Source organism: Ictidomys tridecemlineatus, chromosome 5, assembly GCF_052094955.1.
Source record: "Ictidomys tridecemlineatus isolate mIctTri1 chromosome 5, mIctTri1.hap1, whole genome shotgun sequence".
Taxonomy (NCBI): Eukaryota; Metazoa; Chordata; class Mammalia; order Rodentia; family Sciuridae; genus Ictidomys; species Ictidomys tridecemlineatus.
In genome coordinates this window covers 170,159,799-170,303,977 of record NC_135481.1, presented here as the reverse complement: position 1 = coordinate 170,303,977, position 144,179 = coordinate 170,159,799, and the positions used below count along the sequence as shown (strand labels likewise).

Genomic DNA, 144,179 nt, shown 5'->3' with positions numbered 1-144,179 from the left:
ACACTGGGATTACAGGCCTGCACCACCACACTTAACTTCAAAGAGTATTTTTAAAAGTGCTTTACTTGTCCTGAGAGTGGTTTCTTTGTGAAGGCAAAAATGCCACAAGGTGGCCCAGGACACGTGCTTAACTATTGTACAGGTTGTTGACTGAATAAAGTTTTGTGTATCCCTTCATGTTTCTTTAGCCTCTCCATTGAAGCACAGCAAGACTAAACAGGTAAAGTCACCAAAGTAGTGCTGGCTATGTAAGAGCCCTGGAAAAGGAGGTGAGTGGGATTCTCTTTTTGGAGTGAGGGAGTCCTGGAGGTTTGAACCCAGGGGTACTCTACTACATCCCAGCCCTATTATTTATTTATTTATTTATTTATTTTGGGTACTGGGGATTGAACCCAGGGGTGTTGTTACCGAGCTACATCCCCAACCCTTTTCATTTTTTATTTTGAGACGGAGTCTAAGTTGCTGAGGCTGGCCTTGAACTTACGGATCCCCCTGCCTCAGCCTGCCAAGCTGCTGAATTACAGAGGTGTGCCACCACACCAGCTGGAGCTTCCTTCATATTCAATGAGTGATCACTGAGCTCTCTCAGGCTCTGCACTGGACACTTGGCTTCAACCTAGACCTATTAAAGAGAGATCCCTTAGGAAACTTATTTACTCGTATATGAACATATACAGCCGTTCTGTTCTACATCTGGAACTGTCAGGGATTTGGAGAAATAAAATTAATCAAGGGTGGGGGATTACTGTGGAGAATTTATACCTAACAGAAGGACAGAGAAAATTAACAGGGAGGAATAATGTAATAAATGCAATAATTTAGAAGCATCAAAAGCCTGAATCTTCCATAAGACACAAGGAGGATTCAAAACGCAATAAACCTTTGCTTTCCTCTTCAGAGTATCCATACTCTGTCCATAAAGCTCCTCACCTTTTGGTTCAGCCATTATGCTTTCTTTCTTAAATGAAGTGATAGCCCATGTCGTGTTTTCCACCTTATTTGTAACACTATTTAGAAACAAAAGAAGAGTGAGTAGAGGGGAGAGAGAAGAAAGCCTAATATGACCTTCAAGCTAATTGAGATTCTTTCTCCACACTTAAGAATTTTCCCAGAACACAAAAACTTCATTGCTATAGCCATGGTAATTTTTTTTTCTTTTCTTCTTCTTCTTTTTTTTTTTTTAGTACTAGGGATTGAACCCAAGGCCTAGCTCAGTAGCAGAGATACATCCCCAGTCCTTTTTATTTTATTTTGAGACAGGATCTTGCTAAGTTGCTGGGCTGGCCTTGAACTTGCGATTCTCCTGCTTTGGTCTCCAGAGTCACTCACTGGGATTACAGGCGCAACTGTACCCCGTTTATTGATGGTGATTTTTTTATTCATGTAGTTACTGGCTTCAAATCCCTGGTGGATTCCTGCTGACACAGCTATAGTGAAGGAGGAATGAATGTCATGTTCCAAAACCCAAGTTCGGCTTTCACCCGCAGAGCTAAGGGAACAGATTCCAGGAATGTCATACCGCTGATATTTCCATCACTTTGGTCTGGAAACTTCATCATTAGAGTTGATGGAAGGAAGATCTTCATTGTAACTTCTACTGTGAAAATAGCAGGGAGACTTCCTTTGAATAATTAAAAAGCTGTACTAAGAAAACAGCAGAGGAGGAAAAGCAGCCAGTTGTAATCAGCCAGACTTTAATTAAAAGGGGCCAAAGCCAATTTTTAATCAACAGCTTCAAATGAAACTATATCAGCCATGACTTTTTTTTTTTTTTTTTTTGGCTGGGAGAGGAAGCTTTTGCCATCAGCTGTTTTTTTCCAGAGAGAATTGGTTTTCTGTTTAGGAAAACTGTAATAACATTAATATAAAATTTTTTTTATCATTGATCCATAAAACAGAAGAGGTATGGAAGGACATTCAGACTGGCAAAATGAATTAAAGGCCATGCAGCAAATGTAACTACAATTAGTAGAAGGATTAAAATACTTGAAGTCTCTAGTGCTGGCTCTTAGGAAATGCTATCATGTTAGCAATTCTTCTCCCTAGGGTACCTTTTTGTATTAGTTACAGACATATTATTATATGTCTGCAGTGACAAATTGCCATAAGTTTGGTGGCTCAAAATAACTAAACTTCTTATCTGACAGTTGTGGAGGACAGAGGTGTAAAGCGGGTCAGCAGGACCACATTCCTTCTGGGGGCTTGTGATCTTCCTGCCTCAACCTCCTGAGTAGCTGGGATCACAGGGGTGCACCACTGTACCCAGCCCTCCTGCTTCTGTCTTGCAAGGATCCTTTAATATCATTGGACCCACTTGGATACTTTAGGATAAACTACCCTCCCATCTCAAAGTCTTAATTTAATCACACACCCTTTGGTCCATATAAAGTTATATTCACCTGTTCTGAGGATTTGAAGGTAGACATCTTTGGGGGAACCTTTAGTCATTTTACCTTCTCTCAATTCCCTATATCAGCTGCAATGTTGGTAGCTTCCATAGACTGAGGGGTTCCTACGCTGGAGCACAGGATGGGGGGCTCTAGGGATGACAGAAAATGCATCTGGGGGTAGCTGACATCCTCAAGCTTACTATTTTGAATACTGTGCTAGATTTCCAACCGGCAGGTAACTATTTGCCCCGAGGGCTTTCTCTGGCTGCTGGAGCCTATTCTGAAGGCCAGGGGGCTAAGGAATCAATGCCCTTCCCTGCCCCCAAGCAGCACTTAATCATTGCTTAGTTAAAGACCCCAAACCCTTGCTCCCTGGCAGGGAAAACTTTGATGCAAATAACACACAGTCTTCCAGAGTTCCCCAGAGGAATTAATTTCTAGTTTTCTACAGGAGTGACCTGCTTGGAAACAAGCCCTTTCCTCTTTGTCTGCTTTCCTTTTCTGATCTCAGTTCCTCCATTCTCCTAATTGCTTTTTCTGGATCATCTGCCAAATAAACTATTTGCACTTGAATCTTTGCCTCGGTACCTCAAACTTCCAGGGATACTCAAACTAGGATATTGTACACTAAAGTAAGTTGCTCAGTGTCCCAGGGTTGGTAAGTGACAGAAGTAGGGTTTGAACCCCAAAATAGGAGTCAGTCATGGTGGCACATGCCTGTAATCCCAGTACTTGGGAAGCTGAGGCAGGAGGAAAAACAAATTCAAAGCCAGCCTCAGAAATTTAGCAAGGTCTCTGTAACAAGCAAGATGCTGCCTCAAAATAGAAATAAAGGACTGGAGAGGTACTTGGTAGCAAAGTGCTCCTGGGTTCAATCCCCAGACCAGAAAGAAAGAGAAAAAATAAGTTACTGGGCACAGAGGTGCAGGTCTGTAATCCCAGCTACTCAGGAGGCTGAGGCAGAAAGATCGCAAGTTTGAGGCCAGCATGGGCAATTTAGGGAGTCCCTGTCTCAACAAGGAAAAAGGACTGTGGGGTTTGGCTCATTGGTAGAGGGGATCTGAGTTCAATCCTCAGTACCAAAAAAGGTGAAAAAGGAAGAGGAGAGAGGGTGGGGAAAGGGAAAGAGGGAAAGGAGAAATAGGTGAATGAGGAGGAGGAGGAGAAGGAGAAGAAATAGGTGGGCTGTCTCTTTCTGCCCCCCATTTTTTACCCTTCCTTTTTTGGAGGGTATTAGGGATTAAATTCTGGGGCACTCAACCATTGAGCCATATCCCCAGCCCTATTTTGTTGCTGTTGTTTTTTAGAGACAGGGTCTCACTGAGTTGCTTAGTGCCTCCCTTTGCTGAGGCTGGCTTTGAACTCATGATCCTCCTGCCTCAACCTCCCTAGCTGCTGGGATTATAAGCATGTGCCACCATGCCCAGCTCATTTTTTACACTTCTTATCCTTTTTTTTTTTTTAATTTTGTACCAGAGATTGAACCCAAGAGTGCTTAACCACTGAACCACATCTCAGGCTTTTTTTATTTTTTGAGACAGGGTCTCACTGAGCTGCTTGGGGGTCTTGCTAAGTTGTTAAAACTGGCCTTGAAGTTTTGATCCTCCTGCCTCAGGCTCCCAAGTTGCTGGTATTACAGGTGTGTACCCCCATGATTGCTTCTCTTCTTAACATTTAGGCCTGACATTGACATCATCTTAGATCTATTTCAATACAAAAGCTCATATGGGAGACATGAGTTTACCAAAGGTCTTTTCACCCTGAATAGATGTGCCTTCAGCAAAATCCTTTGCCTTGTGGAGTTTTATGTGTTTATTCTGTATTCAAACCTTTAGTGTCTGGAGAAGAAACCCTTGGAAAACAAAGAGTCCCATTAGCATTGGCATTCAGAAGATGAGAAAAAGCAGGGTCATGTTCAGACTATGGCAGGGCTGCCAATTCAAAGAAGGTTACCTGGCACCTCTGTCTGAGTATTGGATGCTGTTTCATTCAAATCCTGGTTTTGTTACTGACTTGTTGGTATCAGTCTGCTTTCTCTCTCTCTCTCTCTCTCTCTCTCTCTCTCTCTCTCTCTCTCTCTGTTGGTTATCTAATTAGTGAAGCAAAGATGAAATTACAGTGTTAGTATTTCTGCTGGAAAGCCTGCAGAATGGTTTGTACTGCTACCTTCTTGGTGAGTTGATCCACTTCCAAAGCTACACCATCTCAGGAAGCCTAAACAATGTGAAGGTTTAAGAAATTGACACATTGGCCGGGTGTGTTGGCATATGCCTGTAAATCCTGAGACCAGTATGCTGAGGCAGGAGGATTGCAAGTTCAAAGCCAGCCTCAGCAACTTAGGGAGACCCTCAGCAACTTATAGAGACTATGTCTCAAAAATTTAAAAATAGGGCTGGGGATGTGGCTCAAGTGGTAGCGTGCTCGCCTGGCATGCGTGCGGCCCGGGTTCGATCCTCAGCATCACATACAAACAAAGATGTTGTGTCCCCCGAAAACTAAAAAAATAAAAATAAATTTAAAAAAATTAAAAAATAAAAATGGCTGGAGATGTGGCTCAGTGGTAAAGCATTATTGAGTTTAATCCGCAGTATCCCTCCCCTCCAAAAAAAGAAAGAAAAAGCAAATTGATGAATTGTTTTGTACCTAGTCATCCCTTAAGTCCTTTCTCATTAGTTTATAATTTGTGGTTTCCAAATCTATCATAATTACTTTACATTATACATTAAAGTTTGTATTATGTATTATAATAGCTATTATATTACCTACATCAGATGTGCTCGTATATAGCATTTTTTTTATAAAGTTGTGCTTTGGAAGCATTTTTAAATTTATTATTTATTTATTATAGTAGTGGGAATTGAACTCAGAGGCACCTTAGCACTGAATTACATCCCCATTCCTTTTTTATTTTTATTGTTTTAAATTTTGAGACAGGGCCTTCCTAAATTGCTTTCATGGGCCTCAAATTTCTTATTCTCCTGTGAAGCAGGAGATAACTGATAACTGGTGGAATGCCCAGTTATCAGTTATCATACCATTCAGAGAATGGTTGAATCAATCAATTGTTGTTAATTATTTGGTAATACTGTAAAGGTAAAATTTCTAAGCTGATTCTAAGCTGCAGAAGCTTGAGTTAAAGTGTAAAAGACTGGGCATTGTAAAGCTTCTAAATTACAAGGCCTGGGCTAAAAAGTAAAAGACAAGGTATTGTTACAATTCCTCTGCTATCCCCGGAACCTGTAATCTCTGTAGTGGTTAGGACAATGCGGGAACTGCCCAGTAAATATCTCCATTGATTTCCTGGTTGTTTAACAGCTAAGGGCTCCAAGTAGCATGGCACGTAAGCATCTAGGCTCCAAAACCAATCAGTTTGAATGTGTACCCCGCTTAGGAATGACCAATCACCCCTGCCCAGACTGTTCCTGCCAATGAATGTACTAATTCTGTCTCAGAGTTGTTGTTCAATTTCCCCGCGCCTCATGATGATTTGTTCTGATGTATGCAAAGCCCACCGCCCTCTCCAAAAAGTGTACTTAAGCTCTGCTTGACCTCTGCTCTGGGCTCTGGGCTGCTCTCCCTTCTTGAGTGAGCACAGAGCCCCAGCGCGCTGGAATGGATCCCCAATAAATCCCCTTTTGCCAATTGCATGGAGGCAGTCTCTTGTATGGTCTCTTTCTCTGATGCTCTGCTGGACCCTTACAATACCAGTCCTATTCAGTAACAACAGAGAGATATAAAGTCAACATATGCTGACCAAACCCTTCTTGATTTCTTTTAATCCAAAAGTGATTTGCACATTGTTGTGAACTTGATATATTGTCCTCTAAAAAGATGAACCAATCCAAGTTTCTCTTAAACTAAGTTAAAAAAAATATCATACTATTTTTTCTAAAAATTTCTATTTTATCTTGACCAAAGGTTTGGGACTAGATATTTTTCACTGTAGAAAAATTTTAAAGGAGTTCTTTCAGGAAGAAGGGAAAATGCAGGGAATGTTAGTGAAAAATAATCACGAGGCATGTCATGGTGCATGTTTGTAATCTCAGTGATTTGGAAGGCTGAGGCAGGAGGATCACAAGTTTGAGGCCAGCCTCAGCAATTTAGCAAGGTCCTATCTCAAAAATAAAAAAGTGAAAAAGAGCTGGGTATGCTGTTCAGTCTCTGGGTTCAATCCTCAATGCAAGAAAGAAAAAAAAAAGAAAGAAAGAAAAGAAATCCCTCTTAGGCCGTAGTTTCACAGAGTTGCCTAAACCAAAGTATTAGAACTTACAACTATAAAACTGGGTGTTTGAAACTATGGACAAGTGGACTGTATCATACTAATGGAATGCTTCAAGCACAGACCAGGAAAAGTGAAGGGAGGGAAGGATTGTAAAACTAACTGTCTTAAAACTGTCCAGGGCAGCTCAAGAAGGTTTGAGATTAGAATTCTATCTCTTATATTCCATCCATCTCACTCCTTTCTAAAAAGCAGTTACTCCCAGTCAGTTGATATTCACCTGATGTCAACTTAAGAAAATATGCAGTCACTTTTAACTACAGGAAGTGCAGCCTGGGGAGATACAGAAATTTGGTGTGCACAGGCTCTAGGCATTGCTGCTTATCCTGAACACAGAGAGAGTCTTGCAGCTTTCCCATCACATGCTGTAGATATCTTTTTGAAGTCCAGTCAATTGACTGAGCAGATAAATCAGAAGGCCTGCTGTAAGCAAACCTATTGTTCAAATTGCAAAAAAAACCTAACTGGGTTGGGGGTGTAGCCCCCGGTAGAGTGCTTGCTTAGCATGTGTGAGGCAGTGGGTTCAACCCCCAGCACCGCAAAACAAACAGACAAAACAAAAATCCACCAAGCTGCTGCTCAAGGTTAGCCTAAAATAGAACACCCCAGTAACATGATGAGTCCAGAACAAAGTTCTGCATCAGAGAGGGGAGGACAGAGAGAAAGTGACACCTCTGGCCAGCAACCCTGCTGAGACTTCCAGGAAAAAAAAGTAGCAGCTCAGAAATGCTGCCGATGTCCAGAGTGTCATCTATGCCTACAGCCCCTGGTATTCCTTGAAACTCGTTTGGTGGTGGTTGTGGGTTTTGTTTGTGTTTTGTTTTGGTTTTTGGTACTGGGGATTGAACCCAGGGGCAACCTACAACTGAGTTACATCCCCAGCCCTTTTTATTTTTTGTTTTGAGACAGGGTCTTGCTAAATTGCTGAGGCTGACCTCAAACTTGCAATCCTTCTGTTTCAGCCTCCTAAATCGCTGGGATTACAGGCATGCACCACCATGCCGGCTGTTCCTTGGTTCTCTGCTGCTTTTTTGTGTTACTAAAAATGGATTTATATAGAACAAGTTTCTGAACAAAAATTGAATAGATTGAATAGAATGTCCTTAATTGGCAAGGGAACATGAATTGCAATTTACAGAATGTGGACTCAGTGAGGAATTGGCATCTATGTGAAAGAAGGGAGTGTGAGCCCAGAATGAGTACTCATACTTTGTCTATTGGAGTAGTTGTTCAGTTGATATCCTTTTGTTCATATTGATGATGTGGACAAGGTTGTATGTGATCTTATTCCGATTTGAATTCCTAAAAAATTTGTCTTTGTCCCCTATTTTTCTAAAAAATGGATATTCAAGTTAAAAAGAAAAAAAAAAGTTAAAAAGACTCAGGAGTCATGGAGAGTACCTGTAATCCCAGTCAATCAAGAGGCTGAGGCAGGAGAATCTCAAGTTGAGGCCAACCTCAGCAATTTAGTGAGACCCTAAGAAACTTATTGAGACCCTGTCTCAAAATTTAAAAAAATCAGAAGGGTTGGAGATGTGCCTCAGTGGTAAAGGACCCCTGGGTTCAATCCCCAGTACCTTAATTAATTAATTAATTAAAAAGTAATTAAAAATGGTATATATAGGAAGTTAAGACACAGTTCTACTTATGGAAAGAATACGTTGTAAGGGTCCAGCGAAGCGTTGGAGGAAGAGACCACACAAGAGAGTGGCTTCATGCAATTGGCAAAGGGGATTTATTGATTCAGCATGCTGAGGTTCCAGGCTCACTCAGGAAGATAGAGCAGCCCAGAGCCCCGAACAGAGGTCAAGCAGAGCTTAAGTACACTTTTTGGAGAGGGCGGGGTGGGGGGGGGGCTGGCTTTGCATACATCAGAACAAATCAACATGAGGCGCGGGAAAATTGAACAACAACTCTGAGACATGATTAGTACATTCATTGGCAGGAACAGTCTGGGCAGGGGTGATTGGTCACTTCTAAGCGGGGTACACATTCAAACTGATTGGTTTTGGGGCCTGGATGCCTACGTGCCGAGCTACTCAGAGCCCTTAGCTATTAAACAACCAGGGAATCAGTGGAAATATTTACTGGGCACTTCGGGTATTGTCCTAACAGCTACAGGGATTACAGGTTCTGGGGGTAGCAGAGGAATTTTAACAATACCTAGTCTTTTACTTTTTAACCCAGCCCTTGCAGTTTAGAAACTTTACAATGCCCAGTCTTTTACACTTTAACTCAGGCTTTGCAGATTAGAATCATTTTAGAAATTCTACCTTTACAACGTAATGTAATCAAATATGGATTTGCTCCTTGATTTTAGGTATAATAATATTACAGCTACAAATAAAATTACTTTGTTAAAAAAAATATTCCTGTGTATAGAATTGCCTAACTTTGCTGGGTGTGGTAGTGCTTGCATCTAATCCCAGCAACTCAGGAGGTTGAGACAGGAGGATTACAAATTCAAAGACAGCCTCCATAATTTATCAAGGCCCTAAGCAATTTAGCAAGACTCTGTCTCAAAATAAAAAATAAAAAGGGCTGGGGATGTGGGGATGTGACTCAGTGGTTAAGTGGCCCTGGGTTCAATCTCTGGTACCAAAAAAAAAAAAAAAGCCTAATTTTGTAATTGCAAATCGGAAATCCTCAAACCTCTTCATCCCATTGAAACAATTATTTCTTTTTACATTTTAGTTTCATATTTTTAAGATCATACATGACAGTATTGTTTTGGTTCTGTACAGAATGTTAATCTAAAATGACTCACATAGAGAACTTTGCTTTCAGTACTCCTTTTATCTCTGACCTTCCATCTTAGATTATTTTCTTTCTGCCTACATGACACTTTTTAGAGTTTCTTTTATTGCATGTTTATGGGTGTCCAGATGGTTCTTTTGACTTGTCCATAATGTCTTTTATTTGCCTTTGTTCTTGAAGGAAACTTATATAAGAAATTTGATTCTGAATTGGTGGCTACTTTTTTTTCAGTCTTCTGAAGTTATTATTCCATCTATTCTAGCTTTTGTTAAATCTTTCAAAGATAACCTCTTTTTTCCCCCTATAAATTCATATAAGATTACTCTCTCTGGTTTCTGAAATTTGTGCACAATACATCTGCATGTGAACTTCTTTTTATTTATCCTACATGGATTTTTTTTTGGTCTTCATGAACTTACACATTAATGTCCTTCATTAATTCCCAAGAATTCCTAATTATTTTTTTCAGATATTGCTTTTGCCTCATTCTTTATCTTCTTCTAAGAATTTGATTTAATATATATGAGACCTTCTCACATTGTCTTATGGTTCTCTTATCTGTACTTCATAGCTTTTTGTCTGTCTATGGTACATCTTTTACTTTATGAATTCTCCCTTCAACTGTATCTAATACATCTGCCATGAACTGGATTGCATAACCCAAAATTAATTTATTGAAGCCCTAAGCCCCAATGTGATTGCATTTGGAGAAAAAGTCTATAAAGAAACAATTAAGGTTAAATAAAGAGCTGCTGCAGTGGCACAAGCTTGTAATTTTCAGCAACTCAGGAGGCTGAGGCAGGAATATCACAAGTTCAAGGCCATTTAAGGCCAGCCTCAGCAATTTAGTGACATCCTAAAATTCAGAAATTTAACCAGATCCTCAGCAATTTAGCATGACCCTCTGAAAGTAAAAAATGAAGAAAAGACTGGGGGAGTGACTCAGTGGTAAAACATTCCTGGATTCAATCCCTAGTACAAAATATGGATATTATGGTCATCAGGGTAAGGCTCTGGTAGGGTTAATGTCATTATAAGAGATACCAGTCAGTATCACACCTGTAATCCCAGCAATTTAGGAGGCTGAGTCAGGAGGATTATAGATTCAAAGATAGTCTCAGCAATTCAGTAAAACTGTGTCCCCAAAATAAAATAAAATAAAAAGGTCTGGGAATGTAGCTCAGAGGTAGCGTTCCCCTGGGTTCAATCCCAGGTACCAGAGAGAGAGAGAGAGAGGGAGGAAGAAAATGCACCAAAGAATTACAAAAGCCAGACCCAATGGCCTATATTTATAATCCCAGAAATTTGAGAGGCTGAAGCAAGAGGATTTTTGAAGCTAGCCTCAGCAATTTAGCAAGACCTTTTCTCAAAACGAAAAATCAAAACGACTGAGCTGGGGATATAACTAAGGGGTAAAGCAACCCTGGGTTCAATCCCCACTACTTCCCCCTTCAAAAAAAACAGAATAGGCCAATGTGTGAACTCTTTCTCTCCTCCATTTGGAGAGACAGTGAGAAGGCAGCTTTCTGCAAGCTAGGAAGAGAAACCCAACCCCGCCAGTATCTTTATCTCGGACTTTCCAGCCTCCAGAATTGTGAGGAAAGAAATTTACATTTTGTTTTGTTTTGTTTTTTCAGTTCTGGGGATCAAAAGCAGTCCTCACACATACCAGGCAAGCTACTGTATTACTGAGCTATACTCCAGCCCTAAATTCATGTTTTTAAGTCACATAATCTGGTGGTTTGTTCTGGCAATCCAGGAAGAATGATATGCCCTCCACTCAATTAATTAATTAGCTAATTAATTAGTTAATTAGCTAATTAATTAATTAATTAATTAATTAATTTTTGATACTGGGGATTGAACCCTGGGGTGCTTAACCATTGAGCCACACCCCAAGCCCCCGCCTTTTTTTTTTTTTTTACCTTGAGACAGAGTCTCACCAAGTTGCTGAGGGGCCTGTTAAATCTCTGAGGCTGACCTTGAATTTGTAATCCTCCTTCCTAAACTTTCAAATTCTTGGGATTACAAGCATTCACCTGACCCTCCACTAGTTTATATATTTTTCTTTATTTTATATAACCCAAATGCTCTATTGAGCTGTTTTTCATATCTGCTATGTTAGTTTTTTTACAGTTTGTTTGCTCTTGAGATTTTCAAGGTTATCTTTTATGTCTTCAAACACAGAAAACAGATTATTTTATCATTTCTGATATCACAAATCTTTGTGGATCTATTTCTATTGGCTGTTGTTGTTGATCTATTTCCATTGGTCCTTGCTCCTATCCTTTTGTGGCTTGTTATCTCTGTTGTGTGTTAAGTGTTGAATTGATCTGTGGGAATCATTTGAGGCCTGGGATGATGGTATCTTTCTATTAGTCATCTGGAGGCAACACTAGTCCCCTTTAACTTTAATTCAAGTTCAAGTTTAAAGTTTCCGCAGACTTCTCAAGTGACAAAAGCCCAGCTTCAGTTCCTCAGGAGTTTTGGTTTACTTTTGGTTCCCTCTTACTCTAAGGTTGTAGTCTTGGTCCTAAACCAAAGTGGAATGTGGTCTGTCAGAATCCTCAACTCGGGCAACCTCTGATCTTTGACACTTTACCTCTTTCTCTTTGAGACCATCAGAATTCATGCTCAGTTCTGTAGTTGTCACTCCCAGATCAACAGCTAATCCAAGGGCAAAAACTGTTCTGAGTACCATGCTTACCTCTCAAGATTCTTGCCTAATGGATGGTTTAAAGATATGTTATTATTTCCTCTAACTTTTCAGTTTTTTCTCAGTGAGGGTGTTAGAATTATCGGGCTTCCATTATCAGAAGTTGAAGACAAAAGAAAATATTTGTGTGTGTGTGTGTGTGTGTGTGTGTGTGGTATAGGGGATTGAACTCAGGAGTGCTCTACCTCTTAAATACATCTCCACCCCCCCACCTTTTTTTGTGGTATTGGGTATTGTATCCAGGGCCTTGCACATGCTAGGATAGTGTTCTACCACTGAGCTACACTCCAAGCCCTTTTTATTTTTTATTTTGAGACAGGGTCTCACTAAATTGCTTAGAGCCTTTCTAAACTGTTGAATCTGGTTTTGGATTTGCAGTCCTCGTGCCTTAGTATCCTGAGTCGATGGGATTGCAGGAATTCTCCACCAAGGTCAGCCCTTTTTATTTTTTATTTTAAGAGTCATTAAGGTGCCCAGGCAAACCTTGAACTTGTGATCCTCTTGCCTCATCCTTCTTAGTAGCTGAGATTATAGGCATATGCCACTGCCACCCTGGCCCAATTCCCTAGGCCTTTTCAAATTTCATTTTGAGCCCAGCCGGGTAGGGACACCAATAAACCCAGTCTAATTCCATTTTAAGATTGGGAGCCATCTCATCACAAAGTTGTGAAGTTAATTTTTGTTTTACTATAAATTACTGTGATTTCTAAATATGTTTTGGAATTCCTACCCATGCCTTGAACTCATCCCATGCCTGGCTATCCCTGACCAGAAACCTTAGTGGTGCTTCATAAATTCCGATGTCGGGATCTGAATTTACTCCCTACCTTGAAATATCATGCCATGTAGATCATTAACCTACTATCTGCCTTTGTATTATGCTTGTCAAAATCCTGTTATATGTAAGTTCTCAAGACACCCCCATTTGCAAGCTTTTGTGCTATAAAATCTCAATTTTTAAGAGCTGGGGTGCTGGTCTCTAGTGTTTGGGGAGACAGTCACTGATCAGCTCTCTTTGTGTACACAAATACAAGCTTGTTTAATCTGATTTAAAATTGAAGTTGGTGGTCTTATCTTTGTGATGGGGTTTAACAGCACATGCCTGAAATCTCAGTGACTAGGGAAGTTGATGCAGGAAATTTCCCAGTTTGAGGACAGCTTCAACAATTTAGGCACACCCTCAATAACTTAGTGAGACCCTGTTTCAAAATAAAAAATAAAAATGACTAGGGATGGGGCTGGGGATGTGGCTCAAGCGGTAGCGCACTCGCCTGGCATGCGTGCGGCCCGGGTTGGATCCTCAGCAGCCACATACCAACAAAGATGTTGTGTCCGCCAAGAACTTAAAAAGAAATATTAAAAATTCTCTCTCTCAAAAAAAAAAATGACTAGGGATGCAGCTCAGTGGTAAAGTACTCCTGGGTTTAAATCCCCAATACCTAACCCCTCTGTTGTGAAAGCTCAGTCCTTGTCCCCAATACCAATCCAATAATGAGGACATGATTTTGAGAAAAAGGAAAGGACAAACACAGGGGACTCCTGTCCCAAGACTGTGATTCTGCCTATTAGCAGGAACTGGGGAGTGGGGATGGGTGGGCAGTGTTTAAAAAGGCGACTCAGAGAAAATGAGAATAGGGAGGAGAGATCAGGAAGGAGAAGCTTTAGGCAAAAGAAGATCTGGGAGGAGAAGATCAGGAAGGAGAAGTTAGGGAAAAGAAGATCAGGGAGGAGAAGGTCAGGGAGAAGAAGGTTGTGTTGGGGGGGGGGGGACACATGTAAGTTTCAAAGCCACAAGAGAGAAAGTCAAAGCATCCAGTGAACTCTTTATACTCCTGCCAATTGTTTAAAAAATTTAAAAGAGGTTCTGTTGTAAGAGACAGATGAAGCAGGGCACCAAAGATAGCAGGAAATAGTTTTATTTGGCTGCGGCCAGGTTCACAGGGTACAGCTTTCACAGTAATCAATTAATCTCCTGAACCCTGAGTTCAGGCAGTTCCAGAACTTTATACACAGCATGTGAGGGGAGGAGCTCAGAAGTTCATTGTTTGTAGAAGTTCACACAAAAGCAGCTTTTTCTTTCACGCTTCTGGGCAAGTTAACCCTTCCAGGACAGCACCTGAGGAGGGGAGAGTTGCTTCTCTCTTTTTCCCTCTCCCCCTGCCAGCTGTTATCAAGGAGCCCAATTAGTAGTAACCTCTTCTCATCTTTGAAATGTATACATCTTTGTGAAGCTCCAGCCCAAGGCCAGAGGCCTAGTTAAAAGAATCTGTTTTTTTTTTTTTATCACATTTGACACACTTACCTTGAAAACTTTTACAAATTGTTTATATGTATGATAGTTCATAAATGTTTGTGAAAAAAATAGGAAAGAGGTGGTCAGCACCTGGAGTGCTGATTTCTCTCAAGCCTGTGGCCAGATTTAATTATTGTAAGATAGAGCAACGGGAAATAGGAAGCTTAACGATTACATTGAACTCTTTTGTAGAGATTCTTTGGCTGATAGTTCTAAGATCAATTATGGTGAAGATTTATGGAGACGATTAATTAAGATTTTCCGTGGAGGAAGGGGTACATCTACAGTTCTCCCTAAGTTGCCCAGACTGGTCTTGAACTTGGGATCCCCCTGCCTCAGCCTCCTGAATAGATGGGTTACAGAAACATGAGCCATAGCATCTAGCTTCAACAACCCTCCCACTCTGGTACTGGGGATTGAACCCAAGGGCTATCTACCACTATGCTATACCCCAAGCCCTTTATTATTATTATTATTGTTATTATTAAAATATTTATTTATTTTTTTAGGGTACCAGGGATTGAACCCAGGGGCACTTAATCACTAAACCATACCCCAGCCCTTTTAATTTTTAAATTTGAGACAGGGTCTCACTAAGTTGCTTAGGCCCTCAGTAAATTGCTGAGGCTGGCTTTAAACTTTCGATCCTCCTGTCTCAGATTCCCAAGCTGCTGGCATTATAGGTATGCACCACCATGCCTGGTCTATTATTTTAATTTTGAGACAGGATCTCACTAAATTATCTAGTCTGGCCTTGAACTTGTGTTCCTCCTTTCTCAGCCTCTGAAGCCACTAGGATTACATGGTATGCACCACCATACCTAGTTCAGTTTTTTTTGTTTGTTTGTTTGTTTGTTTTCAACACAAATTTCAAAAAAATGTTATCAGGGAGAAATGTTCAGAAATTTAAATATTTGAGAGGAGAATTCTCACTTAAAACTGTCCATATGCAACCCTGGGTCTGCAGGTTCTCCCACATGTTCCTCCCAAATTTTCCTGCTGCTAAATCCCTTGCAAGCTTCCTTGTGCTTTACATAGTCACCCCAATTCTAATTTGTCAGTAGTGGAGGTGACAAAAAATAATGCTTCTCACCTGCTTGGATGTCACAGTCCTTCAGCATGGTGGAGGAATAGTGTCTGTGGCAAAACCTTGTAAAATGACTGTGGACCCAGGCAGAGATGATAATACCGACACACTAAAACAGCACACTTGATTTTTCTGTCTCTGATCCCCCAGCTTCTGAGGGTAGGCAGGACTTAGGGGAGTTCGCGGACATAACTATCATGCAGTATGTACTGTTACCCCACCCCCACCCCCACTATGGTTTCCTAGATTTTAATCTGCTTCAAGGTCTTTTTGATGACTTTTTTTTTCTGAAGCTACTTTTTTGCTAGCTTTGTTGACACTGATATGTCACCATGGCTACCACTGAGCTCAAGACAAACCTAAACCAAACTACACTTCGATAGATTTCCTTCCTACCTCAACCTGGCCAAAGGCATCACAACTTTTGAGGTTTCTGATATATCCATGCCTCAGCATTAAAGATCTGATATACAAGTTGAAGTTGCTAAAGAAGTTGGAAAACTTCCTTTTCTTCACCATTGCCATATGTTCGATGACACAGAGCCAAAAGAAATTTACACATGAAAATCCAGATGAGAAACATGTGTCTATTTAATGAGTTGGCAAGATCAAAATGTCTGATAAACTATTAGAGGGGGGATGGAGAAGGAGCTGCTGCCAGTGGACAATAAACTGATATAATCCTGTAGGAGAACCATTTGGTCATATCTGTCACAATTTAAAATGGCCATACCCTCGGATTAAACAAATCTGTCCTGAAGGGTGAGGGTGTAGCTCAGTGGTAGAGCCCTTGCCTTGCATGTAGAAGGACCATGCACAGTACCAAAAAAAGGTGAGGGGCTGGGGTTGTAGCTTAGTGGTTGAGCTTTTGCCTTGCATGCGTGAGGCACTGGGATCTATCCTCAGCCCCACATAAAAAAATAAATAAATAAAAGAAAGATATTGTGTCTATCTACTACTAAAAAAAATTTCCTTAAAAAGGAGTGGGATAAATTTACAAATTTATCTCTAATTTATACTTCAGTATGTAGAAAACTGCATACAGACAAAGAACATCAATGCAACAGCATAAGTTGGAGATTAGAAACAATGTTATAGCAGACATAGTGCAGCCTTCCTATATTTCTTTTTTTTTTAAATATTTATTTATTTATTTATTTTAGTCTTTAGCGAACACAACATCTTTGTTTATATGTGGTGCTGAGGATCGAACCCAGGCCACACGCATGCCAGGCGAGCGCACTACCCTTTGAGCACATCCCCAGCCCGCCTTCCTATATTTCTTTGACTCAACTCCAAGTTCACGTGTAGCTAGGGACAAACTGACAAAACTTGCCACTTCTAGCCACCTTCAAGGCCCTCAAGGGAAATTTTCAACCAATGAGAATGGAAGATGGCACAAGAACTAGTCCACTTAGATTTCCACAACAAAATGCCACCAACTACGAGGCCTAAGTAACAGAAATTCACAGTTTTGAAGTCTAGCATTTCAAAGTCATGGTTCTAGCTGGTCTGATTTCTGGTGGGGGCTTTCATTCTGGCTTGCAGATGACTACCTTCTGGCCATGGTCTCCCGTGGCCTTTCTTCAAAGCATAGACAAAGAGAGAGAGGCAAAAATAACCTCTCTGTTGTTTCTTAGATGGACACTAATTCTATCCTCCACCCTCACGATCTCCATTAACCCTAATGACTTCCTTGAAGGCCCATCTCCACCTACAGCCAAACAGAGAGTTAGGATTTAAACATATGAATTTGGGACAGAGGCACAAATATTCAGTCTCTCCACTCTTTGGTGTGATAGTCCAAAGACAGTTTCCACCCAGTTTCTCAGAGGATCCCCAGTGGGATTCAGAGTTACCTTAAGTTGTGAGTTGCTTTTATGGCTTCTCTTTCCTCTTTCCCACTGAGCTTCCTGAGGTCACCCCCCAAGGAAAGGGTCCTTGTGTCTAGAGAACTCAGACTGAGCAATGTTTCAAATAACTAGTGAATATTGTTTTGTTTTTGGTTTGTTTGTTTGTTTTGGTAGTAGAGATAGAACCTAGAGGCACTTACCACTGAGCCACATCCCTAGACCCCCTCCTTTTTTCCCCCTTAAGAATTGAACCCAGTGGCAATTTACTTCTGAGCTTCATCCCCAGCACCCTTTCCCCTTTGAGACAGGGTCTCCCTAAGTTGCTGAGGCTGGCCTTGAACTTGGTATCCTCCTGCCTCAGCCTCCCAAACCCTGGGATTACAGGTGAGCACTACCATGCCTGACAATAACGAGCAGTTTGAACTTGGGCCTATATGTATGTGTGTGTTCCCCGCCCCAAGGTCATATGTTGAAGCTTAATCACCAATGGGATGGTATTTTGAAATAGGGCCTTGGGGAGGGGATTAGATTCTGAGGACTCCGCATCATGAATGGGTCTAGTGCCCTTATAAATGAGGTCCTAGAGAGCTAGCTCAACCCTCCCACCATGTGAAGACACAGCTGGAAAGTGCTACCTATGAGGCAGAAAATGGGCCCTTGATGAACCCAAACTAATTCTATCCTAAGATTGGGAGCCATCTCGTCACAAAGTTAAGAAAAGTTCATTTCTGTTTTACTAAGATATTTATTCGGCCTGACCATACTCTGAGGGCTAATCTGATTTAACTCCAAACTCACCCATACCTGGCTCTCCTTGACCAGGTAACAACCCTCCCTAAAACCTTAGTGGCCCCTCATAAATTGGAATCTCAATTTACTCCCTCCCTTGAAATGTTAAGCCATGTAGATTATTAACCTTCCATCTGCCTTTGTATGATGCTTGACAGAATCCTCTGAGCTGTAAATTCCCAAGACACCGTCATAGGTAACTTTTTGTGCTATAAAACCTTTTACCTGGAGAGCTGGGGTGCTCTTCTCTAGCCCGGCTTTGGGTGAGACAGTTGCTGTGTCATAGCTCTCTCTGTGTACACAATATAAGTTTGCTTTAATTTGACTTAAAATTGGAGTTGGTGGTCTTTTCAACACCCTCACCTGACTCCAAATTTGCCAGACCCTTGATCTTGGACTTCCCAGCTTCTGGAATTGTGTCTCTTCTCCATGTGGGCTCTCTGTAGAAGCTAGTTTGGGTTTTCTCACCCACCACAATCCCCTGGAGTAAGCATCCCAAAGACAGAGCCAGGCAGTGGGATTTTATGACCTGCCCTTGGAAATTACATAGCATCCCTTCCCCTGGACTCTTGGAATAGCCACAAACCAAGTGCAGGGCCAGGGGAGCCTTATCTGGGGTGGGTGGGGGGACAACCAGCGTTTCATTAAGGGGTTTTTCTTTCTGCCCAAGATAATCCAAGCCACCTTAAATCTTATAATCTCAAATTAGCAAAAAACAAAGCATAAATACTCAGAAATATATTTACAGGGAGTGAAGCCCCTGATAGATCTAGTCCACACGGGTTCTGGAACTAGACAAAGACAAAATGACACCACTGGTTTATTTAAGGGGGTACATCAAAGGCAGGGATAAGGTTTCAAGGGCAAAGTCTTGCTTCAGTGATGTCTAGCAGTCAGCAGGTTGATTGGCATCTTGTCAGGTCACACCCATCTCAGGTGCTGTGTGGGATCTTTGGCAGAGCTTGAGGGGGACATTGACCACCTGAATCAGGTGGTCAGTCCCTTTGGGGGGGGTGCCATGGGGAGTTCCCAATGCCAGACTTATCCCCTAGGGAGGTTGCTATGTGTAACAGTCCGTATACAGCCCACAGGCACCTTGTGACACTTATCTACTCTTTGCCTTTGCTTCCCCATCTACAAAATGGGAGAATACCACTTTAAGATTAAAAGAGCTGGCTGCCATGGCACATGCCTGTAATCCCAGTTCAGGAGGCTGAAGTAGGAGGATCACGAGTTCAAAGCCAGCCTCAGCAAAAGTGAGGCACTAAGCAACTCAGTGAGATCCTGTCTCTAAATAAAATATAAAATAGAGCTGGGGATGTGGCTCAGTGGTCAGGTGCTCCTGAGTGCAATCCCTAGTACCAAAAAATAAATAAATAAATAAATAAGAGTCAATGACTAATAAAATTCTTTGGGCAGATTGCATTTTCCAAGGATGGCTCAACAACAGATCCTGTCCATCCTATTTCTACACAATGTGACCTCATCATTCTCCCATCAAGAGATAATCTCTACTGAGCACAGTGGTGCATGTGCCTGTAATCCCAGTGACTCTGGAGGTTGAGGCAGGAGGATCACAAGTTTGAGGAAGCCTTAGCACATTAGCATGACTTTCAGCAACTTAACAATATCCTACCTCAAAAAAAAAAAAAAAAACGATTGGGGATGTAGTTCAGTAGCAAAATATCTCTGGGTTCAATCTCCAGTATATTGAGAGAGAGAGAAAAAAAAAAAAAAAAAAACCTCATTCCCCCCATCCCACCCCCGCCCCAGTGGCCTGTGACAGCACTAACCAATGGCATACATGGAAATGATGTGGTTGGGTTTACAGATCTGGCTCAGAAAAGATCAGGTAGTTTCTGCCCTGTTCATGGAACATCCACTCTAGGAGCCCTGGGCTGCCAGGTAAGAAGCCTGGAAATGCTGAAGCTGCCATGCTGTAGTGCATCACAAGGTCACACTTAGACATTTAGTTAGCAATCCCAGTCTCTGAGCCATCCCAGCCCAGGAATCAGGGAAGAGAACAATTCCAAATGATTCCAGCCTCCATCTGACAAGTCCCCACCAGCCCTCAAAACTTCCCAGCTGAGCCTCCATATGTCATGGAGCAGAGACGTATTCCCATTCCACCCTGTATGAGATTGATATTCACAGTGTATGGTGGCATATGCCTATAATCCCAGCAACATGGGAGGTTGAGGCAGGAGGATCTTGAGTTCAAAGCTAGCCTCAGCAAAAAATGAGGCACTAAGCAACTCAATGAGACCCAGTCTCTAAATAAAATTCAAAATAGAGCTGGGGATGTCGCTCAGGGATCAAGAGCCTGGTACCCCACCCCCCCAAAAAAATAGATATTAAAATTAATTTTCTTTTTTTCTTTTTTAACCCAGAGGTATTTAACTACTGAGATACATCTCTAGCATGGTTTTTAGTTTTTATTTTGAGGCCCAAGGGTCTCACTAAGTTGCTGAGGCTAGCCTCAAACTTGTGATCCTCCTGCTCACCTGCTTCGCATCCCAAGCCACTGGGGTTACAGGTGTGTGCCACTGCACCTGGCTCTTTATTTTTTTGACACAGGATTTTGCTATATTTCTCAGGCTGATCTCAAACTCACAATCCTCCTGCCTCAGCCTCCTAAGTTGCTGGAATTAAAGGTGTGTGCTATCATACCTGGTCTAGTGCAAAGTGTTTTGTTTTCTTGTTTTGTTGCAGTACTGGGGATGGAACCCAGGGCCTTGTGCATACTAGGCAAGGGCTCTACACTGAGCTATAGTCCAGTCCCCAGCTCTTTTACTTTCTTGCATTGTTCCAAACAACATACGATACCACAGGAATCATCTGACAATGTTGGGGATCTAGAAGAACAACACATTTGTAAGTAACTACAACAAATGTTACATCATCTATATGCCACAAAGAGAAGCCAAGGGAGCAGAGGTTAGATACTCATCCCTGGCAAAGCTACTGTGGATTTCATGCCAGGAGGCAGGTGCCCAGAGTTCAGAGCTAGGCAAAGGATCAGGAAACAATCGATCAGTCAAGCCCAACATGTGACAGCTGAGCAAGGAATTGTTCCTGGGGTTTTCCAGTAGCATATAGCACTTTGGAACAGGGAGGAACCTAGTGTTATTTAGTCCTGGGGTTTGGACTGTTGCAATGTGGAGATGATTAGTATGAGAGGGAATGGAAACTGATTGTATGATCTACCTCAAAGTGGAAAAACACCATAAACTACCCATTATCTCAGGGAGCATGATGCCAAGGGTTGTTGGTATCCTAGATAATCAAAACCAGTGCTTGAGACAAGGCAGCAAATCCTCATAGATGGCAGGTCTTCCTTCAAGTAAAGCAGGTATCAGTCTTGTGATTTCCCAGTCTATTTTCCAGCAGGAAACCAATGTCACCAGCAAATGAAGTAACTGAGGAAATTTTCATAGACTATTTAGAAAGACCTTTGCAGGGTAAGGGAGACCAAAATGAATAGGGTAATATGCGGAGGCTAGCAAGAGTGGGAGCCATTTATATTTCCAAGCCTGAAGGGCCAATGGGCAGTAGCAGTGAGTAGCAACTTTTTGGTAGCTCCAATTTTCAACCGAAGGACACAGTCTACCTGTAGCACTCTGGGGAAGACTTTGGGAAAACCGAGTCTCTAGTCTTACTATTTGCTAGATCCAAAGGAAAGGCAGGGGGAGGGGCCCATTGAAGCAGTCCATAGGTTAGCATCCAGTATACAAAACAGAATGGAGAAAGGTTGGGATTGGATTTGGAGAAGCAAAGCTAAGATATCAAACACACTTGTTACCAGAATAAGGTCAAGGCTGTTCACCACTCAAAGGTTAATAATCCATGAAAGGACAGTTTATAGGAAGGAAACATGTTTAATCAAGGATTTTTTAGAATTTAGTTGCAGATGGACACAATACATTTATTTTATTTGTTTATTTTTACATGGTATAGGGGATTGAACCCAGTGCCTCACACATGCTAGGCAAGCACTCTACCACTGAGCCACAACCCCAGCCCTAGGACCGGGGTCTTGATTAGATAGAGGGGGTCAACCTCAAAGCTCTATCTTGGGATAATCAGGAGCACAAAGGACTTTTATAGGAGGGAAAGGAAGGTCAGGACAGGAAAGCTATGTGCTAAGCAGAGTCTCAGTCATCTGGGGAGGTGTGTCTCCTTTTTCCTTCTTCTTTGTAACAATACAATGGACTTCCATTTCCTGGGGCTAGTTCCTGTAGCTCTTTTTACACATATTAGTTTTCTGCACGTCAAATTTCACAGTAATTTACATGCCTTGTGTCAGTTGACGCATAGAACTAAGGAGGGGTATGACTAAGGGCGCCAGATGTTCTGGGTTCTGTAAATCCAAAGAGAGATTATTTAGCAGTTAACATAATAACTGTCTAGGTAGGTCTTCTCTTTAGAATTTAGATTGCTGGGATAAAGAAAGGGGGATGTAATCATTTCAAAAAGAATTAGGGATGGCAAGCAAAAGTAACTCTGCCAAGGACAACTCCCAGTGTAACAGCCCATCTGCACCAGGTCATCTGCACATTCAATTTAGGATAACAGTTCAATGCTAGAGCAGGAGTTAGCATCCCTGAAAGAGGTTGGTTGGCAAGAGCTAGGCATGGGCTAGCCTGGGTTTGTTTATATGGTGGCAGAAGATCTTCTAGCAATAGGAGGTAAACCTCCATGCACAAGTATTTTTCAAGTCTCTGTATCCTATTGCTGACATCCCGTTGGATAAAGTAATCTACATAACCAAGTCCAAATTCAAAATTGTCTTCATCACTAAATGGGAGAAGCTGCCATGTATCCGTGTGGCTCCTCACTGTCTCCAATCTATTGCCGTGTGTGTGTGTGTGTGTGTGTGTGTGTGTGTAAAGCAATGGTAGAGATTTTTAAGAAAACCACTGCAGAAAAGCCAACTAATGTTGACAATACAAATGAACTGAATTTACCCTATAATTATCTGAGATTGCTCACTTGGCCTTTGTCTACTAAGTGCATAGCCACCAGAGTGGTAATATGTAAAGTGAAAAATGTAATGAAACAAGGATCTAGACTCTTCACTTTTGCCTGCAAATGTCCAATGGGTGGCTAACAGCAAGATTAGACTTGGCAGCCCTGCCTCCATTTTGCATCTGTCTCCTTTGCTCCAAGTCACCTTGGATTCCAGAAACAGGATCTGAATCAATAAACATCTTGTGATGAGTGGAAGCTACCCTACCCTCACCGGGCATTCCAGGCAATAGCAACTTTCTTATCCAGTAGGAGGCCTTTCCTGACCAATCCTGAGATAATGATGGACAGACCACACCTAATCAAGCTGGTCTCCAGCTGCTGGGCGTGGTGGCACACACCTGTAATCCCAGAGGCTCAACAGGCTGAGGTAAGAGGATCATGAGTTCAAAGCCAGCCTCAGCAATTTAGCAAGGCCCTAAGCAACATAGGGAGACCTGGTCTCATAATCAAATATAAAAAAGGGCTGGGGATGAGGCTCAGTGGTTAAGTGCCCTTGGGTGGTTCAATCCCTGATAAAAGAAAAAAAAAAAAAAGAACAAAAGAAAGAAAGGTCTCCAGTTGTCCAAAACCCCCACTGTCATTCCCACGGTCAGCCCCTCAGAAAGGGCTACAGTGTTCCCCTTTTGGCTAAACTAATATAAACTGATAAAGTTCCTTTTATGCTTTTCACTTTATCTTTTCTGTTTGGTTTTTGTGATAAGAGACTGGACCTGGTTCATTGGATCCCCAAAGTCAAGCCCCTGGCCAAGGACTCCAAGAACAACATGAAAGAAAGACAGACTGGTCACCTAAGTGACCGATGAAGCCTGCCCATCTTGCCTGGGATACTCATGAGAAGTTAGCCACATTCACCTAAATATTCCTGGCCTGAGCATGCTCTCAGGTTTTATTTCAGAAGCCTCAGCAGTTTCTGAAAACTGATTGTTGCACTGGAAAATGTTGTGCAAGCCAGATCCAACAGGAACTGGATGCCAGTCATAAACATGTCCCTTCCAAGAATGTGTTCGCCAAAACAATACGTCCTATTTCTCTTTGAATCAAAATTGAGTACAAAAGATCATTTGCTTCTGACTGTTGATTAGTGGGCAGGCAAGCTTAGAGCAGGAGCCAAATGCACCAGCAATTTGGTCTTCAAATTTTTGTTTTGGATTTTTTTTTTTAAGAAAAGAAATATAAACTCTCAATGGCAACATAATTTAATGGCTAAAAGCACAGACTCTGAAGTCAAAGTTCTGGGTTCAGACTCATTGGCCCACTCCCTGTGGGCTATGGATAAATTATTTAACATAATCTGTGCCTCCCTTTCCTTGCCTTTATTTATATTATTGTACTTGGGATTGAACCCAAGCGTGCTTTACCATTAAGATATATCCCCAGACCTTTTCATTTTGAGACAGATTATCACTAAATTGCTAAGGGTTTCACTAAATTGCCCAGGCTGGCCTCCAACTTGTGATTCTCCTTTTCCAGCCTCCCAAATCACAGGGATTACAGTCATGCAACAATGTTCCCAGCTTCTTTGTCTTTAAAATGAGCATGAGAGGCTGGGAGTGTAGCACAACTGTACAGCACTTGCCTACCCTGCACAAGGTCTGGGTTCAATTCCCAGGGATTGAACCATGGTGCTTAACCACTGAGCCATATTCCCAGCCCTTTTTATTTTTTATTTGACAAGTGGTCTCTCTAAGTAGCTCAGGGCCTTGCTAAGTGGCTGAGGCTGACTTCAAACTTGTGATCCTCTTGCCTTCGCCTCCAGAGCCACTGGGATTACAGGTATGAGCCACCATGCCCAGCCCCCCTAAGGTTTTTAAAAGGACCAAATAAGTTAATCTTCTGGAAATTTTGAAATTCTAACATCTGCTTTGGTTAAAACTAATGAGACACAACTTGAAACTTTTTTTTTTTTTTGGTACTGGGGATTGATCCCAGGGGTGCTTTACTACTGAGCCACAGCCCTTTTTAATTTTGACACAGGATATCTCTAAGTTGCTGAGGTTGGCCTCAAACTTGAAATCTTCCTATCTCAGTCTCCTGAGTTGCTGGAATCACAGGGATGCACAGGGGCACCCCACCTTGCCATCAGCTTTTTGAGGCTGATAGGAAAGAGGTGACAGTGTCAACACTGTGGCTAGAGAATGTCAGAAGATTTCAATCATCCATGCTTTTTCAGTCATCTATTTCCTCAAGTTGTGCTTTTCAGTGAAGCAGAGTGTTTAATAAAGTGTGAAAATCACAGTCTGTAGGCATCGACCCACACACATAAGCTTGCTTTGGCTCTTGAGCCACCCAATGCAAAAATCGTAAACTGGGCATGGTGGTGCATACCCACAGCTCCAGCTATGTGGCAGGCTAAGGAAGGCAGGAGGATTCCTTGAGCCCAGGAGTTGAAGTCCAGCCAGGGCAACACAGGGAAACCCCCCCATCTCAACAAACAAACAACAAAATAGTAAAATTCAAAAGAATAAGTAGCTGCCATTAAAAAAGAACAGAGGCTGGGATGTGACTCAAGCGGTAGCACGCTCGCCTGGCATGTGTGCGGCCCGGGTTCGATCCTCAGCACCACATACAAACAAAGATGTTGTGTCTGCCAAGAATTAAAAAATAAATATTAAAAAAATCTCTCTCTCTCTCTCTCTCTCTCTCTCTCTCTCTCTCTCTCTCTCTCTCACTCTCTCTTTTTTTTAAAAAAAAAGAACAAATATTTTATATATAAAATTATTCAGGAAATATTATTCAATAAGTAAATTCTAAAAGAACTTCAAGGAACACAAATTGAGATTAAATGACTCTAGGGCCGGGGATGTGGCTCAGTGGTAGAGCGCTTGCCTAGCTTGTGTGAGGCACTGGGATTGATTCTCAGCACCACATAAAAATGAATAAATAAAACAAAGATATTGTGTCCATCTACAACTAAAAAAAAAATAAAATGAAACATTAAATGACTCTTCATGCAGGGCATAGTGACACATGCCTGTGATCCCAGTGACTCAGGAGGCTGGGGAAGAAGGATTATATGTTCCAGGCCAGCCAACAACTTAATGAGACCCTGTCTCAGAATTTTAAAAATTAACAATAAAAAAGGGCTGGGGATGTAGTTCAGCAGTAAAGCATCTTTGGTTCAATCCCCAGGACAGGGAGAAAAAAAAAAAGATTAAATGACTCTACAGAAGAACGAGTAAATTCCTTGGGACTGGTGTTGGAGCATTTCATAAAATCACACAGCACTTTATTTTAAGTTGGTTAAATCAACCGTCTGTCCTACCCCAGATTCTTGTTTCACACATCCTCTCTTCTTGATGTCCTTTCTTTCCACCGAGCCAACATAAATATTTTTTGAATGAAATAATTAATAGTTTCCTCAATGTAACTGATTTTTAAAAAACACTCTATCAGGAAATGATTACTCTGTGAAGTCTGAGTCAACAGACACTGTTGAAGGGTGGGCAGAGAGTTGAAGAGGGATTTATGCTAGCAAAATTGATGATAAAATTATCTTAGAAAAAGATTCTATTTCAACAGCATTGCTGATATTTTAAGGATGGGGAAGCCTCAGATAAGTGAAAAATAAGGATTTTCTTTTCCCTCCCAACTGGATTTTTATTTGCAATCTCACTCTCAAGTTTCGTCATCTGGAAAACCTCCCCAAAGAGGGTTTCCTTCTCGTTTGATGCTTCATTTTATAAAATATATATATAGTGGTACTGGTGATTACATAACCTCGTGCATGCCAGGCAAGCACTCTACCAACTGAGCTATGTCCCCAGCCCCAAAAATAAATTTTAAGGAAAAATTTCCATGAAATTACGTAAAATCTCTAAGAGCAATGAATTTTGGCCACATCAATTGCTGGGAAAAGATGAATTGAATTGGGGGAAAGAAGAAAGGTCAGCTCTGGATTCTATTAGTAGGGTTGAGACATTTGTTATTAAGAAACAAGCCAGGGCTGGGTGTGGCGGTGCATGCCTGTAATCCTAGCAACTCTGGAGGCTGAGATAGGAGGATGCCAAGTTTGAGGCCAGCCTTAGCAAATTAATGAAACCCTAAGCAACTTAATAAGATCTTGTCTAAAAACTAAAAAATAACATGGGCTGGGGTTGTGCTCAATGATAAAGTGCCCCTGGGCTCAATCCCTAGTACCAAGGAAAAGAAAGAATGCTAGGAAGGAAGGAAGGAAGGAAGGAAGGAAGGAAGGAAGGAAGGAAGGAAGGAAGGAAGGAAGGAAGGAAGGAAGGAAGGAAGGAAGGAAGGAAGGAAGGAAGGAGGAAGGGAGAAAGAAAGAAGGAAGGAAGCTGGGGAAGAGCTTCAGATTATCTTGTTATGGTTATCGTGTTTGCTGGGGAGAAAGCGTGCCTGCTATTTTTCAATACTTTACATGTACCTGAGTATTCTGGGAAGGACTGCCATAGCAAAAACTGTTCCAAACTTGTCAGCATAAAACAACCAGCTTTTATTTTGAGTGTGTATCCTTGGGTGAGGAATTCAGAAAAAGAACAGCAGGGACACATCATCACTGCCTGGTGATGGGTGGGACCTTATCTGGGAAGGCTCATGCAGCAGGGAGTGACTTTGCAAGTTTGGCTGAAACGTCTAGAAGTTGCTTACTCACAAGCCTGGCATGGGTCCTGGCTGTTAGCTAGGAACTCAACTGGACTTTTATCTGGGACATCCACACATGGCCTCTCCATGCTACTGCTTGGGCTTCCTCATGGCACAGTGGCTGGGTTCTGAGAATGAGTTTCCCAAGAGAATCCCAGGGAACCTGTCCTCTTTTATAATCTGGCTTTGGAAGTCCTGTATTGTCCCTTCCACCAGTCACAAGTCCACTCTGATTCAAGGGGAGAGAGCAAGGCTGTACCTGTAAATAGGAGGATGGTCCATTATATTGTAAGATGAGGTAGAAGGCAGGTATTGTGTCCATCTCTATAAAATGTAAATCCCAACATTGGTCATAAAATACAATTCATTTTTTCTCAAATAGTGTAGAGTTGATTTTTTAAATTTTATTTTTGGTACCAGGGATTGAACCCAGGGGTACTTAACCACTGAGCCACATACCCAGCCCTTTTTGTAAAAAAAAAAAAAAATATATATATATATATATATATAAAATATACATATATAATCTTTTTTGGAGTTGTAGATGGATACAATACCTTTATTTATTTATTTATTTATTTATCTTTATGTGGTGCTGAGGATCAAACCCAGGGCCTTATACTTGCTAGGCAAGCACTCTACCATTGAGCTACAACCCCAGCCTCTTCTTCATTTATTTTTATTTTGAGACAGGGTCTTGCTAAATTGCTTAGAGACTTGTTAAGTTGCTGAGGCTGGCTTTGAACTCATGATCCACCTGCCTTAGCCTCCCAAATCACTGGGATTACCTGCATCGTAATTACTACATGGGCCACTATGCCTGGCTCATGTAGTATAGAGTTTAACAGTGTCTTTAGCCTTTGTTTCTATTTGTGTAGTTTGAACAAAATTAATTAATACTCTTTTCTGTACACTGGTAAGGGGGGAAATAATCTTTTGTTAACACAGAGCCAAGATAGAGACTGTGAGAATCACTGGTAAATATCCATAGTTCCATAATAATGGGTCCTTTTTGGAAACTAAGAATATAATAGATCTAAGCAAAAAGGAGTTATAGTGAGCAGGGTTTGGTGGCACACACCTGTAATCCCAATGACTCAGGAGGCTGAGGCAGAGGGATTGCAAGTTCAAGGCCAGCCTCAGCAATTTAGTAAGGGCCCTAAGCAATTTAGCAAGACCCTATCTCAAATAAAAAATTAAAAAGGGCCTGTGAATGTGGATCACTGGTAAAAATGCCTCTGGGTTCAATTCCAGGTACCAAAGAAAGAAAGAAAGAAAAAAGAAAGAAAAGGTGTTATGGTGAATAGGAGAGGAAGTTTGATTAGATAAACAGCATCCTGGCATGAGAAAAGCCCAATCTGGCAAAGCCAAGTATCAATGAAGCAGGAGCTTCTCTGAAGAATCAGCCCAAACTATAAGAGAATTCTTGGGTTTAAGGTAGCCCTGAGGCCTGCCATCTTTTCCCCTGTCCTGAGAATCTAATTTCCTAAGTGTTAGGGAGGGTCAGTGTAACCCGTTTTTGCAAATAAACTCCTCTGCCCTAATATTTCCTCCTCTTTCTTATTGTGCTTTCTGCAGCACCCAATTCTAACTAGATGCGAGTTAAGTTTCAACTTCAAAAGGGCAAATTTCTCTGACAAATTGCTGGGAGAGACTGCTCTTTCACCCTGCTGCATTTCCTATAAATTTCTTCTAACGACAGACTTGAGATCCTTCCTTGGTTACTATGAGGGGTTCCTACAACCACCTGAAAATGTACGATGCTCCTTTTTTTTTGTACCAGGGATTGAACCTGGGTGCTTAACCACTGAGCCACATGTCCCGTTCCCCCCACCCCTTTTAAGATTTTATTTAGAAACTGGGTCTTGTTAATTTGCTTAGGCCTCACTAAGTTGCTGAGGCTGGCTTTCAACTTGCAATACTCCTGCCTCAACCTCCTGAGTTGTTGGGATTACAGGCATGCATCACAGTGCTTGGCTAGAACTCTTCCTTCTGAAACAGTTTGGGATGTTCATAAATTGTCAAGGGAATAACCCTAACAACAATGCAGTAGACAGACTTATGCCCTCTTCCCACCCAAAGGTATTCACATTCATATTCCTGGAACCTTGAGTATATTCCTTTATCTGGCAAAGAGATTTTGCAGAGGTCATTAAGTGAATGAGATAATGCAGAGATTATTCTAGATTCTCTGGGTGGGATCAAGGCCATCACAAGAGTCCTTATAAGAAGGAGGCAGGAGGTTTAGTGTCAGAGAAGGAGATGAAATAACAAGCAGGAGTGGTACCACAGGGAAAAAGGGAAAGCAGAGAGAAAAAGAGAGAGGGAGGGAGACTTGAAGATATACTGCCATCTTTCCTTTTCTTTTTTCTTTTTTGGTACTGGGGATTAAACTCAGAGGTACTTTGCCACTGAGCTATATCCCCAGTTATTTTTATTTGTTTTGAGACACGGTTTCACTAAGTTGCTGAGGCTGACCTCGAACTTGCAATCCTCCTGCCTCAGCTTTCCCAGTTGCCGGGCTTGAAGACCTGTGCCATCACAACTGGCTGTCTAAGTCTTTATGGGATGAAATTGGTTCATTATTAGGGGAGTTTAAATGAAGCTCTGGACATTGACTTCTGAAAGTAATATATTAAGATATGGAGAAGAGCAAAATTTCTAAGTTTACTGTTCTGAAATCAACACTTTTCTTATTAGGACACAATTACTCACATGAGGTATAATGTAGACATATCGTACCAGCCACCTGCATTTGTGACATTTGTTATGGCAAGCCTAGCTCCTAGTTGTATAAATCTAAATATGCTTACATTCCAGAACAAAATTTTTTGACACATCTGACTCCAGGTTGTACAAAACAGTGTTGAATGTTGTATGGACAGACCATTCCAATCTCATATATGGTAATTGTGAAAGTGGGTGTGCCTAAATGTTACAATTACCTACAATTTAAAAAAATGGAATGCTTTATTTTCCAAATGTGTACTAGGAGCCGGGAACAGTGGCACATGCCTGTAATCCCAATAGCCAGGGAGGCTGAGGCAGGAGGATCGCAAATTCAAAGCCAGCCTCAGCAAAAGCGAGGTACTAAGCCACTCAGTGAGACTCTGTCTCTAAATAACATACAAAAATAGGGCCAGGAATGTGGCTCAGTGGCCAAGTGCCCCTGAGTTCAATCCTCAATACCCTGCCCCAAAAAATGTTTATTAGAATATGATTCTCTTGAGAAAAGCATGCATTATATCTTCCATTTGCCCTTCAGACTTTGGCAAATAGAGACCCAGCAGGTGATCAAAGGGAATGAGGAGGGTCTGGTGGGATTATATATTCTTTCAACTTCTTTCCAATAGACCACTATTAGTCTAGTAGTAGACTAGTACTGGTACTTGAATCCTTTTTTTTAAAAAAAAAAAAAACATTTATTTTTTAGTTGTAGTTGGACACAATACCTTTTTTATTTATTTATTTTTATGTGGTGCTGAGGATCGAACCCAGGGCCTCGTACATGCTAGGCGGGCACTCTTGAGCCACAACCTCCCCCCCGCCCCCGGCCCCCCATTTGGATCCTTGATTTGGATCCTTGATGTAGATTGTGCTTCTGGGGGAGCCCAATCTAAAACAGCATGACACCTATGGCATCTGAGAATTGCCTCCGCCCTTAGGATGAACCCCTGTACCTTGTTAGTACTACACAGAGTTGGCTGGACCCAGGCTGGGCACCTGATTCAAACAGAACTCACCAGATTCTCTCTTTAAATTCTCATGTTGGATTGGGAGAATGTCGGTGTCTGCAGGAGGCTGGGGCTCTCCCACGTGAACTCAGGAACTTTGCAAAGTCATGGTGTATCACTCAAGGAGGAAAAGCAGAGAAAGGTGGTCTGGGGTGAGGAGGTGATAGAAGGATGGGTGGGAGGATTGGAAATGAGAGCTAGCTTCCTGTCTTCCCAAAGCCCTTCTACTCCGGTCCTGGTCTATGAATTATGTCCATATACCTTTAACAATAGCTTGTCTTTCAAGCTAGCTCAACAAACTTTTATTCCATACTCCCAAAGAGTCATCGAGAAGAACATCATAAAATTACATCCTCATTCAGTGTGCCAGAAAGTTCTGCCTCGCTACACTCCTTGTAAGACTTTCTTTCTCACTGCCCTGAAAGCACAATGAGTGTTAATCTCACCACGGGTGAATGAACAACTACCCTCAACTACCCTCCAGCGTTTACAAGACCTGACCTGAAAACCTGGCTGGCACCTAAAGCAAAGCACTTGTGGTCTAAGACAGTCCAGAATGAAACAGTTTATTCCCTAATTACCTTAGCTGAGGCAGCACAAGCTCACCACCTGCTCCAGATTTAGAGATATGTGGCAGTAGGAGTGAGTCAGGGAAATGAACTATGCGGGAACAGGAACAGGCTGGGACGCCAGTTCTGCAAACTCTCCTACTTGCTTTTCCACCAGAGTTCCCAAATCCTCACTTCTCTGCCTTTGCTATTGAGTCACTTGGATGTGTGGGTAGAATAGGCAGCTCCCAGTAAAATGCTGTTATTAGCATCTGTCCTTTGACCAGAAATATCTTTTTTTTTTTGCCAGTCTATCCTAGTTCATAAAATTCTCATTACTGAGTTGTCTTTTGATTGATGTATTATTTATAAAGAAGATCGCTACAAAGAACATAAATATACTATAAAAATGCAGAAAGAAGACCAGCAGCATGGTCACTGCCTTTAGGGTACTGCCACTCTGATGGGCCATGGAGTAGTTCAATGACCAGAGATCTTCCTGCTACTCTAACATCCATAAACATCGATCTACAGATCTGTCCCATGGAGGTCCTGCCACCTTGCAGGAACTCTCATAGAGGCAGGTGCTAGATCTGCCATAGGCCTTTCCTCTCAGTGGGAGGGTGGGGTGAGTACAGTGGAAAATGTAACATCACCTCTCCACACACACTCACCCACACACACCTTATCCTGGAAAAATAAAACCCTTTTCTCTTCTCTCTCTAGAACAATTGATGCAATTCTCCAGATGGACCAGATTTTTTTGTACAAAGGCCTGAGACCAGAAATGTCTTCGGTTCCTATGTTCTTGTCCAAAGAAACTCAGGAGTCTGTCCTTTCTGATCTTGGTAGGGTGGTGACAGAGAGGTTTCTTTTTATGATTTTTGGTGATGAGAGAAAGGATATAAGAAAGGAAGAAGAAATCATCAAAGGGCCTTCACTGCTGTTGGAATTAGATGTATTCATTTATTAAACAAGTCGAGTACCTACCTGTGGCACTGGGAATACAAAAACATTGTGAAATTTAGAGATTAAAGAAGATACACAGAAATCAAAGGGTCAGCAGGGGATGGTGGTGCATGCCTGTAATCCCAGCAATGTCAGAGGCTGAGGCAGGAAAATCACAAGTTTAAGATTAGCCTCAGCAATTTAGTGATACTCTGTCTCATACTAAAAAACAAAAAGGGCTGGAGATGTAGCTCAGTGATAAAGCACCACTGGGTTCATTCCCCAGTTTAAGAAGAAAGAAAGAAAACAGAAAAGAAAAAAATCAAAGAGTCATTTCATAATAGTGGTTCTAAACAAGGGACAATTTTGCTCTCCAGGGAGACATTTGGGAATAATCTGAGACATTTTTGGCATAATGGGAGGGGCCACTGACCACATCTAGTGAGTAGAGGAGAAGGATGAAGCTAAACATCCATTAATGTACAGAATAACTGCTCCACAATAAGGAATTACTTGGCTCAAAATGTCAATAGAGCCAAGGCTAAGAAACCTTGCACTAAATCAATGATTCTTGTGTGATCCCAGGACAGCATCATCAGCATTACCTGGGAACTTATTACACATGCAAATTCTTAGGTCTCATCTAAAACCACTGTATCAGAAACTCTAGAGATGGAAGCTAGTCATTTATGTTTTAACGATCCCTCTAGGGAATTTGGAGGCACACTAATGTTTGAGAATCACTTAATTAAGGAATAGAAGGTATTTGTCAACAGATGGATGCTGAGACAAATACTCTGAAGGAAAAGAACTCCAGACCAACACTTCTCAAAAGCAATTTTCCCACTATCAGCAGCTCAGTGCCATTTGAAAGTTTGTTAGAAGTACTACTGAAAGGCAGTCTAAGTCTTCAAGACTTTACATACTGGGCAACAGTGGCTGTAGGAGTAGGGTTGGCATTGACACATGCCAGTAATCTCAGCAATTTAGGATGCCGAGGCAGGAAGATTGCAGGTTCAAGGCCGGCCTCAGCAATTTAGCAAGATCCTCAATAACCTAGCAGGACCCTGTATCAAAAAATAAATAAATAAATAAATAAAAATAAGTACAACTAGAGAAGTGAAAAATTGTGATCCATTTGTGTACAATGAATTGAAGAGCATTCCACTGTTATGTATAACTGATTAGAACAATTATAAAAAAAAAACTCAGCCCAAAATTTAAAATTTTAGGATCACTGACTGTATTTAGTGGGGAGTGGGCTAGCATTAAAAGCAAGAGCACAAAGGAATTTGAATGAATTAAAGGGAAAAATGTATTAGTAAAAAATAAAATAATTAAAAAAATAAAAATGGGGTGTAGCTCAGTGGTAAAGTGCCCTTGGGTTTAATCTCCAGTACTCCAAAATAGATAGATAGATAGATAGATAGATAGATAGATAGATAGATACATAGATAAAAACTTTGTATACTTGGAAATCAGGAGTCTCTGAATGATTCAGATGTTGGGAATAAAAAGGATTTGGTTGAAAAAATATTACAGGTAGAAAGACCATTTGCAAAGCTACTGAAACAACTCCAAGGGATTATGAATCAAGGTTGCGGAGATAAGCTGAAGGAAATACAGGTGAAAAACCTCGGAAGCTAGAGTGAATGGGATGTGACAACTGACTAGGAAATGGAATGAAGGCATATCAGGAATTCTTTTTTTTTTTTTTTTTACAGTGCTGGGAATAAATCCAGGGTCTCCCACACGCTAGGCAAATGCTCTACCTCTGAGTTACATCCCTTAGCACATTTTATCTTTTATTCTGAGACATGGTTTTGTTAAGTTGCCACTCACTGACCTCAAACTTGCAGTCTTTCTGCCTCAGCCTCCCAAGTAGCTGTGCCTAGAATCTCAGGAATTCTTTTCTTTTGGGTGAGGGGCGGTTACTGGGGATTGAACTCAGGGGCACTTGACTACTGAGCCACGTACCCAAACCTATTTTATTTAGAGACAGGGTCTCACTGAGTTGCTTAGTGCCTCGCTTTTCCTGAGACAGGCTTTGAACTCACGATCGTCCTGCCTCAGCTTCTCTGAGCCATTGGGATTACAAGCATGTGCCACTGAGCCCAGCTAGGAATTCTTCTGATTGAAAATCCCAATCAAAAATAACAGAGAGAGGGGCTGAGTGGTGGCTCAGTGGTAGAGTGCTCGCCTAGTATTAATGAGGCACTGGGTTCGATCCTCGGCACCACATAAAAACAAACGAATGTATTCACCTAAAACTAAAGATACGTAAATAAATACATATTTTTAAAAATAAATAAACAAAGAGTTTATTTTTCTTCTATAACAAGAAGTTTGACTTGAGGCAACTGCTGCCTTTGGTTCAATGAGTCAACACTATTAAGGCTGATTTATATATATATATATATATATATATATATATATATATATATATATATATATATCTGTAATAGGGATTAAACCCAGGGGCATTTAACCACTGAGCCACATCCCTAGCCATTTTTATTTTTTATTTTGAGACAGGGTCTTGCTAAGTTACTTAGGGCCTCACTATGTTGCTGAGGCTGGTTTTACACTTGCAATCCTCCTGTCTCAGTCTTCTGAATCACTGGGATTACAGGCACGTGCTGCTGACCTTTCATAATGTTTGTCATTTAATGTCATAAAAGGCTGCTGCAGCTTTAGGCATCTTGTCTATTCAGGAATGGAAGGAGGAAATAAAGGCAGAATCTGTTCCTTTATTAAGAAAGCAAAAAAGAATTCATTAATATCAGTCACAGAGAGCTGAGAGTATAACCTAGTGATAGAGTGTTTGCCTAGCATGCTCAAGGTTCTGGGTTTAATCCCCAGCACTGAAATAAAGAAAAGTTGCAAACTTCTATGAGTTGGCCAGAATTTCATCCCAGTAGCTTCAGAACTGTGTGAGAAAGGCACATCTATTTAATATCTGCATAATAGAGAAAGGGGATGGGAACTGATATAAAGTTCTCCATCCTATGGTATCTGCTGCAAAGAATGAGAGAGCAGACCTAGAACAAGTCTGGCTGGAGTGAGTGAGTGGTACAGAAACAACACTGGCATGTTCCCAGGGATAGAAGAGACAGGTTTGGAAAAGGAAGAATATTGTTCGTGCAGAGCCAGCCATGGACTGTGTGTGTGAGCTATGCACATTTGAGCAGTTGAGGGAACTGGACTGATGTTGCTGCTCTGACTAAGCTATGTGACATATTTGTCCTTTTCGCTGTCTCTGCCTGGGATCCCCACACAACACCTGAGGTGAGGGTGGCTTTCCAAGATGTTAGTCAATCTGCCGACAACAAGACATCACCAAGTGACCCCCTGAAGCCCAATCATGCCTTATTTGGGTAGAACTTTCTCGAATGTCTTTCCCCCCAATAAATAGTAGAGTTTCAGGCATACTCGCTCTCTTTTGCTTCCTTTGTGGTAGCTGAGGTTGAGGAGCCGTCACTGAACCCCTGTTTTCATGAGCTTTTTTGTCACTGTGACCAAAGACCCAATAAGAACAATTAGAGGCCAGGTGCGGTGGTGCCCGCCTGGAATCCCAGTGGTTTGGGAGGCTGACACAGGAGGATGGCAAGTTCAAAGCCAGCTTCAGCAAAATCGAGGCAGTAAGCAACTCAATGGGACCCTGTCTCTAAATAAAATAGATTTTTAAAAGGTCTGGGGATGTGGCTCAGTGGGTAAGTGCCCCTGGGTTCAATCCCTGGTATGAAGGAAAAAAAAAAAAAAAAAACAACAAAGTTTGGCTCCATTTATGGATTTTCTCCAATTTTGTTCCCTACAAACTAGCTCTTATTTTAATTCTTCTAATTATACGTTGGGGCAGAGACTGTTTCTTATACCCCGTAATTCATGCTAATGTTTAACTGGGCACCTAGCTTCTTGAATAACGGTTAAACTTCCAAGTGTGTATTCCACCTAGAAGACAAGGCTTCCTGTTTACCCTGCCTAGAATGCAGGCACAGTAATTTGAATTTAAGCAATCATTTTGGATGAAGGAGAAGACACGTGTTTAAAGTAACAAAATGGGAGTTTTGGTCTCATTATCATCTTGGAGCCAGTATATAAACACTAGATCAGCTGCCTCCGGATTTCATTGCCATGAACTTCTATCATGTTTAAGTTTTATGTTATATGTAACTGAAGCTAATTCTGAGTCATTCATATTGATTGACTGAGAGTCTGTTGATTTCAGATGCCTACATCTTCCTCAGCTCACACTTCATCTTTCTCTAAGGTCTTTTTGTATATCTACTTTATGGTTTAACCTGATGTCAGCTCTGCTTGTTTAAATCTCTGAACAAAGTTTTGTCATGTTTCCCTTTGGGGCATCTCTGCTTGTATTTTGTTTCTGATAAAATTGCAATAGAAATTCTCCACACTATTCTTCAATTATTTTTAGTGTGATTTTCATAATGTTATTAATAACCATTCCATCATATATTATGCATCTGTTAATTCATTTATGTAATATTGATTGAATATCTCCTATGTGTTTTGAAGTAATGGTTCCCACAGGGACCCTAAAATCAATAAGACATAAAGTCATCTATTGAGAATCTGATAACCCAGGTGGGAGGAGAGGCACATACCTATAAACTCAGTGATTCAGGAGGTTGAGGTAGGAGGATGAGAAGTTCATGGCTAGCCTGGCCAATTTAGGGAAACTCTTTCTCAAAAATAAAAAAGGATAGGCACTATAGTTCCATGATAAAGCGCCCCTGGATTCAATTCCCAATACTGTAAAGAAAGAAAGAAAGAAAGAAAAAAGAATCTGAGAACCCAGTAGAAGAGGGAAATACTGAAATAACTAATATAATGAAAGTTAAACAGAGGCAGCCATATTTTGAATGCCTTCAAGAAGTCCACAAAATTTAAAATCTTTTTGAATTTACCATTGAAACTTTTGACTGGAGTTAGAAGTAGAGGTCTCTTATTCTCAATATCCTGGTCACAGTATCAGAGTCGACTTGCATTCCACGTCTCTTAAAAACATTTTAAAGCTAGGCACCGTGGCGCAGCCTGTAATCTTAGAGACTCAAGAAGCTGAGGTAGAGGATCACAAGTTGGAGGCCAGCCTGGGCAACTAAGTGAGGCCCTGTCTCAAAATAAGGAATAAAAATGCCTGGGGATGTGACTCAGTAGTAGAACGAGTGTGCACCTCTGAGTTTAAACCCTGGTACCAGGGAAGGAAGGAAGGAAGGAAGGAAGGAAGGAAGGAAGGAAGGAAGGAAGGAAGGAAGGAAGGAAGGAAGGAAGGGTAGGTTGGTTGATTTGCATAGCAAAAAATACAATAAACAAGCAAACAAAAATCATCATAAACAAAGTCAAAAGTGGTGTAAGCCACCCATGAAATGTGCGTGATACCAATTGGCATGGAAGCCATTGAGTAGGAAAGTCTGATATCTGGGAACTCCCAGTGGCGCTCCTGCTGGTTCGAGACTGCCCAGTACAAAGTTCTGTCAGGTTCAGCACTGCACTGGAGCTGGGGTGACCTGCTGGAGCCACATAGTCACACAGCCTCTCAGAGATGGGTGTGACTTGCCAAGATGCCAATCAACCTGTTGACTGCAAGACACCATGAAGCATGATTCCACCCGCTGAAACCTCATCCCTGCCTTTGATATATTCTCCCTTAAATAAAGGATCGGAGCCATTTTCTAGCCATTCAGTTCTAGCTGCTGTGTGGACTGGATTTATCAGGCACTTCACTTCCTTTAAATCTAACTCTGGCTCTGTCTCTTATTTATTTACTAAATTTTTCAAACTTTCATTCTGTCAGGTGGCTCATCACCTTCTGAGCAGGAAATGACCCTGGTGGGCTTCTGGCTGCTCTGGTGGGGTGCTGGCTGTCCCCAAATACAAAAGAAAAATAACAAACTTGAAGACAATAGATGCAATGCATTGTATCTATTTTTAAAACTTTATTTCCTGATTTTTATTTGTTCTTTTTAGTTATATAAGACAATAGAATGTATTTTGACATATCGTACATACATGAAGCATAACTTCCCATTTTTGTGGTTGTACACAATGTGGAGTTACACTGGTGGTGTATTCATATATGAACATAGGAAAGTTCTATCAGGTTCTTTCTACTTTCTTTCCCATTTCCACGCCCCCCCCTTCTTCTCATTCTTCCTTATCCAATCCAGTGAACCTCTGCACCTATTGTGAGTCAGCATCTGCATATCAGAAAGAACATTTGACCTTTGTTTTGGGGGATTGGGTTGTTTTACTTAGCATGATAAGTCTCCAGTTCCTAAATCTCTAGTTCCATATATTTACCAGCAAATACCAAAATTTCATTCTTCTTTATGGCCGAGTAATATTCCATTGTGTATGTGTACCACACATTATAACTATTTTTTTTAAATAGATATTTTTTAGTTTTAGGTGGACACAATACCTTTATTTTATTTTTATGTGGTGCTGAGGATCAAACCCAGTGTCTCACGCATGCCAGGCAAGCACGCTACCACTTGAGCCACATCCCCAGCCCTGAATCTATTTTAAGTATTATAGATTCAGTGGCTTATCTATTTATCCATGGACCAGATGAGAGGGAGAAATTGGCAAGGTAACAGAAGGGAGGACCAGTAGTGTGAATGTCCTGTGAACATGCTGGGGCAGAGGATCAGGCAAAGAAAGACAAGAAGGGTCTGTCTGTCACTTCTGAGGTAAAGGAAGGAAGGGGGAGGTCATGGTCTGGATTTGAATGGATTAGGAGGTTAATGGCTTTAGGAAGCAAGTCAGCAACTGAGAGGGAGAGGAGGGAAATCTGAGATAATCATGGTGGAGGGGAGAAGTCCCTGTTGAGTGAGCACACCCTAGTGAGAGAACGAATTCACAAAGGAGCCGTTGTGCCCCGTGAGTGATTTTTCCCTGGCTCTTCTCAGAGAACTGAATTTGATTTTTATGGTCTTCTTGGGAAAAGGAGTGCCTTCTATTTGGACCACCGTCATGGGAACCTGCCTCCTGTAGATCTACCAGGAGGGAGGAAAGGAAGGAATGGCCAGCAAGAAGCACCTGAATTTATGTTAGAAATATTATGTCCAACTCATGAAATTTCTCATGTAAAACAGGTGAGCAATGTCAGACACACAGAGAGGCAGAGAAACCCAAAAGATTCTGAGAGGAAGGTTACTGCCAGGAGAAGGCTGGTGATATTGATCTTGTCACCTTCATTCAGGGAATGTATTCACTGCTCTTTGTAACATGATGGGCTACTAACCCCTTGTTCAGGGTGCAAAGTCCGAATGCTATTAATTTCTGAGAGGAGCCCTAGAGAGGCGGGGTATGGGAGTGTCTGCCTCCAGACTCTGGATGTGGCAGATACCTAAACATCAGCAGCTTGTGAATTTCTTCTTTGCTACCCTCCAACCCCATGCAGATTTGTTGTTGTTGTTGTTTATTTGTCTTGATACCGGTTCTCACTAAGTTGCCCAGGCTGGCCTTGAATTTGTGATGTTTGTGCCTTAGCCTCCTGGGTTGCTGGGATTACAGGTGTGCGCTATTGTGCCCAGCCCAGTGCAGGCTTGCCTCTGTGTGTGTGTGTGTGTGTGTGTGTGTGTGTGTGTGTGTGTTTGTACGTGCATGCTGGAGATTAAACCTAGGGCCTCACACAAGCTGAGCATGTGCTCTATCATTGAACTACCCACTGGAACTTCTTCAGTCTATAGATTACATATGCACTAATAGTTTTCTGTTATGAAAACCTCTTCACATTCACGGTTGGTGGAAATGGTTCTTAGTTTTATATTGTTGGATTTTAGCAGACAGTACAGTACATGGTAAGAGCAAGAATATGGATATAATTAGTTCTTTTGCGAGAGGGAAAACACATTAAGAACTTGGGATTCTCTCTCTCTCTTAGTTGTAAATGGACACAATACCTTTATTTTATCAATTTTGTTTATTTATGTGATGCCAGGGACCATACCCAGTGCCCCATCCATGTGAGACAAGCGCTCAAACCCCAGTTTGAGTAGAATAACTGACTCATTCTCTATGGAAAAGATTAGAAAATCTGTAGTGACAATTTAATAATAGTAATTAAAGAAAAGTCAGTCCTTTGGGATGCAGAGGAAGGAAAAATCCCTAGGTTTCTTGCTTGTCAACATCTAATCTCTGCCAGAGCCCAGCCCCAGAGGTCTGCAGGGCCTCAAACCAGAAGAGAGAAATTATGTCAGTGAATCTGCTTTGACTGATGGCTGTTTGCTGGGAAACTGCTTTTCAGTGTGCGAAGGGAGGTGACATCAGAGGGAGCCCAGCCTGAGTTGAGGTTTTCATGCAGTTAGAAAGTAGACCATCAGCTTGGCCTTGGTCAGATAATGATCTAGAAGTGTGATAGTCCTCAGTTACAGGGTTTGTCCTAAGCAAAATAGTCTGTGTCTCCTGTCTGGGGAGGCTGACACCATCTAAGTCTCATGGGGCTTTTGAAACACCATTGTCTAAACCCAATCTAGAACTCACTACCCACATATAGGGCTGAAGTGAGACCTTTTGCATTTTGAAGGGGACTCTACAGAATTCAGAGGAAGGCATTTCTAATTGTGAAACTTCAATACACACAGTGACAAAAATAATTTGAGGCAGTACCTACCTTGTGCTATTCAAAATACCAGATAGATTGCCATGAACTTCACCCTTTTTTTTAGAGGGGGGTACTGTGGGTTGAACCCTGGGTTGCTTAACTACTGAGCCACAACCCCCAGCCTCTTTTTAAATATTTCATTAGAGACAGGGTCCTGCTGAGTTGCTAAGTTGCTGACACTGACTTTGAATGATCTTCCTGCTTCTCCTGGGATTACAGGTATGCGCCGGGCTTCAAACTTCACCCTTTTCAAAAAACAAAATTACAACAACTTAGTTCAGTGTTTTAGTCAGCTTTTTCGCTGCTGTGATTAAAGGACCTAAGCAGAACAACGGAAGAGGAGGAAAAGTTTATTTGAGGGTCACGGTTTCAGAGGTCTTAGTCCATAGAAGGCCAGCTCCATTCCTCGGGGCTCGAAGTAAGGCAGAACAAAATGGCAGAAGAGTGTGACAGAGGGCAACAGCTCATGTGATGATCAGAAAGCAGAGAGAGGGACTCTATTCACCAAATACAAGTATATACCTAATAGCCACGCCCCCCAAGGCCTACCTCCTCCAGCCACACCCTACACTTCAGTCACCACTCAGTTAATCCCTATCTGAGGATGAATTCACTGATCGTGGTAAGACTCTCACAACCCAATCATTTCTCCTCTGAGCCTTCTTGCATTGTCTCACATGTGAGCCTTTGGGGGACACCTCACATCCAAACCATAACAGTTCAGAGATCTTAATTGGCTTTATTTTCAATTATAGAATTGGGCAACATTATGTTCCCTAAAATAGAATAAGTATTCCAATGAGCCAAGCAGAGGAGGTTGATTTTATTGACAAAAAAGAGCTGAAGAAAAATAGAAACAGAGAGCAAAAAGCAGATTGGTTGTTTAAAAAAAAAATTTTTTTTTCTTTACTGCAATGCCAGGGATTGAACCCAGGGCCTCACAAATTCTAGGTCAGTGCTCAACTCTGGTTTACTTTTCTTGTAAGGTGTAGGAAGGGAGATAGAACAATAGGAAAATAACTGATGGGTGGATATCAGGTCACTTTTTTTGGTGTAAGGATTAAAGCAGAGGCAACTTCATTATCTTGACAACTGAAACTGGTCCACTGGGGAAATTTAGCTCTGTCTCTCTAATCCTGATTTCTTGGAAGGCCAGATGAGCGGCTTAGTTATAGCTTAATGATGGGAACTTAAACATGAGTTGACTCCATTTAAATTTTTAGCCTTGTCTGTTAGGGCTTAATAAAGGAGCTTAGTCCAAAATAATGGCCTCCTGTAATTTTTATTAACACTCTCTTGAGAGGTTGGCTCTGCCTTTTGGAACTCCAGAAACATTTGGTTGGCTATGCTCCTGAGAAATTCATTGATTTCTGCTAGAAACTGCAAGAATTTATTGATAATGGGTATTTATAAGAGATGCTATCAGTAGACAGTACGTCATTGCTTCTCTCAGAGAAAAGAGAGTAGCAAGAGCAGTGCCTTTAATGACTTAGGAAGACTATGCTTCATGCGCAGGTCTCTGCCTTCAGGTACTTGGCGAGATAGTTTTTATTACCTCCATTTTATAGAACAGGAACATCTGAAGCCATAGGAGCTGCCCACTCCAAGTACCACTGCAGACATGAGGTTAGCACTTTGCCTCTCTCCCGAGTCTATATGGCCATCCACAACAAAGGAGGGAGCCAATTTAAGATAATAAGCCCATGGGAAGGAAGAGCTGTCTTCGTGTTTATTTTCTACATCAATCAGCATGGGGCATGTAAGATTCATAATTACACATTTCTCCTCATTTATCCTTTTATTAGTAATTTTCCCCTCTGTTGGCTTTTAAGCAAGCCACTTTAGCAATGAGACAATCTGACATTGGAGGTTTTATAGCACACACGAGTGATGCTTCTAAAACTCACAAAGAGAGCTGGGCTTGGTTGTGAAAGTCTGTAATCCCAGCAGCTCAGGAGGCTGAGGCAGGAGGATCACAAGTTCAAGACCAAGCTCAGCAACTTGTTGAAGACCTAAGCAGCTTAGTCAGACCCTGTCTTAAAATAAAAAATAAAAAGGGCTGGAGATGTGGTTCACTGGTTAAAGCACCTCTGGGTTTGATCCCTAGTACCCTCCCCATCCCACAAAAATCCTCACAAAGAAGGGGTTAGGGATTTAACCAGTGACAGAGTGCTTGTCTAGCATGTGCAAGACCCTGGATTTGGTCCTCAGGCCTGAAAACACAAATACACACACACACATACACACAGAATTTGGGTCACAGATAATTCAGAATAGGGTTGTCTATTGTATCTTTTTTTTTTCCCCCTGAAGTATTAGGAACCCAGATCCTTGTGCATGGGAAAAAAATGCTTCTACCACTGAGGTACATCACCAGACCTACTGTATTTATTTTAATAATATTCTTAGAAATTTATGAGTTCAGTATACTCTGACTCAATTGTTCTTCAATTAAAACTTACTTTTATTTTAGTTTTTGGTAATGGGGATTGAACCACCACTGAGCCACATTTTCAATCCTTTTTAAAAATTTTTCATTTTGAGACAGGGTCTCTCTAAGTTGCTGAAAGTCTTACCAATTTCTGGGGCTGGCCTTGAATTTACCATCTTCCTCTCTCAGCCTCCCAAGTCTCTGGGATTACAGGTTTGTGCCATCATACCTGACTCAAACTTACTTTTAAATTATTTGCTAAAGGTATCAACTTCAGGTTCTTGCAGGTGCCTGAAATCTGTGAATTTCTCACGGTATCAACTTTCCATCACAGTGACAAAATACATGAGATAATCAGCTTATAAGGAGGAAAGGTTTATTTTGGATCATGGGTTTCAGAGGTTTCAGTCCATGGTTGCTTGGCCCTATTGCTTTTGGGTCTGTGGTGGCACTGTATATCATGGCAGAAGCATATGGCAGAAAAGTTCTGTTAACCTTATAGTAGCTAGGAAACACAGAGAGAAGAGGGGTCAGGGTTCCAATGTCTCTTTCAAGGGCACACCTCCCAATGACCTAACTTTCTTCCACTAATCCCCACCTCCTAAAAATTACATCACCTTCCATTAATATATATATTTGTCACACATCTGTCTTTATTGTGAGCAGCAGGTGGGACACTTCTAGCAATAGTTAAAACATTGATCTACATGGGGCTGGGGTTGTGGCTCAGCGGGAGAGCACTTGCCTAGCATGCGTGAGGAACTGGGTTCCATCCCGGCATCACATAAAAGTGGTTTATTTGTAAAAACAAATAAAATAAAGGTATTGTGGCCATCTACAACTAAAGAAATATTTGAAAAAATTAATTTACAAAAGCAGGGATTTAGGTGAAGCTACCTGGTGGGTACCTAGGAGAGTTCATATGTAGATGCTGATGCTGACCCAGAGCAGAAGGAAGAGAACTCCATTGCCCTTGAAGGTTGAGGCCAACAAGGAGATGAAGAGCTCTTTGTAGCTATCCCACGTGTACTTGGTGGAGGTAATACCATAAATGAGGAGCCAGGTGGTAAAGAACATGCCAATAGCCAGAAGCACCATGCTCAGATGAGGGGGAAGAGAGTGTTACTGCTGGCTATCAGTGACGAGTCCTGCTTCCTCAAACATGTTGAAGTTTGAACATTAGAGAAGCTCACCGAGGCAAGCATATGAAGCAGGGATTATTTAAAAAGGGGTAACATAGACTTCTCCCGGGAGAAAGAAGGGGGCCTTAGCTGGTATCCTGATACCCCAAGAAGCAAGGTGTTCTGCCCTTTTTCTATGTCCAAGGCTTCCTTTGTTCTCCTGCCCTCTTCTCTTTATCTTTCTCCCTCCCTGTAAGTGACTAGGCCCAGGAATGCTCAGTGGGACGGCCAAAAGGTGGGAAACAGGTGGGCTGAAGGGGAAGGGCAGGATGGTGCAGCCCAGGACTCATTAACAAACTTACAGCTCCCTATAGGGAGCTGGGACAGGTTACCTTGGCAACAGGTTGGAGCAGGGAGAGATTCTTGACAGAGTGAAGGAAGGGCTCTGAAGGAATTAATACATGAGACAATCAGCTTATAAGGAGGAAAGGTTTATTTTGGATCATGGGTTTCAGAGGCACAGTCTCCAGCTTACAGGACTCACTCAAAATTGGCCTCCTTGATCTGATCTGACTTGATTTACCTATCTATATTGACTGTCTTTCTAATTCTGTCTTCAAGAGCTGGGTTGACTGGGCTGGTATATCTGTTCATGGTTCCATTTTGCACATAGTAAGCCACTGCTTTGGCCCCACCCCCACCCCAAGCCATCACCTCCCATTGGAATCAAATTCTTTATCATCTGAGCTTTTGGGGAACATTCAGGATCTAAACTGTAGCAGTAAATATCATTCTTTTTGGATAATAGGATATTTACAGTTTATATCTCTCATCTAGTTTGGCTATTTATGAGTTCTGTCATAAGTTATTATAATCTCTGTGCGTCAGTTTCTTCATCTGTGCAACAATATAACAATAGTAGCATATCACAGCATTGTTATGAAAATTAAATAAGGAAATTCACATAATTAGTGCCCTTAGTACAGTTTAGAGCACTCTACCAAGATTAGCTATCATTAGCATTATTATAATTGTTTTGAATTACAAAAGTAACATAGGCTTATAGAAAAATACTCTAGCAAAATAAATATAGAACTTTAAAAATTCTTTAAATTTTTTGGTACCAGGGATTGAACTTAGAGGCACTCAAAAACGAGTCACATCCCCAGCCCTATTTTTGTATTTTATTTAGAGACAGGGTCTCACTGAGTTGCTTAGAGCCTTATCCTTGCTGAGGCTGACCTGGAACTTGCAATCCTCTTGATCAGCCTCCTGAACCACTGTGATTATAAGCATATACCAACACTGGAAAGCATTTACTGTTCCCTTTTTGCAGATGAGGAAATCAAGGCTCAGAGACAGGTTAAATGGCCTTAGTCATATAATTGGTTGGTAGGAGAGCAGAACTCAACCACTTGAATCCATATTGAGTCCACTCCTGACTCCACATTCAGGGCACTTGCTGCTTTGCTGTTGAGTGTAGACAGTTGAGGGTGGCTCTGGGTTGGATCAGACATGTCTGCCCCTAATATCGTGAAATGTTGTGATCTTTATTAAATGCTTGAATACTTGAGCTGCCAGGAAAGTCTTCTTCCTAGTACTATGGAATGTCCATCAAGTAGGATTTTAAAAGTCTTTACTATTTGCCTAGCATTGTGTTAGTATTGATTTTAGTTTTTACTGTCCAAGCTTTTTGTTCTTTGTAAATATACAAGAAGTTATTGACTGAAACATTATCCAAGTGCTGGGAATTTCTTGGGAAATAAAACTCACACTTCCTTGTAGACCTTCAAGTCTAGCTGGGGAAGCTCACAGTCTAGCTGACAGCGAGCCTGTTCTTTCCTTTCCTGCCCACTGCCTCAGCCTTTCCTACCCACTGCCTGCCTCAGCCTTTCTTTTTCTTTTTTTTTTTTTTTTTTGGTACTATGGATTGAACTCAAGGGCATTCTATCACTGAGTTATTTCCCTGGTTCTTCGTTTTTTATTTTTTAATTTGGGACCGTGTCTCAAAGTTAAGTTGATGAGAGACTGGCCTCAAACTTGCAATCCTTTTCCCTCCACGTCCCCAGTAGCTGCGATTTCAGGCCTGTGCCACTGCACCCATCCATATTTTTCTTTTGATTGTCAGTTTATTAATTATGACATTAGAGTATTGCATGATTGAACAAGCAATAAAATATCTTGAGGCTTATTAATTTTTTAACCCTTGAACTTTTTTTTAAGTATTTGTTTTTTAGTTGTAGTTGGACAATACATTTATTTTATCTTTTTATTTTTATGTGGTGCTGAGGATCGAACCCAGGGCCTCACACATGCTAGGGGAGCGCTCTACTGCTGAGCCACAATCCAAGTCCCTAACCCTCAAACTTTTGCTGTTTCCTTTCTCATTTCTTAAAGTCAAGTTCTCAAGTAAAAGAGCAATTAAATAGATCGAGGTTCATCATGACAAAGAGTGACAAGATAATTGCAAATAACCCTACCCTATTTTGAAAAAGCTATTTTGGTTTTTCAACTAAAATGACTTCTTTCTGCTGAAAAGAGATTTGTTTGAAGTAGCTGGCTTAGCTGATGGCAGAAAATCAACTGTGAAATATAAAGAGCTTCATAAAATTGTGACATAACTAATTTTTACAACCTTTATATAATCAATGACAAAAGAGCAGGGAATCCAAAATGATTTATAATTTACATTTGGAATGCAACAAATTCGATTTTGCTCTCTCTCTGCAGAGTTAAGATTTTGTTTCCATAATTACTTCAATTAGTTTTCATTTTTTGTGTACTGAAATTAATGAGAGAGGATGGTCAGAGATGTGCTATATGGCAAGGAAAGTCACTCTAGACTAAGAATCATGCTCCCAGAAGCTCACTAGAAAGACAAGCCCCATTATGGAAAAACCACCAGAGAATACCTGAGAGTTCAATTAGACACAGTTTTTTCCCTCCAGTGCAGGTGACAATGGCAAAAAGGCTTCAAGGTTTGTTTCACTGTTAACAAGGTTATGAACAAATCATGTCTTTGAGAGTTCTGGGAAGGTGTAATGGTTGAGTAGGGTGTGTATGGAAAATGCCTGGGTGAGATCTATTCATTCATCCACGCAACTGCAATTTCTGAGCAGTTATATGTGAGTCATTGAGCTGGGGTTTGGAGTACAAGATAGACTGATCTTTGCCCCTGAGACAGGTACAGTTTGGCAGGGAAAGTGGAAAGGGCAAAGGAATATAGAATAATCAGGATAAGTAGAGGAACATGGACAACTAACTCCTGTTTGACAAATCAGAGAAGGTTCCAGGAGGTAGAATTCTCTAAAGTTGAGATGTATGAAAAAGAGCAAAGAAGAGAGGAATGTTTCTAAGGGAGGAAACTTGTATGAGAGAAAAACTCAGCGATAAGAGAGGGCAAACATGGAGTATTTAACAAGAAAACAACAACAAAATCCCCCAAACCCAGTCATTGTATAAGTGTGGGATTGGGAGATAGTGATGGGAATATCTCCTGTGTATCTTCATGGCAGCTGGCATGTGGTTGGCCAAACCTCAGCCAGGGTTGTTTGAAATATTCATCTTGAATTCAGGACTTCTAATTTGTGGGGTCTTATCCCAGTTGTAGACATCTCCGGGAGGCTATGAGTATTTAGGATTATCTCAAGAAGATACTAAAATAGAAAAATTGCTATCACTCTTGTTAAAGTTTATGTAAGGCCTTTAATTTGGATTGGACTCTGTAGTGGGCCCCAGCAGGCCAAACTAAATCAGAATGGTATCACCTTGTGCTAAGTGCCACATAAACCAACTTGAAAACTTGGAAGTCAATTTTCCCTAAACTGGAAGTTCTAGTCAGACTGTCAGGGTAATAAGGAAGTCTTCTGTTTTGTTTTGGTACTGGGGATTGAACCCAGGAACGCTTTGTCACTGAGCTCTAGCCCCAGCTCATATAGATATATAAAATTGTTTGTTTGTTTGTTTGTTTGTTTGTTTGTTGAGACATGGTCTCATTAAGTTGCTTAGGGCCTCCCTAGTTGCTGAAGCTGGCTTTGAACTTTTGATGTTCCTGCTTCAGCCTCTCCTGCCACTGGGGTTACTTGCGTGCACCACCACACCGGTCTGTCTTGTTTTAGCCCAAAGATAAAAGTAACTCTGAACCCGACAAATCGTTTTTTGTTCTCTTTCTGCTTTCTTCAGTCCTTTTCTGTTTGTAAAGCCAACCTCCTCTGCTTAGCTCTTCAGAGCACTGATTAGACTTTGTTGTCATTTTGTCTTTTACAGTCCCTTTTCTGGTCTCTTTTGATATGGTCCTACAATTCTGGCAGTTGTGTCCAGCTGTCTGAATGAATCAATGTATTAAAATATTTTGATGCTCTTTATTTAACTTCTAGTTTAAATTTTTTTTAATAGTAAGAATTTAACTCTTTTTTTTTTTTGGGGGGGGGGAGCGGTGCGTGGGTACCGGGGATTGAACTCAGGGGCACTCAACCACTGAGGCACATCCCCAGCCTTATTCTGTATTTTATTTTAGAGAGAGGCTTTCACTGAGTTGTTTAGCGCATTGCTGTTGCTGAGGCTGCGATCCTCCTATCTCTGCCTCTGGAGCTGAGGAATTTAACTTTTTAAAGACTTTAAATATTTTTTCTGTTCCCCGGGAATTTACCAAGCATACTTAAAAATAAGCGTCCTCTCCAAATCACCAAAGTGCTGTGACCTGCTTGCCTCGGAAAATGCCCTCAGTTAAGATGGCCGGGCTCCCTTCTATTGTCCTCGCCTGCCCATAGCAAGGATGGTTCCAGTAACCTCCTTTCACGCCTCGGTTTTCCCGTAACAAAGATGGTGCCGCCACTTCCGGATCCGGGCTCTGGCTGTGGAGGGGCGGTGAGTGCAACTGGGGCCCCGGCTGATTTCTTTTGCGCCACTTTTCTTCATCAACTCTGTTGCGCTTTGGGAAAGGCGCAGGAAAGAGACCCAGAAACCACAGCCACGCATTCGATCATTCCAATTTCACAATTGGAAAGCTGTGACGATTTCCGTAGGCTATTACCATTTCTTCCCCGCCCCCTCGCTCCTCTGCCTCAACCCTAGGCGCTCTGTGGCTGCCTGGGCTTTGGGAGTTCCCGAAATGTACAGGCAGCTGGGGATGGATGATTTTCGGTTCTTCTGATTTTTTTTAAAAAAAATGGTTTTCTTAAGAAATTTCACGTACTGTAAAATTTGCCTATTTAAAGTGTAAGATTCATTGGGTTTTGTTTATTTATTTTTATGTGGTGCTGAGGATCCAAACCAGTGCCTCACATTTGCAAGGCAGGAGCTCTACCATGGAACCCCAACCCCAGCCCCAGATTCATTGGGTTTTGTGCCTTCACAGCCCTGGGCAGCCATTATTACAAGCTACTTTTAGAGTAGTTTCATCACTCCAAAGGAAAACTCTATATCCGCAGGACTATAGTGCATTTCTACACCCAGTAGCATCATTCTTCATTTACCATTAATCCCCCAGAGCTAGGCAATTACTGGTGTACTTTATAATTTTCTAATTAATATAAGTGGAATCATATATGTGAGTACGTATGTTTTCAAAGCTTGTCCGTGTAGCTTGTATCAAAACTAAATTTCTTTATTGCTCGACAATATTCCATTGTATGCATATATCATTTTTTCTGTTAATCATTTGATGGATGTCTGGGTAACATTTTGGGGCCATAATGAAGTTGCTGTAACATTTGTGAAAAGTTCTTATGTGGATATATGCTTTTCTCTGGAGCACATACCTAGGCATTCGCCAGATCAAAGTGTAAATCTATGTTTAACCTCTTGAGGAACTGCCAACCTGTTTTTCACATTGCGTCATCTGTTGCCCATAAATGTATGGTTTTACTCTTGAACTTGCAGTTCTGTTCCATTGATCTGTATGTCTGTCCTTCTGCTAGTACTACACACCCTTGACTAACATATATTTTTAGTAAGTTTTGAAATCAGAAAATATGAGCCTTCCAACTTTGTTTTTCCTTTTCAACATTGTTTTGACTATTCTGAATGCCTTGCATTTTCATATGAATTTTGGAACAATTTTGTCAATGTTTGCAAAATAGCCAGCTGGAATATTGATAGAAGTTGTGCTGACTTTTAGGTCGGTTGGGTAATATTAAAATATTAAGTCTTCTGATCTTAAAATATTAAGTGTTCTGGTCCATGAACATGGTATGTCTTTCCCTTCCTTCAGCTACTTAATTTCTTTCAACATTTAAAATATAGGTTTTAATGTATGTGCCTTACACTTATTTAATATGTTTCTATTTTTTTCTTTTTATACTAATTTAATGTTTTTATTTTTTCTTTTTATACTATTATAAGTGGAAATGTGCTTAGTTTCATTTTCAGATGTTTATTGCTAATGTATATAAATGCAAATGATTTTTCTATATTGATCTTGTATCCTGTAATTTTATTTAATTCTAGTTTTTTAAAAAAGCAGATTCCTTAGGGTTTTCTATACGTAAGATTATGTCTTTTATGGATAAGAGTTTTGCTGCTCACTTTGCAATCTGAATGCCTCATGTTTTATTTTTTTGTTTGATTGTCCAGGTTTAAGCTTCTAGTACAGTGTTGAATAGAAATGATGAGAGCAGACACCCTTAAGTTGTTCTTGCTCTTAGAACATAATTTAGTCTTTTTCCATAAAGTAGTATGTTAGCTATGTGTTTTCAAGAACATCATTTATAAGGCTGAGGGTTCCCTTCTATGCCTAGTTTGCTGAGGGCTTTGATAAGGAAAGGGTGTTTGACTTTGTTGAAAGTTTGTGTGTGTGTGTGTGTGTGTGTGTTGGTTTTATACCTTATTCTTCTAATATAGTGTATTACATTGATTTTCAGATATGAAAACAATTTTGAGTTTCTAGGATTCCACTTAGTTGTGGAATAAATAAATAAATATTCCTTTCTATTTTTCTTTTCTTTTGAGGTGGTGATTATTAAACCCAGGGCCTTGTGTCTGCTAAGTACAACTCAACCACTGAATTATACCCCCAGCCCCCGGAGTGTAATCCTTTTTATATTTTGCTAGATTTGGTTTGCTAGTATTCTATGGAGGATTTTTGTGCTATTGTTCATAATATCAGTTGGTAGTTTTCTTTTTTTTTTTAATTTTTATTTTTTATTAGTTACTCGAGACAATACAATGATCTTGACATATCATACATTTGATTAAAATGGGGTATGAATTCTCATTGGTAGTTTTCTTATGATGTCTTTTTTTCCCCACTTTTTTGTCAGTGTAATTCTGGATGCATAAAGCCCTTGACTATATCATTGTAATCCCAGCTACTTGGGATGACGAGGTAGGAGAATGTCCATTTCCAGGCCAGTCTGGGCAACTCAGCAAAACTCTGACTCAAAAAATGAAAAAGGCTGGGTGTCTCTCAGTGGTAAAGGACCCTGGGTTCAAACTCCAATATTGAGGGTGAGGGGAAGAGAAAATATTCTCTCTTTTGGTCTTATTTATTTATTTATTCATTCAATACTTGGAATTGAACTTAGGGGCACTATACAACTGCGTTATATCCCCATCCCTAATCTTTTTCTTGAAACAGGGTCTCCCTAAGTTGTCTAGGCTGGCCCTTGAATTTATGATCCTGCTGCCTAGGCTCCCAAGTTGCTGGAATTACAGTCCTGTGGCACTATTCCTGGCTCTCTTCCAGTTTTTAGAAGCATAATACAGGAGAGGAAGATGCACTCCTGATGGAAGGAGGGCAAGTGAAGGGGGAAGAAGCAGGACATATGGGAGAACCTGAGGGAAAGCCATTATGCCTGAAGCAGGGAAGGAGAGGGGGCCCGACATGCAAGGAGGATTGGGCTAGAGAGAGATTTTCTCATGGTCATTACTGTCCCAGAGGAGGAAAGGAAAGGAGAGAGCTTTGGAGAATAGGAACAGGCAACAAGGTGGGAGAACAACCAAGAGAAAGACTTTGAACTTGGCATTCTCCTGCCTCAGCTTCCTGAGTTGCTGGTATTACAGATGTGTGCTACCACATCCACCAACAACTTTATATACACACACACACACACACACACACACACACACACACACACTTTTATACCTTAACTATGCCTGGGGGCATAGTTCAGAGATAGAGTGCTTGCCTAGCTGTGTGAGGCTCTGGGTTCACTTTCAGCACTACAAAAGAAAAATAAAATTTTCAAGGAATTCCCAAACAACATTTTCCAAATTTGCTGATTGTCTACATTTGCTCTATTTACTTTATCTTTCTCCCTCCCTTCCCACTATATATGATAATAACAATAAAGTATTATTATTATCATCACACATAATATAGTTGTATTTGTTAACTTTCCCCATATGTATCTATATTTATATATGTATCTATCTCTCTATATATCTTTCTATCTATATATGTGTATGTAGGTATATAACTATATATATATAGAGAGAGAAAGAGAAAATTAACAAATATGACCATATTATCTGTGATAATAATACTTTAAATGAGCAAACTGAGGAAAAGTTGCCACAGGTAACACAGTTAAACAGTGACAAGAGGGCTTGAGCCTGACTCTCAAACTCCAGGGATGTTTAGGATCTTCCAGTTTGTGTTTCATTCAGCTAAGAGTGAGCATTTGAAAATTCAAATTTGTGGGCTGGGGATGTGGCTCAAGCGGTAGTGGGCTCGCCTGGCATGCGTGTGGCCCAGGTTCCATCCTCAGCACCACACAAAGATGTTGTGTCTGCCAAAAACTAAAATAAATAAATAAATAAAATTCTCTCTCTCTCTCTCTCTCTCTCTCTCTCTCTCTCTCAAAAATAAATAAATAAAATAAAATTAAATTTTAAAAAAAGAATTCAAATTGATCATATTACATGCCAGCTCAACTTTCATTATTTTAAGATTCAATGAAAATATCTATTAAAATAAGATGGATTGATGAATGAATAGAGTTGAAAAGATGGGTAGTTATGAAATAAATTATAATAAAATATGAAGGAATTTAGGTGGTTGCTTTGTGGTTGTTCATTGTATAATTCTTTCCACTTTATTTGCATATGTGTGTTCCTGGGGATTGAAATACTCAGGGTCTTGTTGCTAAGCAAATACTCTACCACTGAGTCATATCCCCATCCCTTCCCACTATTCTTTAAGTTTGAAAATTTTCATGCAAAATATTAGGAGGGGCCGGATGAGGTGGCATAGGCTGTAATCCCAGTGGCTCAGGAGGATCACGAGTTCAAGACCAGCTTCAGCAATTTAGGGAGATCCTAAGCAATTTAGTTTAGGACCTGTCTTAAAATGATTAAAAAGGGCTAGGGATGTGATTCAGCGGTTAAGCGCCCCTGGATTCAATTCCCAGTACCAACAATAACAAAATAATGGTGGAGATGTAGCTCAGTGGAAGGCATCCTTGGGTTCCCCCGTACCTAAAAAATATTGGGAGGGAAGTAACTTAATTGAAAAAAAAATGTAAGTCAAGTTAAAACACTTCTTGTATGTGGACCTTATGGACTTGTATTTGTAGGTTGTAAGAATCTATAAAGTAATAGAATAGTGGCTGCTTTCTTCTGGTAAATAGGCTTTTATGTAATTAGGGACTTCTTATGCCCAACTCCAGGACAAAGTAGACTTCTAGTATTGAAAAATAATATTTTGGGGCTAGAGATGTGGCTCAAGCGTTAGCGCGCTCACCTGGCATGCGTGCAGCCTGGGTTCGATCCTCAGCACCACATACAAACAAAGATGTTGTGTCCACCAAAAAAACCTAAAAAATAAATATTAAGACTCTCTCTCTTTCTCTTAAAAAAAAAAGAAAAAGAAAAATAATATTTATTTAGATTGTGTAATTAGGGAAGTTTTTTTTTTTTCTTTTCATGGTACTAGGTATTGAACCCAGAGGCTCTTAACCACTGAGCCACATCCCCAGCCTTTTTAAAAAAATTTTATTTTATTTAGAGACAGGGTCTCACTGAGTTGCCTAGGGCCTCACTAAGTTGCTGAGGCTGGCTTTGAACTCAAGATCCTCCTGCCTTGCTGGGATTACAGGTGGGTGCCACTGTACCTGGTGGGAAGTTTTAAGAGTGAAAGATAAGTATTCCTGCTGGGAGAAGTTGAAACATATCAAAAGATTTGGGTAAGAGAGGGCTGAGCTGGGGTTTAGCTCAATGGTAGAACATTTGCCTAGCATGTGCAAGGCCCTGGGTTTGATACCCAGCCCTGGGGGGGGGCGGGGGGGAGTTTTGGTCCAAGGATAATCATTGCATCCTTCTTGTTATCAGGCTGTTCAGACTTCAGGAAGGGGCTCCTCTGTCTCACTGCTTGCTTTTTCCTGTACATATACACTGCTTCCCAAACAATATATTTAGAAGAAGAATATGTACAGATCTTATTTTGTAATTAAAAGTATTTACCTTTCAGCAGACTTTTCCTCCTCTTTTGGGGGGGCCAGTGCCAGTTTGTTTTTATTTGGCTTTTTTGGCAGTGGGTGGGTACCAGGGATTGAATCAGAGGCACTTAATCACTGAGCCACATGCCCAGCCCTATTTTGTCTTTTATTTAGAGACTGGGTCTCACTGAGCACCTTAGTGCCTCACTGTTGTTGAGGCTGGATCTGAACTTGCGATCCTCCTGTCTCAGCCTCCCTGAACTGCTGGGATTACAAGTGGTTATATTATATATATTATATGCCACTGTGCCTGGCTATATTTAGCTTTTAATGTAAGCGTTTCTAAAAGCAAAGAATATATATCACATCACTATGCTAATTGTTGCAGAACGGATTCATTTTCTTTCTCTTTACTTTTTGGCTCAGGGACGCTTTACCACCAAGCTACTTTTATTTTTACTTTGAGATAGGGTCTTGCTAAATTGGGAAGGATTTTGCTAAATTGCTGAGGCTGACCTTGAACTTGCTGTCCTCCTGCCTCAGCCCATCCCCTCCCCCCAGAGTAACTGAGATTATAGGCATGTGCCACACTATGCCTGGCTGATTCCTTTTATTTCATCACACTCTCAGTTGATGGTTTACTCAAGGCAACTTTTTTTTTTAACCTTTTGGTTATATTTTTATCATTTTAAATTAAGTTATTTCTAATTTGTTATACACAATGACAGAATGCAATTCATTTCATATTACACATATAGAGCACAATTTTTCAAGTCACTGATTGTACACTCAAGGCACCTTTGAAAGCAGGCAGGATATGCCAGTATCATTCAATGACCTGTATGTGCCCTTCTGGAAGTCCACAGAGCAGAGTGTTAGATAACTGGAGGAGAAGGGGAAGCCAAAGGTTCCTGACGCAGAGGTCTTTGCTGAAACTTCAGAGTTGGTTGACTAATACAGCACGTGTGAATAGACAGGACGTTCTGGCTTCTTTGGGAACCTTGATCATTCCACTGGGTTCAGGAGAAATCAGCTGATATGTTGGCTCCCTCTCTAAGTGAAGGCATGTCAACAATAGCACATGACTGGGTGACCGACTGGGTGTCCGCAAACAAGGAGGATCTCCCCAGGTTTCAGTGTTGATTTGTTTCTGTATGCTTCCTGTCTTTGCTGTCATGTGGAGTTTAGGCTACAGCATTGGGGCTGTGCCTGCAAGCAGGGCTCATCCTAGTGTAGCTGTTTCTAAGTCTGGCTGTAAATGAGGGTAATAATAGAATTACTTGCCTTGTAGGTTTATTGCAGATGAAGCTCTTAGGACTATGGCTGGAATCTAACAAGCACTCAGTAAATGTCAAGTACTCTTATTATGCTGCTCACTGTCGGGGCTGCCCTGAACAGGAGCTAAGCACCTCTTTAAGTCTGGAGTAAAGGGTACATGCCATGCATGTGGGTTTGCCCCTGCCCCACAAGAGAGTTGCAGCTCTGGGGTGGGCGTTACCCAGTGAGATGGGCGTGGCCTTCCAAGATGTCAGTCAATCTGCTGACCTAAAGACATCCCGAAGCTAGACTCAACCCTCAGAAACCTGACCCCATGCCTTATTTGGGGTGGAATTTTCTTAAGTGTCTTCCCCTCAATAAAAAATCTCAGAACCTGCTTCTCCCTATTTTTTTTCCTTGCCTGTCTTGCCCCTCTTGTGGGTGCTGTGGCTGAGGAACCATCATTGAACCCAAAGAAAAAGGTATTTTGTTTGTCTGTGTGATTATTTCGTGCCAGCCCAGTTCACCTGGAGTCACCCTGACTGATTTAGTCACATGTCACAGCAGCTCACATTATTCTGAAATTGCTTCTTTTATTCAAACATGTCTTTGAGATCTTTTAAGTACTGATTAACAGCCCTGCCCCATGTCCTGTGTTGGGGACTGAACTCAGGGCTCATGCTAGGTGAATGTTCTGCCCTAGAGCTACTTCCCTGGGCTCTGATTATCATTTTTAATAGCAGTGTAGTATTCCTCAATTGGACCACTGCATCCTCCCAGTCTGAACCTAATTCAGTTGATAATAAAACGAGCCACTGAAATTGTCTCTCCTTATTAACTCAGTTTCTCTTTAACCTCTCTGTTCATTCAGTTATTAAGTTCTATTTTATGATTGATTTTTTTTTTTTTCCATACCAGGGATTGAACCCTGAGGTGCTTAACTACTAAGCCACATCAAGTTGCTTAAGGCCCCACTAAATTGCTGAGGCTGGCTTTGAACTTGTGATCCTCCTGCCTCAGTCTCCCAAGCTGCTGGGATTACAGGCTTCAATCACCATGCCTGGCTTAAATGTATTCTTAATCTCCCTCCTGTTCTTGACCTGTAGGGCTCTGACCTGGTTCACATGGTTTCTTCTCACCCGGTCTGTATAGGTCAATGATTTCCTATTACAAGACTGCCTGCTACCATAATTAAGCAGGCTTAAATCTCAATCTATCTGCTGTCCAGCTACCAAACATGAATATTATGACTACATAAATTCTCTGCATGATTCAAGAAAGCTGGTAGCATTCATAACACCTGGTACTGGACATAATAAAATTTATTGATGATAGCAACTTATGAGGCAGAGAGTAGCAAAGGTCCAGGATCTGCCCAGGCCTATAGTTATTTCATAGAGAGGTAGACTGGGTTGGGTACACTGCAGAGAGCCCTCTAGTAAGAATCCAGTGCCCCACAAGTAAACATAGACTAAGAGTGGTATGGAACACAAGAAATGCTAAATACTGAATCCAGCAATTCACCTTCAAAGCCTCAAGAGCTCAGAAAGTTTTTTGTATTCTAGGTTGCTGGCTGACAGCAGCAAGGCCTTACTTCAATACCAGGAGGAGGAGGGCTCCTTGACAATCCAGCTGAGACAACAGTGTTTGTCCCTACCCACTCCTTGTGTGATCAATACTTGTCTCTCCCTTGAAACTCTCAATACCCCATGTCACATGTGGTTATCCAAACTGGTTCTTTTTGAGTTCATGCTTGCTTCTGATCACAGCCATAGCCTGGACTGCCCCATGGTGGTGGTAAGTTCTTCCAGAAAGACTATGGCCCCCTTCTGGGCCTGCTCTGCCTTAACTCACTATGTTAACATAATAAGTCTCTGTGTTTGGATCACCCCAAACTATGAGCTCCTTGAGAGAAGTGCCTGTTAAATTCACCTTTTGTATCCTCCATGCTTGGCATCAAGCCTGATATGCTAACTAACTGACTGCATGTTTGAATAAGCCACAGGGGAGCATGCAAATTGCCTTCATGGCATTGCACTTAATTTGTAACATATCCTTTTGGACTTTTTGCCCCTAGCTTTACATCTCTTTAAAACACACACACACACACACACACACACACACACACACACACTATTTTGTTTTATAAAATTCAGATCAAACTTTAAAACCTTTCCATATTTATTATATTATGAACATTTCTCCTCATCAAAGAATTCTTTTTTAAAAAATTTTAAGGTACTGGGGATTGAACCCAGGGGTGCTTTACCACTGAGCTATATCCCTAGCCCTTTTATATTTTATTTTGATACAGGGTCTCACTAAGTTGCTTAGGGCCTGGCTAATTTGCTGGGGCTGGCTTTGAACTTGTGATCCTTCTGTTTCAGGTGTTCAAGCTGCTGGAATTATAGGCATGCCTCACTGCACCCAGCTATCAAATATTCTTGTGGCCCTTGAATCAGTCCTATATAGTATTTCAGTGGTGATGTGGTTTGTGATTGAACCTTTCCTATTTCCAAATATATAGCCTGTTTTCCAGCTGAAATGATTCATGGTGTCTTTTAGCTGAGAGTGTTTCTTTCCCATGATGACAAAAACATGGTAAACAAATGGTGGGTCTGAAGCAAAAATAAGGAAGACCATTAATAACAGGCAAAAAGAGATTATTCTGGTTTTACTGTTGTTTGACTTTAAGATTCTTCAAGCAATAGCTCTAATGAAGTCTTCTGCTATTAGTGCCTTTTGTGTTGAATTGTTATGTTTTTCCCCAGGATGATGGCAGCCCAGGAAGCCAGTCCAGGCAGCCACTCAGGAGAGAGTTGTGCTTTGGACTTACCATCAGCAAGCGACATAAGAGATTATGTGCTGCAGAGACCCAGCCAAGAGGCCAACAGCGAGGCTCTTAGTTCTGTGGAATGCCATTCTTTTCCTTGTTCTTCTGATGTGGATCCAGGTAATAAGCACAATTTAAAACAAACTAACATAAAAACAATTTAGCAGATACACTGGTGTGTGATTGTTTCTCCTTCTTCCAGTAGTAGATCTCAGAGAAATGATTTATTGTCCTATGTAGAAAAACATCATAACCCAAGCAAAGCTATTAGGGAGAGACTTCAAAGGACAGCCTCCCTGTTGTAACAATAAGGAGTAGGTGTTTCCTGGAGTTCTTTTTATTCTTGGGTCCCTTTCTGATCTCCATCCAAATGCACTCAGAGACAAACACTTAGTTCAAGAGGGAGAGAGTAGAATTTTTTTTTTTTTTAATGTGTTACCGTTAGTAATACAGACTGTTATTCCTATAGTGAAGCGTACTCTGGACTTAATCTTTTTTGTGTATGTATGGTGCTGGGATCGAACCCAGGGCCTCGTGAATAAAAACTAGGCAAGTTCTTACCACTGAGATACACACCCAGCTACTCTTGATTTTTTAAAAAATATGTATTTATTTTATTGTTTTTGAGATATACATGACAGTGGAGTATATTTTGAGCTACACTGTATTTGAATAACAACTTTTCTATAAGTTTTCCTGATTCTGACTGAATTGTCAAAAAGTCTATTTTAAGCTTAACGATAATTCCCTGATGTAGCTAGTGATCATCTCTAGTTGAAAGCTCATCTTTTACCCATTCATTATCCAACCCTGAAGGTCTGCAGATCTGCCAAGTTCAGCTTTGCTGCTTCTGCTATGTGACTTGGGATATTTTTCTTGATTCCTCTGAGTTCACAGTCCTCTATAAAATGGTAATCAGAATGCTCGTGGAATAAGGTTTGACTCAAGGAATAATGTAAAGTACTTATCATGGTGTCTGCTGCATACGGGTGCTCATACTATGTTGTTTTTGTTATTGCTGTTATTAAGAAATCAAAATATATTATTTTAAAATAATTAGTTATTTCTAGTACTGGAGATTAAACCCAGGTATGCTCTACCACTGGGCCATTTCCCTAGTTCTTTTTATTTTTTGAGACAGGGTCTCACTAAATTGCTAAGGCTGGCCTCAAACTTGCAATTCTCCTGCTTCAACTCAGAAACTGCCAGAATTACAGGCAAGTTCCATTGCACCTGGCTGAAATATCTATTTTTAAAGAGAATTCATTAGATATGAAGAAAATGTATGGCTTTTGTGATGAATTCATTGATGACAGTCACAAGGATATGTGTATTATTAGCTTTCTATTGCCATAGAAAAATACCCGAGTTAATCAATGATAAAGAGAAAAGGGTTAACTCATGGTTTTAGAGAGTTTAAAGGTTCCAGTTCACGATTGGGTGCACCTATTGCTTTTAAGCCTCTAGTGAGTGGTTGGGGAGCATAGTATATCAGGATGGGAGTATGTGACAGGTTATGCTCACCTCATAACCAGATAGTGAAAGAGAGAGAAGAAAGAAGAGGCTGGGGTCCTACTGTCCTCAGGGCATGCCCTCTATGACCTAAAGACCTCTTACTACGCCTGACTTCCTAAGGTTTCCGCCATCTCCCCACAGCACCAAGCTGGGACCAAGCCTTTATTTACCACACAGGCCTTTGAGGGCTATTTAAGATCCAAACTATAGCACATGTGCTTGTCATTTTCTTGAAGTATTCTATGAAAAGAATTTTAAACTCCCTTGTGATTCTATTCTGATATAGAGTAATCAGGATCAGTAAGCTGCCTATTTAATTTAATTCCTGATCAAGAATTGGCTTCATCTTATTTCCTTTAACCTTCTCTCTTCCTCCTCCTGTACTACTGTTTCTACTTTAAGCCTCTAAAACTGATTTTGTTAATCATCTCTGATAACAGTTTTTCCTACAAGTTAATGGATGTAATTGAACAGACTTTAGAAATGTTGGCCTATTGAAATACTTCAGGGCAATGACTCTATCCAATATAAAGTACTACATAACCTTTATGCTTAGCCTCCATAAAGTACCAGGTTTTATGGTTTGGTGATGAGGTGTCCCCCAAAACTCCTGTTAATGCAGGAATGAGGTGACATGATCAGATTGGGAGAAATGAAATCTGTTTCATTTTAGCTTGAACAGACTGGGTAGTAATGTAGGCAGGTGGGATGTGGCCAGAGGAGGTGGGTCACTGGGGTTTGGCCTTGGAAGGGTGCATCTTCCTTGTGGCCCTTTCTCTCCTTCTCTCTGTTTCATGAGCTGAGCAGTTTTCCTCTGCTGGCTCTTCCTTCATGAGGTGCTGTCTTACCTTGGGCCCACAGCAATGGAGTCATCTGAATATGGGCTAAGATTTCTTGAAATCCTGAGCCCCAAACACACTTTTCCTCTTCCAAGTTGTTCTTGTTGGGTGTTTTGGTCACAGCATTGCAAAATCTGATAACAACATCTCCTGTCTTTTAAAAAATACCCATCCTTGACCCTAAATCTCTCTCTAGTTATAGTCTTGTTTCTTTGTTCTCTGTAGATTCTCAAAAGATCTTATCTATGCCTGCAGTCTCCAATTCCTCTCCTCCCAATTCCTTCCTAAACCCTCCAGCCTTGCTTTTATCCTAAGTCTTCTACAGAAATAGCTCTTGTCAGGGTCACCATTGATCTCCACATTTTAAAATTCTTTGGTCACATTTTAGGCCTTATCCTTTCAATATATTAGCAGGGCTTATGCAGTTGACTTTTTCCTTCTTTGAGTTTTTTCTTCTTGTCTCCTGGTTTTCTTAATACTTTTCTGCTTATTTCCAGTCTCCTTTGCCAATTTCTTCTTTCTTATCTCTCCAGCATTTAATGATGGAAAACCCCAGGCTGAGACCTCAGAGCACTCCTCTTGTTAGCATCACTCACTCCCTAAGGGATCTTATCCAAGCTGGGGTCCTTAGATGCCCTTGGTACCTTGCTCCATTCTGAATTCCTGTCTCCAGCTTAGACATTTAGACCGTCTGCAAACTGATGTCTTCATCTTGTTCTACTTAGACTAATTAAATCTGCATATCCTAAACCAAATTAAAAATTCATCTGCCTCCTTCCTAACCCCTTCTGAACACACATACATATTCACCTGCTCAGAAAAGGCTTTTCATCCTTCTTTAAGCTTAGCCATAAAACCTAGGAGTTAACATAACTTCTACTTCTTTTTTCCTCTTAAACCTCACATCCTATTCTATTCTACCATTAAAATAAATCTAGAATCTAAACAGCCTTTGTCCTCTCCACTTTTTTTTTAAAAAAAATTATTTATTTATTCTAATTAGATATATATGACAGCAGAATGCATTTTATTCATTGTATACAATTGCAGCACAACTTTTCATTTCTCTGGTTGTACATGATGTAGCGTCACACCATATGTGCAGTCATACATGTACCTAGGGTAATGATGTCCATCTCATTCCACCATCTTTCCTGCTGCTATGCCTCTCCCCCAACTTTGCCTAATCACAGTTCCTTGAACTTGTGATCCTCCTGCCTCAGCCTTCTTACCTGCTAAAATTATAGACTTGTGCTACCATACCCAGCACAAGCTCTTATATACATATATATACGTGTGTGTGTGTGTGTGTGTATGTCAGATCATGTTAGTCCTCAATACAAAACCCCTGTGGCTTCTCATCTAATTCAGAGCAAAAGCTTCTTAGATCACCTTTCCCCACCACTGACCCTCCTTCCTGGTTTTATTTTCTATAGTACTTACTACCATTGCACCCTATATATTTGATTATTAACTTATTTGTCTCTCCCATTAGGATATAAATTCCAGAATAGCAGATACTCAATAAATACTTATATCAGGAATAAATAAGAAAATTTTAACTGCTATTATTATATCATTAAGAGATAGGCCTAGGTGGGTGCAGTGGTACATGTCTGTAATCCCAGCAATTTGCAAGGGTGAGAAAAGAGGATCACAAGTTCAAGGCCAGCCTGAGCAATTTAGTGAGGCCTTAAGCAATTTATCAAAACTGTGGTTCAAAACAAAAAGGGCTGGGGATGTCACTTAGTGGTAGAGCACCCCTGGGTTCAATCCCCAGTACCACCAAAAGAGAGAGAGAGAGAGAGAGAGAGAGAGAGAGAGAGACAGACAGACAGACAGACAGACAGACAGACAGACATAACAGGTATACAGATTTAGTGCTGAAGTTGTTCACAGCAAAAAGTTTCCATTCTATTCAACCCCTTTACATAGTTTAGGGCTGGTGTGGATATCTTAGGGAAGTTTCATGTAGAATGAAAGAGAATCATATGCAGCACTGAATTACGTGAAGCCTGACTTAGTCCCCTAGTATGATCTGTGTTAGAAGAGGAGGTTATCAGGTTTTCTCTACCTCCTAGAAGTCAAGACACGTGGCTGCAGTAGATATGAAACAGAACTGTGAGCCATTTTAACATGGACAGAGTGAGTCAGGAAGCATGCTGCCATAGTATAAACTCTATACCACTTTGTCAACATAGAAAACTTATGTAATGTATGCTCCACAAATAGGGGAGTCACTCTGCCTACGCCCTTTGGAGTCCTGGTTCTTACTTTCCTTCTCCCTGCTTGGGCCTTCTCCCCAGCTCTAGGTGGCCAGTGCCTTCATGTGTCTCTTATTAAAGTTTCTCAATAAAGTTAGAAACTTATTCAGAATAGAATACAAAGGACTGACTATGGCTTCAAGTGCTAGCTTTTCCAGGTATGTGTTTATTGATGAGTATCTAACCTTAACCTAGAAGAATGGTTAGATTTCAGGAATCAAGAGTCAGATAGAAGACATAGTTGCAGAGAATGGCCTTTCTGGTGTCTTCAAAAGGCCTTCTATATTTTCCACCCCACATATTCTCACTCTTCTCTCTCTGCCTATCCTCCAACTTGATCTTTCAAGGTGGGATCATTCTTGAGTAGCTGGGATTACAGGGGTACACTACTATGTCTGATCTAGGTAGGATCATTCTACTTCACTGATCATCCAAGCAGAGGTGATCTCTATTCTGTACAGCATATTTAGTATAGTTTTTTTTTTTTTTTTTTTACTAGGTATTGAACCCAGGGTATTTTACCACTGAGCTACATCTCCAGACCTATTTATTTCAGGGATTGAACCCAGGAGGGCTTAATCACTGAGCCTCCTATTCAACCATTTTAAATTTTTTTTTTTTTTAATTTAGAGACAGGGTCTCACTAAGTTGCTCAGGGCCTCACTAAGTTGATGAGATTGGCTTTGAACTTGTGATCCTCCTGCCTCAGCAAGGAAGATTCTATATATAATAATTTTCTATGCATTCTAGACACTGGATGTTTTAGAGTCCATTAACAATTATCACTTTCAGTTATTGAGAATCTACTACCTCTAAGTAGTAAGTAGTTTTGTATTTCCAACTCAGTGCTACATAATTGATAAACCCAAGGGCACTCAACCTCTGGGCCACATTCCAGCCCATTTTTATTTTTTGTTGAGACAGGGTCTTGCTAAGTTGCTTAGGGCCTCACTAAGTTGCCAAGGCTGGCTTTGAACTTGGTGAGCCTCCTGCCTCAGTTTCCTCAGGTGCTGGGATGTCAGGTGTGTGCCACCACGCCCTGCACCTTTTTTTTTTTTTTTAGTTTTTAGGTTTTGGTGGACACAACATCTTTATTTTATTTTTATGTGGTGCTGAGGATCAAACCCAGCACCTGGTGCATGCTAGGCGAGCACGTTACCGCTTGAGCCACCTCCCCAGCCCATCCCTGCACCCTTTTAAAATTCTTATTATAGGCCTACTAAGTGGGAATCATCCACCTTTTGTAAATGAGAAAACAGGCTTGGAGATGCTAGGAAGCTTGTCCAGTGTCATTAAATAGTTGACAGAGGTGGGTGAATGCAGAGGCAGTATTTTTACTTTTTGGTACTGGGATTGAACACAAGGATGCTTTACCACTGAGCTACATTCCAACCCTCTTTATTTTTTATTTTGAGACAGGGTCTCACTGAGTTGATAAGGATCTCACTAAGTTGTTGAGGCTGGCCTCAATGAGCCTTCTGAGTCTCTGGGATTACAGATGTGTGCTATGGTGCCTGTCTGGGGCAGAGTTTTAAATTACATTTTTGTTGGGAAAAAAATTACATCTCTAACTTTGGGGATGACCAAAGGGATGGTACAACTAAAATAAGGAACTGCTGAAAATTTTAGGCAAGTTTTATTAGCTTGATAGAGCAAATAACTCATTTGGGATTAGGAGGAATTAGTTAAGTTTTTGATATATTTTATTCAGACTTCATACTTAAAAACAATTTTGATTTTGTTGTACATTCTGCCATTCTCTATGAGTTTTGTGTATTATGCCATTTGTTACTCCTAGGTGTGATTACTAGGTGTGTTAAAAAAAAAAAGAAAAAACAGACTAGCTCACTCAGCTTTCTCAGAACTAAGTAAAGATGGCATTTTTCACGCATGATGGGAGTCAGACATTAGAATCAAATGGAAGACCAGCCACCCCGTTTATTTAATAATATCATCTCTAATAATAATTTATCCTATGCAGAAATACGTATGCTCAGGTTTATCTACCCCAAGGGGAACTTTGTGTACATAGCATGGGGACATTAATTTTTGTCCTAGAGCTTCTGTCTACAAAGTTAGTACTGTCTTAAAGACTGTCTGCAAAGGTCATCACTGGAAAGGAAAGGTCACCACTGTTAATATGACCATTACCAAGCAATGAACTTGAGATGGACAACCCTGAACTATATGAGGGTGGTCACTGTCCCAATAGCCCAATCTGATTTACTTAGATCTGACAATTTGCCATCTCTAGTTTCTCAAAATTGCATAAGGGCCTGGGTTTTTCATTTGACATTTGCACTCACAGTCTACTTTCTCTCCCATCACTGCATGTTTGTTGGTAGTCGTAATTACGTGTTCTCTCCCCTGCAGCTCCTCAACAGACTTTTGCCAACATTTTAACCTTGCTCTGACAACTCTGACTCTTGTCTGCTCAGAGGCATGCCAATCTTTATTTACATTGATCTCCAGTGGTGTTCTGATGGCTACTGTTCTATCTCAGATTCTTAACACATTCAGGTTCCCAGGCCAATCTGATATTCTTGATTTATTTGTTTGCTGTTATGTGTTGTTATGAAATTAATCATTCAGGGATTGGTGAATACCAAAGTTTACAGTTGGATAGTCATTCATAGTAACTCTGCATTGGTCTGTACCCACCCTGGTACTCACTCAGTGAGGCATACTCTTGGCTACATTTGTGTTGCCTGTGCTTGGCTCTAAATAGAGTTGACTGTCTCAAGAATTGGCAGAGTATGGCAGATAGCTTACAGTGGAATGGGGGTGGGTCTAAGAGTGAACCTAGTGTGTCTCTCCCAGCTACTAGGTGAAATATAGGCCAGGAATCTACTATTAAAATTCATCCAGGTCATCCCAGGTGTCAGAATCTCCAGTCACAAACCAGACACACAGTTGGCAATAGAGTGAGGTGGTCAGGTGAAGTAGCCTACTGACCATAGAGTATAGCCCTGAAACAGGTAAGCTATCAAGAGAGCACTCAGAAACCCAGGCAAGTGGCAGATGGTATGCAGGTGGATTATTAGTGGGTAGTAGGGGCCCACTTTCAGGGTTGGAGTCGGTGTCACAGATTCTAATCTCTGGAGAGTAGTAAGCAAGAGAAGAGTAGCCTCAGCTTTATGAGGCGGCAAGGACACTACAAAAGCTTAGTTACAGTAATTTGGACCCAGGCTTAAGCCTCATTTTGGTAAAGAATTTCCTGTTTCATCTCTAGCGCATTCCTCTACCTTGCTTTTCTCAGCCATGCTTTGTGAAGAGGCTGCCTGCACTTTTTAAATTTTTGGTGCTAGAGATTGAACCCAGGGTCTTGTGCATGCTAAGCATGTGCTGTTCCCCTGAGCTATACTCCCAGTTCTACTCCTTTCTGCTTCTTCATCTTATGATTGCTCCTCTTGCCCGGGCACATGCCCTCCACCCCATCTACCCACTGGACTAAACCTGCTCTTAGGAGCCAAATTTAATGGACATTTCCCTGTCCTTATCTTATGTGTCCAACTACCATGTCACTGTTCATGCCCTGGAGGAGGCTATTAGTGGTAAGAAACATGAGTCTTAAGAGTACTTTCCAAGAAACTAATGGGTTGATAAGAATCCCAGGCTATTAGTCAGAAAAACCTCAAAAGTCTTGATCATTTCACTCTGGTATGCAAAGGCGTAAGGCTGGGCTGTGAGATGTCTTAGTAAACATATATCCTTCTGAAGTTATGAGGCAGCCACATGTCATGAAGCACTGGTGGAGGAAATGACTTTTCACTGGAGCCAGGCACGGGATTATGAAACTCCTCCCAGCTGCCCTTCTTGGTGAGATAAGGCAGAAGACCCACTGTTGCCAAAAAAAAAAAAAAAAAAAAATGTCTTCCTGGGATACTGCTTTCATTGCATTCTGTGTTTAAATCACTTTGAGATGTGTGTACTGCTTCTTAACTGCCAGTTCCAGTCAAAATTTCTCTGCTTCATTTTCAGGACTCATTATAATCTGGTGTCCAGGTATTTATTAAAAATATTTAACTGCTGATATAACAGTTTTGCTGTATTTTAGCAACTGGCAGGTTTGTGTAGGTGCATGTAAGCTGCATATGGGCCCCTGGAAGTATCTAACTTCTAACTAACACAGGCCCGATACTCTTGCTTTAAAGCTGAGCCAAACTTCATTGTCTTTGTTCCTCTCCTTGGAATGTGCCCTCTTTTCCCTGATCAACTCTAATCTACTCCAGAGTCTACTGAATTGGATCCATCAATTAGTTCTAAGACTAGATGGACTTGAACTCCCTGTTAGGTATGTGTTCCCTTTCTCCATTGCTGCTGGACTCCAGGGAAGCGGAGAGTATACAGAATGGGAATAGCCCAATTAAGCCACAGATACTATTGGTTAAAGTGACCGCAGAAGCAAGGTCACAAAGGTTTCCTGGGAGCACAGTCCTGTTTATACTGCTGTGGCTTCATAAGCTCCTGGTGGCTTCTGTGGCATAGCTTATCAGGGCCTGTGGAACCTTTGTCCTGCAGAGCACCCAAGGTGAATTCTAATACAGGACAAACAGTTTCTCTGAAGTTGTTGTTTAGACATTGCAATACGGATATAGGAAATCTCAACCCTTTCCTTAAACGTGAACTTCTGTCTAAGAACAGTGTTGGGGAAATTAGTTGAATGTGTGCAGCAGATTTGAATGTTAAACACAATAAGTCTTTGATGATTAAAGGCCCTAGCTGGTGGGCGGCTATAAGTTTAAAGTAAATAGTGGTTTTATGTCCCTTTGTTCTTTTTTTTTTTTTTGGAATTTGTCAACATCCCAGTCTTCAAAAGCCCTTTATAACCTCTATCTTTAGATATTTCATCCAGGGCATTTAATATTTAAAAATGAATAAATATAATTCATATGGTTTCTCTTTGTAATTCTATAAAACTCTATTCCTGTATAAAAGCAATTATAAGCTCTTAAGAGTCAAAAACTTAGTCTAGAAGTTTTCTAATAATTACAATATTCTGGCTATGTTTTTGCTGTTTTTAAGTAGGAATCAGGGTATATTTTGGACATGTAAATAAAGTTAAAGGCATCTTTTTATAGATATATGCAGTGATATCCAATCTAGTTGCTAATGATCCAGCATCTTCTATACTGGACCCAAGATGCAATGAAAAAAGGAAAGAACAGGACAGTAATCATTAAGCCAATTCTTTGAGACATGACTGAGCTTAAAACTGAGTATTTCCTATCATATACTAAATTGATGAGTTTTATATAGAAGATTCAGGTATTTTGTATGGCAGTGCATTTCTTCTTTCCCTTCTTCCCTTTCTTCTCCTTCCCCCCTTCTTCCTCTTCCCCTTCCCCTCCTCCTCCTCTCCTTCCTCCTCCTCTCCTTCCTCCTCCTCTCCTTCCTCCTCCTCTCCTTCCTCCTCCTCTCCTTCCTCCTCCTCCTTCCTTCCACCCCAGGTTGAGTTACGTAGATTTAACCTTCTAGACTGAATTTTCAGATCTAAAACAGGATTCTTTTTTTTTTTAATTTTTTTAGTTGTAGATGGACACAATATCTTTATTTATTTATTTTTATGTGGTGCTGAGGATTGAATCCAGTACCTTATGCATGTGAGGCAAGCGCTCTACCACTGAGCTCCAACCCCAGCCCCTAAAACAGGATTCTGAACACATTGCCTGCTGCTGGTGGAAGGCAACAATAGTGGGTCCTAATTGTGTGGCTCTAGTAGTGAAAGAAACCGTAAGTGTATATGACTGAGCATCACACGGTTAGAGCTTCTGGCCTGGTGGGTGCTCTAGACAGCCCTTTAGGAAATACAGATATGGGATTAGGAGAAAGTTGTAAGCTTTTAGGGGCCCTGGACTCTCCACCTGTGCATATCTGTATTAGCTTGTTTACAGTGTGGGCTTCCAGGCCAGCATTCATCCAAAGAAAAACTTCCAGGACCAAAAGGAGTTTGGAACCACCAAGCTTCAGTAATTCTCTCTTTTTCCACATGGTGGAAGCTGAATCTCAGGATAATAAAGAAAATTACCGAGGGTCGCAGCAAACTGGCAAATCCTATTTCCTGAGTAACTTGCTATGTGCACAATTTATGTAACTCTGATCTCCCCCACATTTTTGGGCGGTACTATGGATTGAACTCAGGGGCACTCGACCACTGAGCCACATCCCCAGCCCTGTTTTGTATTTTATTTAGAGACAGAGTCTCACTGAGTTGCTTAGCACATTGCTTCTGTTGAGGCTGGCTTTAAACTCAGGATCCTTCTGCCTCAGCCTCCCAAGCCATTGGGATTACAGGCATGTACCACCACACCCGCCCCCCCACCCCCTTTTTAAGTAAAAAACAATATAGTTCTCTATTTAATTTTCTTTCTTTCTTTCTCTCTTTCTCTCTTTCTCTCTCTCTCTCTCTCTCTCTCTCTCTCTCTTTCTTTCTTTCTTGCTGGGGATGTAACCCAGGGGCACTTGACCACTGAGCCACATCCTTAGCCTTTTAAAAAATTTTGTTTTGAAACAGAGTCTCACTAGTTTGCTTAGGGATTCACTAAATTGTTGAGGCTGGGCTTGAACTTGCAGTTCTCCTGCCTCAGCACCCCCAGTTGCTAGAATTACAGGCATGCACCACCACACCTGGCAGTTTTCTGTTTTAGACTGCTAAATTGTAGTTCACATCAGATAGTCATTGGAGATGGTAATAGTTTAGAGAAGAACTATTTTTAAAAATTCAAGAATACTACTTGCTAATAAAGTATTTCTCTATATAAATGAAAAGAAAGAATGCTACTCTCCATCTGTGACATAATTCATTGCTCCTCACTTTTGAATTTCAAGGACACCTGCTGCTGAAAGAGAGACTTGTTTACTTCTGTGTACCTTGACTGCAATTATGGTTTTATTTAAAAGAAATCCTAACCGAGTTGAAAAACAGGTTCCTTGCGCTTCTGTCACCAGTCATGGCTGCAGGGCAATTATCTGTAGAGTCCACGTCTACAGCAGTGACATCATGGTCTGACCCAATAGCTTTCCTCAAAGGCTTCTCCAAGTGAACATTCACCCGTGACTTGTCACTCAGCTGTATCTTTTTAAAATATGAGAAAACAACTTGATTACAGTAGCCAGACAGACACCACTCCTAGTTTAAAAATTCATTATTACATGTCTATAGGACAAACAAGACCATCTGTAATTAAGGGAAGACTGAAATATTGATCATTTCTCAGTCATTGTACACATTCACTGCGGACACTGTGCCAAATGCATTTTATAGGCATTGTCCCCTTTGAGTCTACAGCCACTCCCAAGAAGTAAATACTGTTGTGATTTCCATCTTTCCCATGAGGAAATAGAGCCTTAGAGAGGTTGGTTACATATTAATATATTACCCAAGAGTGGTAGAAAGCTGAGACTCAGTCTGGTCAGGCTGACTTCAAAGGAAGGACTTTAAAGAAATGTAAACATTGGGTATACTTGTGTACTATGTATTCAGCAATAAACTTTAAAACATTTGCAGATACCTCTTCAGTTCCCTGCTGGCTCTTTTTTGCTCACTCTGAATATCTTTAAAGTGATATCAGTACCCTCTCAGGGGCCACCATGCCTCCTGGCTCAGTTGACCAGCCTTGCGTCCACTGTCCACAGAACTCTCAACCTCTAATCTTTCCACTGTGGAAGAAGCTCTAACTTGCAGACTAATTGGAGAGAAGGCATTGCCTTCCCAGTTCAGTTCCACACCAGGTAGGATTCAACTTTTGTTAAAACCTAGGAAAGAAAATAGGAATTTGAACTCTGTGGCAATGAATGAAACCTTTTTCTACTCAAAAGGAATTTTTCATCTGGCTCCAAAACCTTTGTATTTATTTATTTGGAGATGGGAATTGAACCCAGGGTCTCTTTACACTGAGTTACATCCCTTGTCTTTTTCGCTTTTTATTTTGAGACAGGGCCTCACTAAGTTGCTGAGGAGGTTGCTAAAGCTGCCCAGGGTAGCCTTGAACTTGTGATCCTCCTGCCTCAGACTCCCAAGTTGCTGGGATTATAGGCATATACCACAGCACCTGGCTTGTGGCTCTAGAACTGTTTTTATTCTTCCTTTTGCCCTTTGAAGTTGCTCTCTTTTTTTTCTGAGTGGCTGCCCTTTTGTTCCCTGGAGTTTTTCGTAGCTGGGTGCTGACATACTTGAAGTTACAAAACCCAGCTTATTGGAACATAATTCCTCAGGGTAAGTGCTTTATTCATTCCTGGGTTCCCCATGCTTGACTGGCAGGATTCATGTTTTGCTTTCTGCCAATTCTGATCACACATTGCCTACAACTGCCTTCTGCCAAACCTAGACCCTGGTATGTGAGTAGAGAATAAGGGGACAGTGTTTGGTGTGTAATAGGTGTTCAGTAAAGGCTGGTGGACCGAATAAACGAAAAACACATATAAATGAAATTTGATAAGATTTTAGGGCTGGGGATGTGGCTCAAGCAGTAGCACGCTCTCCTGGCATGCATGCGGCCAGGGTTCAGTCCTCAGCACCACATACCAACAAAGATGTTGTGTCCGCCGATAACTAAAAAAAAATAAATATTAAAATTAAAAAAAAATTTAAAAAAGATTTTAAAATAGATAAATAGCATTTATCACAGGCCTTCTCATCAATTTGTAACTTCATCAGCAAATTTCAGCTGTATTTGTATAGAATGGTATATGAAAAAGTTTTTGAGTTAAAAACTAAATATTCCTACTTAGGCCCTGCTTAATTATTTAACTCTTATTTATATAAAAGTCTTATTTAGAAAGTCTGGACTAGCCCAAACTGGCCCCTGACTTTTTTCTGTGAAAAGAAAATAGGAAAATGAACAACTGTAAGTAGAAACAGTGCTCCTGAGAGTAAAATTTTCCTCTACTTCCTGTTCATGAAGAAAGTATGTATATTCCTAGTGGATTATTTATTTATTCTGCAGAATTTCTCTATTCACAATGTGTGAGGTTATGGCTTTAAGGATATGCAGAAAGATTGCTATTAAACCTACTTGGGGCTGGGCTTATAGCTCAGTGGCAGAGCACTTGCCTTGCGAATATGAGGCACTGGGTTCAATCCTCAGCACCACATAAAAATAAATAAAATAAAATAAAGATATTGTGTCCATCTTTAAAAAAATCTTTTTTAAAAAAGACCTACTTTCTTAACTATTCTTATCACATTTCATAGCATTGTGAGTTTTTTCCTAAATAAAAAATAATACAAGCTGGGTGTACTGGCACATGCCTGTAATCCCTGCAACTCAGGAGGCTGAGACAGGAGGATCATGAGTCCAAAGCCAGCTTCTGCAAAAGCAAGGCAGTAAGCAACTCAGTGAGACCCTGTTTCTAAATACAGTACAAAATAGGGCTGGGGATGTGGCTCAGTGGTTGAGTGTCCCTGAGTTCATTCCCCTGGCACTTCTGCCAAAAAAAAAAAAAAAATACAATTGAGGTGAAAATTTAAGTAAATTCTAAAAATCAAGCAAAATAGAAACGTTCCCATTTTTATACAATATATTCATATTTTTATTCACTATACCCCTGATTTTATATAAATATTCATTTTATACAATATATATTTTATACTATATATTGTATATGTATTGTATATTGTATATATTTTATACAATATATTCAATATATATTCATAATCTTCTTTCACAAAGATCTTGAAAAATATTAGAGATTTTAAAGTAAATACAAATATAAGGAAGTTACTTACTGGCCAATTCCATTTTAGAAGTAGAGTTTTGGGGGAAATTGGTTCAAATAATATGCTGTGTTTTCAGTCAATAATTTGTGAACAGTATCTGTGGAAATAGGGCCTGGCTTTCTTGCCATAAGGCAGTATTTGAATCTGTTGCCCTCTAGTGGCTACTTGTTGCACATTCCTGAACCTTACAAAGAAAAGGAATTTAAATGTACTAGATGGTAGACCTTTGACATTTATTCTTTGCAGAGTTCTGTGCCTACTAGAGGTAAAATTAAAAATTGTTAGAGTTTACTTCACTGAAATCTAAGAAGCTAATTTCTCTTAAGGTCACCACTATTAGGTATATTCATTGTGCATGTGTTCTATGATTTGAAGAGACCTTTTCATTTATTCTGTTTGGTTGATTGCAGACTAGGATGCAAAGTATAGATAATGATGTCTGATTTTTATTTGTACATTTGCCAAGTTAAAGTAAAAGTTGTGGGTTTTTTTAAATTGTTGTTTGTTTGTTTTGTTGTTGTTGTTATTTTGACAAGACCAAAGGAATTTTAAGTTTCTCCTTCTTTGATGAAATTACAATATCATTTAAGGGCAATCATGCAATTTAAAAACTCTTGGGACTTCTAACGCAACAAAATAGCATGGACCTGTTACTCCTTGCTTTTCCCTGCTAAGTATAACCATAAGCAACTTGAAATGCAAGAGGCAACCAAAGGAGATATGATAAGAAGAAGGTGAGGGCTGGGGATTCAGCTCAGTAGTAGAGTGCTTGATTAGCATGTAAGAGGCCCTAGGTTCAATTTCTAGCACTGCCCCAACCCCCCCTCCCCCCCAAAAAAAAGAGTTTAAGAAGAAAATGAATTGGTTTGGGCCCTAGGACTAGAGGAACAAAATAGCAGCAAGATGTCTGTGCCCTCTTATCCAACTGAAGAAGTTGACCCAGACCTTGTGCTTCCTGACTGGCAATCTGACAACAAGAAGGTGTCCCAGTAGGTTTCTTTCTCCCTAGGATTGACTGGCTGTCTACCTATCACTCAGAAAGCCTAGCACCCAGCAAGGGGGATCCAGTGGCCAAGAGAAGCACTTTTCTCTGCTGGGCCTAAAACATCCTTCCCCTGCTAAGCGATACCTTAGTGACTAGTAGACACAAAAGAGAATTTTTTAAAACAGAGGATTTTTTAAAAAGAGGATTTTTCTAAACAACAAATGATCCAGCCTAGCAGGTCTCTTTGTCTTTAGGACCTGAGATTCCTATTCTCTAACCACACACACTGGGGCAGCCAAGGACACAGGCAAAGGGAACCCTAGTACAAAAAGCAGCCTGGTCTGGGAAAGCCTTCACTCTCAGGGGGCTTGAGATCTTCTTTCCTCACTAAGAGATACCCAGACTTTGAAGCTAAGGCCTGGAGGCCACACCTAGATAAATGACTTCAGGTGGCACCAGTACCCTACTGTGCCAGATAAATCAAGCGAACCAAAATAAACATCAGATACTCAGAAAATTTAATTGTCATTGAAACTACATCCCTCAAAAGTAGGCTAGGACCTGTGTACTAAACCTAAACAGGATGACTAGCAGCCCAAGTAAAGGGTTTACATAGGACCCATACTCTGTAAACCTCATAGTTGGAAATGTTCAGGGTACAACCAAAGATCACCGTCACACCAAGAACTGAAAAATCACAATTTGAGTGTAAAAACACAGTCATAGAGGCCAACACTGAGAGGAATCAGATGGACTATGGCAAGGCATTTATAGCAGCCACTGTAAAAATGCTTCAGCAATCAATTATAAATTCTCTTGAAACATGAAAAAAATACAAAATCTGCAAAGAAGTAAGTTATAGAAAGAAACAGATGGAAATGATCAAACTAAAAAAACACAGTAGTCAAAAATTAGTTAATCTGGCCTTTTCAGATTAAAGACTTTTACTTTGTAAAAGGTCACATCACAAGAATGAGAAGTTATGGATTGGGAGAAAATATTTACAAATTCCATATCTGACAAAGGACTATTATCTAGAAGATATAACTCAACTCCCCCTAGATTTATGCAATCCAGTTTTATAAAACAACACCCAGTTCAGTTTTTCCACATCCTCACTTCACTACTTATTTTCTAATTTTTAATGGTGAAGTCCTTTGCTGTTTAAAAAAACTGAGTTATATGATTTTTTTTAATTGTTGAATTATAGGAATTCTTTATATATTCTAGTTATTAACCCCCAATCAAATATATGACCTGCAAATATTTTCTCCCTGGCTGGGGATGTGGCTCAAGTGGTAGTGTGCCCGCCTAGCATGCGTGAGGCACTGGGTTGGGTTCTCGGCACCACATAAAGATAAAAATAAAGATATTGTATCCACCTTAAAAAAATTTTTTTTCTCCCTTTCGATCTGTTGTGTCTTTTGATATGTAAAAGTTAAGTTTTGTAATCCCATTTGTCTAGTTTTGCTTTTGTTGCCTGTGCTTTTGGTATCATTTCCAAGAAATCATTGCCAGTTCCAACATCATGAAGGTGTCCCCCTGTGTCTTCTTTTAGGAGTTTTATAGTTTTGGGTTTTTGTTTAAATCTTTAATTTTTTTTAAAAAATATTTTTCTTTTAGTTATCAATGGGTCTTTATTTAATTTATTTATATTTGGTGCTGAGAATCAAACACAATGCCTCACACATGCTAGACAAGTGCTCTACCCCTGAGCCAAAACCCCAGCCCCAGGTCTTTAATTTTTTTTTGAGTTAATTTTGGTACATGGTATAAGATAAATGGTCAACTTTATTCTTTTGCTTATGGATATCCAGTTTCCTAGCACCATTTTCTTTCTTCATTGAGTAGTCTTGACATCCTTGTCAAAGATCATTTGACCATATATATGAGGGTTTATATCTGTTTTTTAAAAACTTTATTTGTTCTTTTTAGATATACATGACAGTAGAGTGTATTTTGACAGATTATATGTACATGGAGTATAACTTATTCGAATTAGGATCCCATTCTTGAGGTTGTACATGATGTACATACAATGAAACTGGTCGTGTTTTCATATATTCATAGGAAAGTTATGTCAGTACTGGGGATTGAACGCAGGGTGCTCTATCACTGAGCTGTGTCACCTTTTAATTTTGAGACAAGATCTTGCTAAGTTGCTTGAACTTGTGATCCTTCTGCTTCCTGCCACCGTCTGGTTTCCTTTTGGTTTTAAATGTTCCCCTTACTTAACAAAACAAAACAAAACATAGTCCACATTTTTATTTTCAGTTTTGTCTGAACTTGAATTTGCCCTTGATTCTGTACCGATTAGCTTTCTGACTTTGGGCAAGTTGCTACATTTTGCTTTACTCAATTTCTTCATCTGTAGAATGAGATTGATAATATTGCTTGTTTCATTGCTTTCAGTGAGACACCCAGACAGCATGGTACACATAGTAAAGGCTAGCTGTCGTTACTGCTGTTGTTATAACTAGTAATGCTGCTAGCATTTGTTTCTGGTCTGCACTTCTTGGTTAAATTCCTTTATGTTGCTTAGAATGAGACAGATAGATAGGTAGATAGGTAGGTAGATAGATAAAGGTTTTGTACTGGGACAGAACTTCAGAAATTCTGACTAACCCCTGACCCAAAGTATCTATAGAAATACTTTCAAGCATTTGCCATTAGTTATAGCTGGCCCTCTGTATGTGTGGGTTTCACAATGTGAATTTAACCAACTGTGGATTGAAAAAAAGTTGGTTTTTTTTTTTTTTTTTTTTGGATACCAGGGATTGAACTCAGGGGGCACTCAACCACTGAGCCACATCCGCAGGGTCTCACTGAGTTGCTTAGCATCTTGCTTTTGCTGAGGCTGGCTTTGAACTCATGACCCTCCTGCCTCAGCCTCTCGAGCCACTGGGATTACAGGCATGCGCCACAGTGCCTAGTTTGAAAATACTTTCTTTTTAAAATTGTGTTGGAACTGAACATATACAGACTTATTTTTCTTGTCATTGTTCTCTAAATAATATGACAACTACTAACATAGTATTTACATTGTATTAAGTATTATAAGTAATCTAGAGATTATTTAAAGTACATGGGAGGATTGCTTAGGTTATATGCAAATACTATGCCATTTTATATAAGGGACTTGGCACCTGAGGATTTGGGTATCCATAAGGGGTGTGGGGGTGTTGGTCTTGGAACCAATACCTCAACAGTATTTTCTGCTGATGTTGCATATAATTGTAGGCAAATTATATAATCCTATTCTCATATGTTTGAAAAGTGTTCCTGGGGCTGGGGATGTGGCTCAAGCGGTAGCGTGTTCGCCTGGCATGCGTGCAACCCGGGTTCGATCCTCAGCACCACATACAAACAAAGATGTTGTGTCCGCTGAAAACTAAAAAAAATAAAAATAAATAAATAAATATAAAAAAAAAGAAAGGTGTTCCTATATAGTCTTTACAAATAATCTTTTTTTTTTTTTTTTGAACCTGGTTTTGGATTGGGGGGGGCATGCTTAACCACTGAGCCACATCCCCAGCCCTTTTTTTTTTTTTTAATATATATTTTATTCAGAGACAAGGTCTCACTGAGTTGCTGCCTCAGCCTTCCAAGCCGCTAGGATTACAGGGATGCCAAGGGTCATACGAAATTGCCAAGGCTGGCCTTCTACTTTTCATTCTCCCACCGTAGTCTCCTGAGTCCCTGGGATTTCAGGCATACACCACTGCATCTGGCTGCATATCACTTTTCAAATATTAACTCAACCTTCAACAGGCATGAGAGGTTGAAGTTGTTTGCAACTAGACAGAAAAATGAGAAGATTTATCAAATGTCTCTCAGCATAGTGAAAACAACTGGGAAGAAAAACAGAAACAGAGCTGTGGATTCTATATTTTGCTCCCGTAATGACAGGAAACTTTATTCTTTATTTGTCTAACAGTGTGTAATGTAGCTTAAAATTACTTTTTTTTTTTTTTTTTTTTTTTTTAGTACCTGGGATTGAACCCAGGGATGCTCTACCACTGAACCATATCTCTAACCCTTTTTACTTCTAATTTTGACACAGGGTCTCATTAAGCTACTGAGGGCCTAAATTACTGAGGCTGACGTTGAACTTGTGATCTTCCTGCCTCTGCCTCCAAGTCACTGGGGTTATAGGCATGTGCCACCGTGCCTGGCTAAAGCTACCCTTCTTGATGAAAGAAGGAAAAATAAGGAAAGAAGGAGACAGGAAGGGAGAGAGAGAAGGAAAGAGGTAGAGAGGAATGAAAGATATAAGTCTGTTTATATCTTAAGGATGATGCACACTGCTTCCTTCCTGTAGTAGTCACACTGTTAATTTTGCCTCAAACCACCATTATATTATCTCTCACAATTTTGTGGGTCGACTTAATTCAGTTGGGTGGTGTTTATGCTCCATGTGATGTTGAGCTACAGTCAGCTGGGTGTTGAATGGTCTGGGAAATTCAAACTGCTCATTCACATGGCTGACAGTTGCTGTTGCCATCTATGGAGCCCAGTTGGACTGTCAAATGGAGCAGCCACCCATGGCTTCTCCGTGCCCATGAGGCTCAGGCTTCTAACAATATGGCAGCTGAATTGGGAAGGGGAAAATCCTAAGAGTAAGTCTTCTAAGAGAAGGAAAGCAGAAATTGGCAGTCCTCTTAAAGGCCTGCCCTTCTTCTCATGTCTTCTATAGGTCAAAGTAGTCACAGGCCAACTCAGACTCAAGGGATGAGGCATTGATGCAACTTTTTTTTTTTTTTTTTTGGTTCCAGGTATTGAACCCAGGACTGAAGAAGGGCTAATCACTTAGGGATGTAGCAGCCACCATCCCAAATGTTGTTATGGCCACATAGAGGGGAAATGAGAACTCTAGGGGGCTTTACATGGGCAATTAAATTATCTGCCCTAGAAATGACAAGCGTCAGGTATTGATTCTATTCACAGTTCATTGCCCAGAACTATTTACATGATTCCATTTCCATAAAGGAACGAGGAAGTACAATCTTGACAATGGCTGGAGAGGGGAGGATTGGAAATATTTGTCATACAGCTTTATTGCCTCCTTCAAAAAGGTAAATAAGAGAAGAAGCCATAGCTCAAAGTTGCACAGGACAGGGCTACTGTAGAAGGTGGCAGTGTTTCCTAAAGTTATGAGGAGGAGGAGAGGACCCTGTACAAAACACAGTAATTTCTTAGAACATTGTAACAGGAATTCCTATGAGATTGGTATCCACTTGTATCCCAGAGATGGGAGAATTAGGATATGTGCTCTATTTTAATTTAGAAATTTCTTAATATTTGATAAGTATTTAATATGCTATGAAAGTTATACCAAGTCTTCATGAAAAGGTTTTGTGTTCAAAATTACTGTGCCTTGTAGCCTGGTACCTAGTATGTACTCAGTTAATACTTATTGAATTGAATGAAGGCTGTAAACTTACCATACAAAAAAGCAAATGCTAGTTTTAAAAATTATCATTATTATTATTATCCTATTATTCTATCTTACACACAAGGTTTGTTTGGAAACAAGTTAGAGTCCTTACCCCTGTGATAGGGTACTTCTTCAAGGAATTGCTTCTGCCAAGCTGACTACTGCTAGGATCCAAATAAATGTCTTTTCCAGCATGAGGATTTAGACTCCAACTTCCCTTATTTTATAGCTGAGTTCTTATTTTTCCTTGCAAGTCCCTTGACCCTCCCACCATGTCCCCGCTCTTCTCACCTTCTCAGCTTTGCAGAAGGATGTCCTTGTCCTTCAAGCCCTACTTTCCTATTGGTGGCTTCTGTCTGCAGTAGATTTCTGGAGACAATAGGTTAGGAGTGGGTTCAGGAGTCAGACTCCTGAACAGGCCAAACCTGTTACTCACTAACTGACTTATTTTTCTGGGCCTCATTTTCTTCATTTGTAAAATTTAAATATAGAACATACATCATAAGGCACTATGGTGAATATGAAATGAGGTAATGCTTAGAAAGTGCTTGGAATGGTACCTGGTACTTTGTAAGTTTGGTCCATGTTAGCAGCCCTCACTGTTGCTGTCGTCACTAACTCCCAGGCTACATCCACATCCAGCTCCTAGGACTTCTCCTAGGGAGGTCCTTAGAAGAATCCTCATTTCTCCATCCCCACTTTATTCTGGATGGTAGTCTCTTTGACTTCATCTTTTTTTTTTTTTAAGTCAATTTCTCAATATTTTAAATTCCCAGGATATCATTTTAAGGGCTTGCCTTAGTATAAAGTCATTTTTAGCATTTAATGTCATGTAACTTCAGAAAATTATTTAGTGACTATGTCCATTTTTTGCTCTATGAAAATGAGAAATATCTTTTCTTCCTCTTGCCCAGGGATTTTCAGTCCTTGTTTCTTTCTCTAGATTCTATTTTTATCATCTCATAGACTTCTGTGAATCCTTAAAGCCACCTTCAGTCCTGATGGGAAAAAATAGGAGTATGTACAAATAGATTAATCAGTTAAATAATTTAAAGAGTTATGAAAGCATTGAAAAAAGTGGAAAGCACCATACATATTTATATATAAGACATTCTTGGGTAGTGTTATTGTTGTAGAGGTTGGAAAACCACTTTGTCATTATGTCCTTTGATCTTAGAAATATCCAAATCACTGTAGACCTCATGTCATATCTACATAAAATAGAATATAAGAAAAATTGTGATGCTTAATATTATGGATCAACTTGACTGGCCAAAGGGATGCTTAGGTAGCTGGTAACATTATTACTGGTAGCAGAACTAAGAACATACTTTAAAAACATGTGGCCACAAGATTCTGAAATAGAAGAGTTAGCTTAGAGATCATAATAAATCTCCTTTAGTATTTACTGCAAAAGTCATAAAAATTATTACAAAGGGATTATTAAATCACTTGATAATAGTAATCATGATTTTTGACATTATTAAATATCTACTAGGCATTATCTCTCATAAGCCTTCAGAAAGTAAAGGGAAAGATACTGTTTTATCCCCATTTCACAGTGGACAAAACTGAGGCTCAGCTAGTTTAAAGCTATAAGGACATGGTAGAATTAAGCAGTCTAGGTCTCTAGAGCTTTGTCAGAGACCATTATATGCAACACTACCCCTTGATTAAGCAATTTCTCTAAGCTCATAGGCTAATATGCAGCAGTGCTTCTGGAGATTTATTCTAATAGCTGTGCCACAGAATTCTCTGTTGCTCACACTGCAGGACCAGGGCCAGTTTTGGAATAGTGTAAGAGGGTTTCATTTTGCTCTGGCTCTCATCCGGCTTGATTCCCAGTCCTGATTACCTTCTCCCCATCCTAGTTTTATTCTCACCCATATTTTAATATGGTCTTTTTGAAGACCAGAGTGCCTTTTAAAGACATTTGATCTTCACCTTGTGTGATTGCAGATCATTATGAGACTCTGATAAAATAAAAACTTTTGGATTGGTGGGAATTTGCTTCAAACATGGAGGTGTGTGGTTTTAGGGGAGTCACCAGAAACCTAGCCCTTGGGTTTAACATTTAAAGGAATAAAACAGAAATGAGAAAAGAGCAGGTGAGTGGGCTTGCTGTTTGAGATTTGGAGGCCTGGGTCCTGACTCTTCAAAGGGGAAGTTGCGTACTCTTGTGGCTGGATCAATATAATTAGTGTAAAACATTCGTGTAGTTAGAGGTAAAAAGAATATAGTTCCTGTATATTTTTTATATGACCTTATAGTCCCTATAGGTCAGTTTTGTTTGTTCAGGGTCTGCTATATCTTGTGATCTTTCATTATCTCAGAGCTGATTTGTGACTATATGAGAACATTTAAATTATGGCCTAAAATAGTGTGTACCTCAAGAATTCCATTGCAGAACTTGCACTTGGCAGAGTGACCACCTGCTATTTTTGTCACCTAACCATGTATGACAGTGCCCCATACATTTGAGACTGGCATGGAAACTTGTGCATATTCCCCAAGACAGGAATTTACTTTAAGATACTGGATCTCTTTCAGCTTTACATGTGGTGCTCCTGTTGTAGGGGTGGAGTGGGGAGAAGGTGGTGTTGGGGAGAGACAACCGAAGAGATTCTACATATTCAGACTCCACTGCAATTTGCTTATGAAACAGGGAATTGTCTGCTGGTAGTGAAATAAAGCCTTTGCTTTGCCCAGGACTTCTTGGTGGATGTCAAGAAGAGGAGTCCTGATAACAGTCCATAGTGATGAGCTGAGGAAAAATAAAAAATCAGGCTGGGAATATAGCTCAGTGGTAGAGTGTTTGCCTAGCATGTCCAAGGCCCTGGGTTTGATCCCCAGTGGTACAAAAAAAAAAAAAAATACTCCCCAAATCTGACAACACTAACCCAAATATCCTTTTTACCTCCCAGAAGATAATCTTGTCTAGGAGAGTTGTACTGCCTGCCCAACTCTTGGTCTAACAGTCATGATGCTGCAGTAAAGATGAATATGGTCCCTTTGTCCACCCCTCCCCCAGGCATTGAATCTAGGGGTATTTTATCACTGAGCTGTATCCTCAACCCTGGAGTCAATCCCTAGTACAAATACATAAGTAAATAGTAATTATTCACAATATAGGAATGTAAATTCTAGAACTGTCTGCTAAATTTGTTATCAGGCTGAGATGAGCTTAAGGTGGTAGGACTGATGGCTGGGCCTGGTAACCTCCATTGTTCTGTTGAGTGGCAAGAAACTGTGGCCTTTAGAGTTGGAAGGGCTTTATCACTTTTTACTTAATGTACTTAGGCAAGTTATCTGAACTCCAATTTTTTTTTTTCACCTGTCTTGGACATATAAGAGGTGACACAGGTAACAGTCCTCACCTCCATGCTATTAAACTTTGGCAAAACAATCACATTCAGGGCTCCTTAATGTGTGGGTTTCATCTTTTTCCTCCGTGGTAAAGATTAGACCATTTCCTTGTCTTATTTGTTTCTATCACTTTCCCAATCCCTTATGACAGTTATGAAGAACTGATCATTTTCCTATATAAGTGGTTCCCAACTTAACAATGAATTAGTTGTGATTTTTTTTTTTGACCTTGTGATGGTGTAAAAGTCATACACATTCAGGAGAAACCATACTTTGAATTTTGAAATTTGATCTTTTCCTAGACTTGCAATGTGTGGTATGTACTTTCTTGTGACACTGGGCATGGCAGTGAGCCACAGCTCCCAGTTAGCCTCACAACCACAGGAGGTGGGGGAGGACCCAATAGTTTATAGAGTACTGTGTTGCTGAGCTATGATGTGGAGTAGATTAGGATATTAAATGCATTTTTAAAAATTTCTTCATTTTTTATTGGTGCATTATAGTTGTACATATTGTTGGGATTTGTTGTTGTACACAATGTAACACTATAATTTGGTCAGTATCACTCCCCAGCATCTCCCCCCTCTGTTCATGCCTCCTACCCTCTGTTCATCTCCCTTTGATTTTTAGGAGATCCATCCTCACCTTTGTTTTCCTTTTTCTTCTCTAGCTTCCTCATATGAGAGAAAACATACATCCTTAACCTTCTGAATTTGAGTTATTAAATGCATTTTCAACTTAAATATTTTCAACTTAAAATAAGCGTATTGGGGCATGATCTCTTAGTGAGATTACAGTGAGAAAGTGGATTATCTTCAATAAAAGCCTTTTTGTTCATTTCTACTTTTACCAATGAAACATGAGGTTTTGATAAACCGCCTCCCAACTTTTGAAAGAATTAGGAATAGCTTGAAAGAAACCAAGCAATAGAATTTTGAAATAAGTGGCAGAGGCTCACAGTGCTGTCTTAGTAGCTCCTGACCATAGACAGAAATTCTGGCCATGGACAGAAATTCAGCATCACCATGTTGTTGCAGAATCATGGCAGAGTTGGCTTCAGCCATCTTGTCTGCCCATGGCATGCAGATCAGTTAAGACACCAACATTTTGTATTTACATTCTGTGGTTTTGTTTCTGTGCACCCAGAGAGTGTGTAGGAGGTTTGGAGTGGTGGCAGTGAGGGCTGCTACCCTTTTCACTAGAATGCCACTTCTTGTGTCTCTCCACAAAAGACCTGATTTTAGCACTTGAGTGAATGGTCTTGTAACCTTTACCTATAATTTTCTGCCTTGAATTCTCATTTTATTCATGAACACACTCTGGCTTAGAAATCAGTTACCTAGTAACTGTGTGCTAGGATTGTATTTAGTGCTTCCAGCTGAAGCCCTGCAGGGCTGTGCCTCTCTGTGATCATCCTTTGCATCATTCCCCTCCTATGCTAGGCTGAGTGCTGCTCTTGGCTATGTTTGATTATACTTGAATTGTAATTCAGAATCACTTTCATTAAAAAAAAATAAAATTTGGGAAATACAGTATAGACTCTTCACTTCTGAGAATATTTCTGACAATAATACCCATCCCAGTCCTTTAAAACAGTTTCATAAGTTACAGAGTCCTATTTCTGTGGAATGCCCCTAGTTTGCTAAATGAATTCTTGGGAAAGAAGTACCACTTACATTCCTTTGTCAGGACTATTTGTTAAAAGTTATAAATAGAACAGAAGAGAAAGAAATGAAATATTGAAGTCCTGGGTCTTCTCACTGCTTTTTCCTAGAAGTAATCATTATATAAATTCTATATATCCTTCCAGATATTTTCCATGTGGGATGGGGGTATAGATCAGTGGTAGAGCACTTGTCTAGCTCATACAAGCCCTGGATTCAATCCCAAGGACTGCCAAAAAGCCAAAAACAAAGCACCCAGGTATTTTCCATGCAATTATAAGCATATATATATATGGACATATATACCTAGGCACATGTATACCTGCACACAATTTTACACACACAAATAGCACACACATCTCTTAAAAACAAACAAACAAACGAACAAACAAAAAAACTACAAATGGAATTTTACCACTCTACCATCTTGTATCTTCCTCTTTTCTTTTAGTGCTTTATCAAGGCCCCTTGCTATGTTAGCACATGTATATTGCTCAATTTAGGAGCTTCATGGTTTTCCATTGTATGACTTAGTCATATGTAGTTAATGTGATGCTTGCCAATGGATGTTTAAGTTACCTCCGACATTTTTACTCTTATAAACAATATTGCAGTGGGTCTCTTACCCGACATATTTGGTGAATGAATATCCTCATTAATGTAGTCAAACTTGAATACTATATTGCTGTATTTTGAGTATTAGCAATTTAGTAGATTTTAGCAGAAAATATGTTGAAGCCTAATGACTAACAAATGATCTTCCTAAAAATGTATAGAAAACGTATTTCCAGATGGAGAGGTGTTTAGAAGTCAGGTTAGTTAGGTTTATTAATTTATTAATAATTTCAGAAAAATGTTTTAGAGCATTAAATTAATAGTCCATGCAGGAATTTAAAAGGGTCACAATTTTTATGAGTTGCTGTAGTGGCAGATATAGCGCTGTGGCACATGCAACATTAGACTGTACTTCCAGAGGTAGAACTGAGAATGAGTAATAACTCGCAAGAGGAGGTGAGAAATGTTGAGGGTGCACATTTCTTTCTAAGAGTGTATTTATACATGATTAAAATAATAGCATTTAAAAATTACAATAGAAAAGATTTTAATTACATGAAATGAATACTAACTGTTGTTTACAGTGAATCTTGAAAGCATTAATAGAAATGACTGGGTTTTTTTGTTTGTTTGGTTGGCTTTTTTTGGTACCAGGGATTGAACCCAGGGACACTTAACTGAGCCATATCCCCAGCACCATCCCCGCTTTTTTCCACGGCCCCTCCCCTTTTTTGTGATGCTGGGGTTTGAACCCAGGGCCTTGTGCATGTGAGGCAAGCACTCTACCAACTGAGCTATATCCTCAGCACCTTTTTAAATTTTTTATTTTAAGACAAGTTTTCGCTAAGTTGCTGAGGGCCTCCCTGAGTAGCTGATGCTAGCTTTGAGTTTATGATCCTCTGCCTCAGCCTTCCAAGCTGCTGGGATATGACTGTTTTTAAGTAAATCCTTGGAATTAGATTTATTTGCTGTGAGTTCACAGTTATATCACATTTCCCTTTATGTCACATCCCTACAGTCAGGTGTCTGATTAGCAGCCTCCAGGTGGAAGCTATCTCATGTGAGGTGGGCCCCATTAAAACAGTTCAGCTTGTTCCTAAGGGGACTGCCACTCTGCCACCACTGATTGCCCAGTGCAATTGGCCTTCAGCAGCTCCAGCTCCAGCTGGACTGGTTTTTCTTCTACTGCTCTTATCCAACATCTTACAACAACTGCTTCCATCCTCTCTCAGTGTAAGTTAACCCAAGTATTTCCATCAATGCTTCTCAACTGCAGGCAGTTTTGCCTATGGGGTATCTGACAACATTTGGACTTAACATTTTTGGCTGTTATGGCCTTGGGTGTGCTAATGGCAGCTAGAGGGTAGAGACCCAGGAAAACCACTAAATATCCTACAATGCGCAGAACTGCAACCCACACATAACTAAGAATTATCTAGCCCAGGTGTGCTGGGGTTATGAAACCCTGTTATACTCAATGATGCCAGATACTGAGGTCTCTGGCTATTTTAAAATTACTATTTTAATTTTCTGGTCTCTAGTTTATTATGTACTGTGCTTTTGACAAAAATTGTGTTGTTCAATAATGGACCACCTTAGACTCGGAGTAACTAAGGGGACTGATATGTGGTGGAGTGATATTAGCATTAGGCTAGATGGCAATTAGGAGATAGGAATTCTAAGCTCATTATTGCCTCTAATTAGAAGCAGGACCTTTGGCAAGCTATTTAATTATTTTTATCTGAAATGAGGGCATTTGCCTGAGTTATCTGCAGAGTCTCTTTAAGGCTTAAAATATCCCATCACTATACCATTGCAAATGTAATTTCCAAGGTGGGGTGAGGATGAACAGTAGGTACATACAGATGTGCTGTCCCATTGATTCTTTGAGACATTGTTTTGTCATCTGATTCTTTGATAACTCTACAGATATCCTGGATTTTAAGATCAACCTGTTCTTTGACTAAATCTCCAACTCTTAACAGCTCTGATGACCTAATAATAATGTATCACACTTGATTCTTAGTTTTCCTGCAACAGTAACACAGCATTAGTTCATTCAACATTCATTCTTTGGACACTTACTGAGCGCTGATCTTTGCTAACTATTTGATCCAAAACAAGGCTGAAGGCAGGTAGGAAAGGGCTCATTCTTCTATAATTAGGGTGCAGAAATCCAGCTTACAGAAATGTCTCAGGTCATATGGCCTCCTAAATGACAGTTTCAGGATGGCTATCTCCTAGATCCCCTTAATTCTTAAAGGGAGCATGTTTCTTTTGTGGTCCCATTAAGTCACAGGACAGCAGAACCATGGCCAGTTGCATCTGAGTCAAGGTCTTTACTGATCAGGTTAGAAAACATGTGCCCTCCTTAAGCAGTAGCGCGCTCGCCTGGCATGCGGCCTGGGTTCCATCCTCAGCACCACATACAAAAAAAGATGTTGCGTCCGCCGAAAACTAAAAAATAAATATTAAAATTCTCTCTCTCAATCTCTCTTTAAAAAAAAAAAAAGAAAACATGTGCCCTCAGAAAGGTGATATCTCACAAAATGTTTAAAATTTCCTCTGTAAATAATGCATTCTAAATAATGCATCTTTGACATTAAGGGTATTAGCACTAAATGGTCTCTCTGTGGCAACAGAATTGTAGACAAAAGAACATGTATTTGGCCAGGTGTAGTGGCACATGCCTGTAATCCCAGCAACTGGGGAGGCCAAGACAGGAGAATCATAACTTCAATACCAGCCTTAGCAAGCAACTTAGTAAGACTCTGTCTCAAAATAAGAAATAAAAAGGTATGGGGATGTGGTTCAGTGATATTTTGGAGTTGGAGTCTTGCATTGAATTCCATCTTCTCCACTTACCAGCAAGTTACTTTACCTCTGAACCTTAATTTTTCTCATCTACAAAACTGAAATTAATAATATTTAATTTAGGGAGATCAGTATAGTAAATGAAAGGGACCAGGGGAGGGAGGAAGAGAGGGAAAGGAGAAATACTGGAGAATGATATCGCCCAAATTATTTTGTCACATTGTGTGCATATATGAATATGTAAAGACAAATCTCAACATTATGTATAATTATAATGCACCAATAAAATATGGAAAAACCTTATTAATTTATAGGGTTACTATGAGGATAAAGTTAGGTAATGTATATTTAAGAGTCCTAGACTTTTTCTTCTCCTTTATTTATTTATTTATTTTTTTGAGAGTCCATATAGATTAGCCCAACTTTTTACTTTGCCAAGGAAAGATGTTAAAAATAGTGTATACCATGGTCCCCACAAATCACCATGATCTTATAAAAGAAATTATATTTTAATATTGAAAATGAAAGTAAAGCCTAGTTAAAGATCAGCTTTCTGTAGTTCCTGGTTCTTTCACTTGACCATGACTGGGAAGAATTTCATCATCTGTAGACCAGTGCTTGGGAAAGAAAGTATGGTGTATGTAGCATATATAGCACTGTTCCCTGTACTGGGGGCTTACTGGAAGATGGTAAAAAATATTAATAACTATATTGCTTAAAGATCATAATGCATAAAAACTTAGAAGAGTCCTTTCTTTCAGTTCTAAAAATAACTACAATCACTGAACAAGTGAATGGGTGGCCTCTGTAAGAAAACAAGTTTAAAAGTTTTGTGGATCATGTTTTTTAGATTATGTAAGTCTTTAAAGAGCTCATGAAAGTGTCTCTCTGCTTTATAAAGTAAATCATGAGGTTAATGAGCAGTGGCTTGCTGTGTGTGTTACTTTTCACTGGGTCTGTGTCTCACCAACACACTGAGTTCTCTTCTGTTTTCTCCTTATCTTATTGGGGTGTTTATTTGAACCCCTCATGACTGGATTTTTTCCAGTGCAGTTGATGTTGTTCATTCAGCTTCTCTTCTGTTCCAGGCCCTATGCTTGGCTCTGAGGACACACAGTGAACAGAGCAAATACGCTGATGTCAAAGTGGCTTTTCTATTCTACCCAGGATTGGAGTGGGGTACTGAAGCCGGGATGGACCATTAAGCAAAGAGCTATATGAGCTGGTGCTATGAAGAAAAGGAAAGCAGTATTAAAGATGGGGATGTGATTAATACAAGGTGTCCAGGAAGGTCCTCTGTGATGACACAAAATTTGTAGAGCCTGGAAGAACTCTGGGATTAAGGGAGTACATTCATATGTTTTCCTTTGCTTATGACACTAGTTCTGTGATAAAGTGTCTCTCTTCTGTGGAGGAAGAGAATATGTAAATATTAAATAAGAGAACAAGAAGTGGTCTTATGTTTATAGCACTATTTCTGCACATACACACACACACACACAAACTGAGTTAATTGGTTGTTTTAAATTATATATATATATATATTTTTTTTGGCTAAGAAATGAGCCTGCTTTTTTTCAAAATACATTTTTTTAAATAGATTATTTCTTCACTTAGACTGCCTGGGTATAATCTGAAACCATCTTTAAAGGCATTTAATATTTATTAACACTGGGTAAAGTAAGTCTCATGTGTGAAATTGTATAGAATCCAAGGATCTTGAAAAAAATGTACCGACCACTCATTGGTGGCCTATTTAGAAATAACTGAATGGTTTCAGTTAAATGTTCCAGAATGTAAATATTTTTGAGCACAACCCTAAAGTATTGAGCTAGATCCTTTAAATAGTTCCAAAGTTGAAAATGATGAATGTTAGGGAATATATATTTAAGAGTCCTAGATTATTTCTTCTCCTATATTATTATTTTTTTGAGAATCTATATAGCTTAGCCCATTAAACATTAGGTAAATGTTTAACTTTTGAGGCTGAAATTGCTAGCATCCTTTTAAATAAGTTCTATATTTCCAAATTGCTTTTTCTAGTGACACATACTACTAGAGCCTTGGAAGGAGATAGTAAGGATTTTCTCAATGTTCTTTGTCATCATTCTTGCTCCTTGCTAGACCTTATGGCTCTGGAATCCATTCATCCCTGAAAAGGAATAGCCCCGGCAGAGAATTGGGCTGCTTTCCCTACTAACCAGATAAGCTTGATGATTGATTTGATTGTACTAAGAGAGAGAGTGTCTTTCTCTCTCTCCTTTTTTCTCTCTCTCTCTCTCTCTCTCTTTCTCTCTCTCTATCCTCTCATCTCCCTCTCCCTGTTCCCCTCTCTTTCTCTCTCTTCTGCACATGAAGTACTAGGGATTGAACCCAGGGGCACTTAACCACTGAGCCACATTCCCAGCCCTTTTATACCACCAGAGTTCAGTATCTGAAAATAATTGTTTTATACATTTCACTCAGTTTTCTAATTGTTTACTGCAGAATAAAAAGTCTAGTCCAGTTATTCTGTCATTGCTGGAGGCTGTTTACTTAGATTTTTCTTTTGATATATGTATATATTTGGTAGTGGGGATTGAACCCAGAGGTGCTTTACCACTGAGCTACATTCACAGCCCTTTATTTTTTATTTTGAGACAGGATCTTGCTAAATTGCTGAGGCTATCTCAAACTTACAGTCATCCTGCTTCAGCCTCCCAAGTTGCTGGAGTTATAGGCATGTACCACCACACCCAGCATCTTGATATTTTTCTCTTGTAAGTAAATTCAGGATCCAGTCACCATTTTTTGCGGGGAGGGTACTGGGGGATTGACCCCAGGGGCACTTTACACTGAGCCACATCCCTAGTCCTTTTTACTTTTTATTTTGAGACAGGGTTTTGCTAAATTTCTGAGGCTGGCCTAGAACTTGCAATCCTCCTGCATTAGTCTCCAGAGTCACTGGGAGTACAGACATGCACACTATGCCTGGACCAGTTCCCATTTTATAGGTCAGATAACCCAGAGTTGCTAAGAGTGAGTAAGAGCTTGACAGCACATACTGGGTTGACAAGATGGCAGGAGCCCGGCCCTTGCCTCACTTGACTAAATCCCATGTCCTTCCTTCTGCAGACCTAAGCACACTATGGGTATTACTGGTTTCAGTTGGTGGAGACAAGGCCAGTGGAATAAAAAAAAAAAAAAAAGTAGAGAAGAAAGAGTAAAACAGGTGATAGAAGAACAGAGCAGGGGAAGGCTGTATAACTATGTATTAGGAAGTAGTTTCAGGCTCCATAGAGTAACCCCAAGAGCTGCAATAAATATTACTCCCATCACCCATAATGATATAGATATAGTAGGCACCTTTATCAGTATGCCAAGATCCTTCATTGTTTCATCTTTTCAAATCCTCATTCTCTATCTAAAGAGGACCCTTTATCACTATTTCACAGATCAGGAAACTGAGCCTAAGAAAGGCAAAGTTATCCGCTCAGAGACCCAGCTAATATGCAGCAGAGCTAAGATTTGAACCCAGATCTGCAGACTTCAAAGCTCATGCTTTTGATCATATGGTTAATTACCAGGTATTATCTCTCCATGTACTCATTTTTATTGATTTGCCCAAATACTGTTTTCCCCCTTCCATCCCTGTTGGAGGACCATTTATTTTCTTCTGACTTTAAAACCAATCCATGCTAAGTATAGAAGAATCTGAACAGATATAGAACATCTGAAAGACTATAAAGAATCATCTATACTCTTATCTGTATCTATTATTTCCAATCCCAACTTTGCTTATTAACTATAATGCTCATCTTCATAATTGCTTTGCCTCCATCAAATATAGGAAGTACTCAATGAATGCCTTTTGATTTCAGGTACCAAAGAAATGGTATAGAATATTTAAATATTATATAACTTGCCAAGAAAGCCATATTTTTATGTTCATGCCTGAAAACCTACTGGATCCAAGTGGACAAACAATGAGGACTTGAGAATCTTTCTAAATACTTGCAGTAATATTCTATATCAAGTTTTATGGCCCTGGCAGCATTTATACTATGCTATAGTCATAAGCACTCAACAGATATTCTTTGGTAGGCTTTCAGAGATGGAAAGGAAATTCAGTGCATTTATTCAGCAGATATTAATAAGCTAGCACAGTGCTGGCACTTATTAGGGGGGATGAAGTATGAGTTAAATGCAATCAGTCTGTGCCATTTTGTAGTTTACTGCCTAGTGATGAAACAATCATCAAACCAGCCCCCAAAATATTGAGATTAGCAAAAACTCTCCCACAGTGATATTTTCACCTGGGAAAGTTTAAAAATGAATCATTGCAAAAGACAAGGGAAAGTTTATAAAATAAAGAAAAAAATATTACTTGAGTCTGACCATACTATCTCACAGGGAAAGATTTTATTTATGTTCCCTTTGGTCTTGTCTCCTTTTCATCACCAGGTTTGACATATAGGTTTAGCTTGGGCCTTTGATTTATAGTGTTTTGAAGAAAGAGAAAAGAGAAGACAAATTCAGCCAGGATGTACCTAAACCCCTGATGTGTTGTCCTAGATCCTGAAATCCTTAGCTACCTCAGGGAGAACCTGCTGGGAAGGTAGTTCCCCTAAAGCCCCATAAAAGAAAGAGTTTCCCAACCCTTCTTTGACATTTATAATTTGCTTGGGTATTGGATAGTCCAGTGGTGATTTTGTAGTCCTTTGAACTATCTTTTAGCATTTGAGTTTAATTAGCTCCCTTCTCCGCCCACCCCTCTGCCCTATCTAGAGTTTGAGTGACCAATACTTTTTTTAACCTGTAAAATACAGTTTGGTAGAGACTTCGTTTATAGCATACTAGATGTGGAAGGATAGGGAGTTTGATTACCTGTTGGGAGATATTACAAATTACCCCCCAAAACAAGAGGCTTAAAGTGACAAACATTGACCATCTCACAGTTTCTGGATCAGAAATCCAGGTGGCTTAGCCGGATGCTTCTGACTCAGCTGTCTTATGGGATTGTGGTCAAACCTGGACCAGCGCTGGAGGGTCTGCTTCTATAAGAGCATCAGGTGACCCTTACCTGGAGTCTTTGGTTTTTCTCCAGAGGCTTCTCCCCAGGACTGCTGAGCATCCTCAATACATGGCTGTCAGTTTTCCTGACAGTAAGTCTTGAGAGAGACAGAGAGAGGAGACAGAGAGCAGGCTTCACCTCTGCCATATTCTGTAAGTCACACAGACCAGCCCAGGTACAATGTGGAATGCACAGGGTGTGACTACCAGGAGGTGAGGGCCATCTTGGAGGTTGGCCACCCCATGGACTATTGGACAGACAGAATTTCACTTAGGTAATTGGTTTATTGTGTTGGCTCAGGTGAACTGACATTTACTGTAGCTATTTTGTCCCCCTCAAGAGCTGTATGGCTGTGTGTCTCAGCAGTAAAACCAATTCTTATCATTCTAGGGGGTCCAAGAACTAACTCCTGAGAGGCAGGGATGAGTCAACAAGAAGACTTCAACAGTTTTAAATCTCATCCTGAATAAGAACAATGCTTCAGGTCTAAAGACAACCCCTTCTCTTCTATACTTTAGTTCACTGCAGGGGGCACTGGCCAGGTTCACCCTGTGGGAAATCTGAGGAGGGAGCCTTTTTTCAGTGGAACTATTCTGGGAACACCTTCTCAAACGTGTCCTGGGTACCTTTTCATCTTCACTTTTCAAAAAGGGAAAAGCAAGAGAATCCAGTCCCAGGCAGCTGGTGGTGCCGTTTCCATATCAGACCTGGGGTTAGGTCTTCAGCAAGACACATGGTTACCCTGGATCTTAATTTTCTCAACAGTGACCAAGTAGTTGAACCAGAAAGGTGATCAGCACAGTCCTTCCATTTGGCTTGGTCATTTTGCAGCTGCTAGTTCACCAGTATTCCATGGAAGAATTCTACTGCAGTTACCTGGGCACTCAAATGTGAAAGCTACTGGTTCCCACATGACATTTGATACCACCTCAGAACCCTGAAACCAGCTAATCTTATCTCATGCAAATGGATATACCCAACAACAGTGCAAAGTAGTTGGAGGGAATCTCCAAAGTCCCTGGGCATAATAAGCAGTGTGCAGACCAATTGCTTATTTATATCCAGTGTTGGTTTTCTTTTTTAAAAATTTGTTCTTTTTAGATATACATGGCAGTAGAGTATATATTGATGTATTATACATGCATGATTAATATTGCTTTTAAAAAGGCTTTAGTTGTTATAAGAGTAAAGACTGTCATTGGGACATACTGAAAAGCTTAAAGAAGGAACTTCAAGATATAGCTCAATTGGTAGAGTGCTTATCTCACATGCACAAGGTTCTGGGTTCAACCTCCAGCCCCCCCCCCCACAAAAACCCCATATATATATATATACACACACACATACGCGCGCACACATGCGTGCATGCATGCACAAAAAGGAACCTGAGAAGAAAAAGTTGGAAAGATAGGATGGTCTTTAAATGTATCTAATGATTTATTTCCCTGTAACCATCAATATTTGTTATTGATGCTGGGTGAGCCTTGTGGGCACAGTGGCTGACGCCTATAATCCCAGCAGCTCAGGAAGCTGAGGCAGTAGGATCACAATTTCAAAGCCAGCCCCAGCAACTTAGTGAGGTCCTAAGCAACTCAGGGAGACCCAGTCTCTAAATAAAATATAAAAATGGGCTGGGGATGTGGTTCAGTGGTTAAAGGCTCCTGAGTTCAATCCCCAATCCCCCACCCCCTCAAAATAATAATAATGGTGGGTGGTGGGTACTTAGAGGTTAAGTAAATTTGCTTTTATTTGTATTCTAGTTGTTTTAAGGCCTCTTCTTCTTCTTTTTTTTTTAAGGAATGAAGAGAAGAAAGTCTCCTTTTTAAAGGCTGGAGATAATCATTGTTACCATTTTTGTGATTTACTTGTAGCTTTTTAATTAACCTAGTAAGGATTATGTTCTCCATGAGATTTTATACCTGACTTTTTCAGTCTATGGAACAGATTTCCAAAAGTGGACTTGATGCATCAAAGGGCATGCACATTTCCAAATTCATTAGAGAACTGCTGATAAGTCTGAAAGGCAGTACCAAAAATGTCAGTGAGAATGCCTGTTTTCCCACATCTTTGCTGACATGGGTAAAAAAAACAAGAACTCATTATTGTTCTAATTTGCATTTCTCTCATTAGTGAAGTTGTAATTTTGTTAGACATGTTTATTTTCCTGTGAATTTCCTATCCATTTCTTAGCTCTTCCCCCCCCCCCAGTTGGGTTATTGCTTTTGTTAAAAATTATAACCTCTACCAGATTCTCCCATTGTTAACATTTTGCTTCATCATTCTCTTGATATATTTTTTTTTCTTGAAATAATTTGGGAGTAAGTATATTCATGATCTCCCCACTTCCTTTCCTTTGGGTACTTTGAAGTCGTGCACTGTGTATATTCCTAAAAACAGGGATTTTTTTTTTCTTTTTTTGGTGCTGGAGATTGAACCCAGGGATTCTTTACCACTGAGCCACACCCCCCAGCCCCAAGATTTCACTAAGTTGCTTAGGGCCTCACTACATCGCTGAAGCTGGCCTCAAACTTATGATCCTCCTGATTCAGCCTCCTGAATCTGGGATTACAGATGTGTGCCACCATGCAGTGTTACTTTCTTTTTAAACTACAGCATGATTATAAATCAGGAAGATCAACATTGATACAGAATTATTATCTAACCCATAGACCTGATTCAAATTTTGTCAGTTGTCTAAATTTTTACCATTATACTGCAAGCCTTTTCTTAAGTCATTTAGATTCTGAAATATAATAATTTTTAGTGACAAGTAATATTCCAACACATAAATGTGCTACAATTTATTAACCATTTTTGCTGCCTATTATTAATATTTTTGTTTTCAGATATTGCCACTGTGAACACAACCTCCCATATATCTTGCATTATGTCCTGCTAATACACACATTAGAGCTGGCAAGTCTGAAAAGATGTGTGTTACAAAGTGTGTTAGGGACACCTGACTCAGCCCTTCTGATCCCTTTAAATAATATACAGATGGACTGCTGACTTCCTTCTCCACTCTTTGTCTTTCCAGCTCCTCTAGTTTCTGATTTTAGGGTGATTTCAGATTTCTGCCAGGAAACTCACAGTCTTCTTGGAGCTGGGCAGGGTTCCCTGGTCTCTTGCCCACTGTTCTTTGTATCATTCAGACGTTTCTCCCGGTTGTTGTCCACTGGTGGTACTCTCTGGCCTTCCAGCATGCAGTGGATCAAGGCATATGCATTTAGATATTCTGAGTCTGGCTACTATTTCTTTAGAATAGATTGCTGACAGATAACGCACTCAAAATATTTGAGTCCCATGGCTCTCTGGGAAAATGACATCTGCTTAACCTGCACCCAGCAGGTTGGGAGGTGGCTCATCTCCCACCTCTTTCAACCCTAGGGAACATTCACTCATTCCGCAGATCTCCTTGCCTGCTATGTGTCCTCATCAAAGACATAGCTTACATGCAAAGTGTCACCCTATTGTTTTAATTTGCATTTTTTTGCCAATAAAATTCTATTTTAAAGAAAATTGTGTTAAACTACATTTAACAAAATGTACCATATTACCCATTTTTAAGTGTATAGTTCAGTGGCAATAAGAACACCCATTATTGGGCTGGGGATGTGGCTCAGTGGAAAAGTGCTTGCCTGGCATTGCATGACGCCCTGGATTCAAATTTCCAAGCATACACACACAAAAAACAAACAAACAACCATATTGTATAACCATCACCACTATCCACCTTCAGAACTTTTTCATCTTCCCAAACTGAAACTCTGTGCCCATTAAACACTTAATACCCTGCCCCTCCCCTGTGCCCAGTCATTGGCAGCCACCACCCATTTTGTGTCTCTATGGATAAAATACAGCTTTTTTTTTTTAATGTATTGGCCATTCACATTTTTTAAATATGTGAATTCTTTGTAATTGACCTTAGCCTATTTTTCCTATTGAAACATTAGTATTTTTTTCATTGAGTAGAAAGAATTCATTGGGAAAATTGAGAGCAAATGGATCAAAGATTTTATTTTTAAGGCATTGTTAAAAGGTTTTGAGTATTTTTCTCTGCCTGGTCCTGATTCCCCGAGAGGTTTGCCTTCTTTTGCCCCCTCCTGGCTGCAAGGTAGGTATTTCTCTCCTTAGAAATGGGCTTGGCAGGTCCCTTGCTGAGAGCTGGGCTGCCAGGTGTGCTCTGGCGTCCTCATGCATCCAGCCTGAGGCTTGTTATTGTTTCTGTCTACAGAAGCCGTTTCTGCCTTTTCTAGGGATCACCCCATAAGGTGACTCCCTTCCTTCTTTGCCTCTTGTGCACCCCTTTCTTCTTCTTCTCCTCCCACCACACAAACCTTGCTTCTTACTTTTGCTGAGAAAACTGAAAAAAAAATCTTTCTCATCTCCCTACCACCTGCATGTGTCCCCAGATGCCCCCAACTCTTAAGGAGGATGCACTGTCTGCTCCTATTGAAGGCAGTTGATCTACTTAATCCTACATTCTGTCCCCTGGTCACGAACATAACACCTGCAATAATCTCCTCACTCCTACACTATTGATTTTTTCCCTCTTGACCTGCTCATTCTTAGCAACATACAAAGATGACGTAAGAGTTTCCATCTTAAAAAAAAAAAAAAAATCCTTCCTGACCACATATTTCTCTTCAGATAACTGCCCCGTTTTCCGTCCTTTTTATAGCAAAAGGCTGTGAAAGTTGTGCTTGATTTGTCTATACCCACTCTTCCACCTCTTCCCTTCCCAGTTTCTCTCCAGCCCACTCCAGCCAGGCTTTAGTCTTCACCACCCCTAACCTTCTCCCCCCCACACTCTCCACCACTGTTACAGCGTTGCTGTAGTGGGTTTTGTCTTCCAGAATCCAGTGGACAGTTCTCAGTCTTTACCATGTTAGGCCAAATAGTGGCATTTGATGCAGTTGGTGACTCCCTTCCTTCTTTGGCTCTTGTGCACCCCTTTCTCCTGCTTCTCCTCCCACCGTACTGGCTGCTCTTGTTCAGTTTTTTGGTTGGTTCCCTCTACCTTCTGTCCTCTGTCCCTTGGTATTCTCTTTCCACCTCTGTGGTGCAAGTCCTCTCCTGAGAGCCCTAGACATGGGCTACCAGTGACTACTCAGCATCCCCAGTTGGGATCTAATAAGCACCTCAGACTTGGCAGGTTCACACAGAGCTCTTGATGCCCTCAAACAACTCTACCTCTCTCCTCATTATCCTCTCTTCATCCAGTTTTGTTTGTTTGTTTTTGTTTTTTAGTACTGGAGAATGAACTCAGGGGTGCTTTACCAACACTTTTTATTTTTTATCTTGAGACCAGGGTATTGCTAAGTTGCTGAGGCTGGCCTCAATCCTCCTGCCTCAACCCTCATTGCCAGCCCCACCTCACACCACCTGACCTGCAGTTGCTGGGATTACAGGTGTGGGCCACCAGGCCTGGCTTCATTCAGTTCTTTAGGCCCCTCTTTCCTCCACTCCCTGTACCCAATCTAAGCAAGTCCTATTGGCCCTGACTCCAGAGGTGTTCTGAGTAAGGTAATGACTCCACCTCTTCTATTCCATCCAAGCCCAGGCCACACCAGCTAGCACAAACTCCCATAGAAGCCTCCTAACTGGTCTCCAGAACTATTCTTACCCTCCTGTCTGCTTCCCAGCAGCAGCCAGCATGATCTTTAAAACTGCCAGATCCTCCACTTTTCTCTCCTGCTTCCAGGGTACTTAGGACACAACCCAGTGCTTCCATCAGCCCTCGGAACCCCAGGTAATCTGGCTATCCCTCCTGGACGATGACTGCTCCTCCTGCTTGTCCCCAGCCACATTGGGCTTGCTTTGGTTTTCACACACAAGCTTATTCCCACCTCTAGAATTTTGTGCTCTGGACCCTTATCCTAGGATGTTCTTCCCCCAGAGCATGGAGTGTTATCTTGTGTCTTTCAGATTTCTGCTCAAATATAACTTTTTCCAAGAACTCTTCCTGGCCCACCCATCCAACCTGGCCTTTCCATTCATTTGTCTCCTATTTACTTTTTCTGCTTTATCTTTCATCAAAACATTTATTACTACCTTCAGTGATAAATTCTCTTTTTTGTATTTTGTCTGTTTTTAACACCAGGAACCTAAGCACCATGATATTAAGCACTTTGTCTCTCTCTCCATTTTTTATCTTTTGGTACCTGGGATTGAACTCAGGGACACTTTACTACCTAGCCACATCCCCAGTCCTTTATACTTTTTAAATTTTGAGACAGGGTCTCGCTAAGTTCCTTAGGACCTTGCTAACTTGGTCTTGTTCACTGCTGTATTGCCAGCCCATGGAATAATGCCTAACACGAAGTAGCTGCTTAAGAAATTTGTGCTAAATGTTGGATGAATAAATGCATATTTCTCTTTTAATGTAATTGAAAGTCTGTGTTTTAAACAAAATAGTACAGATCTCTGGATGAATTATTTGCTTATGTGTCTACTTTTTTGCCTTGATCTAAAGTATTATTTGTTATGTGAAGGAGTGACAACATAGAATCTGCAGGATTCTGCTTATGTGAGGGATCTAAAGCCTACTGGTACTAGCATCTACTTTTACCTTTTAGTGAAGAGGATTGGAAGTGCCATTTTTTATGGTAACTGTCAAACATAATTTAGAGTAGACTAGAATTTTGATATGACCATGGCTTAAGTGAAATGAGACATTTCCTTCCTGGAAAAGGAGGTGGCTTAGAGAATTGAGCAAGATGAAAACAAGAGTTCACAGGGGGAGAAATGTTACCAGTCACTGGATAAATGGCTTTAAAAGGAACCTGGATTAAATATTTTAAAATAGATGAGCATATGTGATTACACTACCTGTGTGACTCTGCACCATGTTCAGCCAGAGGAAGGAGAAGTTGTGTTCCATTTGTGTCCAACATGTCAAAATGCATTCTACTATCATGCACAACTAATTAGAGCAAATTAAAAAATGAAATTAAAAAAATAGATCAGAAACTTGGTAAATATATTTCGTTAAAATTATAAACATTTTGCATATAAATTGACCATATTTAGTCTCTCTAAAATTTCTTCCCAGTATAGAATTGATTTAAATATCATGTATTTGGGTAACCCTAAGGTTATAGATGAGTTATGTTTTAAAAAATACCTTTTATAAGTCAGTTGTTTAAAATGCAGGTTTTTGTTTTTGTTTTTGTTTTTCCCTGTAGAAACTGTTTTGTATGTAGCATTCAGATTTCCAAGCATGCCTATACTCAAAAGTTGGTTTTGCTCACCTGGAGCCTGTGGGTCATGATAGGGAGATTGCTTCTCTTAGTTTTTGCCTCTGTAGCTGCTTCAGCAGTTGTTAGAATAACAGCTCAGTCCCACCCAACTTTCAGTGGAATCCCATGCTGAGGAATTCAGAATTGCTATGATGTTCAACAGTGCACATGGTGTGTAGTAACTGGCTATGCAACTTCAGGAGAACTATAGGAAAATGTAGATGTAATACAATGATATATCAGTGTAGCTCATTTCTTTTAGGAAATAAGTAATTCTGATTATAGAAAGTATTTTTTTTTTATTTGTTAAATTTTTGCCTTTTTTTTTAACCATACTGGGTACCACTTTATTAACGTTTTTGGGTCAGGGGTACCAGGGATTGAATTCAGGGGCACTTGACCCACTAAGCCACATCTCCAGCCTTTCATATTTTATTTAGAGACAGGATCTCACTGAGTTGCTTAGCACCTCACCATTGTTGAGGCTTGCTTTGGACTCAAAATCTTCCTGCCTCAGTCTCCTGAGCCACTGGGATTACAGATGTGTGCCACCACGCCCTGCTACTTTATTAACTTTGTTAACCTTTTAAAGTTGTATTGAAAGCTTTTGCATTTTAAATGTTAACACATTTTAATTTCATAGGAATAACCTGTAATTTAATTTTTTAAGTTATCTTTTTTTTTGAACCGGGAATTGAACTCAGGGACACTCAACCACTGAGCCACATCCCAGCCTATTTTGTATTTTATTTAGAGACAGGATCTCATTGAGTTGCTTAGTGCCTTGCTATGTTGCTGAGACTGGCTTTGAACTCGCAATCCTCCTGTCTCAGCCTCCTGAGCCACTGGGATTACAGGCATGTGCCACAGTTCCTGGCATAATTTTTAAAGTTACCTTAATGTTAAGACTATGTATTTCAAATGTGGGACTTTCTAAAGTTTTAAGATAAAACAAGGTACTTGATTTTTCAGGCTGCATTAAAATAAACTATGAATCTTTTATTTTTGTTTTACAATTAAGTCATTTGATAAAATACTGTTAAAAACATTCTGTACCAAATATATTATCAACACAAAATTTGTTTTGTAAGTATTTGTATTGCTGCTTCATGGCACATCACTCGTGAATTAAAATGATTCTTGCCTGTACAGGCTTTCTGTCCAAGGAATGTCTTCCCACACACACATCTGCCCTTTCTTTCAAAGTTATAATTAAACAGTAAAATTATTTGGACAATATTTTAAAACAAGTACACTGAAATGCACACAAACCTAAACAGTGATATTGAAAGAAAGTATAAGTGTAATGTAATTATTTATATTATCTGAGATAACAGGTAATAATAGTTTATGCAGGAAGATTTTTAGCCATTTGCATATAGGAGCATTTAGCTCGAGGTGGATTTGAAACTTGGTGGTTAGGACAGAAGCCGTTGAAGTATCAAGTATTGCCTCTTTCTTAAGTTTTAGAGATTAAAAATGTAGATGATATCTTATATGCCAGATATCAGAAATAGAATCTAGGTCATCCAGTCCCCATTCTGAGCTGGATAACCATGAGATTATGGGGCAGTCTAGAACAGCACTATTGAATATGGTAGCCAGAAATTATATAAAGTTCCTTAAATTAAAATGAATTAAAAATAAATAAAGTTTAAAATTCATTTCCATAGTTATACTTGCCATATTTCAAGTGCTCTATGATCACATGATCTAGTGGCACCACATTGGATGGATAGAACAGATAGAAAACATTTTCCTCATGGAAAGTTCTGTTGGGTAGCCCTGGTTTACGAGAAGGAAACAAAAATGAACTTTCCTGCTAGTGGCCTAATGGCTCTTGCAGAGTGCTATATAAATAGTCTTATTTTGTTTTTCAGTGAATTTAAAAAATATCAGTTTTTTGGGAGCAGTTTTAAATTCACAGCAAAATCAAGAGGAAAATATAGAGGTCTTGCCTGAATACATGCATAACCTGCACTGTTACCAATATCTGCTCCCAGAGTGGTGCATTTGTTGTACTGATATGTTGTTATCACCTAAAATCCATAGTTTACGTGAGGGTTCATTCTATAGTATCACACAGAGTAGTTCCACTTTCCTGAAAATCCCCTCTCCTCTGCCTATTTCTTTTTTTTTCTGAAATCCTGGCAACCACTGATCTTTTTATTGTCTCCATAGTTTCATCTTTTAGAGTGTATATATAGGAAAATTGATAACAGGATTTTGAATTTTCAGTTGCAAACTTTTTTAGGTGACATATTTTAATATTTTATTAAACTTTTGAATAACTTTTCTAAGAATAGGATGTAATACTACACTCCTTTGCTTACCCTAATAGAAATTTATTTATTGCTCATATAAAACTCTTAGGCAGGTCAGCAAGGTGGTTTTCCTCCAAGCAGCCACACAGGGGTCCAGGTTCTTTCCATCATGTGGCTCCCCAGGCATTATCATTATTCACATCCATCCATTCAAACGGGAAAGAGTGTGAAGTAGTGAACACAATATTTTTTATGGGCCACTCTTGGAAGGGGCACCCATCACCTCTGATCTCATTCCAGAGGAGAGGACTTAGTTATATGGCCATACTTGGTTGGAAGTGCAGCCAAGCTGTGCACGCAAAGAAGCAAAAGTCATATTTGCGGGGGACAAGTACTGGAATGTCATAGTGAAAAGGGAAACGATCTCAGAGCTACTAGATATATAATGAAGCAAAATGTGAATGTACACTCTCATCCCTGTCAGCTATAACTGGAGGATGCCTAGAAGAACCCAGGTAGTTCTGCATAACTCAGGCCCCAGCCACAGAGGCAGGGCTGCCTTTGTACAGTCAGAGCAGCAGACCAGAAAGCATGCTTCCTGCCAGTCCCAGGTGCCCAAACTTAATTTTAAATTAAGGTTGCATTTTTAAGGGGGAAAAAATGTACCTGGAGCAACTTTATTGCAAAATCTCCAATTTTCTACAATGTAGATTGAAGTTTGTTCTTGTCAGTTTCATTTGAATATCTTAAAATTGAGATTGCCTTTTCCAATACTTAATGTTGAGGTTAATACTTTAAAGTTGTGGATTGATTTCTGTGGCTTATATGAACATATTGACCATTGTAATCATTAGAGACCTTACTTAGCTTTCCTTTCAGAACCACAGGATTGCTTAGCTAAACGATGTTCTTTTATTACTTTATCGAATCCCTCCCTTTACCATACTCGAAAGAGAAGATGTACTCCTTTAAAACAAATTAGCAGTTTGCACCTGCTTTTGTGGGGCTGCTGTTAATATAATTTGTGGAACATCACTGATTAACAAGTGTCATCTGCCCACTGCCCTTTCTTGCACATAAAAACTAAGTGTGTGTGTAATCATGGCAACATGCTTTTGATGCTGGGTGAACAATTGCAAAAATGGACCTTTTGCACAGTGACAGAACTACTGTGCATGAGACCCTGCATGAGAACATTCAGGAAGAGCAGATTGAGGTCAAGGCCAGTCAATAGAGTCAGTCACTGTTATCAAAAGCCCACCACACAGCTGAAGTCCCCTGGTAATGTTTTAAAGAACCATTTATTAAATTCCTCATTGCAGTCTTGGCTGAGTGGGTATGTTTGGCAGCCCGCAGGACAAATAAGAAAGATATGGGTCTGACTAGGGAGCATTTTCCTTTTCTATCTTCCTCCTTAAGGAGAAGAGAGTGCTTGTCGTGGTAGTTATTTCTGGTATTAATAGGCATGTTGGCTGGGCTGAGACAGCCTGAGTTTAGATGGTGAGATGCCATTTAAAACAAGTAACAGGATGTGTCTTGCTGTTGTTACACCTATCCAGCAGACCTCACTTTCCAGAACACTGTTGTTTTCATGATTTTATCTGCTGTAAGAGACCTTAAACAAACATAATTAATATTTTCCTTTCAGTGTAAATTTTCATTCTGAGAACTGGCTATTATCCGGAGAACTGGCTGTTATGTAACTGACTGGGCTGGGAGCAGGGTTTGAATATTCTGGTTGTGGTTTCAGCACCTGAGGGAGCCCTGGGCCTGCAGGAAGGAAGCAGTTGCCCGTGGGGCACAGGGCTCACCTCGCACCCTGTGCCTGGCAGGAGGTCAGCTGGCAGCAGGGGCTTTTTTGCTGTGCATGGGTGTGAACTTGGCTCAGGTTTTCTGTGCTATCCATGTATAATGGGGGGATTTGTTATTACATATTCATACATGCACATGCTATAACAATATAATTGGGCCAATATTATCCCTTAGTATTTCCCCTTTCCCTTCTCATGTCCATCTCTTTGACCTCCCTTTGATTTTTATGAGATCACCCCTCTACCTTTCTTTTCTTTTTGCCTCTTTAGTTTTCATATGTGAGGGAAAACATAAGACCCTTGATTTCTTTGAGTTTGGCTTATTTTGCTTAACACAATGTTCTGAAGTTCTGTCCATTAGGTATGCATGCATCACTACAATTTGCTGACTTAAATTCTTTAGGATAAATACCAAGGAGTAGTATAGATGGGTTTTGTTGTAGTTCCATTCCTTATCTTTTTTTTTTTTTTTTTTGAGAGAGAGAGAGAGAGAGAATTTTTTAATATTTATTTTTTAGTTTTCGGCCGACACAACATCTTTGTATGTGGTACTGAGGATTGAACCCAGGCCGCACATATGCCAGGCGAGCGTGCTACCACTTGAGCCACATCCCCAGACCCTATTCCTTATCTTTTGAAGACCCTCCATACTGACTTTCACAGTAATTCTACTCTTTATTGTTGAAGTTCCTGCAGGAAAAATTATCTAGTTTAACTCTCTGTAAACACAACCCTCCTTTTCTCAAGTGGAAATAGCTATTTATTAATATGCTTTTTAATAATGTAAGGTTTCTTCAGAACATAATTATGGTATAGCAAAACTAATTAATTTATTTGGCTGCAGTAATTTAGTTGAGCATTCTGCTACATACACAAAATGATGTATTGTCATTTAGCTAGAGTTTGTATAGGACAGCAAGATTGTCTCAAGTAATTCTTCTTCAGCAGTCTACATGGATGGCCAAGAGGCCAAGACTTCTCTGTCTCCTCCTCTGCCATTCTGCCCATTACAGGCTACTTACCAAATACACCATGACCTTTGCACCTCTTTTTAACCTTTTATGTCTAGTCCCTTTCCCAGGAGTTCTCTGTCCTCTTTCTAGGCCTGGAGGAATGCTAGAAGAATGCAGCATTGGAACCTCCCCTTGCCTCCTGACTCTATAAAGGTGGTACATTTCATGTTGTGGTCTTGCTGGTCCTTGTGGGACTGCTTCCCCTGTAGACTAGATCATCTATTCCTTGTGTCCACACCATAATCATCTCTACATTCCTTTGTGTTTCTTCCAATTATTTAATATAAAAATGAGTGCTCAACAAAATTACTTGCATTCAAATGACTAATGGAAAGATATGAAGAGTATCATTCACTAGCTGCAATGGTGTTAGTTATGGATAGTAGACCCAGCACATTTTACTCTCATTAACAGTATCACCTATTGTACATAACCTAGTCACTCCCTGACATACCTGCTACTCACCCACATTTAGTTGATGTCATGGCCTCAGGGAGCACTTTGCATGCGGCTTATTAGAATTTATCTGTGAATTACTTATTCTGTTTTTCTCCCTTCTTGCATCGTTAGCTCCATGAAGGCAGGGTGATTTCTGTACGTTTGTAGTGTGCATCCTGAACTCTCCAGGCCTTAGAACAGTGTATGGTATATAATAAATCTTTCATAAATGCTTTATTTTAACTTCTCATTTGTCTTTCCTAATTATGCTTATTTGTATTTTCTTAATTTTTGGTGCCAAGTAAAATATGTTTAATTGTAATTTGGACTACCTTGAATCAATTTAGTAATTTTGAAAATAGATAATAGGCATTATTACATCTTGTTATTGAAAGTTGACATCATTTTATATCATTTTCTATTGTGATAGTCAAACCAAATTTTATTATTGATGAATGACTTCAGGGAGTTCTTTCTAAAGGTCACAAGTGATGTTTAATAACCTGAAAAAAGATTACCTTGTGGAAACAGGAAGTAGCAACATAGCCTAGAAGCCTTAATTTATTTAAGCCCTACCATTGCTCAATGGTCTTTTCATCTGCCATTTTCCAGAGGCTTAATAATCTGGAAAAAAAAAAAAAACATTCTGGAAAGGAAATTAAACTTGCAGTTTGAGATAACAGAGCTTTTAGAAATTTATAAACTGAAGATATTAGAAAAGATACTGATCAAGGGGAAAAAAAGCAAAAAGCATTTTGTTTGGAGGTACAAAAAGTAAGATTGTCTAAAGTGAAAACTTAAAAAAGAAATGGGCAGATGGTTGTAATAAACTTGGGGAAGATTAACTCTGGAGCTGTGTTCTAACAGGTTTTTACTGATGCATCTGTTGCTAACTAATTTCCCCTTGCCTGTCTGATAAACTAAGCTTAAGTTTGGAGGTTTTGTAATAGAAGCAATTAAATGTTCAATACTGTCATATTTTTCATTAATTTACCAGTAAGTGGTTGAGTTTATATGGATAATTTGATTTATTTTGAAGTGAATAGTAATTACAAGTTGTGTTTTTTTTTAGGCAACTTGTTCTTTTGTGATATGATTTGCTTTTAGCTACAATATAATTTCCTTTGCACTTTTTAATTCATAGTCAGTTCTTTAGGGAGAAAAAATAGGCCTAGGCAATATCTGCAAATATAGTATTTTTAAGGTAAATGAAAACAGATTGATTTTGGGGGCTCTCAATCTTGGGTAGTAGATTGGATTTGTCACAGACCTGGTATTTGATGCCATTATTATGATGCAGAAAAAACTAGAACTGGACCCTTAATTCTCTGAGAAGTTGTCATATGTTTGCAGTATCTCCAGAAGCTGAATATATGTATAACTGCAGTGCAGTAGTTCTACTCCCAGGTAGGTACCTAACAGCAGTGCATCCGTATGTTCATGGAAAAACATACCCTGAAATGGTCAAAGCAGCCATAGCTAGAATCTACTTAAATGCCGGTCATCAGTAGAATGGATAAGTAAATGGTGATGGTTTTCCACAATGGAAATCTGTCATTGCAAAGGAACACACTACTGCTGTATACAGCAGGGATGAATTTCACAACATAAGGATGAGTGAAAGAAGTCAGGTACCAAAAAGTACATATGGTGTGGTTTCATGTATGCAAAGTATTTTAAAAGACAATCTAGGTGTTCAGAATCCTTTGAAGTACCTTAGAAGAGTAATAATTAGAAACAGACATAAGGAGGGTTTCTGGGGTTCTGTTTCTTGATCTCATTGCTGAGTATCCTTAGGTATGTTCAGTTTGTAAAAATTAATAGAGCTTATAATGATTCAGAGCTTATGATGCTATATTCATATACATATGTGTTAATATATAGTCATTATTTCTTTTGGTACTTGACTGCAAATTTGTTGACGCCACCAGCCACATCTTTCATTTCTCTAACCAGGGTCAGGAATGTGGTGGATGTTTAATAAATACATAATAAGTGATTGTTTGTTGCTCTTGAAGAAATAATAAGATGAATGGAGGCAGTGCCTGAGGCAGGAACAAGCAATAGCTTTTAGCTTTGTTGTTTCCCTTGGACTGTCTCAATTTGATTAATCCCTTTGGCCTCTCTTTCTCTCTCTCAAAATTTTTCTGTTTAAGTGTTCATTGTAGAAGATCAGGAAATATGAAAAAAACCTATAAAAACAAAAAAGACTAAACATTATAATCCTTCTGTACAAAGGGAAACTCATGTTGTTTTGTTATATTTTTCCTTCTTTTGTTTTTCGTATAATTCCATTGGTTTTATGCCCTCTGTTCTCCTCTCTCCTGTCCCACCGCTGCCCTTATTTTCATTTCTTAAGACAAGTGGAAGTAAATTCAAGAGAGAAATTTCTCCACTGTTGTAGGGTTCTTGGGTCAAATGGGACCTGCATATGTTGCCGCCTCCATTTTCTTTCCACCACACACAAAGGTGTAACTCAGATTAGGATCTGGGCTTTCATGTCTTGCTGGAAAATAGTATCACATGACCTAGAACTCATGCTCCTCCTGTCCACAGCTTAAATTTTTGAAATTATGTTGGTCATAGTATATCATATACTCCAAACCTCTGAGAAAGACTTAGAATTCCTCCAGGATAGAACCATGCTGCTTACTAATGCTATTGTCCTCAGTCTCATCTAGAAAGCAGGCCTGGATCAACAGCTTTTAGACTAAAATCTCATGACTCCTGGTTCCCTGCCTTACAGTCTGAAGATTTGCTTCTCTAGGTCCCGCCTAGAATTCTGGGCAGTTGTGCAATGCTGCACTGTTCTTCGTGTTTCTGGAACCACATGGAGGCCAGCCAGTACTCTGTGGCTGACATGGCCCCCTTCTTCTGACCTGGAGCTGTCAGGCTCCTGGGTGCACACAACCTACAGTGTTTGTACTCTTGCTCTTGCCTCCTAAAAATAGAGTCCTAAGACAGTCCTAAAATAGACTCCTAGACGTCTCTCCTTCTTGACTTTCTTCAGATTTTTCCTTCCAGACTCCTCTGAGCTTTGTCCCTAGTTTCTCCTTTGTCTCCTGAAGTATTTAAATGATCCTCATTTAAATTAGATTATTCATCCTTGTAACACTGATATATGTTTCTCCTGACCTTTAAAATACCTTAATGGGTACATTGTTTTGTTTGTTCTGCTCTGCTCTGGTTTAGGAAAATGTGACATTTGCATTATCTCTAGACCTCTGCTTAACTGGGTTACTATAAATTATTGCCTGTCCTGAGCACAGTCCATCTAAGTGAGTACCCTGCTGTGCGGTGGTGGTGGTGGTGGTGGTGGTGTGTGTGTCTATGACTGATATAGAAACAAAGGGAGAAGTTAAAAGAGAGAATTGTTCAGAAAAGAAAAGCAGGCTATAGTTTGGATTTGTATCTTTATCATTTCTGTTTTATCTAACCCTCGGCCTATGCTAAGTTACCTTAAGTGGCCTGGAACCTCCCATTCATCTGCAATATTCCTGCTGTCCTTTGGTGCTAAGGAGCCAAAACTTAAGGTGATTGTTTATATTTTATTCCCTTAGTGACCATCAGGGTCCAGATATCTGCATGAGGGTGAGTTTGTAATGGTGATATTTATGTTCTGGCTGTCAGGAAGGCAGTGCTCAATTTTTTGGGAAAGCAAGTTGGGAGCTGTCATTCACATCCACGCCTTCTCCTGGAGGCCTGGAAAGCCTGAGGAGCAGCTGCCTGCAGGAGGAAGGTTTATGGTAGGGTCTTTGGTTCACTATTCTGAATCCTTCTCTTCCAATATAACTTTTCAAAGTTTTTGTCCATTTGTTTTTGAGAAAGTAGCAATGTGGAACTTTCATGCAGAGGAAAAACTAGGAAAGGGGTCATTTATATAATACAAGCAAAAAATATTACAAACTCACCCTGCTGGGTTGCATTCTAATTTGACTAGTTCTTTGAGTACATTAAAATATTAATATTAAAAGTACTTAATTGTTATTGTGAAAAGTACTTAATCTACAGAGTTTGGTGGGGGTGAAAAGTAATAATAATGGAAAACACAGTTTGCATTTATCTAACTGTTGGTTAGCACTTTTGCCTCACTTCATCCCATCCTCCTCTAGTCCTAGGGGAAAGATGTTGTTGTACAGAGGACTGCTGTAAAAAGATCTGTTTGCTGTCTTAGTCTGTTTGGGCTACTACAATAAAATATCATAGACTAAGTGGCCTATAAACAATAGAAATGTATTGCTTACAGTTCTGGAGGCTGCGAAATCCAAAATCCAGATGCTAGCAGCTTTGGTGTCTGGTAAGGATCTGATTCATGATTCACAGATGGTGCCTTCTAGGTATATCTTCACATAGAGGAAGGGGCACCAGGGCTCTCTGAGGTCTCTTTTATAAGGGCACTAACCTCATTCATAAGGGCCCCTCCTACATGGCCTAATCACCTCCCAAAGGGCCATCCTCCTAAGATCATCAGCTTGGGGGTTATGATTTCAACACAGGAAACTGGAAAAGACACAAATATTTAGACCATGAGCACCCTGCTATTCTCAAACTTATTAGAAAATCTTATCCTTATTTATTTATTTCTTGGAACACTTGCTAGCATCTCAGAGGACACAGGTGGTATTCTACAGACACATTTTGGAAAATAAGAGGTTCAACAGTCAAACCTCCAGCTAGGGCTGAGCTAGAACCAGAAGGCATTTGCCTCCCGCTGCATTACCAACTTTCCAGAGTCTTCCTGCTAGTTGGTGATTTGGGATTTTCCTTTAGCAATGAAAACTAGGGCAGTAAGTTATAATTCATTATTTCTTATTCCCTCAAATACATTTACCTTAGCACTGTGCCAGGGCATTACAGATAGGATAGGGCCCCTGACTCTAAGAAATGACAGGTAAGAGACACATGTGAACATTCAGTAGACATAATAGTTGTTGATATCATATACTGAATGCTGTGGAGTGTGGGTGAGGGCTGGCCAGCTCCACCTGGGAAATTGGGGAAGGTTTTCCATAGGAGGAGGAGAACAGAGTCCCCAGGAACTGTGGAGGCTTCCAAGTGGAGAAACCAGGGAAGAGGAGAGTCAGGAACCTTTTTATAGCTCTTATTTTTTTTTTTTTTTTTAGTTGTAGATGGACACAATCTTTATTTTTATATGGTGCTAAGGGTTGAACCCAGTGCCTCAGGCATGCAAGGCAAGCACTCTACCACTAAGCTACTACCCCAGCCCTTTAGGAACCTTTTTGATGGCATGTGAGTACTAGGATTTTTGGCAGAGTGGTTGGTAGAAGAGCACAGATGGCGTTTAAAGTCAACTTTGAGTCACTCTGAAATTACAGACATTCAAGGAGAAAGATCTGGAAACCCTCCAGCAAGTTATTTGACCTTCTGGTCTCTCGGTAACCATTTGGTGTCACACTAATAAATGGCAGTTCTCTGCAAAATTGTGCCATGCAGAAAGTTACAGAATCATTTTTAAATTAAAAAAATAAAAATTCTCGTGACTTAGCCTACAAACTTTGGGACTCACTTTTTATTTTCCTAAGTGACTTTTTACTAGTGAGTTTCCCCTGTGTTGTGGATTCTTCATTCACATCCCATCTTCTAAAATGGCTTATTAAGGGTAAATAAAACTTCAGCTTTGAACACGATAGTTAATGAGTTGAAAACTTTTTGTAATTATTTTTCTTGTTGCCTTGACAACTGCTTTTTTTTTTTAAAGCTTTTGGTGTTTTTCAACAATATGAGCTACTTCCTTTGGTTTAGCTAAGACCTCTGTGTAGAGATATGTATCTTATTCAGAGAGTCTCTAATGTAAGTGTTTATGAGGCATGATTTTTTTATTTTTCAGAATCTTAATAGGTTGAATGGGATAAAAAATATCACATAACTGTTAGCTTGCCTGACTCACCAAAGAAAAAATATTGATGAGTTTCTATGTGTGATGTCAAACATTGTTAAAAGAATTTGGATTTATTTTTATAAAATGTCATGAAATATTTTAATGTTTGGCTTTTTAATGTCCCTGACAAAATCTATTTAAAAATTGTTTGCAGATATCAGAAATGCACATCCTTCGTCCTGATCTCCTTTGCTCACATGGCTGTGGCCTCCTGGCTGGTTCTCATCCTTGCCAACCTGTTCCCATCTCAGGGCCTTTATCATTTTCTCTGTTTAGAACCTGTCCCAGATCATTGAATTGCTCCAACCCTTGTTCAGTTAGTTCTCTGGTTAAAGGCTGTCACCACAAAGGGGACTTTTTGAACCTCTCTGTCTGAAACAGTATCCTTACCCATCTTTCTCTGGTTAGTCAAGCAGTAGGAAGATCCATTTCTGGCAAAACAGTCCAGACATACTGTACAAAGCCCCTCAATCCATAGCCCTACCCACAGCAAGAGCTTCCAGTTAAATTTTAATGCTTCACCCTTAACTATGAACCCACAGCCAAAGATCACCAGCTACTTGAAGAGATCCTGTATTACAAAATACAAAGAACAAGACTAATAAGAAATAAAAAACATGAAAGAAACAGGAACAATAATGAAGGAGGAATAATAAACAAAAAACAAAAGACAAGGCAGAGGAAATCATCATAGAAATGATACAAGAAATTTAGCAGAGGAATAGCATGTAGTCCCAGGTCAACAACTGTGGAACAGGCAATGCAAATGCAGAAGAGAAAAACTACTTACCTTAGAAGCAGCAATATACTAATACAATATTATTATATAATAAAAGATATTCTTAGGCTATTTAGCAGTGACCAATATTTATATGTTTACAATAATATAAACACTACATATTGTTTTAATTTAAAAAATTGACCTCACCATATTTAGAAAATGGGGAAGGAAGCCTTTTATCTACACATATATGTATATCTGAGGCCTAAAATCTTTTTTTTTTTTTTTTTTTTTAAGTACCGGGGATTGAACCCAGGGGTGCTTAACCACTGAGCCATGTCTCCAGCCCTTTTTAGTTTTTATTTTGAGACAGGGTCTTGCTAAATTGCTTAGGCCTTGCTAAGTTGATGAGGCTGGTTTTGAACTAGCGATTCTCCTGCCTCAGCCTCTTGAATTGCTGAGATTACAGGTGTGCACCACCACATCCAGCTTGAGGCCTAAATTCTTACCTACCATAATAGGATACCAATATATACTATCTAAAAGTGATGCATTATTGTAGGTAAACATATTAATTAAATACATAATGATTGTAAAAACTAGAATGGCAAGTTTCTATAGTAGACTATGAGGAATCGGGGAGAAGATAATAGAAGGGAGAAAGGAACTATTGTTTTTCACCTTTAGCCTCATGTGATTTTTAAAATCTATGAGCATATATTACATTGATAGAACTAAAAGTTAGTTATTAATCAACATATAAGTTTGTGTTTTTTTAATACATTTATTTTGTTTATTTATTTTTATGTGATGCTGAGGGTTGAACCCAGGACCTTGCACAATGTAGGTGAGCGCTCTACTGCTGAGCCACAACCCTAGTCCCAACATATAAGTTTTAAGCAGCTCTTCTTGTGAGCACATCATTGATACAGTTTGTTGTATGTTTGATTAATAGGAAATTCTGTCCAGCATGTGGCTGATGAACTTGCCTGGCAGACTAATTTATTTAACCAAATCCATTTTCACTTGCATTCAGAATAATTAACTCAGACTCACCTTGTTGGAAGTCATGCTAAGGATATTTATCATTTCCTTCTCCACCATGGAGACAGATTGGGCTATGGTCAGTGGAGGCTATAAGCTTATTAAAAATGGAATAGATGTGTGTGATATTAAACGGAGCTTTTTAATTACTTTTGATATAATGGCGTACCTTTGCCATGTACTTACTCTTTAGCAAATATTTACCTTCCCAAACTGGCATATTTACAATTTATAACTTGCCATGTCAAAGGAAGCATTTTATCTTTCATCCATCCTCCAGAAGGATCTCTGTCCAAAATTATCTTTTAAAAATAGCTCACAAATTCTCTTTTGTGAGGAACATTCAACATTTCCATCCTGTGGTTTGGAACTTACTCTTCTCTCTCCTCAGAGCCATAGGATATACTTACTGATATGTTTATTTGGGGTATGGTTTAATGTTTTTATTTGGATATCTGAGCCATAGAAGGAGGAATGAATAGATGGATAAATGGATGAATAGATGGGTGGATGAATGGAGATTGGTAGATGGATGGATAGATGGATAGATGGATGGATTATTAGACAGGCAAGACCAAATGTATGTAAATACAGCTTCAGATAACAGAGAATACTTTGCAAGTGTTAGTCTTAAGGTTTTCAGTTCATAAAAATCTATATAATGGTCAGCTTTCCAAGCAAAGGCTAAATAATGATCATTCTATTACACCCAAAGAGTTCCTGCTGAAGGAAGAATCAGTAATATGCTCTCTTAGAAAGTTTTAAAATAACTAATGGATATTTTTTATTTGTACCATGAAATTGATGTGAGGATCTAGAATTGGAAATGGATATCAAAGTCTAGGTATGGACGTCTTCAGTAACAGTGTGGTGGAAGTATGATTTTTGGATTCCTCTCCCTCTTCCCACAATACTTGAAATCACTTTCTATACCACAGGTAAAAAAGCCACATAAATTAACATCTTTTGAATTTAGAAGATAAGAAACAGTGAGATTCAATTCCTAGAAGTACTATTAGAATTAATGAATACAGTAAATTACAAGTTGCTATTTATAAGCTGGGCATGGTGGCACACACCTGTAATCCCAGTGACTCAGGAAGCTGAGCCAGGTGGATCACAAGTATTTCCAGTCTGGGGAACTTATCAAGACCCTATCTTAAAATAAAAAATAAAAAGGGCTGGAGATGTAGCTTAGTAGTAAAATGCTTGAATAGCATGCACAAAGCCTTGTGTTTTATTTGCAGTAAAACACACACACACACACACACACACACACACTGTTGTTGTTTTTTTTTTAAGTGAGGCAGACAAATTTTATTCAGTACCATTCTAATGAGGAAATTTATATGACAGGAATGGAAACTTCCTACCTATGAGTTTATCTGTGTGCTATATTATTGTTCTTTTATATGCTTAATCTCTGGGGACATACTTTTTGGGTTTGCATACTGGCTCTGCCACTTACTAGTTGTGTGTCTTTGAACAGTTTCTTAATCTCTGTACTTTGGTTTAGTCATATGTGAATCTCTCAGCCCACTCAATGCCTATTCCAGTTCCCTTCTAGCATGATTTCTTGTTTTACAGAGGATGTGAACTTTCCATTTCCAGAATCTCCAGTAACTAGTGTTCTGGTTATAAGTCAAGATCTGCTAATCAGGGGCTGAGGTTTTGGCTCAGTGGAAGAGCGCTCGCCTAGCATGTCTGAGACCCTGGGTTCAATCCTCAGAACCACATAATGATAAATAAAGGTATTGTCCAGTCACAACTAAAAAATATTTTTTTTAAATTTTGCTAATCAAATGTATTCCCATAAACCTTTGAATTCAGACCTAGATTATGTGGGAATAGAGATATGTGGCATGGAGCCTTCATTTTTAGCTGGTAGCAGAAAAAACAACATGGTTCTAGAACTAGCTGCTGTATTGACAGTTCCCTGATTCAGCAGACAACTTCCTGATGGGGAAGTTTTTCTACCCCCTTCTATTTTTTTTATCAATTCCTTTTAGTTATACACAACATTAGGGTTCATTTTGACATAATTATAAAAGCATAGAATATAATTTGCTCTAATTAAGTCCCAAATACTTCCTCTCCCCCACCACCTTATCTCCTCCTGCTCCTGTCCCCTCTATTGATATTTTGGCTCTTACAGTTTTGTTTTGTTTTTACTTAGTGTCTTGTGGATATACAGTGTGTTATATTCATATATGTACATAGGAAAGTTAGTGCTGAGAGCCATAGCCAAGTAGGAATGACGCATGGCAATTTCCTTGTCAGCCTACCCAATGTTGTTTAGAGGGAGGACTCTCCATTGTGGAAATGGGCTTGCCTTGGACCCAGGTCATTTGCAGTGACATTGCATGAATGTTTGAGAGTTTTGGTTTGAAAGGTGACCTTGCTCAGGGATTAGGGCAGCTCTGGGTTTAAGGTGGATCCTGCTGGATTAGGGTGGCTCCAGGTTTAGGGTGGATCCTGCTGGGAATAGGGCTATCCTGCTGCCTCAGGCGCCTGCTCCTTGAGTAACCTTGGAGTTCTCCTGGGGTTCTGAGAGTATTTTGTATGCAGAGCCCAGTGGAGGGAGTATATTTTCCCAGAACGTGCATGTAGAGTGTCGGTGAGAGTTCGGGAATAAAGAGTTGCTGTTGGAATCTACAAGGCTTTTGTGGTGGCTCGGTGATTTTGTGCCCAGCCAGACTGCGGCAAGTTAGGTCAGATTAATTCTTCTGTTCTTCCCTTATCCTGTCTCTCCTCCCTCCCACTCGATCCCCTCTGTCTATTCTATTGATATTTCTCTGACTGGGAAGCTTTGGTTGTAACAGCAACTGTCATAGTTTGGAACAGCATCTGTAGCAGCAGCTTCCTAATTCTTTAAGTTCCTGATAGTGATGGAGGCAGCATTCCCTTTGGCTATCCAGTTCTGCTGAATGTTTTGAGCAATGATTTCTATGAGCTTATCCTATAGGCTATTTCTGCAACTCTCCCAACAGTAAAATCAATCATATTACATTTCTTTTTTTTATATCTTTATTTATTTATTTTTATGTGTTGCTGAGGATTGAACCCAGCCCCTTATGCCTCGAGAGCGCCCTTCCGCTGAGCCACAACCCCAGGCCCATTACATTTCTTAATATATCTTTCTGCTTACAGTAGCTAACAGTGATTTAAGTTGGTCGTAACCAAAATCCCAGAACGGTTAACTTACCTCATAGGGCTTTTGAGATTTTTATTAATCAGCTTGGTGTTACTGTAATGAATACCTGAGACAATTAACTTTCAAAAAGAAAATATTTGTTTTAGCTTATAGTTCTGGAGGTTCCAGTATAATATTTGGTGGCCACATTGCTTTGGGCCTCTGACCACAGCAACATGTCATGATGGGGGTAGTGGAGGACCAAACCATTTACATCTTGAGCCAGGAAGCTGAGAAACACTGGAGACCAGGGTCCACAGTTTCTTTCAAGCTCATGTCCCCCATAACCTAGGGACCTCCCACTAGGCCCCACCTCCCAAGGTATCACTACCCCCAGTAACACCACCCTGAGAACCAATACTTTCAAGACATTTGAAGAACACTAATCCAAACTACACCAATATTTAATAAGGCAAGACATTTAAAGTGCTTACAACATTATCCTGGTTACCCCAGTTCAGTTACTAACTGAACATTGGAACCATCTGGAAATCTTTTTGAAAATTTCATTTCTGTGCTATCTCCAAGACTTACTGAAGACATGTAATATATATGTTTGTAGTTATATTTTTTAATTGAGGTATAATGTATATAAAGTACACAAATGTGAATTTTTACATTTGTATCTACCCATGTGACCACTACTCAGATCAAGATGCAGAAAAACAGAATGTGCAAGAAAGATGGCTTCTGAGAGTTCCTTTTAGGAGCTAAAGTAATGCACTTGAAGTTTTGCCACTTAGAGGTTAAAAAAAATTTAGTCATTCAGAATGACCAGTATAACTAGGCCATTTTTTAAATTTTTTTCTTCTTCATAGTTCCCGTCATGATTTTATTCCTTTTTAGATTTTTGCATTTATATGTGAAATGAAATCAATTTAAGGACGGTATTAGGTAACAGAACATTCTAAAATGTCAGTAAGATAGTAAATGTTACCAGCAATAGCTTCATGATGCTTTGTCCCTGATTATTTTCTTGTCTTCCCCCCCATCCCCTGTGGTGATGGGATTGAACCCAGGGACCTGTGCATGCAAGGCAAGCAGTCTACCAACTGATCTGTATCCCCAGCCCTGTCCCTATTTATTTTCTGATGATTAGTTTATTGGCTAAAATGAAGCTTCTTCAAATTAAGCTGTATAACTTCTTTATATGATCTCTTCAAAGAGAGTGAATATCATGAGAGGGTAAGTATAATTATTTCCCCTTTTTTCCAGAAGAGTGTTTGGAACAGATATCTTGGTCTGAGTGCCAAAGGCTATGCAGTGATTATTGAAGTGCAGAGCAGTAGGTATCAGCTGAGTCAGAAAGATAAAGTTAGTAGTTACTTCAAAAGCAAATGAAAACAATTGATTACAGAGAGAGAAAATATCATCTGCAAAACATCAAGAACATTTTTTTTATAAAATCAACTTTTAACAACTTTGAGTTATTTTACATAATTGACTTTTGGAATGAAACTTTTAGAGAAAAATATAGAATGGACATGAATTATACTTTAAGATGATCACATATGATTGGGAATCAAAGTCTAGGTTGGAATACTGTTTCAAGGATAGCAGGAGCACCTTGGAAATTAAGCAGACTTGTACCCACTTAATTAATAGTCCTTCACAATTCTACATGGCTCTTTCCTTTGCCTTCAGGCAAAATCTCCGTAAATTGATATAAGTGATACGAATTTTGAACATGTTAATCTCTTAGTGAGCCAAGGGCAATCTGACTCTGACATTTATGATTTTTTGGCGCCCACTTCTGTATCTGATGTCTTAATTTCCTCACCATTTCCTGCTTGCAATGCTGCTATGGAGATGTCTCATCCAACTTAATTGTCATTCATTTTTGGGTAATTCTTCCTTTCATTGTTGTAGAATTTTACCTTTGCCTTTAATAATGTTTTGTTTTATCAAGTGCCTAGTTATAGATTTTCTTTTATCCTGCTTGTAAAACATTGCGATTGCTAAATCTGAGAATTTATGCTTTTCATTGTTCTGGAAAATTCCCATTCATTAACACATTGTGCACTGCCCCCATATTCTCTTTCTGAAATTTCAATTAGATACATATTAGACTATCTCATTTTGACTAACATATTACTTATTTTTTCCTCTATCACCTTGTGTCTATGCTAAATTCTAAGTAATATCTTGAATTCTGATTTCTATTTTTAATTTCTTCTTCCAACTATGTCGAGGCTTCTGTTTTACCCATTTGTATACATATCTAGTACTGTAATTTTTCACTTTTTCTATAAATTGCATTTTTAATTGTTCTTTTTGTTTCTTTTTCTCATATACTTCTTCATTTTTTTTGTAGTTTCTTATTCCTTACTCAGACTTTCAATTCTCCATTTAATTTCTTTAATATCTAAAGTTTCTATTGGTCTCATCCTGTTGTTGGCTCTTTTTGCTTACTCCCTCTCAATAAAGGTTTTTTAACAGTGTAGATTTTGTGAGTATTGGTTTTATTGTGAGCTCTTGATCAGTGGAACTTTATTTGTAGGGTTTTTGAGCTGTAAGTTGGGAGCACATTCTTCTTATTAAAATTTGCTCTCAGGAGACATATGAGGGCACATCAATCTGAAATCATGTTAAAATAAATACCTGGCTTGGAGGTTTTTAGACCACAATTCAGTCCACAAACGTGAGTTCTGGCTTGTGGTTAAATCTTAGGGGAGGTATTTCTTTTTTTGTCTCTCTCCACCTAGATCAAGGTTAAGACAAATTTTCTTACTGTGACCTTTTGCAAGATCTGTTTTTTCTAGTTCACCTTTTCTTTGAAGGTATAACTTCAGGGCTCTTGACTTTATGTATCAATCTCTTTTAAGCACCCTATCTTGCCATGCCTCTAGACTTGCATGTTCTGAATCTTGAGAATCTGTTGAAGTTGACATGTTAGGTCTGAGTAACCTCTTGGAAGTCTCACTTTCATTTTGCTTCTTAATGGTCCCTAGGACTGTCTTTACTTTATTGCCTGTTCAGTCATGTATCTTGAAGGACATTTCTTTTCTTTCTTTTCTTTTTTCTTTTTTTTTTTGTACCAGGAATTGAATCCAGGAACTACCGAGTCACATCCCCAGCCCTTTTTTAATATTAATTTTGAGACAGGGTTTCACCAAGTTTCATAGGGTCTTGCTAAGTTGCTGAGGCTGAACTTGAACTTGTGATCCTCCTGTCTTAGCCTTCTGAGCCACTAGGATTATAGGCATGAGCCACTGTATCTGGCTTGAAAGACTTTTAAACATATTTTATCTAATACTTTTAGATGTTCAATAATATAGAGATTTTTATAACATCCACCATATTTGTAAAAAATTTATAACATCTCTAAAATCTTGCTAGAGTGTCCTTTCAAATGTAGAAATTCATTTTAAATCCTCATTAGAAATGTTTCAACACAGGGGGCTGGGGATGTGGATCAAGCGGTAATGAGCTCACCTGGCATGCGCGGGGCGCTGGGTTCCATCCTCAGCACCACGTAAAAATAAAATAAAGAGGGCTGGGGATGTGGCTCAAGTGGTAGTGCGCCTGCCTGGCATGCGTGCGGCCCGGGTTCGATCCTCAGCACCACTACAAACCAAGATATGTTGTGTCCGCTGATAACTAAAAAATAAATATTAAAATTCTCTCTCTCTCTCTCCCTCTCTTACTCTCTCTTAAAAAAAATAAAGATGTTGTGTCCACCGAAAACTAAAAAATAAATATTAAAAAAAATTCTCTTTCTCTCTCTCTCTCTCTTAAAAAAAAAAACAAAAAAAGAAATGTTTTAACACAAGTACATCCCAAACTCATCCTGGCTGATACTTTTCAGTTGTTTAGTTGTTCAGTTGTTTAGTTTGTACTTCTCTGCTCTCTATAACGAGTTTCTGCATAGTTTGTTTTATATAAGTTTTAAATTTGTTTGGGGCTCCCCCCCATCCCAATTTCTCTAAGTTTTTCATGTTATCTGCAGTTATATGCTTCAGAAGACAAGGCTCAAAACTTACTCGCCTCAGATTTAAGTATAAATGGGGGTTGGGGTTTAGAATTGACTCCATAACTATTCTGTATTTCCCAGTCTCGTCTTGCCTTTTTATGTTTAACTTCACTGCATTTCTGACTCAGTCTGCAATCATTCTGTGAACCCTAGATCTTTCCTGCCTAATTTCACAATCTTTTTTGTTTTGTTTTGTTTTTTAATAGAGCCTATTCTCCTTCTTTGGTGTATTTATTAACTCAGACTTTTCCCTGAAGCTCTTTACCTGATTTATAGTTGCCCTCAACTTACAAAAACTGCTACCACCATCAGGTTCTGGAGGTTGAATCATTTTAGTCCCACCCACACTCTGGTGCTAGTCCCCCTTGGGAGGATGTCTTTGGGGACAGCTGGAGGGCCCCACCAGCCTGGGCTTCAGTATTTGACACTCCCACACACTGAGGCACCTGCTGTTTCTACCCACGCTGGGATCATGTTTGCTTTGTAGTGGGTGCACTTGGGACCTCTCTGTAGTTACAGTCCCACTGCTGTGAGATGGGTGGTGTTCATGGTGATTCATCTCTTCATTTGTGTTAGCAGGGTGGGGTTGTAGCTGTTGATAAAGTGATGTTCCTTCCAGTCATACGTAACTGTTTGTCCATCTGGACCTTCCTTATGATATGCATCTATCACTGTGTAGTAGAAATACAAAAGCGTTTACAATTTATTTTCTTAAATCCCAGATGTTAAATGACAAGCGCTTTGATACCTAGATATAACAGCTCTGCTATGGGTACTGCTCTTGTTACTATGGTAATGATTACAAAAATATTTTTTATTTATTGAGTATTTACTATGGGCTAAGCTTTATGTTAATAAATCATTGTAATTTTTTCAATAGTCCTATGAGGTAAGAGCTATTAGTATAGAAATTATATAGAGGAGGACATGAGATTGAGTGATGTTAAGTTACTTGCCAGGGGGGCTGGGGATGTGGCTCAAGCGGTAGGGCGCTCGCCTGGCATGCGTACGGCCTGGGTTCCATCCTCAGCACCACATACAAAGATGTTGGGTCCACCAAAAACTAAAACTAAAAATAAATATTAAAAAAAATTCTCTCCCTCTTAAAAAAAAAAAAAAAAAAAAAAGTTACTTGCCCAGGTCACATAGCTCAATCTTCTGAATCCAAAATCATTATTTTCAAACATTCAGAGGAAACTTCCAGAAGGAGCGAAGACATTTCCTAACATGCTGTGAGCAGTGTTAGCATTTTACAAATAAGAACTGGCCCCTAGGGTGGTGATTTTGGAGGGGAGCCCTGAGCCATATAAGTACATTCTGGTAGGTGGAGGTTTTGTTTATTTTTCTTTTTGTTTGCAGTGCTGGAAGTCACTCTACTCCTGAGCTACATCCCTAGCCCTTGGTATGTTTGTTTACAATTTAGTCTGTGATTTCTTAGATCGACATGGAGATCCATTGCAAAAATCTGCAAAACCCTGCTAACAAAAATCTCACAAAAACCCCGTTACAGGTAGAAATGTCAGACTTCCCTGTCTATCTCAGATATATATTCTCTTGGAAACCCAAGAGAATATATATATTCTCAGATATAGTAGATGTCAACACTGGGATTGTCTGTGTTGATTTGGAATTTTGTTCAGTTTTTCTTTAGGTTTTAAAATTGCCAAATATTAACTTGTTGATTTGGGCAGATTGTGGGAGGCCCCCATTCCTCTTCAATAAAGGATCACCTTTCTGCTTCCTCAGAAAACAGGAATGATCTTCTTGCTAAATTTTATGTATCCATCAATGTACTTGAAGCATCATTTTTAAAGAGCTTATATTTTTCTTACAGTTAAGGTTAAATTTTCAAGCTTCATCTTAGTTGGCTCCTCACATTTAACTTAATTCTGCTACAGTAAACAGTCATAATCAAAATAGCAGTGTTGCCATAGCAACCAAGATCCAAATCACTGGCTTTTCCTTTCTGCTCACAAGGGCTCCTTACTCATCTAGGCCAGGATATTAAATGAATCTGCAGAAACCTCCTATGTGAAATGAAAGTTTAAAAACCATTTGAGGGAAAATATTTTTAAATTATTGTTTTAAGTGTTTCGATGATGTTCTGAACTCCAAAAGACTCCTAGAGGAAATTGTCTCATTTCTCCTTGTTTGACAGCCTCCCTCATTGTCTCCTCTTAGGACATGTGAAATATAGAAGCGCCCAAGAACTATTCCTCAGCATAAGGCAGGGTCTGGGGATTATAATTCTTTGTCTCAGCTCTAGCTATAAGGTTCTAGTTCAGAAGAGTTGAACCAGATAATTCCCAATGCCTTTTCTAGATACAAAGAGGTCAAATTCTGATTCTTTAGGGTTGGGGATAGAGCTCAGTAACAGAGTATGTGCTTTATATGTGCAAGGCCCTGGATGTGCACCACAAAAATAAATGTAGACATACATACATACATACTTACATACATACATACATACATAAATTCTGATCCTTTAAACTTATGACAAAATGTAAAACCAAGTAAATCAAATTTCAGGCTAAGCTTCAATCTCATAACAAAGAAGAGAATTGTTAAACATTTTTATGATCCAAGCCAGTAAGTCCTAAACTTTAATTAACCGAATCATCAATGGAGGCCCTCTCACTCCACAGCCTGGCCCACTACTGCCAACATGTAAACCTGCCACGGGTTCTTATGATGATAAATGATAACCATATGAAGTTTCCATGAATTAGAGAAATTAATGAGCAGATAGAGTTTTTTATGTTTTAATTGCCCATCCTTTCATCCAGTAAGTCTGGAAACTTGATCCTTGTCTCAGTTTTCTTGTCTGAAAAGTCAGACCTTGTTGAGCCAGATGTTTTCCCAGCCTTGGATCCAGCTTGGTACATGACTTTTTTATTAAATGGAGCTGAAACACAATATCCTCATCTTTTGGTGGTAATAAGCTGACACTGTGAGTGATGTATTGCTTGAGATTTGTCATTAAAACAAAAACTTGTATTTTTCTCAGAAGTCTGTATTTCTCACATTCTTTTTATCCACTTCCTTGTAAGAGACTGGAGTAATCTATTTATGAGATTAATCAAATAAAAATTAGACAAAAAAATATCTTCTTAATAATTCATTTTGTATGCTATTAGAAAGAGGATACAAAGAGAGAGGGAACAAAAAAACAATATAAAATGGTTTAAAAATATGAATAAGCAGTTCACAGAATAGGAAATTGAAAGGGCCCATAAGTGTGGCAAAAGCAGCTCAACCATAGTAGTAATCAGGAAAATGCAAACCAAATAAGGTGATACAATTTAAAATGTCTGACAATATCAGGGTTTGGCAAAGATGTGGAGAAACAGGAAAACCCAGACACTGCTAGTGGGAGTGTAATTGCTACAACCACTTTGGAGAGCAGTTTGGCAGGGTCTAGTAAAACTGAAATGCATATTCCCCTTGACTCAGTAATTTCATTTCTGGATGTATTTCCAGAGAAAGTCTTGCAAGTTGCCCAAAGAAGTATGTGTCAGGAAGCTCACTGAGGCTTTGTTTGTGATTATGAAAAATCAGAATCAACCTATGTGTCCATCAGCAAGAGAATGGATGAAAAATAATAGTATGTTTCTATATTAGAATAGCATAAAGCAGGTTTGTATCTGTCAACAATGACTAGAAATAAAAAATTACAAAGTTGGAAGTATCAAAAGCAGGTTGCAAAACTTTGCATATGGAAAGTAAAAAGCTTTAAAGTAAGATGCAAAACTTTGTATATTGAAAGTAAAATTAAAGTAAGCACCATACATAAAGCAGTTCTGTATGGCTGATAGATAGATAGATAGATAGATAGATAGATAGATAGATAGATAGATAAAAATGGACTGGAAGGAAACATTCATATCCATGAGAGAGCAATCACCTTTAATTGAAATACTTAATGAGAAAAAGATTTGAAGCAAATGTGACATTATGTAAATTGTCAGTTTGGGGAAGTGTGAGTTTGTTAGTTCCCCATAATTTTTAGAACATTTTAATTTCTTACTGGGGAACAATATTGACCAAATTATATTGTTATATTATGTGAATATACAAATATGTAACAAAGAATCCTACCATTGTGTATGATTATAATGTGCCAGCAAAAAAATGGGAAAGAAAAACATCTTAATTTCTTAAGAAAATATAAAATTTGCAAAAGTAAAATAACTTATTACTCAGACCATTGACATCACTAAATGGCCCTGGCACCTGATTTGAAGGGTCTTTACTTGCCCACACATGTCTCTGGTTTTTTCCAGCATTCATTTTATTCCTCAACAGTGTCCTCTGAGAGGACCCTATCCTCTGTGCATTGCATCTGTTTGTCATTAGGATGAAGGGTAACAGCATATGCCATTTCCCTCTGGGTGATTCATCCACTTTTAGCTTTCAGATGTAAACAAGTACAGACAGAGACTGGCTTCAAAAGCACCTGACAAAAGCATCTATCCTTTTGAAGTGTTAATTTGGATTAAATTATCTTGATATCCACAACCCTCTCTTTGTGAGTATGTGGTTTTTGTCCTTTAAAGGAACAGTTGCAAATTCTAAAAGGTGTAAGCTGTGCTTGGTAGGGTTTCTATGGGGAAAAAGCAAGCTTAAATGTATTGATGTTTGGATCATTAATTTTATTATTAGTAAGAAAGAATATAAGGTGCCTTAGAGTGCCAATGCTGCTATTTTTGCACTGTAGAGAGTGGCAGGGTGTGGGGGGACAGATAAAATGAGAAAGAAGAAACCTTTGAGGGACAGATGGGTAGAGTGAATGGGTCCTTCACTTACTGGCAGTAACCAGGTTCTTGGACAGCAAGGGAATAGAAGAAATACCAGTTATGAAAATAAGTACCACATTTAAAAACATAAAATTCATAATATATTTTATGAAAGGAGGAAAAAGAAAAGGAAGATTGTGTTGGAGTAGTAGAACAAACCCAAGATTTATCAGAAAGTAAAATCTGTACACGTTATATATTTACACGTGGACTGGGATTATTCCAGCTTCAATCTCAACCCCCTGCCCCATCCCATGACATAGGATATGGGGTAAGAATGTGGCACTGTTAACCCAGCTGTATCTGCCCATCAATGTGTCACGATGCTTGTACATACGTTATGAATAATGTAATCTGGGGCCCTTGCCAGAGTGAAAGAGGGCACTATTAATAACTAATTGAGACAATAGGCATAAACCAGGAATGTCCTGGATAAACCTCCCAGAAGCCCTAGAGAGTACTGGTCACCTTAATAATAAAATGCTTTCACAGTAGGGAATACCTGAAGCTGGCTGGTTATCAAAAGTGCTTGCCTGGCCTCTCTGCCTGGCACATGAGTCTTTAGAGCCTAACCTGGCTTCTCCTGTCTTGTAAGAATTTTTGCTCTCATCAGACCATGCATATGAGGCTCTTGGACATCTTTCTCTCTACACCTTGCTTCTGGCCTTCCCCCAACTGGCATGGCTTTCCTTCCTCTGAAAATGACTCATCTTTCCATCCCTGTATTACCTGTTCATCCTGGACATTAGCAGCCATCACTGGGCCAAACTCTGTGCCTCTCCAGTAGTAGATGGTCTATAATTATTGAGTCTGAAAGACAGAGACATCTGAGCCACTTTAGAAAGCTGGGCCTCATTTCCTTGTAGGAGTGTTCTGCAGGGGCAGCTAGCAGAGGAGGACAACACAGCACTGACCACCTGGGTGTGGACATCTCATGCTTCCCTAACAGATAAGACAACACATTTGCTATGGTTTGAATGGTTTTTGAGTTTGTCCTCCAAGGGTTTGTGTGTTGAGATTCAGTTTCCTTTGTGGGTTAAAAGGGTAGAATCTAAATCCATCTGTGGTGTTTAGAGGTGAGGCCTTTAAGAGGTGATTAGGATTAGGCAAGGTCATCAGGGAGGAGCCCTCATGATTGAATATTGATGGCTTTATGAGAAGAGGGAGGGAGAACAGAAGAGAGTCACATACATGAGAGATGTTCGCTGGCTCTTCTTGGCTCTTTCTGTGTGATTCCCTGAACCAACTTGGACCTCTGCCAGCAAGAAGGTCATCATCTGATGTGAGCCCTTTTAACTCCAGAACTGTGAGGTAAATAAACCTATTTATAAAGTTACGTAGCCTCAGGTATTTCATTATACTAACGTAAAACAGACTAATACAATGATACTGCAAATCTTTATCCAGGCTGCCTTAGAATGTCACTTGATTTCCAAGAGCATCAACAGATGCCTTCAGGAAAGATAACTATGGAGCCAACTTCTTCTTAAATCACAACTGTAAAGAATGGGTAGACCAACCATTATCCAACAGAAATGTAATCTGATGTCATTTAAAAATTTCTAGGGCTAGAGATATAGCTCAGTTGGTAGAGTGCTTGCCTGGCATGCCCAAGACCCTGGGTTCGATCCCCCACACCACACACACACAAAAAAAAAAAAAAAGAAAAAAGAAAAAGAAATTCTAGTAGCCACATTTAAAAACATAAAATTCATTTATTTATTTAACTCAAAACATCAAACATTACATCACAGTATTTTTAAATTATTGAGCTATATATTTTTTCATATTAAGTCTTTAAGATCTGATATGATTTTATACTTGCATCTCCATTCAGAATAACTGCTCTGCAAGTGCCCATTAGTAGCATGTTGTTAGTAGCTAGTGTATTGCATAGCACAGAGATGTGTATATTTTCAGATCACACTTTATTACACTGTGTGGAATTCTATCATTTCCTATTGTTAAGTGTTTCATATTTTTCCTTATATTTTGCCAATCTTTAGGAAGTATCCTTGAATTGTAGGTATGTTGGGAGTAGAAATTCAACTGCTCATACTTTTTCTGCTTACATGTCTCCTTTAGAATTTTGTTAACCTTAATTTCATTCACTTGCTTATTCATTCCACAAATGTATTAGTGGGGGATTAGCTCTGGATTAATAAATATAAAATAGATAGGTCTTTGTATGCCCAAAGTCAGTTATGTCTTTGAAAATGGAACTCATCAACTAAAAGGAAAAATATTTTAATGAACTGAGTATTTACCATGTACCAGGCACCCATGTTAGGCCCTCAGGATATAGCAGGTAACAAGAAACAAGAGAGTTAAAAAAAAAAAAAAAAAAAAGCCTTGAATAGGGAAAAATAGAAAATCAACAAATATAAGGCAGGAAGGGGATAGCCTGATTTAGGGAAGCAAGAAAAATGCAGTTACTAGATATTGTGGTAAAATATGTGTAACAAGAAATTGACCATCTTAGCCATTTTTAAACATGCCTTTTGGTGGACAGCAATGTGAATGTAATAACACTCTCCAGAGCTCTTTTCAGCTCTCAAAACTGAAACTATACCCATTAAATAACAACTCTCCATTTTCCTCCCACCTAGCCCATGGTAACCACCACTGTACTTTCTGTCTCTATGAATTGATTCCTCTAAGTAACTCATCAGAGTAGAAACATGCAATATTTATCTTTTTACAGCTGGTCTGTTTCACTTAACATGATGTCCTCAATATTTATCCATGTAAGTATGCGTCGGGAGTATCTTCCTTTTTAAGGCTGAATGTTATTCCATTGTATGCATATGCCAAACTTTATCATGGGAACATGATTCCTTCCACCTTTGGGCCATTATAAAAATGGGAAATGAAATTTTAAATAGTATGCTCAGAGAAGGTATGATAGACTGAATTGCTCTTCACCAGTATTCTCTCCCTATAGGATAATTTTTCATGCTCATCCTTTTAAATCAGGTTTGGCCATATGACTGCACATTGATCACTGGAATGTGAATAGGGCTTCCTCACTCACTGCCTGCTTCCACGTGCTCTTTTAGTTCTGTTACTGAGCAGTTAGTATGCTAACTGCTGCTCCATCAGACTGGTTTCTAGGTTAAAGGTAAGGTGAATAGGTCTATTTGTATATGTGTATTCTTGTGGTATGATACATTTCTATAGGTTGTGATAAGTATTCCTTTGTTATTTCACAAATAAGCACCTGAGATTTGGTGCTTATTTGTTATACAGTATAACTTAGCCTATCATGACTGATACTGAAAATTTACTGAAAAATTCACATCTGAAAAGAAACCTAAAGGAGATAAGAGAACCAATCATGCAAACATATGAAGAAAGCAAGTTGCATGAAGAGGAACTGCAAATGCAAAGGTTCTGAAGGGGAGCTTGCTTAATGTATTCAAGGGTCAGGAAAGAAACCAGGTTTCTCAAAGTGGTAATGCAGTCAGAGGTGCGAGTGCCAGTCAGACATTCATGCAGGCTTACAGGGCTGGACTTAAGGTATCACTTAATTGTGTTCATTCTATGATTCTTTCCTCCCTAGAGTATGGAGTAGGGTAGCAGAAATAAGAGGAACAGAAAAGGGTATGAAGGAAAAGAAAGCAAAGAAAAGAAAGCAGGTAGATGTAGTGTAGCAGAGCAGAGCCCCTGATCTGTGAGCCATAGCCCCTACTGTTGTCCAGGGCAATGTGAGGCTTCTGAAGTTTAACATCTGTCCCCAAAGACAAGTGGTGTATCAAAGTGTAATAATAAATGACTTGACTTTCAGGAAGTGCACCCCACACCCCTATTCATCTTGTTCTTATGCCCAGACTTCCTTTTAGAGCCACACAAAACCCAGGGAGCCTCCATCAGAAAAACCAAGGCATCCAGGCCTGGGAACTGGGGATTGTGCCAGGTAGCATCCTGAAATGGGTAGATTCCCATCGAGCAGCATAGAAACAGACTTAGAAGCCACATAGTCCTTCTTTTCCTGGATCCTCATGCTTCCCCAGATTTTTATATTGAGTCTTAGATTCTTTCATCTCTGTACAACCTTGAAACTACAGATCCTCCTAACAAGCTGTTGCTAGTAAAAGAAATGGGGGAAAGGATAGCTATTGATAAAGATGTGTGGAGACAAAATTCTAAATATCAAATGTATTTAGTAGAAACTTGTTAAAGTTGAAGGCTAAAATGTTTACAGAGATAAAATCCTGCTGTGCATTTATCAACTACAGATGTAGCCATGGAAGTTTCTCTGGAAGAATTCCCCAGTTAGACATTGGGGCTTCTGAAGGCAATGACATCCCTCACAGTATACAACTGTGCTAAATGATTGTCTTGAATTAGTGAATTCAAATTATCATTGGTAATTCCTAAAGCTATAAAATATTTTTTTCTTTTAAAAGAATCTCAAACATCTATATGTTCTTCTCCACACTTCCAAGAGAAAATTTAACAAATGGACACTCTGGTAAATGGGTTACCTTGAAACAATGCATGCAAAGACATTGTGGTATCAAGTCTTGATGTCCTCCTTTTCTTCTTATAGTTTTCTAAAGAAATCTTGCTCATGATGGAAAGCATGTCGAAGTAGAAAGGGAAGTTTCATCTAATTTAGGTAATGCCAATCATTGGGAATGGGGTCCTTGCTAAGAAAGAAAGAAGAAAAAGCCATCTCAAGGTCAAAGAAGGGAAGAAGACATATAATGTGAATGGGGACCAAGGGGTGTTGTGCAGCAGAGGAGGAGCAATGGCAAAGCTGCCTTGGGAGCTCAAGACCAAGTCAGTCTGTTACAGTGCAGTAGGATTCAGCATGCACTTTCTCTCTTTCTAAAAATCTGTCCTTTGTGTCAATGTTCCTCTTCAGGATAGGAGTAAATAGAGGTAGGGACATTATTGGCATTCTGGGGATGAACACTTCTCTGTTGTGTGGGACTGACCTGTGCACTGCAGGATGTTTATATCCTTGAGCCCCTTCACTCAATACAAAACAGCACTTTGCAATCACTAACACCCAAACTTCCCCAGACTCTCCCTAAAGTGGTTTTCTGTCACCATTGAGAGCTCTGAAAATTTACAGCATACCAGCATGTAGAAAAAGATGGAATTAGAACACAACTGGGAGGATGGACCACTGAGCAGGAACTGACTAGGTTATGGAAGATCTACCTTTTCCTGACATACAGGAATCAGGAAGGGATAGGTGATAAGCTTCAATTTTGGCAAAGAAACAGTGACATCAGAAAGATCACAACAGCAACATGACTAGAGAGAAGGCTTTGTAGCTGTAGTAAAGCACATTTTAAAGGAAATCAAAGACCAAAATGGACTGGAGGCACATTGGAAAGAACTGACACAGTAAATGACTCAAACAATATGTTGTTGTTCTTTTGAAAGGGGAAGGCTGTTTCTTTGAAGATGGGTCTCATTCTGCTTGACATTTTTATGAAAAATTCAGGAGGCAGGCTAGTTTTGAGGATTTTTTTGTGGACACTGGGTTTCAGAAGTTAAAATAAAATTAAACCTAAAAATGAAACTCTGGTGAATATTTGACATCTTGTATATGAAAGTATGTTGACCAATTACTTACCAGGACATGCTGGGCTATTTGGAGTGTTCTGTATATGTGACTACCATGGGTGGGCAGATTTCAAGAATTCTCCAAATTCCCCAGAGTTCCTGAGGATCTCCCTGTTCTTAGACCCTTCTCAGCCCCCTTCCTCTTACCTTCCTACCTAAAGCCAGATCATCTGTGGGGAAGAAGGTGGCAAGGGACACCTATTACTGCCATCTGGACCCTCATCCTCCTTCCTTCTTGGTTCATTAATAGCAATACCATTTGTTAGGCAAGTGCTTTTTAGCCATGTCCCCAGGCTTTTTCCATTCACTTGTTTGTTTAATTTTAAAGTAGAACAACAAAGAAGTTTTCACAATTATCCCTCCAAATTTAAAAAATTTTGTTAAAAACAACCTCAAACTCATAGAAAATTTGCAAATACAGTACAGATAACTTTTTTGTGAATTATTTGAAAGTAAATTACTAACCTGATATCTCTCACTCCTGATTATTCTACAAACAAGGACACTCTTGGACATAATGAAATTGAAATATCAACATCAGGAAATTATCAGTGATACCTTTCTACCACCTAATCCACCAGCCCCATTCACAGTGCTTCAGTTGTTCCAATAAAGTACTTTATAGTAAAAGGATCCAGTTCAGAATCACCTGTGGCTTTGAGTTTTCATGTCTCTTTTTAGACTCTTGCAGTCTTGGGCAGTTGCTTAGTATTTCCTTGGTTTTCATGAACTTGGCACTTCTGAAAATATAAGCTATTGCTGTTTTTATGACATCAGGTCCAGCAAGAGGCCAGTGCCTGTCTCCCTCTCCTTCCACCCACCCAGGACACATCAGTTCAGCAATGGGGTTGTTGGGAGAAACAGACAGGAGAACTGGGTAGAAGCTCTGGTCCTAGCAGAGTCCAGGGAAGTTTCTTTAGCTGCTTCTTCCTCTTTCTCCTTCTCCTCTTCTTCCCTCCCTTCCTTCCATGATTGAGGAGCACACAACATGGTTTTAGGCTTTCTGGGAACCAGTGTGGTGGGCATACCATCCCTTACTAGTGAATTCTTTTAAAAACTTGGTTTCTGTCGTTGGTCACACTACCTTGTCTGGCCACTCTGAATTCTTGCTCTCCTGCCGCCAGGCTGTCTCAGGATGCTGGGAACATGGTCAGCTGGTAAAGGAGATGAACTCGAACCAGTTATAAGTAGTTTTTGTTTCTTTTTGCAACTTCGTCTTTGTTGGCCCTGCTCCTCTGTTTCTGTGATCTCTGATTTTTGGTTCTTTCAGGATAAGTTTGCAAGTGGCCTTCTGTTACATGCTAATCCTTACCTTATACTGCATTTCTCCATTGAGTTCACACTGTTCCAGTTAATGTCATCACATTGTTATGTATCTTTGTATATCTTGTGTTTAATTTTCAGTTTGATGTCTAGAAGTATGTCAGTCCGGATTCAAACCACATCACCAACCTTTGCTATATATTGCAGCAACTTACAATGATTAATTGCCTTAGTATTTGCTTTCTATAAATGTGTATTGGATAGATAAATGCTTGTTCATGTGTGTGTGTCTCAGGACATGTATCCATATTCTTTTTGTATAATCTACTTCTCTCATCCTTATAATACCATAGACATTCTAGAAAAGAGAGAGTTGATTTAGTAAAACTTTGCTTTGAAGGTGAGAATACTGAAGACCAGAAAGGTTGAATGTCATGGCTAAGGCGACATATCTAACTGTTGGCAAAACTAGGGCAAAATCCCAAACCCTCCCTTTTCTAAAGCTCCACCCACTGCAGCAAGCACTTTCCTTTATCATTAATTAATGCAAATATTTTAATCATAGCTGTTAATTAAGTTAGCAGAAGCAGGGAACTTTCAAAGCTAATGATTTATGAAAGCTTTTATCCGTGTACAAAAGGGAAAACATATTGATTCAAAGTATAAAATGTTATAGAATAAAACAGATATATAAGGAATTCTACAAACTAAATAATTCAGATTAATTATTTGTACAAATCTTTTCTTGAACTCATTAATAGGAAAGAAAGCCCTGTGTTTCAAAAGACCTAAGAGATCCCTATATCAAGAATCCGAGTGGTCTGAGAGGTTCAGAAAGGACTAGGATTTGGCTTCAGTTCTGATTTCTTATTGTCTGTGGTTAAATGACTCAGTTTATTTTTTACTCTGCCTTTGAAAACACATGAAGGTGGTGATTTTAATTTAGAAATAGTTTGTAGAATTATTATAGGACATCAAGAAAGAAAATGTCTGAATTTGTGTAAATGCTAAGAACTGTTTAATCAGGTGGCTTCACAGTGTTTGTGCCATGGGCCCCTTTAGTGTCTGCTGAAGCCTATCAACCCTTTCACAGAATAATATTTTTAAATACATATAGTAAAATACTGAATATAGGATTACTAAGAAAAAAAACACTGGAGTATTTTTAAAACAAATATATGCTATTGTAATGAATGTATGCTTTTTAATTAATGCATAAACCATAAAATCTAGTATCAGGTATAATAACTGTGATCATTTCTTTCTTCTTTTTTTCTTTCTAAAAATGCTTTAATACTTCCATTTTTTTAAACTGGTGTATTACAGTTGTACATAATGGTGGCATTGGTTGCTACACATTTATACATGCACATGATATAAGAATATAATTTGGCCAATATCATTTCCCAGTATTTTCCTTTTCCCTTCCCTCCTCCCTCTCCCTGATCCCTTTCTATGAAATCCACTCTGCCATTCCCCCACATACTTTCTTTTCCTTTTTTCTCTCTAGCTTCCGCATATGAGAGAAAACATATGACCCTTGATCTTCTGAGTTTGGCTTATTTCGCTATATAATGGTTTCTAGTTCCATCCATTTTCCTGCAAATGACATAATTTCATTTTTCTTTATGGTTAAATTTCTTTATCCATTCATCCATTCATGAATGTAAAATGATAATTTCAAAGTAGTGTGTCTTGATCTTCTTAGATTGACATAGAAAAATACCATAACTAATAGTACCAGAGGCTGGAAGTCTAAGATCAGGATGCCAGCATGGTTGGTTTCTGGCAAGCACTCTTCTCCTGGCTTGCATAAGGCCACTTTCTCACTGTGTGCTCATATTGTCTTTCCCTGGTCTCTTTCTTCTTCTCTCTTCCTCCACCTCTTCCTCTTCTTATAAGTCCACCAATACCATTGGATTAGAACCCCATCGTTAAGGATTTCATTGAATCTTAAGTACCTCCTAAAAGTCCTTTCCGAATACAATCCCATGAGGGGTTGGGGCTTCAACACGTGAATTTGGTGGGAACACAAACAGTCTGTAGCATAATGATAGGCACAAATATTTCAAAGCATCTTTTACACATTACAGTGTGATATAAAAATAGCTGTGATCTCTTGGTGACAGAGCCATAAAGATTGCTGTTAATATTGTGGTTTGTTGCCTACATTCATCATGGAAGGCAATGCTTAATTTTAGGTAGTGGTTAATAAAAATAAAAACGATTTTTTTCCCATCCAGATTCACAACCACCTGCATTACCATGCAGCAACCCCAGGTTAAGACCCTGATACATGCAAGTAAGGTGCTCTTATGATGAGCAAGTAAGTGGCAAGGGCTGAGTCTGGTGAGAACAGATTCTGAAATCAGCTGATTCTGCCATTGCTAGTTCCCTAGGAGCAGTTGTGTGTTGAACTGAAAAAAGACATCATCTGCTCTTGGCTTGCTTTCCAATATTTTTAATTGTATGCTTGATTATTGGAATATATTTTGTCTTGCAGATAGCAGTAATCCAAATACTGAACAAAAAGACTCCTGGACTTCTGAGAACATCTGGTTTGACATTTCTATGAAAGGCCAATCAGAGACCACAGAGGAGGAGGATGAACTTCGGAAATCCCTGGATAGATTCTATGAAGTATTTGGCCATCTGCAGCCAGTCTCTGGGAATCCACTCTCTGTATCTGTCTGCCATTGCCTGTCTCAGAAAATCACTGAACTGGGGGGCCAGGAGAGCCAAAAGTATGCCCTCCGCTGTTTCCAGATGGCCCGGGTCATCTTCAACCGGGATGGCTGCTCAGTCTTACAGAAGCATTCCAGGGACGCACACTTCTACCCACTGGGGGAAGCGAGTGCTTCTCTAGATAATGAAAAGCCAATTCCAGGACTTTCAAAAGATATTATTCATTTCCTGTTGCAGCAGAATGTGATAAAAGATCCATAACTGGTGCTGGCAGTGAAACAGGCAGCAGTGTAGGTACAGCACTGTGTAGGTACAGTGCTGTTGGTACCTCCCCCTGCCCCCCCCCCCCGCCCCCAACACCACCCCACCCCTGGGTCCTTTGGGGTCTCTTGACAGCTGTGTGTGCCCAGCCCGCAGCTAAATGCTTTGCAGTTACACACTGGCACCTGCAATCTGTCCTGAAGTCAGTCAGCCCCTGTGAAGAAACCTACCTCCCATGCCACCTCCCATTCACCCTGGCCAAGGCTGACTGGCAGGGTTAGGAGTCAGAAGCCTGGCTTCCTTGCCTCAATCTATGCTCCAGAGTTCTCTCTTCCTAGGATCAGGCCAAGACTGAGACTCTGCAAGACATCACAGCCTTGCTCTGCTTTACCCTTTCCCCATCTTCTTCCTGCCATCTACCTACAGGTGTCTCTGAGAGCCTTTCCTTAATACACCTCTTATATCAGAATCCCTGGCTCAGGGTCTACCCCTGGGAGAGTCCAACCTAAGAGAACAGGCTTTAGTGGGGTAAGTTTCGTGAAGGGACAAAGCTCTATACTGAATCAACTATAAGAATTAAACCAAGTTGTAAGATGGAGACCACATGCTTGAGATCATAAGTCCTGAAATAATATAGGGATTTAAATTTGGTGTTTTTTGGTTGTCTGTGTTTGGTATCAGGGATTGAACCTAAGGGTGCTTAACCACTGGGCCACATCCTCAGCCCTTTTTATGTCTTATTTAGAGATAGGGTCTCACTAAGTTGCTTGGGACCTCTATAAGTTACTGAGGCTGGCTTTGAACTTGTAATCCTCCTGCCTCTGCCTCCTGAGTTGCTATGATTACTGGCGTATGCCACCCTGCCCAGCCTTTAAATATGGTTCTAAAAAGTACGCCACACTAGCCTTGACTCTTCTCCAAGATCCAGAATTTCCATTTTATAATGAGGAATGTGGAAGGAAAATTTGGACCATCTAAGATAACAACTAAAATTCACAAATTTAAAAAAAAATTTTTTTTGTCTCCATCCTATTGCAATGTGAAAGGTGAGAAGAAATAAACACCCACCAAAATATGTATAAGTGCAGTTATAATCTTCTAGCCTGACACCATGTGGGCTTGTCAGTTTGTGCTTGAAGAGAACAGGAATTCTTTGCCCAGGTGGAGGGTCATCCTTCCTCTTGTTATTTTTTCTTCTGCCTATCTGCCACCAGCATCCTCTGTCATCCTTTGAACAGTCCCCTGCCCTCACCCTTTCCTGTCCTTGCCTCCAACACCCTGAGCTCCATTACAAACACTTGCCTAGAACAGGGCTTCATTGCCACCCTGCCCCAGTCCTCCAGGCCTGGAGCTCTTTAAATAGCCCTTGCAGGCTTGCACTAGCAGATGCTCTGCTCTGCAGGTCGTGTCCTGGAGGCTGGTTTCAGACTCGGTTGGTAGAATTACATCACCTGGCACAGAGCTCTCTGGAAGTATAATTGGAAGCCTCATACTAATCCCTGCCTTGACAGTTCTTCAAGCAAATTACCTTAACAGAAAGGTTTATATCATTTGTTTTGGGAAGCAACAAAAGCTGGCAACCTGCTACAATTGGATTTTGAGAAACTTGAGGTGAAATTTAATTGGCATAAGGCTCCAAAAAGCTTTCCAGAAAGCAGATTATGCAAATGGGGCAGCCTAAAAGTATACATTAAAAGTGAATGCACCATCTCAGGAAGGTCTCTTGGGGACTCTTGGATGGAGAGAGGAGCCTTTTAAAGGTTAGCAATGACATACATACTCAGAGGCTTCCAGTTCAGGGAAGATCAGAGGTTAAGAAACTTCCAAGTTGAAGGGCAGAGACACCAGTGGAAGCACACCTATGTTGTAGAAAATTGGAAATGAACAGGCCTTTGAGAGGAACTCAAGAAAGTAAGACTCGAGCTTTTCCTTTGACAAGCATCATCTACCTCTTTCTCCTAATCAATGGGCTCCCAAATAATTGTGAAACCAGTGGGACTTATTGAAAACCTGGCAGTGGAATTTTAAGATTGCTAGCTTTATTGTTTTTTAATGTGAAGCATATTAATAGATGCCCTTGAAGATTGTTGTCATTTTTAGAATTATTCAGCCACTGAAATATTTGCAATTAGTCTCCATGGCTACCAACAGAAGGAAACTGGGTTATTTTATACTGTTTTAAAGGGCAAAAAAATAAAAACTAATTGAATCTCCATGTTAAGAATCAGCAGCTTCTATTTTACAGGGAGATTTTAGTATTAAAAGTGTGTGATCTTTATGACTATCAGTGCTGAGGGTGCCCAGCAAGAGGTGGACTCTGAAAGCAGAGAATGTGGAAGTCTAAAAGCCAGAATCACCTTAGGGTAAAACATCATGGGACATGTTTGCTTGCTTCTAATTATTTGTGACAGGTCAGTGTAAGATATTTGATTACCTGCAATCATGCTCCTTAATTTGATCTCCAGGAGGTTAGGATAGAATTTTCCATTTATCTCTGTAAACCCTTAATAAAGACTAACAGATAAGAATATTGAGGCTCTGGCCTTTGGCATTATTGTCTAATTCCGTCTTGCAGATAAATTCACTGACATCTTTTCATCCCACGAACATTGTGCCTGGCCTATGATATCATCTATGGCCCTTTTCAGACCTACCAGGACCTTTGTGAGGATGAATCTGCTTGCAGAAACATCAGAACTCTAAAGAAGAAAACTTCTACTGGTGTTTAAATTTGTGTAGCATCATTCCTTTTGTTAGTCTGACTGTGTAATCAGTGCTGGGGATGGAACTCAGCTGGAGTCTCTCCCTGCTAAGCCTGCAAGCTTGCACTGAGCTACCGGACCCCCAAGTCTGTCTTTGTATTTAAGAGCATATGCAACAGGTTGTATTACCAGTAATTAGCACAAAACAGTACAGCAGTACTTTTAAAACTTTTTAAAGCTTGGAAAACATTTCATTAGATGATAATTATTTGGAAAAATACATATATCACTGAACCTCTGGGTGATTTTCACAAAGTCAGCCCTACTGGGCAACCAGCATTCTACTCAGGCAACAGATCAGATTACCAGCCAGCCTCCATGGCCTGCTTCCAAGTGGAGGTTTTCATTTGGAGAACTGATAGCAGTTCTCTGACCAATTTCCTCAAACAGCTGTTAGCACACGAAATCACTTTTGGTGCCACACAGACGCTGTTTATTTAATTGTTAATTTGTTCAGTTCCATATGTTGAAAAATACAACTGCTGCATCTTACTACATCTAATCCATGCTTTTGTAGATACTATGAAGGATAATATGTTTTTAAATTTTTTAAAATAAACTTGAATTAATCCAAAAATTAATAACATGAGGGGAGCATTTCAAATCTATAAGGAAAAGATAGTGTTTTTAGCAAATCATCTTAGAGAAATTGGTTTCCCACTTTGGGGAAGGGAGAGTAAAAAAAGACTGGATTCTCCATCTTGCTTCCCATATCAAAATGAATGCTGGATGGGTTAAAGATTTCAAAGTTAAAAAAAAAAAATCATAAAAATCCTAGATTAAAACATATGTGTGTAGGGAGAGATCTGGATATCTTGGCATAGGGAAGATCTTTCTAAGAATGGAAAAGCCTAAAAATTGTACAGGAAAGATTTGCTAAAGTTGACTGCCTAAAAACATAAAATTCTACAGGCAAAAAAACAAAAAATGCTTAAAGCCATAACAAGAGCAAAACTAGGAAAAACACTTGAAATGCATATAACAGACTTTTTCTTCAAAAAAATTCTTCAAAAGCATTAGAAAAAGAAGAAGAAAATGGCAAAGGATATGAACAGTTAGAAAAAACTATAGAGATGCTCCTCAATTTACACTGGATCTTTTGTATGTGGCGGGGAGGGGGCTGTGGAAATGGGGGTGCTGGGGATTGAACCGAGGACCTTGTACATGTGAGGCAAGCACTGTACCAACTGAGCTATATCCCCAGTCCTACAGTGGATCTTTTTTTTTTTTTTTTTTTTTTAGAGAAAGAGAATTTTTTAATATTTATTTTTTAGTTTTCAGTGGACACAACATCTTTATTTGTATGTGGTGCTGAGGATGGAAACCACGGCCCCCGAGCATGCCAGGTGAGTGCGCTACCGCTTGAGCCACATCCCCAGCCCCTACAGTAGATCTTAATATGGCCTGATAGGTCCATTAATTTGTGATATGCCCTGATAAATCCATTGTTAAGCTGAAAATACTGGAAGTCAGAAATGCATTTATCATACCTAACCTACTTAACAACACAGTATACTGTTGAGTACTGATTGTTTTCCCCTGTGACCATTTGGTTGGTTGGGAGCTGCGACTAACTACCTCTGTCCAGCATTTCAAGGGAGTATCATATGTTGTTGGTCCTGCAAAAGACAGAAATTCTAAATTTGAAGTTTGGTTTCCAATGAATGTGTATGGAATGTGAATTAAATACCATTTCACTTTTGCACCATCAAAAATTTAGAAAATTGTTAAGTCAAACCATCGTAAGTTGGGGATGATCTGTGTGTATATGTATACACACGTTTAATAAATATGAAATCATGTCTAATTACACTTAACTGTAAAAAACTGAAATGTAGAAAACAATGACACACTTTGTTGTTTGTTTTGTGTCTCAATTTTAATATTTTAGAGAATAACTAAAAGTTGAAAAGAGCCAGGAGTGATGGTACATGCCTGTAATCCCACCTATAATCCAGCAACTGGGGAAGCTGAGGCAGGAAGATTGCAAGTTCAGACCAGGCTCAACAATTTAGAAAGACCCTCAGCACTTAGCAAGACCTTGTATCAAAAAAAAAAAGAAAGAAAGAAAGAAAGAAAGAAAGAAAGAAAAAGACTGAGGAGGTAGCTCAGTGGTAATGAGCCCCTGGATTCAATCCCTAATACTGGTAAAAATTAATACATAAATTTAAGAATAAATAAATTGAATATATTTGGAAAAATAGGAAAAAATTAAAAGTTGAAAGATATCTAGTGCATGAGAATTTTCAGGGAAACAGGTGCTCTGGCTAGCAGCAATGAGAAGGCCAATTGGGCTAGCCTTTCTCAGGGCAATTTAGCATCCTCTATCAGAATTATAAACCACATCTTTTTTGCCCTAATAACTCATGCATTCCACAGCTGCGACTGAGCAAATATAGTAGTGAGGCAGACCCAGAAGGTTTCCTGCTCTCATGGCACTCAGAGACAAAGGCAAGGTGATTTTGAAGAGTGAGAAGTGCTCTGGGAGAATAAAGAATGATGTGGTGGTGGCTGGAGTAGGCACTCTGGACTGAGTGGTATGAGGAAACGTGAAGAAGGGGCAGTCAAAGTGAGAGCTGCAGGAATCTCAGGAGCCTCAGCAAGTGACTGGGGGATCCAGGCAGAGGGAACAGCATGTGTAGAGTTAATGTGAAACACCTTGGAATGAACTGGAAGCATCTAGACAGAAGTCCCACAATCTGCAGAGGACAAGATGAATTTCAGAATCATAGATAGTGGGCCCTGTAGGTCAGGGTAGAGAATTTGAATTTTATTCTAAGGGCAATGGGAAATTATTAGAAGTGTTTAAGAGAGAGAAGAAGATAAGTTGCCATATTTGTGGAAATTTAGAATTTGTTAAGGATAACATTTCAAATGCTCATAAAGAATGACTTACTTAAGTATCCAATAAATGATGAGATATCCATCTCAAATGATATACTAAAATAAATTGCAGATAGATTAAGGATCTTGGTATAAGAAATAATAGTATAAAAGTTACAGATGATACTATGAATAACACTTCTATGATTTCTGCATGAAGAAGTTCTTCCTAAAACAGATGGCCCTGCAAAACAATAGAAGAAAAGATTGACAGTTTTGACTATAAAAAAAATGAAAAAACTTGGACTCAAAAGTTATAAATCTGTGATAATGGCATTATGTTTTGTGAGAAAATATGCTTATGATGTATTTAGGATAAAATATCTTAATATCTGTAATTTCCCTTAAAATACTTTAGTCTACCAGTGCAGTGGCACATGCTTATGATCCTAGCAACTCAAGAGGCTAAGGCAGGAGGATCACAAGTTTGAAGCCAGCCTGGGCAACTAAAGGCATTTTCTCAAAACAAAAAGTAAAAAGGGCTGGGGATGTAGCTCAGTGGCAAAAAGTCCCTGGGTTCATTGCCCAATGCCAAATAAATAAAGTAGTTAAAAATAAAATAGTTCAATAGAAAAAAGATGATGCACATATAAAAAATATCCACAAGGTACTGAGTCCAAATGATGAGTATGTAGAGGTGTGTTTTCTTTTTAGTCTTCTATTTATGAAGTCTTAAAGTAAAAAAACAAAAAAAAGGGGGGTTTGTTTGTTTTTGGTTTTTTGTTTATTTGTTTGTTTGTTTGTTTTAAGGAAGAGAAATGCTGAAAGATAGAGCCAGACTGGGAGACAAAATTTTGCTACAGGCATTAACAAACAGAAGTTCAATATTACATATGAAGAGCTTCTGTAAATAAATATTAAAATAGCGGACAAATTGAAAAATGAACTAACATTCATTCTTATAGAAGAAGAAAGGCAAACTGTTGATAACTATGAAAGCCACTCAATCTGTCATCAAGAAATAGAGTTTTAAAATTCATATGGTTGGCCAAACATTGAAAAGTTCAGTCCTATCCAGTGTTGACAAAGATGTGGACATGTGGGTACTCTAATGTGAAAGTAGACATCACCTTTGTAATTAGGTAAACCCCTGAAAAATTAAAAATGTAGAACCTGACTTGTCACATAATCCCTTCCATGTTTTTTGATGCTCTTAGCTACTGGCATCCTCTGCCCATAGGCCACTTCCTTAACCAACATGACTTAGGATAGGATGGTTGAGTGCATGCCAAGTGTCAGCCATCATTTCAAACACCATTGTTAACATGCCCACTTAGAGGTGGGGAAATTGAAACATGAAGAGCTAATAGGTAGTAGAGGTGGCCTCAGAATCCATACTTAATTCTCTGATCCAAGATGCTGCCCCTCCTCACCCCTCAGGGCCATACCACATGTAGTTCCTTCTGCCTGGAGGGTTCCTTCCTGAGAGAGGTCTTTCCAGACCCCCTGGGAGGGGTCTCCCTTTTATACACTCCCACAGCATCATGAGCATCACCTTTATAACTTAATTATACCAAAACCTTGTATCCCCCACTCCATTGAAGGAACATGAGCTCTGTTATGTTCACCCATGCCTTAGCAAACCCAGTCCAGCAAATGCTGATGCTCAACCATTTATCAAACAAAATGTAGGAATATATCCTTATCTTTAGAGATATCTACTGAAAGATTTAAAGGTGAAATACCTTAATGCAATTTACTTTAACATCCTTCAACAGAAGAAAAATGAAGCAGATATGATCAATTTCATATGTGCATTGGTCTGTGTGCATCCAACTAAATGACAGACTAGCTTTTTTTGTTGTTGCTTTTTTTTTTTTTTCTGCATTTGGACTCCATCTATTTGTACGTTCATTTTCCTCTCCCCATTCCTGTTCATACTCAGGTCATTTCACAGTGCTTGGCTAATCGTCTTCCCTGTGTATCTGAGAATTCAGTCCTCACAAGAGCAAGTTCACATTCAGAGAAAAGGCAATCCGAATGACAATCCCTCCAGCATAAATGATTCTCTTGGCAACTATGCCTGGGACCAGAGCAGGCCTTTGTGATTGTCTGAAACCCACTGGCTTTATTCTTTCATTGCTTTTTATTTTTTTTCTTAATCCTTGAGAGCTGTGCATCAGAGATAGTGGTGCTACCAGCAACGGATCCAAGAATTCTCCAAATCCCCCAACTGAACCCTTTCCAGCCGCTGTCTCAGTGGGTAGTACATTCACGGAAGACTAGATTTAGCATCCCTGACCTCTGTTATTTTCTCTTCTGCTTCCTTCAGGATTTACAGCTTACTGTCCGATGCCTTAAGTGCCCTGTATTATTTCATGAGAATGTAGTTTGTGTATATTCAAACTTTGAAAGTTTCCTGGTTGCCTTTCTAAGTTCCCCTAAGATTCTGATTCATGCTTGCCACATTGCCTCACTAGATGGTGTGGGAAACATTTGGTGTGCAATTGTTGGATGCTCTGGTTAGAATC

The 144,179-nt window shown here is 39.7% G+C and overlaps 1 protein-coding gene, 1 non-coding gene and 1 pseudogene across 4 annotated transcripts; 1 reads left to right on the top strand and 2 right to left on the bottom strand.

The window, feature by feature from the left end:
* Positions 1-44,999: 44,999 nt before the first annotated feature.
* On the bottom strand, positions 45,000-45,865 carry LOC101967825 (dolichyl-diphosphooligosaccharide--protein glycosyltransferase subunit TMEM258 pseudogene; annotated as a pseudogene).
* Positions 45,866-49,966: 4,101 nt separating this feature from the next.
* Positions 49,967-138,591, top strand: Shld1 (shieldin complex subunit 1). 3 transcript variants are annotated; one of them, XM_005320494.5, is made up of 3 exons: positions 49,967-50,068; positions 59,607-59,788; positions 135,621-138,591. In XM_005320494.5, exons 2-3 carry the CDS (start codon positions 59,608-59,610, stop codon positions 136,061-136,063), a joined length of 624 nt encoding a protein of 207 aa, XP_005320551.3. In that variant the 5' UTR covers positions 49,967-50,068; position 59,607; the 3' UTR covers positions 136,064-138,591. The 3 variants fall into 3 exon arrangements, with proteins under 3 accessions (XP_005320551.3, XP_021578851.1, XP_040130808.2); XM_021723176.3 differs by lacking the exon at positions 135,621-138,591 and adding an exon at positions 89,914-90,276; XM_040274874.2 differs by lacking the exon at positions 49,967-50,068 and adding an exon at positions 50,079-50,222.
* On the bottom strand, positions 86,743-86,816 carry Trnav-cac (transfer RNA valine (anticodon CAC)). The gene has a single exon. It is a non-coding gene; the product is annotated as a tRNA-Val (tRNA).
* Positions 138,592-144,179: the final 5,588 nt, after the last annotated feature.

Coding starts and splice junctions, on each gene's coding strand:
- Shld1 (XM_005320494.5), top strand. CDS start 59,608: ATGATGGCAGCCCAGGAAGCCAGTCCAGGCAGCCACTCAGGAGAGAGT. Junction 59,789..135,620: donor TTCTTCTGATGTGGATCCAG/GTAATAAGCACA, acceptor TTTGTCTTGCAG/ATAGCAGTAATCCAAATACT.